This window comes from Entelurus aequoreus, linkage group LG13, assembly GCF_033978785.1.
Source record: "Entelurus aequoreus isolate RoL-2023_Sb linkage group LG13, RoL_Eaeq_v1.1, whole genome shotgun sequence".
Taxonomy (NCBI): Eukaryota; Metazoa; Chordata; class Actinopteri; order Syngnathiformes; family Syngnathidae; genus Entelurus; species Entelurus aequoreus.
Genome location: NC_084743.1, coordinates 68,369,827 through 68,514,005, shown reverse-complemented (window position 1 = coordinate 68,514,005; position 144,179 = coordinate 68,369,827). Strand labels below are relative to the sequence as shown.

Genomic DNA, 144,179 nt, shown 5'->3' with positions numbered 1-144,179 from the left:
AGCATCAAGTAGCAGTATTGGTAAGTGCTAAACAATAAATACAAACTAACATAATGAACACTCACTTACTGTACAATGTCTGCACTCAATGGGATGACTGATGGACTGTGTACATCTTAGCATGCAACATTATCCTCACTCCTCAGGCAAAAAAAAAATGATGGGATCAATCGAGCATCTAGCCGCATCTTCTTAGCGATGTCTTTGGGTTTAAGTTGAATGTCAAAGTTGACCAACTTCTCGGTTTATGACAACAACCTTCTACTACCCAGGTGTGAGGCATGTTTGATAAACTGGCGCAAACTTTTACCAACTCAGTAGTTCAAGAGCTGCAGTAGTTACTTAATCTCTGTGATCAATGCACCGCTGCTAAGAACAAAATTGCTAATACTTGGTTAATATGCAGGTTAGGCATGTAAATAAATGGAGTAATATTACCGGTACCAGTTTTTAAAAATGTTTTTTAGAGGGCATTATATACAAAACAGATGAATACCATTAGCTGCATTGTTAGCCGTGTCCTCCTAGCTGTTTTTTTTAGAATTTAGACTGCACAAAAAAGAGTAATACATATGTGCTCCTGTCTCAAATACAGATTGTGAATTATAGGCAAAATTCCAAAAAAAAAGTGCACTTGCCCTTCAAGACATTTTTGGCACACTTTCTGAGTCCAAGGCAAATTTTCCTAAGTGGGACAGTAAAGTATATTTTATTGTATTGTATTTCTTTGCAGTGAACTTTATTGTTGTGTTATGCATGGTTTTATTTTGGTGTTTACGACCATTTTCAGAGCAGATCAGGGAGAGCAAATCACTCTAAACCCATTAGCTCACACTACAGGATCTTTACAGCTATTAGATTTTAGGGCCATAGCTGAGTCGGGGGGGAATGGGACTCCACAATGGAAATCACACAAGACTGCGACAGGAACTTTTTAGTTTTTGAGCGACTTTAGCAATGGAATTTCAGAAAGTTGGACTTAAAATCCAAATTGTGCCAATTCAGCAGTAAGGTTGGGTATCGTTTACATATCATCCAATACTGGTGCTAAATTGGTAGGCCTACTACTAAACAGTGCCATACTGACACTTTGAAGAAGGAAAACATACAAATACATTTGTAGTTTTACAGAATGTTTTGACAAGTCAGTTGATCAGAACAGTAATTTAGGTACAGTGGTACCTCAGGATACACGTTTAATTGGTTCTGTGTTTAATTGTTCGTTTCATCGCCCCAGGCCTAAATTCCACTCACCAAAGTAAATACTGTACATTATTATTACATTACTTAATGAAACTACTGCAGTTGTTTGTAGTACAAACAACTACAAACTTTGTTGTACTTTCTATTGAATTGTTTCCATACAATATTTCTTATCAAAAAGTTAGTTTTTCTTTTTAAAAGGCAGGGTGTACCCCGCTTAATGCCCGAATGCAGCTGAGATAGGCTCCAGCACCGCCGCGACCCCAAAAGGGACAAGCGGCAGAAAAATGGATGGATGGATGTTATGTTAAATTATTTATTTATTTTTTTAAATTGTGACATTTTGGAAAGGCCAAGCACCAATTGACACAATTGAGTTGATTTGAGATACAAGTGTTTTGAATCAAGGGGTCCCTCACAGTAGCAATTAACCTCATAAGTTGAGGCACCACTGTACTTTAATTCCATACCTTACAGTAGGGCTGGGCGATATGGTCTTTTATTAATATCTCGATATTTTTAGGCCATGTCACGATACACGATATATATCTCAATATTTTGCCTTAGCCTTGAATTAACACTTGATGCATATAATCACAGCAGTATGATGACTCTATGTGTCTACATTAAAACATTCTTGTTCATACTGCATTAATATATGCTCATTTTAAACTTTCACACAGAGAGGGAAACCACAACTAAGTCAATTTACCAAAAGTGTATTTATTAAACAGTTATTAAGCAGTGGCACAAACATTCATGTCATTTCCAAAACAGAAAGTGCAAGATTGTCAGAGACATTTGAAAACAAGCTATTAGTGCACTTTTGTGCATGATGTCACTAAGATGACATATAAAAACAACACTAAATTAAAGTGCACTTTTTGTACAGAACGCCACTACAATAGTTTAATAAAGTGCACTTTTGTGCATAATTTCACACAAAATATTTCAATAACTGTCAAATAAAAATGAGCTGCATAATAGGAAATCAAATAGTGTATGTCCTTCGCTATGTGGTAGGTTCCTGCGGACGTTATCTCCTTCTGTTGTTGACTATTTTTTTCATACGGTGTTGATCTGGAAATGGTTGCTTGGACATTTTGTGGGTGTGGCACCGAACAGAGATGTTGACATGCGGAGTTTCAAGCACTCTTCATTCTCTAGCGGGTGAATTTTCAAATGATGCTACAAATTAGCAGTGGTGCTACTTTTTGTAGCAAAGCTTTTGCCGCATACTTGACATATTACGGTTGTCTGTTCGACATCTTCCCGCTTGAAGCCAAACCACCGCCAGACGATGGACCCTGTGCTGTTTTTCTTGGGAATTCATTCTTCCTTCATTTGTTACCAGATTCACACCTTCTTTCTCTCGTATTACCACTCGCACCTCTCCGCTAGCATCACAGCTAACTTTACCTATGCCGCTACCTGTCTGCTCGACGAGAGCGTATGACGTTGCACGCGCGACAGTATGTGACGTATGTAACAAGGTGCGCTTGTTTTATGTCTCTGTGAGGAGAGACAAGAAAGAGTGAGAAACCCCTGTAGTGTAATGCATGCAGCTAGAAGCAACTGCGTGAGAACGTATACTCGAATATCACAACATTTTCTATGTCGCACAGACAAACCCGCGATATATCGAGTATATTCGATATATCGCCCAGCCCTACCTTCCAGTGTTTAAGTGCATATATTTCACTGCACAATTGATACACACTTCTGCCGATGTTTGCAAATTAATCCTATATGCAATAGTTGTATATTATTGAGCAAAATGAAGTTAGTACAACGACCTGCTTGTATTGTCATGTTGATGTTGAGAAATCCGGTATTCATTATTGCACCTGGTGTTGCGTGGATAATGAGCAAGTGTTGTGTTGCTGGTGTGGAATCTGTAGAGGGCAAAATAGAAACATGCATGGTCGAAAGCATTCCTGTTCACGTGTTTAGGTTGTCAATAAATGTTAAAAACAATGTCAGACTGTCTCTGTCGGGATGCTACATTACTTACCGTATTTTCCGCACTATAAGGCGCACCTAAAAACCTCAAATTTTCTCAAAAGCTGACAGTGCGCCTTATAATCCGGTGCGCCTTATATATGGACCAATATTGAGCCACAACAGGTCTCGCAACTACGGTAACTACGCCGACTTCATTTTCCCCCTTCTACGGCTGCTTACCGTAGAAGAAGAAGCGCTTCTTCTTCTACGGGGGAAAATGAAGTCGGCGGCTGCTTACCGTAGAAGAAGAAGTTCTTCTTCTACGGGGGAAAATGAAGTCGGCGGCCGATTACCGTAGTTGCGAGACCTAAACTTTATGTAAAGACCCAAAAATGGCTCCTATTAAGAGACACGCTTACGACGCAGAGTTTAAACTCAAGGCGATCAGTCACGCAGTAGAACACGGGAATAGAGCAGCAGCGAGAGAATTTAACATTAACGAATCAATGGTGCGGAAGTGGAGGAAGCAACATGATGACCTGCGCCAAGTAAAGAAGACTAAACAGCGTTTCCGAGGGAACAAAGCGAGATGGCTACAGTTGGAGGACAAACTCGAACAGTGGGTTGTTGAACAGAGAGCAGCAAGTAGAAGTGTCATTACAATCACTATTTGTTTTGTTGACATTCCCTTTAGCGCAGCTCCATCTAATGGATGCATAACGTAACCCTAGTGTTAGGATCCGCTGCTCGGATCACAATTTGTTTACACTTTAGCGTCACGTGTTTGTTTCTGTTGCCATGACTGCAGATTTTACTCACCTGCCTCTGATCAGCGTTCGGGACGCGCACCTGTTGCCCGAGCACTGATCAGAGGGCTATTTAGTCTTTGCCCGGGCCTCACTCGGCCTGGCTTCCTAATTTGCTTTCATGCAACAACTAACGACCACCTTGTTTCCTGTTAGCTCTCATGCTATATTATTTTGCTTACTAGCTCCCACGCTAGTCGTTTTGTTTTTTCCTGTCTGATTTAGTTCTTCAATAAATCATTTTCCTACCTGCAAGCTGTGTCCGAGCCGTCTGCATCCTTGGGAGAACACCTCGCACCACGATGCGACCCGGTCGTTACAGTAGGAAGCCAGGCCGAGTGAGGCCCGGGCAAAGACTAAATAGCCCTCTGATCAGTGCTCGGGCAACAGGTGCGCGTCCCGAACGCTGATCAGAGGCAGGTGAGTAAAATCTGCAGTCATGGCAACAGAAACAAACACGTGACGCTAAAGTGTAAACAAATTGTGATCCGAGCAGCGGATCCTAACAGTACCCCCCCCTAAAAGGACAGATTCCAGATGTCCCTTGAAAACAAAAAAAACAACTGGAACCCCAAAAAAAAAAAGGCAATAGTTCACGAGTCAAGGGCGGGCGGGGGGGTGACTTGGTGGTGGGTCGCCAGGCCACGTGTCCCCAAATCCACCGGGGAAGGGTCAGGCGGCGGCGGCGAATGGAACGCCGCCGCCGCTGGCGAGGCGGGCGAGGCGGGCGACCACGGTAAGGCCACATTCGTGGCCGCCGAGAAGGTGGGCGTGAGTGGCGCCAGAATTTCAGCAGCCTCTGAGTCCTGCAACAAAGTCTTGAATGTCGCTGCTGTTTGCGCCACTGACGTCCCTTCACTGACCTCGAGGGCTGCATGCGGGGACCTGCTTTCCGCTTGCGCCGCCGGACCACTCGAGGTCGCTGAGATGTCGCTGTCGTGGCAGCCGGAGTCGCTGTCGTGGCAGCAGGAGTCGCTGTCGTGGCAGCAGGAGTCGCTGTCGTGGCAGCAGGAGTCGCTCTCGTGGCAGCAGGAGTCGCTGTCGTGGCAGCAGGAGTCGCTGTCGTGGGAGCAGGAGTCGCTGTCGTGGCAGCAGGAGTCGCTGTCGTGGCAGCAGGAGTCGCTGTCGTGGCAGCAGGAGTCGCTGTCGTGGCAGCCGGAGTCGCTGGTGCGAGAACCAGTCGTGGTGCAGGTGCTGGTGCGGGGACCAGCCGTGGAGCAGGTACTGGTGCGGGGACCAGCCGTGGAGCAGGTACTGGTGTGGGAACCAGCCGAGGTGCAGGTACTGGTGTGGGAACCAGCCGAGGTGCAGGTACTGGTGTGGGAACCAGCCGAGGTGCAGGTACTGGTGTGGGAACCAGCCGAGGTGCAGGTACTGGTGTGGGAACCAGCCGAGGTGCAGGTACTGGTGTGGGAACCAGCCGAGGTGCAGGTACTGGTGTGGGAACCAGCCGAGGTGCAGGTACTGGTCTGGGAACCAGCCGAGGTGCAGGTACTGGTGTGGGAACCAGCCGAGGTGCAGGTACTGGTGTGAGAACCAGTCGAGGTGCAGGTGGCCTAGCTGGCGGTTGCAGCTTAGCAGGCCGAAAAACCGGTGGTGGCGGCCGGGCAGGAGGTTGTGGCTTAGCCCGCCGAAGGACAGGTGGCGGTGGCCGAGCAGGAGGTTGCGGCTTAGCACGCCGTTGTGCCACCCCACTCGCACAGCTCCCAGTACTAGCCCCCCCCTCAAAAAGCGGATCCCAGACGCGTTCCTTGCGGATTGGAACCGTCTTCAAGGGTGGGTGGAGGGTGGTCTGGGGGAGGGCAGAATCCTCTCCTCTAAATTGTCCAAAATGTCTATTGTCACCCCCCACTTGAGACTGGGACTGACTAGATTTAGTCCTTAAAAAAATGTCCTGATAATGTTTTATTGCAGAATTAAAGTCACTTGAAAATGGCTGGCAGGAAGAATTGACATAATGTCTAAAAAAGTCTTTGTCTATGACGTCATCCAAAATGGACGGGACAACGTCATCAAGCGGCGTGTCATCAGGGGGTGCCGACGGAATGACGTCATAGCTGCAGTCCCAGTGATTGACAGGCCAGTCATAACAGTCTTCGGTAAGGTAGTTGATGGGATTAACAGACCTTTGAAGAGGGAAATCTTGGGCTGAATGTAGCTTGCTGTGTACCGGTGGAGGAGTTTGAGGGAGTGGCGCGTCTTGGCGGCGAAGTGAAGACCTCTTGGGTGGCTTCCGTCTTCGCTGACGCGTCCGGTGGTGCGGAGGTGTGGCGATGTCCTCGGGCCAAACTGAGTGGATTGGGACCAACCTTCCGTTAGGACCCCATATCAGGTCCTGGCGCTCCGAAGGGGAATAGCGGAGAGTCTCCGCCTCCATCGCTCGCAACACCATCCACGCACCTTCGTCCATCTCCTCCGACATGCTCGCTGCGAGAGAACTTCTTCTTGCTGGCTTCCTACTGTAACGACCGGGTCGCGTCGTGGTGCGAGGTGTTCTCCCAAGGATGCAGACGGGCTCGGACACAGCTTGCAGGTAGGAAAATGATTTATTTTAGAACTAAATCAGACAAGAGAAAAACAAAAACGACTAGCGTGGGAGCTAGTAAGCAAAATAATATAGCATGAGAGCTAACAGGAAACAAGGTGGTCGTTAGTTGTTGCATGAAAGCAAATTAGGAAGCCAGGCCGAGTGAGGCCCGGGCAAAGACTAAATAGCCCTCTGATCAGTGCTCGGGCAACAGGTGCGCGTCCCGAACGCTGATCAGAGGCAGGTGAGTAAAATCTGCAGTCATGGCAACAGAAACAAACACGTGACGCTAAAGTGTAAACAAATTGTGATCCGAGCAGCGGATCCTAACACCTAGCCTCTACAGTAGCGTCTATTCTATGCGCCTTATAATGCGGTGCGCCTTATACATGAACAAAGCTTTAAAATAGGCCATTCATTGAAGGTGCGCCTTATAATCCGGTCTGGTTTCTACCATTTACGTCATCATCAGTACCATTTTGGAGTTTCAGCACCCATTCCAGTCGCGAGTGGTAATTTCAGGCGTCTTTTGAAGTAAACAGTCAGCAGCAACAACTTCTGACCTCAGGAGGTCCTGATGCCATCTGCTGTCCCTCAGCAGCAGTAAACTGAAAGCTTCATTTCACCAGTTTCACAGCTATTCACGCAAGAAGCGTGACTCATTTGCGCCGGAGGTGATTAAACCGCAGGGGTACTGTATATTTTAATGACCTCGTCACTCAACTAATTGCACACAAATCAGTTGGAAGGGCACGGATGATTAAAAGTGCACCTGCAACACGATCATTATTCGTCTTTCCTGGAGCCCAAAACAATTTTTAACGGCATGCAGGGTGTATGCACTATGTATATCCATAGTCGTAAAGGTATATAAACGCAGCAATCAGATCCCAAGATGCGTATGCTGAAGATGAGGGTGTCTGGATAAGTCTTTCTGCATCTCCAATACTACCATCAAGTTACCATAGTTACAGGAGGAGCAAGTGGGAGCAATTAGGCAACGTTGCAAAACACATTGGGTTGTGCGAGTGTGTGGGTTTTCCCGCCCTCACCCCATCTGCTTCCGGCAATTTCCGAGTGCCATCGTGCTGTGAAAAGACGATACACTTACCGAACCCTTCATTTCTTCATCTAGGATGCTGATTATATATTTGCCTCCCACCCTCAGAGTGTCAACACCCCTCATTGTGAAAGGGGGCGGAGAGAAAGGTGGTAGTCACCTGTCGGCAAGACAGCTACGACACCTGACAATGACAGGTATCAGAACCAAATTTTGTTCGGGATGTGTGACGGTTAGCTGACTATGCTTTGGTGATTTTAATTACTACAACCAAGTGTGTATTCTTTATTTGAGTAAGACGTGTACATCGCAGACATCTGTTTTTCATTTGGAGTTGAAAAATATTTTTAACATAGCAATTAGCGATGTCTGATAATGGCTTTTTTGCCGATATCCGATATTCCGATATTGTTCAACTCTTAATTACAGATTCCAATATCAACCGATACCAATATATACAGTCGTGGAATTAACACATTATTATGCCTAATTTTGTTGTGATGCCCCGCTGAATGCATTAAACAATGTAACAAGGTTTTCCAAAATAAATCAACTCAAGTTATGGAAAAAAAAATGCCAACATGGCACTGCCATATTTATTATTGAAGTCACAAAGTGCATTATTTTTTTTTAACATGCCTCAAAACAGCAGCTTGGAATTTGGGACAGGAGGAAGTTGAGGTGGGCGGGGTTGGGGGGGTTGAGGTGTGGGGGGGCGGGGTTGAGGTATGGGGGGGGGGGGGCGGGTAGAGGGTAGCGGGGGGTGTATATTGTAGCGTCCCGGAAGAGTTTGTGCTCCAAGGGGTTCTGGGTATTTGTTCTGTTGTGTTTATTTTGTGTTACGATGCGGATGTTCTCCCGAAATTTGTGTCATTATTGTTTGGTGTGAGTTCACATTGTGGCGCATATTTGTAACAGTGTTAAAGTTGTTTATACGGTCACCCTTAGTGTGACCTGTATGGCTGTTGACCAAGTATGGCTTGCATTCACTTGTGCGTGTGAAAAGCCGTAGATATTATGTAATTGGGCCGGCACGCAAGGACAGTGCCTTTAAGGTTTATTGGCGCTCTGTACTTCTCCCTACATCCGTGTACACAGCTGCGTTTTAAAAAGTCATAAATTTTACTTTTCGAAACCGATAATTTTGAAACAGATACAGATAATTTCCGATATTACATTTTAAAGCATTTATCGGCCGATAATATCGGCAGTCCGATATTATCGGACATCTCTAATAGCAATCTATTTTCCAAGTTTTTTGGTTTGATAATGAAAAACAAAAAAACGGATTGTTATCCATTATTCGATTGCATTAATGTGTTTAAAAATCAAAAATGGTACTTAAAACCGCAAGTGGAAAACTCTTTTTCTCTATCCCATGTACAGTGTTTGGACATATGTGTTGTGATTGGCGGTTACCGGTGCCAAAAGGCCACCGGCAAGCTAACAAAGTAGCAAAGTAAACAAAGTGCAAATAAAAGGCCAGGCTTACTAGTTAAAGTTCAACAATAAGTATTTGGGAGAATACACGCTATTAAGGATGCAGCAGAGACGGCGCAGGGAAAGGCAAGGAGAATCATCAGGCATCGAACATGTCTCAGTCCAGAGCTTAAGAGCTGGCCTAATTAGAATTAGCCCCAGGTGTGTTGCACTGGCTCTGCCGAAGAACATAATAAAATAAGGGCAACTGCAAACAAAAAGACAACGAGCAACACAGTGGCCACATGACAATATGGGGAGATTGCACATGCGCAAGTGTCTTTTTCTCAAAGATCCCAGCGAGGTAAAAAAAACAATAAAAACAATAGAGGTATTGAAAAATATCAGCTGAGGGTCAAGGGTCCCTTTTGGGGGTTCAGGGGGTTGAAGAGATGTTACTTTGGAAGGCATTTCCTACATAAGACATTAAATTGTAAAAATGCAAGAAAACTTACCAATGGTTTCTATCTATTAGATGCCTTCGCCCCCTGGCCGACAGAATGAATGTGTTGTTAAGATAATCACTGATAAAGACGTCCACGCCTTGTAATTTCGTGGAGACCAGTTCGCTAAAAGTTTTATACAGGTCGGTAAGGGCTGATTCGGTCATGTATTTACGGCAAAATCCCTCATCCTTCACCACTGAGAACGGTTAATCATCCGTTACTATGAATTCTATTAGTTTACCGCAAATACCGACTCCACGTTGGGATTGTTGTGACAACTTTTCTTTCCGCTGGAATGAATCTGTCAGGGTTTGTTGTTTTTGTCCCGCCTCGTTAGCTTTAGCTGCGGTAATTCCATTGTGTGCGTCTGCACGGCGGGCTTTCAAGTTTTTAATTAAGTTGCTTGTTTTAAAACGTCCTACATGTGTCCCGCCCCTCGAAACAGAGATATTGCAAAGTTTGCATGTTGCCGTTCGACTTGATGGCTGCTCGAGTTTGTAAGTTTGCCACAACGCCGTCATGATGTGTGCTTTGGTAGCGCAAATCCTCCATTGGTCCTTTGTTCTTCCCTTTTTCGATTACGCATGCACCTCCTGGTACCCTAGCACCTCCAAAACCCTCAAATCTAAACTCCAAACATCCCAGAACAAGCTAGTCAGGTTACTTCTAGACCTCCACCCCAGATCCCACCTCACTCCTACCCACTTCTCCAAAGTGGGCTGGCTCAAGGTGGAGGACAGAGTTAAACAACTTGCACTGAGCCTAGTCTATAAAATCCACTACACCTCCCTGATACCGAAGTACATGTCAAACTACTTCCTTAACGTAAATGACCGCCATAACCACAACACCAGGGGGAGCTCCACTAACCACGTTAAACCCAGATTCCGAACTAACAAAGGTCTTAACTCATTCTCTTTCTATGCCACATCAATGTGGAATGCGCTCCCAACAGGTATAAAAGAAAGGGCATCTCTATCCTCCTTCAAAACCGCAATAAAAGTTCACCTCCAGGCAGCTACTACCCTATACTAACACCCTCCCCGGATTGCTAATAATCAAACGTAAACCATCAAATGCAGATACTTTTTCTTATGCCTTCTGATCTCTCTCTCCCTCTCTCTATGTCCACTACTTGCTGTACATATCCTACCCCCCTCCCCCCTCCACACCCCTGATTGTAAATAATGTAAATAATTCAATGTGATTATCTTGTGTGATGACTGTATTATGATGATAGTATATATGATAGTATATATCTGTATCTGAATCAATTTAAGTGGACCCCGACTTAAACAAGTTGAAAAACTTATTCGGGTGTCACCATTTAGTGGTCAATTGTACGGAACATGTACTTCACTGTGCAACCTACTAATAAAAGTCTCAATCAATCAATCAATTTCCAGAGAAAAGAGGCGAAGAAGAAGTGATTTCCGTGTAACAACATTAGCATGCTACCAGACTTATTGGCTTGTGTGCGCTCTATTTATGTCGTACATTTGAGGTTTCTTGCAGAATACATATTAGTATAGTATCGGAGATTTAGTTAGAAGTTAAGATACCTATATCTCCAAAAAGTGCCGTATTGGCATCTGAACATCCCAATATTTAATTAAGTGATTCAAGAGTGTACCACTAAATGGAACCTGTGTACCACTACAGTTTGAGAATCACAGGGCTAAACGAATAGCGGAATTCCGCTAAATAGGGGACATCTAGGATCCCTGTTTTTAGTGGCCTTGTCTGTGATTGACCTGGAACAACAACAGAAGAAAACGGAAAGGGACTTTTTTTCGATTTTCAAACGAATTAATAAACAAATTGATAAGGGATAATGATTTGATTTCCGTTTTTTAATATCAAACCAAAAAACGGGGAACATTTCAATTTTATTTTTTTTTAATTTGGAACATCTCAAAACTTCACAAGCATTTTGCTCAAGTGATCAACCGTCCAAAAGGAGTGGGAAGGAATCAGAGCTTGTCTGGTCCCACCCCTGTGTCGTAAGCAGAAAAAATGTAAAGAAAAAAGAAAGAAAAAAACAACTAAATCGCACATGAGCAACCACTTTAGCGATGGAGGCAAGGAAAAACTAACCTGACTCTCGCCAGATCCTTGTAGTTTGTTGAGCTCCACACATGGATCTGGGAGTTCTCAATAGGAGATATATTTCAGAAGGCAGGGCCTTGTAAAAAAAATCATTGTATTTGATTGGATAAACCACTTGTCCGTTATCTTGAATGACGTGCTACTTCAACCACTAACATCGAAATCAACCTGTGACGCTGATGAGAGCAACGCTGGGAAATCTAAACCCGGTCGGAAGAAGAGCCAAAACATCCTTGCCACCAATAAATGCCTTCAAAACCGTTCTCTGTTCATCTTTGAAATAATTAATATTCGATAGATTTGACAAGACAGTTGCAATAGCAGAATCAATGTCAACACATGACTCCTCTATGAAACCCCACCCGGCGATCCTGATTGGTTCATTATTTTGTGCTATTTGGAAGGAGTTTGCAATGCCTTCGAGCCCAGATCCTTGTGTGGAGCTCAGCCAACTACATGGATCTGGCGAGAGTCAGGTTAAGGAAAAACGCCCGAGTGGGAAGAATTCTAGGACAGCACCCAGGCTCTGAGGGTGGCCGCCTATCTCGACCAGATGTGTGGAGAGAATGAGAGAGACTGAATAGAGTAGAGAGATAAAAATTAACAAACAATTCACAAAGAGTACATTAGTATAAAGCAGAACTTATTCATATTCTATCCCAGCTACTGTACACAGTAGAGTAATATCAGTCACTTTACTTCCACAGTTATTTTGTATACTTTTTAAACATAATCTGCTTGTATTGTTTCTTAAACAATCTATAGACATGAGTCAGTTTTAGTTCTTTACTCAATCCATTCCATATTTTAATTACAGATGCATACATATACACTAAATGCGTTCAATGTATCAAAGTTCAAAAACTTATTTTTATGTTCAATTTTAATATTCCAAACGAAAAACGGACGGCTGCGACATACACGGACCAATAGTCTACATAAATAGTATTTAAGGCTATTAAACAGCCCAAGTCAGAAGTGACCAAAATACTTTCCAAAGCAATAAAGTTACTTAAAAATGTATTTGTGCAGTTCCAGGCATGCAGTATATACAGCTGATTGTTAAATTTGGAGGTGTTGAAATCGCCATGTAAAATTGCTGATCGGTAGCATGTATTTAACTTGAAAAGTAGAGCCACTTTCAAGGAATTTCAATGAGGCATGCCTACTTGTTATCATGGATAATTGCAACATTACAAAGAAGCAGACACCATGACTATTCCTGTTTGCTAGTGGCGGGTGCTGGTCTTTCAAGAAGAGGAAGCTCATTTTTTACCTACCTGTGAGTGCTTTGGGAATTCGGAGAGGCTGACAGCCGCACCCGCTGCTTGTCGGGAACTGAAGTCAGTCTCCAAACACGACTGCGGTCTCCAATGACACCAGAAATAGATGCTCGGTTTATCCCTGGACGTTTTTGATGAAGAAAAAGTCTCCAGATCAATTCGGAACAACGGAATTAAACTAATACGAAAATAATTCAGTCTGTAGTTATAAAAGTGTCAAATTCAGTACCTATCCCAGGATTGGATAAGCTGTAGTTCATCCGCAGCCTTAATGTGGACGCGCATTTAAAAAAAGGATGGATGAATGTTTAAACCTGCATCAATCATATTATTATATACAATGATTGTATATAATTTCAAATACTCCTAATAATCATTACCGAAACTAAGTGACTATAAAAGCCAAGAAACAAATATGCTGTAATTACATAATCAATCAAAAAGCTATTCGCTACATTTCGTCAATTAAACTTTCATATTACCAGCAGTCATTTTCATATAAAATGCAGAGCTCATAATGTGTTCCCAGCAATTTTGCTCAAACTAAATACCGGTAGTTAATCCATTTATAGTGTCAAAATCCTTCTTGGAAATCATGCCTCAATTCTATCATTTGCATTCCAGTGCTCTCGGGTTTGAGCTGTGAAACACACAAAAAACCAAAGCAAAGCAAGATTTTTGACACAAATATTTATAGTAGATAACATGTCTGGGGGGAAAATGAAAAAGTTGAGAAACAACCTCTCTTATAGCACATTCTTAAAGTGTTTGTAGAAAGTAAAAACAGTCCTTTAGGGATAGAACAATTACTCGATTATAATGTTTATTTAATAGTAAAGCTAAAAGTGTTTTACTGTTAGCTACCGGCCGAAGATAAATTAGCCACGCTAGCTAAAACAGCTAACAACATAGCTTGTGCCATGAGTGCAAAAAATATACTGGTCATACTGATGATGTTCGCTAAGTTCAAATTTTTAGCCTCATTCTCTAGTGATTTGATAATGATATTTAAGATACTAAGAAATGCAAGTTATTTTCCGTAATGGCGATAATTATTATTCTCCTGGGGGAGCGACTCCACACTGTGTATGGAGACACATAATTAGCTGCTAGCTGCTTGTCAGCCGGGGGACTAAAAATAAATACAATGTCAGCCAGATTGTATCAGTGTTTGTGATTGGCATTGAATGGCATTAATTGGCAATGGCAATCACATACTTTTTTCACAGAAATTGGCCGATATTGGTTAGCGGTGTGAATCTTTGGGCACTCAACCATTCAGTCCAAATCTAATTCCTGGGGTGACAATTCGATTAAAAATCGATTCTCGATTAAACCGATTATCAGAAAGTATTATTTGTCATAATAATTATGAAGAAACTTTTTAAAATAGGTTACAGGTTAGAAAGGCTACTTCTGGTTGCATGGAGATGGCCTAAAAACATATTCTTGTAAATTGTGTGTATATACATATATATATACAGTATATATATATATACATATATACAGTATATATATATATATATATATATATATATATATATATATATATACAGTATATATATATATATATATATGTATATATATATATATATATATATATATATATATATATACATATATATATATATATATATATATATACACATATATATATATATATATATATATATATATATATATATATATATATATATATATATATATATATACAGTATATAAATATAAATATATATATATATATACAGTATATACTGGTATATATACTGTATATCTCCATCCATTTTCTCTCGCTTGTCCCTCTCGAGGTCGCAGGGGCTATATTTATATATATATATTGTCCAGGGTGTACCCCGCCTTCCGCCTGATTGTAGCTGAGATAGGCTCCAGCACCCCCCGCGACCCCGAAGGGAATAAGCGGTAGAAAATGGATGGATGGATATATATATATATACACACACACACACATATATATGTATGTATGTATGTGTATATATATACAGTATATACACACACATATACATAATACACCTGCTGTGAACCTGTTTTTATGTTTTTATATTTTATTTTTTTATCATGTTCTGTTTGTGTTGTGTTGTGTTTGCTCGGTTCTCGTATTATTTTTAACCTGCTCATTGTACAGCACTTTGGCTACCCCTGTGGTAAATTTTAAATGTGCTTTATAAATAAAGTTGATTTGATTTATATATACATATACACACATATATATATATATACACATATATATATATATATATATATACATATATATATATATATATATATATATATACACATATATATATACACACATATATATGTATATATATACACATATATATATATACACATATATATATATATATGTATATATATATACACATGTATATATATATACACACATATATATAAACATATGTATATATATATATATGTATATATATATATATAAACATATGTATATATATATATATATATATATATATATATATATATATATATATATATATATATATATATATATATATATATATATATATATATATATAAACAAATGGATTTTATATAAATGTTTTTTTTTTTTTGTTTTTTTTAAAAACGATTTTAGAAAATTGTTACGATTGGAATTAATAAGAATTGCGATTTGGATGTGAATCAATTTAGATATATTTAGTTTTAAGATCAAAATGTAATTTCACATCGAGTTTAGACAACTGGCTGTAAAAATGCAAGTGAATGTGATGATTTGAAAAATTATGGAAATATGTTACGATGTTTACATTTGATTATTCAAAGGAATTTTTAATAGAACTCTCGATTCCTAAAAGACCAATCAATACTCCTTATTCTTGTTTTTTTTTCTCTAAAAAACTGTTCACTCATGGTTAAGTTTTGTGATGGTACATAAGAAAATATTTGCAGACAGAGTATGTTGTTTTTATCCAAAGTTTAGGCAATATCCTGTCAGTAATTCAGGCAGGCATTAATATTAAGATTATTTATCTGTCAGTCAGAAAACCAACCAGCAATAAACACCTCATGATGCAGTCACCTGTCAGCACAAACACATTCATATTTACACTTCTATCGCAGTCATAACTTGCTGATGACTTTTACCTGCTCAAAGTGGCTAAAAACACATTACAGTCTGTCTAAATATTGGACTGTCGTCTTATATTACCATGGCAACCGAAAACAACACATGAATAAAACATGAATTATTGAGGTTTTTGTCGGTATATGACGACCCAGATTAATCCGCTATTATTAATCAGATTTTTTTTTGTATGCAATTGACCCATCTAAGATGTCAATGTCTCTTGTTCTTATGTTAGAATTTATGCTAGCGAGCTGATTGAAAATCCCTGAAACGTCTCTAGCAACAGTTTGTCCAAGTAGTGTTAGTATCGTGTATGCAAAAATGAGCAGTGAATCCTGACATACTGTTAGAAAACCCACTATTTTGCATATTTTGTGTTTCTTATGCGTCACTGATAGTGTTTTAGTCTTAGTATTTAATTGTTTTAATGGCTAAACGTATATTGTATTATATATTTTAAATATTGGTTTGTACTGTAACGCTTTAAGATGTATTTAAATTTTAAATTTGTAAAAAATAATATCTATGTTATTATTTTTTATTTCTAGTGGGCATTGTAGCCTCCTACACTGTTACTCAAACCATCTTTTTAATTTGTTAATTTCTTATGTTATTATTTGTTTTCAGAGGCGTTGTGTCGTGTTTACCTCGCACAAGACGCCGTACGCTCTCCAGTGTTGATGGCGAACCTTCACTTCGCATGCTTGTCTTCTTTCCGGGTTGTGGAGTAAGCAATGTAAAAGCTTTCCACAATTTTCGCGGCCGACTGCACAACACGGCATTTATACACGTCGAAAAACTAAGCGCCGCAGACACATTGCATCAACTCAAAGTTAGTAGCAGTTATGGTTCCCTGTTGTTACCTGAGTGCCTTTTGACCAATCAATAGGCTCTTTTCCACAAAAATTTCAGGATCTTTCGGTTCCTGGAACCTCTGGTTCCTGGGTCTATAGGTTCCTGTAAAAGTGTGTGGTTTGTGTTTCCACCGCATTTGACAGTTCAGGGTAGTTTATACTAATCAGGCTGATGATGTATGGAGGAGTGGTTTACTATATTTCTACACTAATATCATGTAAATAAACAGACAATATTAGGTCAGTTTTTTTTTTACTAAAGAGTAAATAATTGATGTACAAAGCAATAATAACTAAAACGATATGATTTAAAAAGTAAAGTGTACCGAATTGTTCATAAAAAGTCAGTCTTTTGTCCGCAATGTCCAACAGTCAGAAAGTCGTCCTCTCGGTAAATGATGACTTCATGAGGGTCAGGTGGTTCCTTGTGGTTAATTTTAGCTGTAAATAACAATGTATAAATAAGAAATGTCCGTGTTTATCTCACACCAACAAAAAAAACACATCGGCTTTAGCATTAGCTTATGAGCATTAGCATTCTGTTCACTGGGGTTGAGGCTAATAACTTCGCATTGTGGTTAGAGTGTCCGCCCTGAGATCGGTAGGTTGTGAGTTCAAACCCCGGCCGAGTCATACCAAAGACTATAAAAATGTGACCCATTACCTCCCTGCTTGGCAATCAGCATCGAGGGTTAGAATTGGGGGTTAAATCACCAAAAAATGATTCCCGGGCGTGGCCACCGCTGCTGCTCACTGCTCCCCTCACCTCCCAGAGGGTGATCAAGGGTGATGGGTCAAATGCAGAGAATAATTTCGCCACATCTAGTGTGTGTGTGACAATCATTGGTACTTTAACTTTAACAAATGGAGTGTCACTGGCTACTTTTACAACATGTAATAAAGTAAATAGTATTTGATGTTATTTACCTTTGTTCCTTTTTTCCACATTTATCCAACAAAGTCAGAGTAGTAAACAGCTGAGGTCGCCGCTTCGAGTCCGGTTTTGTAATCCTCCGTAAATGTTGTAAATGTAACACAATAAAGTTTGTAAAAACTAATAAACAACTATAAACTGCATATAGTTTAAAGACTAGAGCTGAGTAAAAACACTCCAAAATAGTTCCACTGATTATTGTTCTTCAGCACAAAGATGTCTCACAAAAGTTCCTACATTTCAAAAGCTCCTTTTGCGCTTCTTTCTTTCCATTGTCAAGTTTGTTGTAATACAAATACACAAGAAAAAAGAAATGAACAATTTGCCGCGTATATTCCAATGGCGTTGGTGGGTTTAAAAGATAAGTTTTAGGAACTCCCCCAACTGTGTCTAACCAATCAGCGTTCGACAGCACAGCCCGCCCCTCGATAAGGTTCCTGGTCGCTTGGAAAAGTTCCACCGCGCTAGGAGGGAACTCTGAAAAGTTTGTGAAGAAATAAATCTACCCGGGTCGTTTTTGGTGAAAACACAGGGGGAAACGTTCCTGAAAAAGTTCCTGCAATGGAAAAGGGCCTAATGAGGAGATCGCCTGAAACCCGGTAGGCCATACCCTCTATACATGACTCTGCCACTAGTGGTAGATCACTTGATTAAAGCACAAAGTTTTATTTTCCTATAAACAGAGTTACTGTTCAAACTGTGTGTAATGTTACAGTGGCCAAAAATATTAAATATACTTTTTAAATAAGACCTCTGCTAGTTTTTAATGAATACTTGGGCCAATGCGCTACTGTATTTGAATGTTGGTCATTATGGTGGTACCTGGAAAGCCAAGTTTTTTCTGAGATGGTACTTGGTAAAAATAATTTAAGAACCACTGATCCAAACCACGCTGCTACGAGCTTTTTTCAACACAGCTCCATCTACTGGATCCAGTTGGTCACTGCACCACTTGGCTCTCATGCAAGCCGCTCCTAATGAAAGTAAAAATATATTGTACTCGTACCTTTATTTTTGTTACTACTATATCCATCAGTGTTTCCCACACATTCATTTATTTGTGGCGGCCCGCCACGAAAGAATTACGTCCGCCAAAAATAGATTTTTTATTTTTTTTATTTTTATTTTTTTATTTTATTTAATTTTTTTGTCCTGTCCAGCTTCTCAGGCAAATCATATAGTTGATGTAGATGCTCATATAGGCTGTTCAGGTTTACTTTACAAAAGAGAAGTGTAGAATACTTCTCTTGTTGCCTTATTTGTATTTGACCACTATTGTTTTCTGTTTATTTGTTACTGACTGTGGCAGGACACCTCTGCCTCTTTCACTTTATGTTGCTGGTAAATAATATGGTTGTAGTAGTAGGCTAAATCTAAATTATTTAGTATGCACTAATGAAAGGGGCAGAGCTTTAAGAGACATTTTAGCTTTTATATTTTATAAGATATATTTTTTGTAAGAACCACAATTAATAAATGTATTTCAGTGAATAACTTATTGTTAAAATCTGTATATAAATATGTACATAAAGTGTTGTAATTATATTGTAAAATGGATGGATGGATGGATGGACGTTTAAAACAAAACTGTTATTATTAATTAGTAAGTATACATTTTTTGAGCCTTTTTAGAGAAAACCATATCATTGTAGTAAATTATGCAAATTAGTCGATGATGTCATGGTGACCACGCCCATAGCCATGCCCCCATCGCCACAGGTATCTTGGCAGTTTATGGGAAACACTGTCCATCCATACATTTTCTACCGCTTGTCCGTATTCGGGTCGTGGGGTGTACTGGAGCCTATCTCAGCTGCAGTCGGGCGGGAGGCGGGGTACACCCTGGACAAGTCGCCACCTCATTGTAGGGCCAACACAGATAGACAGACAACATACACACTCACTTTCACACACTAGGGCCAATTTAGTGTTGCCAATCAACCTATCCCCAGGTGCATGTCTTTGGAGGTGGGAGGAAGCTGGAGCCCACGCAGTCACGGGGAGAACATGCAAACTCCACACAGAAACACCCCGGGCCCACAGATCGAACCCAGGACCTTTGTATTGTGAGGCACATACACTAACCCCTGTACCACTGTGCTTCCCTAGTTACTATATTAAAAATAAAAACTGTTTTCACCTTCACACTCTGGCTAAATTACAGATATTTACCAGCACAGAAGACAAAGTTGCTAGGTGAAATAATTTGTTGAGAACAGCAAATATTATACTGTTTTTTACCAAAGCTCTATTGAAAGTACAGTATGTGGTCTGCAAATATCCCACCTAATAACAAAAAAAAATACACAGAGTCCAATAAAAGATCAATTGCAGCTGCCTCCCAAAAAGCAACAAACAATCAGCCATCACTGTCCAAAATGTTCCCGGTGAACGTGTTACCATCTGCTTCGTGTGGCCTCACTGCTCGTGTTCCACGAGTCCACAAAGGGCGTTTCTGTCGGCAAGCCTTTCATGGACATCAAATTCTGCACATCAAAGCTCGCATCACCCCTTATCTCTCCCAAGTGCATGGCCTCCAAGCCCGGTGGCTTCAAGGAGTAGCTCCTCTTTGAACACATCTGCTTGCACGAAGCCCACACAGACATGGCGGATCACCTTGATCGCTTTCAGTCTTGCCTTGAAGCATGGATAAGTGCTAATGAAGCGTCAGTGGAAAGGCGGGAGAAAAGGATGCGCTCGTGGGATGAACGCGACTCGGGAGCGTTCATCCAAATAATATCTCCGTTTATTTTATTGTTTATTTTTAACTTTCTTCATGGGTTACGGTACTCCAACGAGGTCCCTGTGCGGTCGTCGAACAAACAAGCCACATGATTGCCAGGCTTCATCCCTCAAAAGACAACAAACGTGCAGCTCTACCGAAAGCTCAACTTGACACAGGGGGATCAGTGGGGGGATAATGAGAAGAGGAGAGAGAAGCAAGGGGAATACTAAACGAGGAGGGGGACTTAAAAGAAAGGTGCTGCAGGACTCTATTTATACCCCGACTAAGTATAAGGTTGAAGGCTTCAGGGCACCATCTCTCCCGGAGGTGGGGTTTCTTCTTCTTCTTTAGTCTTCTTCAGATCCCACAGCATGGCTTCCAAAGCTATTTATGAACATGCTCTTGTCGTAGATGCAGATAAACAACATGGCGCTACGTCTCCCATACGCAGCCTTGTCACATTACAGTGGCAGCCCATCCGTCTACAAGATGAATCTACTCTGCAAAGTGGAGACGCTCGCCTGCACCTTAATAACATCACCTTTGTTGCTTGATGTGCCTGAACTGCAAACCCCAAAACCAGTGAAGTTGGCACGTTGTGTAAATCATAAATAAAAACACAATACAATGATTTGCTAATGCTTTTCAACTTATATTCGATTGAAAGACAAGATACTTAACGTTCAAACTGGAAAACTTTGTTATTTTTTGCAAGTATTAGCTCATTTGGAATTTGATGCCTGCAATGTTTCAAAAAAAGCTGGCACAAGTGGCAAAAAAGACTGAGAAAGTTGAGGAATGCTCATCAAACACTTATTTGAATCATCCCACAGGTGAACAGGCTAATTGGAAACAGGTGGGTGCCATGATTGGGTATAAAAGCAGCTTCCATGAAATGCCCAGTCATTCACAAACAAGGATGGGGTGAGGGTCACCACTTTGTGAACAAATGCGTGAGCAAATTGTCGAACAGTTTAAGAACAACATTTCTCAACACGCTATTGCAAGGAATTTAGAGATTTCACCATCTATGGTCAGTAATATCATCAAAAGGTTCACAGAATCTGGAGAAATCCCTGCACAAAAGCGGCTAAGCCTGTGACCTTCGATCCCTCAGGCGGTACTGCATCAAAAACCGACATCCGTGTGTAAAGGATATCACCACATGGGCTCAGGAACACTTCAGAAAACCACTGTCAATAACTACAGTTTGTCGCTACATCTGTAAGTGAAAGTTAAAACTCTACTATGCAAAGCGAAAGCCATTTATCAACAACACCCACAAATGCCGCCGGCTTCGCTGGGCCCGAGCTCATCTAAGATGGACTGATGCTAAGTGAAAAAGTGTTCTGTGGTCTGACGAGTCCATGTTTAAAATTGTTTTTGGAAACAGTGGCCGTCGTGTCCTCCGGAACAAAGAGGAAAAGAACCATCCAGATTGTTACAAGCACAAAGTTGAAAAGCCAGCATCTGTGATGGTATGGGGGTGTATTAGTGCCCAAGGCATGGGTAACTTACACATCTGTGAAGGCACCATTAATGCTGAAAGGTACATACAGGTTTTGGAGCAACATATGCTTATTTCAGCACTGGTTTTGTTTTTTGTTACAACAAAGCACATGTTTTATCCATGCCATACCCAATTCATGTGCAACACGTATCGTACATGCTAACATGCACCATACATTTGTCAGTATGCTATATGGCATTTCCTCAAATAATGGACTCAAGGACTGGGCGTATCGATGTGAACGTCGATAGTATCGATACCAAGGTGGCATCTACCACATTTCCATGCACAGCCGAAGGCTGACCTGGCTGAGCCCAGAAGATCTGTTGGCTTCCCAATGGACTGGACTCTCATATATTAATTAAACGATTCAATAATTATACCCACCCAACATCCATTGCAGCCAATCACTCAGGAAGGGGGGTTCAAACATTTTGGTAGTGTGAGTTTGTAAAGCCCTTTGATACACTTGTGATTAAGGGCTATATAAATAAATTTTGATTGATTGATTGATTGATTAGTATCGGATGGATAGTAGAGTGATGGGATTGATAGTCTTGTTATAGTTTTTCTTAATTTTGTCCAGCAAATTACCCTGATTTTAGGCATGTCTTGGAAACTCCCAGTCTGTCAACGCAAACAGGTCATCTCTCTTTTTCGCTCTTCGCAGGCTTTGCCCCTCTCCCTGCTCTACTGACATTATTTTTCTGAAATATCTGAGTGGTTTGTTTACATTTTAATATTTATATTTTTGTTACGTTGTTGCTTTTTTGTTATTTTGTAATAGTGACTTTTTTCTTAAGCCGTGATAATAACGATAACTGTGATAATTTTGGTCACAGGATATGACATTTTCATACCTTCCCTAAAGCTGTGGTATCTTTTTCAGCTCTAGACTATTTTTATTTTCTGTAGGCGGAAGAGGGGGCAAATAATGTTTTTAAAAATAAAGGTTAACGTCGCCTGGTAGAGACCAACCACCACACTGCAAAATATTTTTTCCACTTACCAAGATTTTGAATTTTATTCCCAGAAATGTTCCTCATTTTAAGAGCTATTTGCTTATTTCTAGTCATTGACTTTACATCATAATCGTAATTTTGGCATGAATATTTGGTGTATTGTAGTTTAAAAATGTTAAAACCGAGACTATTCAAGAACGATATTTTGGTTTTCCGTACAGAGAAAAGCTTGTTTCAAGATTTTGCAACATCTCGCGGATGCTTAATTTAAGAATTGTAAGTTCAATAATGCTTGTTTTCAGAATAAAATACTTATTTATATCTTAAAAGTCCTGCTAATTTCGAGATATACAAATCTTAAATTCGAATGTCTTATTAAGTTAAATTAACTATCCGCATGGACAGATACAGTTACTGGTTTTTAGTATTTTTTTCCTAAGATCTACTGTATTTTTAGAACTATAAACCGCTACTTTTTCCTTACACTTTAAACCCTGCCGCATATAAAAAGGTGCGGCTAATTTAAGAATTTTTCTTCGTTAACAGCCATAATGTTTTGTATTCAACAAATAATTTTCATAAAACACCAACAGAGACAATGAAAAGGTGTGTAATCGTTTGTGCTATGACGCCATCTTTTGGACAAGTTCGCAGGTGCACTTGTGCTTTGAACCGGAAGCACAAGTGTCGTTCCGTCCAAGTATATCTAGCTGCGGCCACGCAGAACTACTCTAAGTTGCGCCCACTTTAAGTCTTAGTTAAAGTTAAGTTAAAGTCCCAATGATTGTCACACACACACTAGGTGTGGCGAAATTATTCTCTGCATTTGACCCATCACCCTTGATCACCCCATGGGAGGCGAGGGGAGCAGTGGGCAGCAGCGTGGCGCCCAATCTTAAGTAGTGTCCATTTCAAGACTTGCCCACAGGGGTGACGACAACACAAGTGAAGCGTGTCTTCAACGGAAGTGACAATATGTAACACAGAAATCAGAAATAAAATAATAAATTACTGCTGAAAATAAGTTACGGTTGCGGTTAGGTTTGGGTTTTGGTTAAGGTAAGGGCTGGGGTTGTATATAACCAGCCGAAAAAGCAATACATTCAAAAACCGAAATAATAACAAACAATGGTGTGTTGAAATAGCCATCTTGGATCACGTTACAAATTAACTGTCCACTCTCGCATCTTTTAAACACGGTTCGCTTCCGTTGTCGTCAACCTTGTGACCGCAACTTAGAGTGGGCGCGACTTAAGAGTAGTTCTACGGCCGCAGCTATACCCTTCTCGTTCCGTCTACTAGTCGACCATAACGATTCTACTCGTATGGATTCTTCATTCATCACTCCAAGCAATGTTTGTAGGTTTTACAACATAACTAAAACAATTCATACTCACCAAACCGTGACATGTTTGATAGGAGTGTTTTGATGCATATTTGTACGTGCTATCGTAATGTAATGACGCCAGCGTCGTTAACTTTAGCTAAAATTGTAACATGTTTACAAGTGTCTGTGTTAGTAATATTAACTTACAATGGCATTATTTTTGTATTGTTTCAGTTTCACAAATTCCTCAGTAAATTCACAAAACGTCACCATGGAGTTATTGAGTCTGTTTAGCTGATTGGAGAGCTATCTTCCGCAGCTAGTGGGTCCTTGACGATGACTTCTGTTTTGTTTGATCAGCCGCTTTACTGCTGTGTTACAAACACCGTTTAGAAACAATTAAGGTATATAAATAAATGTTTACAAAGTCTTTCTGTGTAAATAACCTATTTCACAACATATATATCTGCGGCTTATAGTCCGGTGCAGCTAATACATGGTAAAATAGTTTTTTCTTCTAAAATTTAGTGGTTGCGGCTTATATACTGGTACGCTATATAGCCCTAAAAAAACGGTAGTCTTTTTTATCTCATATTTTGTCAGCTCTTTGTTGCAGTGCATTCACACTCACATTCACCCTTAGTGATCATTTCAGTCTCCAGTTACCTTAACATGTTTTTGGACTGTTTAGAAAACCAGAACTCCAACAACTGTGGGTACAAAGTGAAAACACCTGATCCAGATTCAAACTAAAGGCCAAATTTCCACTGTGCTGCCGACAATACTATCCGATCCCACGGTATACACTGTGTGAGTTTTTGTGGGGGTGTTCGATTCACCGTCATTTGTTCTCAGCATGACAGTCTTTAGTCGGGTTGCTTTTAGTAGAAATCAATGTGATTCACAGCAAGCCCTCACACATGACTGCTTGTGTAGCTCAGGTTGAACCGTAACATGCAAATCGTGTACAGTATGTTGTTATGCAAAGACATTAGATTCGAGTGGGCCACCAACTGTTTCTAATCATTATTTCTTCATTGCCTTCTCCAAACCATTAAACCTGATGAAGACTCTGCTATGCGGCACAAACACGTTCTTACAACAAATAGGCAGAAGTTGGATGCTCTCTGCCTGGCTTTTCATGCAAATAATGGTCATGATGCACCGCATTCACCAAACACCATATCGTTCTAATGTTTCCTTATATGTAGCTCTTACTCGTAAAATAATATACACTGGCTTGTACAGCTTCGCTGTCATTGCCACGACAGTCCCAGATTATTACTCTTAGCGGTTGTTAATTATGGTGGACACCTCTCAGCCTCTATTACTGTTTATAGTGTTAATAAAGTAGTGTGGAAGCTTTTGCTGCACGGAAAAAGGATGTTTATTTCACGACAAGTGTGTGTCCCAGGGTGCGCTTGGGGTGAGAGAGGAGAGGCGGCGTGTATAATAATATATTAATGATGAAAAATAAGGGAGCACTCGCGAGGATGAAGTAGTGGTCCCTGGGCGAGTCCAAAAAATAAAGTAACTTAAGAGACCAACTGGAGCCAAGGCAGATGCAAAACACTTCCAAGCATATAGCATCGTAAGGAACATCGGGTACAGCCTGATGTGGAACTGCGCTAACCATGAACACAGTACAATGAACCAGAAGCCACCTGGTTGGCAACCAGGGACAGGTGTGTCTCCTGATTGCCAATCAGGAAACAGGTGAGGGAGAAGCAGTGCTCAGAGAAAGGTGAAGTGGCTGAGAGTGGAGACAAACAGCAAGTGGAACAAAAAATACGAGCCCTGCTGGACAGGAACTAAATACCAAAACACGGGAAAACAATAAACACAAGTACAGTGCATCCGGAAAGTATTCGCAGCACACGTTTTGTCATGTTACAGCCTCATTCCAAAGTACACTGCAAAAAGTCAGTGTTCAAAAACAAGAAAAAAAAAAAAAATTAGGGGTATTTTATTTGAACTAAGCAAAATTATCTGCCAATAGAACAAGAAAATTTGGCTTGTCAAGACTTTCCAAAACAAGTAAAATTAGCTAACCTCAATGAACCCAAAAATACCTTAAAATAAGTATATTCTCACTAATAACAACTGTACTACTATATGAGTACCTATTTTCTATTGTTGCATTGAAAATAAAACAGCAAAAGTCCATTTGGCTGTCATCTGATTGTGTCAAAGTCATGATTTTTTTTCATGCTTGAAATAAGAAATGATTACTTTAAAAAAGTAGTTTTAGTTTCAAGCATGTTTTACTCAAAATAGGTCATCAAATCTCAGCAACAAGCTGTAATATCTTACTGAGATCATTTAGGACCAAAACCCTTAAAACAAGTAAAACACTCTAACATAAAATCTTATGTATGGCCCGGGATGCCCAAAATGTCCATAACACACCCAGCCGAGTCCCACGGGGAGGGGGGGGGGATAAAAGTTGGAAAAGTCGGCAAAAGTCCCAAAAATGTTCAAAATACCTACCCAGGTTCGAGTCCCAAAAGTCTCGGCGCCGGCCGAGATGCCCAAAATGTCCAAAACGCGCCCAGCAAAGTCCCAAGGGGAGGCGGGGAGAAAAGTGAGAAAAGTCGGTAAAATGTTCAAAAATCCCACCCGGGTTCGAGTGTCACAAGTCTTAAGACTTGTGACACTCCATGTGGGACTCGAACCTGGGTAGGTATTTAGAAAATTTTGGGGACTTTTGCAGACTTTTCCAACTTTTATCCCCCCTCTCCGTGGGACTCGGCTGGGTGTGTTATGGACATTTTGGGCCGGCGGCGGGACTTGTGGGACTTGAACCTGGGTAGGTCTTTTGAAAATTTTTGGGGACTTTTGACGACTTTTCTCCCCCACTTCCCGTGGGACTTTGCTGGGTGCGTTTTGGAATTTTTTTGCATCCCGGGACTTGTGCGGCCGGCGGCGGGACTCGTGGGACTGGAACCCGGGGAGGTATTTTGGACAAAATTGGGACTTTTGACCATTTTGGCCGCCTTTTCCCCTCTTCTTCTCCGCCTTCCTGTGCACCATTGCTGGGTGTGTTTTGGACATTTGGACTAAAATAGGAATGTTTTATGTCTATCTGTGTTGGCCCTGCGATGAGGTGGCGACTTGTCCAGGGTGTACACCGCCTTCCGCCCGATTGTAGCTGAGATAGGCTCCAGCACCCCCCGCGACCCCGAAGGGAATAAGCGGTAGAAAATGGATGGATGGATGGATAGTTTCAAGCATGTTTTACTCAATATAGGTCATAAAATCTCAGCTGTAAAATCTTACTGAGATCATTATTTCTGTCTTGCCTCTTGGTGAGGGTGGTCACATTTTTCCCTGCTCCTCCTCCTTCCCGCTTGCTTTCTTGTGTCCTTGTCTTTGTCTAAACTTTTTGAAGCCTCTTTTCTTGAGCTGTCCTCAAATCTAAACATCAAAATGAATTTGATCAACTGGACTCTCGACGCAATTGACACAGTCTTTTCGACAAGGAAAAGAGGTTCGGGGGAGCCTGGCTGCCCTGATGGAACCATTGCTGCGGGGTACGTGAGAGATTCCTGGAATACTTGGAGAATCATGTGCCTCTCAGTCCTTTCCATCGAGGACGTGGAAGACATCTACCTATTTGGAGCTGTGATCGCAGGGCATTTGCTGATTGGGCTGGGCATTGCTCTGGTGTATCGTCAAATTCGGAAGACGATGGCAGCCACTCAAGGGGCCAACAGGCTGTTCAACGCAATGGAAGGATTGGGTCGTGCTGTGGGATCACAGACTGGAGCAATTGCTGATTTGAATCGCAAGGTGGATTCTATCTTGATGAAGTTAGAGAAAGAATAAATTGGAATTGTCAGAGCCAGCATACAGAGCAGGAATGTCATTGTTTTGACTGCTCGAAGAAAAAACAACATCTTAATCTACGATTTGACTCCCTCGAATGGCCTTGAGGAAAAGGCTGTTTGAAAACACTCCCCTGAGGACTCCTCAAAGATGGACGCTTTTGACCTTTCCCTTTTTTTTCAAAAGCACCTGGGTCGGACTCTTGAACTCTTGAACTCTTGGGGCCGGCCTCGGCCCATAAAGACAATTCCAACATCTCACCCAAGTTAATTGGGCATACATGTACGCACACACCCCTCCCCAAATCAACGCCTTCACCACTGCTTAATTCCTCCGGGGTTGTGGGGGCTGAGTAGCGCTCAACAGCAGCTGCCGGCCTCCAAAGTCCTGTTGGATGACTCTGTTGCGAGTTGTTGTGATTACATGTACCATGTTTATGTGTGCCATGCTATGTGAGGTTTTTTTCCTCGGACTCAGTCTGGACCATTCCTGAGGGTCCAGCCTCAGACTGATATTTTTTTACTCTTCCCCCCCTTCCCCAATGTCACCTTTTTCCCACCTTTTTAAGGAGCGCCCTAAGTGGCTGATCCGTTGGCGGTCCCGTCTTGTCTCCCTGTAACGTATGTCTGCTCTTAGCAGGATTGTGCCGAAAATGTAATTTCAGTTCTTATGTGTCTTGTACATGTTAAGAATGGACAAATAAAGCTCCGATTTGATTTGATTTGATTTAGGACCAAAACCCTTAAAACAAGTAAAACACTAACATAAAATCTGCTTAGTGAGAAGAATTATCTTATCAGACAGAAAATAAGCAAATATCACTCTTATTTGAGATATTTAATCTTACTTAGATTTCAGTTTTTGCAGTGTAGAATGACCTAATTTTTGTCCGTAAAATTCTACACCCAATACACTATAATGACAATGTAAAAAAGTGTTGTTTTGTTTTTAGAAACGTTTGCAAATTTATCAAAATAAAGAACTAAGAAATCACTTTTGTTAGGGTTTTTTTATTGGCCCTAGTGTATGAATGTTGTCTGTCTATCTGTGTTGGCCCTGCAATGAGGTGGCGACTTGTCCAGGGTGTACCCCGCCTTTTGCCCGAGAGTGACCAGCCATAAAAAATGGATGGATACGAAATAACATGTACATAAATATTCATAGTCTTTGCCATGAAGCCTGAAAGCGAGCTCATGTGCATCTTATTTCAGCTGATCATCCTCGAGATGTTCCTACAGCTTCACTGTGGTAAATTCAGTTGGTTTGGAAAGGCACACATCTGTCTATTTATAAGATACCACACTTGACAGAATGCTGCAGAGCACAAACCAAGAATAAAGTCGAAGGACCTGTAGACCGCCGAGACAGAATTGTCTCGAGGCACAAATCTGGGAAAAGTACAGAAAAAATCTGCTGCACGTGGCCTCCCATCATCTGTAAATGAAAGAAACCACCAGGACTTTTTTGAGAGCTGGCCAGCCAGCTAACTGAGCGATCGGGGAAGGAAGCCTCTTGTCAGGGAAGTGACCAAGAACCCGATGGTCACTCAGAGCTACAGTATTTTGACTGTGGAGAGGAGAACCTTCCAGAAGCAATCCGCCAATCAGGTTAGTATGGTAGTGGCCAGACAGAAGCCATTTCTTAGTAAAAAGTTTGCCAAAATGCACCTGAAAGACTCTCAGACCATGAGAAACCAAATTCTCTGGTTTGATGAGACAAAGATTGAATTCTTTGGCATGAATACCAGGCATTCTGTTTGGAGGAAACCAGGCACTGCTCATCACCAGGCCAATACCATCCCTACAGTGAAGCATGGTGGGGGCAGCATCATGCTGTGGGGATGGTGTTCAGCGGCAGGAACTGGGAGACTAGTCAGGATAGAGGGAAAGATGAATACAGCAATGTAGACTGACGTCTTGGATGAAAACCTGCTCTAGAGCGATCTTGAACTGAGACTGGGCTACGGTTCATCTTTCGGCAGGACAACGAATAAGAAAGGAATGACTTCAGGACAACTCTGTAAATGTCCTTGAGTGGCCCAGCCAGAGCCCAGACTTGAATCCCATTGAAAAATCTCTGGAGAGATCTGAAAATGGCTGTGCACCGACGCTTCCTAGCCAACCTGATGAAGCTTGAGAGGTGCTGCAAGGAGGAATGGGCGAAACTGCCCAAAGATAGGCGTGCCAAGCTTGTGGCATCGTATTCATAAGGACTTGAAACTGTAATTGCTGCCAAATGTACATCAAAGTATTGAGTGTGATTTCCTATTTTTTTAATTTTTAATACATTTCAAAAAACTCTTAAAACATTTTATTTCACATTTTTATGGGGTATTGTGTGTAGAATTTTGAGGAGGAAAATGGATGTATTCCATTTCGGAATAAGGCTACATTGTAACATAACAAAATGTGGAAAAAGTGAAGCGCTGTGAATACTTTCCGGATGCACTGTAGGTGTAGCAAGCGCTAGCCAAGGAGCTAAAAGTGAGTTCGACCTTGCACCGGTCCAAGCATCCACATTGTACAAAAACTAGGTTGAGCTCGAAGACACGGGCTGTGAACTCATTGTCCAACGCAGCTCTTAAGGCATCAGGGAGTACCGTTCCCACAACGTATAATCGCACATCCGTTACACTTAGGATCATCATCAGTTATTGTAAAATAAAGAGTACAAGGCATGTTCATTTCCTTCTTGGATGACCAAAACAATTAGCGAAAGAGATCAATTGCATCCGGAGGAAATGGGTCAATTTTCAGTAAGATAGGGACACAAAAAGCCTCTTTGTGTAAAGAAAAGGTGACGTGCTACCTGCTGCTGTGATATAATGGGTTCTTGTTTAAGGAAAAAACAGGCTTTGGGGGAAAATCAAAGAAGTGTTTTTATCTTAGAAAAAACACTGAGCACGATGACATGTTTGTTGTAAAAAAAAATAAAAAAATCCCTCATTGCGTGACATCCTGCTAAAATTGGTGTAAAGCTGCTCCGGCTGCCAGAGTGAATTAGTCTCAGACACACAGTGAGAGCGGAACACCCCATTCAATCTTACGCCTTCCTTGCACCTTATTTGGAAAACTAGCCGAAGGGTCAAAAGTAGTAAACCTGATAATTGTGTTTTTGTTTTGTTTGTTTACGAATAAAGGATGTCACACATTGACACCTCCTGCTTGGTGTTATGTGCTCTCCACCTGATGATCTTTTGTCTCTGATCGCATCATCGCTCTGTTGCCATGGAGATCCCAAAAGGGTGAGCGAGGGCATGGCGATCAAAATCGGGTCTCGTCTTGCGAGTTGACACTGGACGCGCTATAGTATGGATCTCGTCAACAGACTTGAGCGGTAAGAAGTGCTAAATAAAGTGTAGGCCGCAGCCTACAAAACATGTACCAAGCATAAAAGCAGAGTTGATTGATTGATTGATTGATTGAAACTTTTATTAGTAGATTGCAAAGTACAGTACATATTCCGTAGAGTTGACCACTAAATGGTAACACCCAAATAAGTTTTTCAACTTGTTCCAGTCGGGGTTCACGTAATCAATTCATGGTAAAGTTGAAATCGATATACAGGGGGAACACACAATTTGAGGGTAAACAAATTAATGTAATTAACATAGGGCCGGTTTACGGAGTGATTAAAAGGAAGGCTTAAGTTGTATGTCGTACTGTTGTATGGCCTACTGAAATGAATTTTTTTTATTTAAACGGGGATAGCAGATCCATTCTATGTGTCATACTTCATCATTTCGCGATATTGCCATATTTTTGCTGAAAGGATTTAGTATAGAACAACGACGATAAAGTTCACAACTTTTGGTCTCTGATAAAAAAAAGCCTTGCCCCTACCGGAAGTAGCGTGGCGTAGTCAGTTGATCATCTCCTCATATTTTCCTATTGTTTTCAATGCAGGTAGAGTGATTCGGACCGAGGAAGCGACGATTACCCCATTAATTTGAGCGAGGATGAAAGATTTGTGGATGAGGAACGTTAGAGTGACGGACTAGAATGCAGTGCAAGACATATCTTTTTTCGCTCTGACTGTAACTTAGGTACAAGCTGGCTCATTGGATTCCACACTCTCTCCTTTTTCTATTGTGGATCACGGATTTGTATTTTAAACCACCTCGGATACTATATCCTCTTGAAAATGAGAGTCGAGAACGCGAAATGGACATTCACAGTGACTTTTATCTCCACGACAATACATCGACGAAACACTTTAGCTACGGAGCTAATGTGATAGCATCGTGCTTAACTGCATATAGAAACAAAATAAATACATCCCTGACTGGAAGGATAGACAGAAGATCAACAATACTATTAAACCATGGACATGTAAATACACGGTTAATGCTTTCCAGCCTGGCGAAGGTTAACAATGCTGTTGCTAACGACACCATTGACGCTAACTTAGCTAGGGAGCTAACGTGATAGCATCAGGCTCAAATGCAGATAGAAACAAAATACATAAACCCCTGACTGGAAGGATAGACAGAAAATCAACAATACTATTAAACCATGAACATGTAAATACACGGTTAATGCTTTCCAGCTTGGCGAAGCTTAAAAATGCTGTTGCAAACGACGCCATTGAAGCTAACTTAGTATAACGGGACCTCACAGAGCTATGATGAAAACATTAGCGCTCCACCTACGCCAGCCAGCCCTCATCTGCTCATCAACACCCGTGCTCACCTGCGTTCCAGCGATCGACGGCGCGACAAAGGACTTCACCCGATCATTCGTGCGGTTGGCGGCTAGCGTCGGCTAGCGCGTCTGCTATCCAAGTAAGTCCTCCTGGTTGTGTTGCTACAGCCAGCCGCTAATACACCGATCCCACCTACAGCTTTCTTCTTTGCAGTCTCCATTGTTCATTAAACAAATTGCAAAAGATTCACCAACGCAGATGTCCAGAATACTGTGGAATTATGAGATGAAAACAGAGCTATTTTGTATTGTTTTCAATGGGGTACCGATACTTCTGTTTCACTGGGTACGTCACGCGCATACGTCATCATCCAAAGGCGTTTTCAACCGGAAGTTTAGCGGGAAATTTAAAATTGCACTTTATAAGTTAACCCGGCCGTATTGGCATGTGTTGCAATGTTAAGATTTCATCATTGATATATAAACTATCAGACTGCGTGGTCGGTAGTAGTGGGTTTCAATAGGCCTTTAAGGTGAATTGAGAAAAACTAAAAGCACTATAGTGATGTGCATATAGTTTATCTTATATCTTCTGTAAAATAAATAACCATGTGACTATTCACTTTTGAGTGCATTAAACAGCAAATCTTTGTGTTTGTATTGTTATTTTATCGAAAACATTTTCTATTGATATTGATTACGTGAAATATATTGATATTGCTTTATCAGCCAGCACTAGCTCATACTGCTTTTAATTTTGTATCCCTCCGGTGGCAAAGGCCATTAACAATGGTCCTCCAGCATTCCCTGTCCTAGGCAAGTCATTCTAGCTGGGTTCTAAGGGGAGCAAATCAAGCGCTCCATTTCTCATACATGCCGTCGTAAATTACCCTTTGTGCTGATTGTAAACAAACATGGCGTCAATTGTGTGGGAATTATTCGCTGTTTCATTGGAAATCGTGCTATTTACTAGGGGTGTGCTATAATTATTGGACCGATAATTATTAAGTCGATGTTAGTAATTATGACGTCACACTGATAAATCCGATATATATATACTGTATATATACTAGGGGTGTAACGGTACGTGTATTTGTATTGAACCGTTTCGGTACGGGGGTTCCGGTTCGGTTGTGTACTGAACGAGTTTTCACACGGACATATTAAGTAGCGTAACGCACGTTGTGTAAACAATGCACACCGAGGCACAACACACGGCATGCTAGCAGCTAACGGGCTACGATAGACTGACCATACGTCCTCTTTTCACCGGACATGTCTTCTTTTGCGGAGCTGTCAGGGCGGAGTTTCTTAAATGCCTCAAATGTCCGGCATTTTGAGTTAGGGTTGCGTGTATTTTCAATGTACGTTCAGGGTAAGAAGGGGTTAAAAACAAAACAAATTGTGTGCGCAGCAGCATTCGTGAGGGAGGGGCAGAGACAGAGAGAGCGAGAGAGTTATGATAAACGCGCATGCGTCGCCAGGCTCTGCTTTTTATCCATAGATTTATCAGATTTAATTTTTTATTATATATAGCAGGGGTGTCAAAAGTCTGCCCTGAAGGCCATTTGCGGCCCACAGCTAATGTTTTAAAGGCCCACGGCACATTCTAAAAATACTATTAATATAAACAAAAACATAACAAAAGTGAAATAAAAAAGCTTAAAAGTTAAATGTAATTTAGAAAAAGTTGCAATGTTGACTAATAAAACAAAGCTGGTTTTTTTTCTTTCAAACTGTCATTGCTCAAAACATAATATTGAATCAAAATCAATGTTATTATGAATTATTGACCTATCCAAGGTTCTGATTATTTCACATCAAATATTCCACTAAGAAAAATATTTTTGGTGGAAGATTTTACAAATTTGGTAAATAAATAACCGAAAAATGTTGTTGTTTTCTTACTGTACCGAAAATTAACCGAACCGTGACCTCTAAACCGAGGTACGTACCGAACCAAAATTTTTGTGTACCGTTACACCCCTACTATATACATATATAGAGGTAGATCATCACCTCGACTTGGTCATTTGATAAGTAGCTCACCTGGTGAAAAAGTGTGGGCACTCCTGATTTACAGTAATACACCGTGAAAACATCCATCCATCCATGTTCTACCGCTTGTCCCGTTCGGGGTCAGGCGGAAGGCGGGGTACACCCTGGACAAATCGCCACCTCATCGCAGGGGCCAACACAGATAGACAGACAACATTCACACTCACATTCAAAACAACCATAGATTTTATAGTAAAAACTGTGGTACTTTTTTTCCATTTTTGTGCTGTAAAAAAAAAACATACCACATATTATGGTGAAATGTTGGCAAATGAGCTGTCCGTTTTTTTACTGTAAAATCTACAGATTTTTTTTGCAAAGTACATATAAATTATATTTTCTATTAAATAATTGTTTAGTGATATAATGAGGCAATTTATACATGATTCACTGTTACAAGGCAGCCATAACTGCCATGTGGCCCTCAATTAAAACTAGTTTGACACCCGTGTTCTAATGTAATCTGCTTTGTCCTCCAACTCCTGCTAATGTTACTTTAAACACAACTCCATATTGGCTTTTTGCCCGTGCATTTTTCTATAAGTATATTTTCAACACAATCCCCAGGAGTCTTCCTCCCAGACAGGCACAGATGTTAATACGAGCTAATCGCTGTGTCTGCAGCAACACCCCGAGGCTGAAGACAACTCGTCACTCCACTCTCCGCTGGAGACGTTCTGCTACTCCTGAAGGGATTTGGCGGATTAAGCTGGCATTTATTGTCTGCGACATAGAGATATTGGGGAAACATACCAGTACACACACATGCATCCCACAGTGCACTGGCTCGTCTCCCGGTCGGCTTCATTCAACGACATATTGGAAGATCAACTGAACAGACAAGCTGTGAATCTGAGAACAAGCCAACAGGACGCTACTGATACAGTCTCAGGGAACTGTAGCCGGTATTCAAGGTGGATGGAATTATGAAAATACAACATGAAAACTGTCAAAATTCACCTTCATAAGGAAGATTTTGAGCATTTAGGCCCACTTCATTTTAAATGCACGGCACGTACGCCCTTAGAGGCATGCGTCATGTCCAATATGGTGACTGTACTATAAGCAAGACATATCCATCCAAGGTTATTAATAACACACAGATATTGGATAAAAACAAATACTGTACAACAACAATAGGGGACGATTTATTTCCAGATTCTGAATATCAAAGAACTAGTGACATGGAGCTAAGAAGCAGGGATGCACAATAATGGAAATTTGAACCAATAACTGATCATTTCCAGACCTTTACAACTGATAAACCGATGTTTATGTATTTATATTTACACAAGATTCAGTGAGAAGAAATTAATTTAGTGGTTCAATAATACATGATACAAAAAGAATCTGCATTGCAGTAAGCAACAACACCTTAACACAGAGCTGCTCAATGATATTCTGTTACGACCCCCCTTGGAAGTAGAAAATAGTTTGCAACCTCACCTACTCTCCACTGTGACTATAAATAGTATAATTAATTTATAAAATTGTTATAACTATACCTATGCATAACAGTTTATTAACATAAAAAAATTAAATAAAAACTCCAGCCTTTCCTCGTCTCCCACTGTGGTTACAGTGATGCCAAGTGCTACATACACTTCATCATATTCTGGTACGGCAAAAAAAAATTGTTCCCCAAGGTCACATGTGCACCGCGAACCCCCTCGGGGGGCCCGCCTCACTATTTGAGAAACACTGCCTTAACAAGTGGCGTCACATCTCTTGTTGATTGATAAAAATAGAATAAATAAAAATATATTTTCCCTGACAGTAATAAAACGATGCAATAAATGCCTACCCCAAAAAAGGCAACATTCAATTGCAGATATCAAAGTATATTTTTTTACACACAAAAAATCGGGAAGCATGGCTCAGGTAGCAGAGAGGTTGTCTTCTAACCTGAAGGTTAGGGGTTCGATTCTCAGTCCTCCTGTGAACTTGTTGAAGATACTGAACCCCCAGTTGCTCCTGCTGCTGCGTCATCAGTAGGTAAAAAAGGTAATGGTGTCAAAGCATTTACCATTTAACCTGTGCCTCCAGATGAACAATGAAGTTAAAAATTGAAAACTACTCATTTTGTCACCAATTGCTTTTCCCCTTTCAAAACTGTTGCCTCTTATCAGACTGTGTTTGCTGCAGTCGCCGCTATTAACTCTAGGTCTTGGCTTAGCAGCAAAAGCAGCTTTGTACTCCAAGCCATTGGCCACGAATGACTCCAAAAACGCCAACTTATAATATGAAATTGTCCCAAATACCAAATGCACTTATTCGCAGTAATTCTGTGTTTTTCACAAGTTTATTCCTTGAAATCATAATCGGACTAAACCGCATGTTTTCTAAATTGACTAACAAGATAAAGTGAGAGTACAGTAAAGTGACGTTCCATTGTTGTAAAGAGTAAATGGGTCCCACAGAGTGTACAGTATCAATCTTCTTCCACTAACAAGTGAGGAGGTTCCAAGAGACTACAGGCTTGTGATGCTTCACTTAATTGCACACAGCCCAAGCTCTACTGTATGCACACCTCTCTCTCTCTCACACACACACACACACACACACACACACACACACACACACACACACACACGCACACACACACGTTCACAATTAGGATGAAGGTACAGCTCCAGTGCTTGTTTACTCCAAGACTGGCTTGACAGAAGTAGGCACACATTTTTCACTGAGACAAGCCAGCTGCCTAACGGCAAAATAACACACTTCATCCTAACTAACCAAAACATTGTCAAACTAAGTGTTACTTTTATATTCTCCACATCTGCTACAGAGTTCTAAATCAGTCTGATATTATTTGACACCCAAATCAAGATCAGTATATGTGAATAGTTTTACAGAATAGATTTTTTGGTGATATTTGTTCTCTTTGTGGAAAAATTGTAATGGAAAGATGTTTTTAATTTAGGCTGTCAAGGCATTAATGCATGTAATCTATCACAAAAAAATATCACATTAATAATGTATAAACACAGACTAATCACCCAACCTACTGTGACTAGGAATGAAACAATTAACTGTGATTAAAAACAAACTATAAATGGACATTTTTCTGGTACTGTACGTTATTTTCGGCACAACCTGCTTGGAATGAAAACACGCTATAAAGAAGTGGGCGTTTTCCACCCACAAAAAAGCTGAAATCGGCAGTGTGAGTATATTTCGGATACTAAAAAAATGACCAAAGAGTCGTTTAAGACAATGCCTCACCCACTTGCAAAACCTGCCAAAAGAAGGTTGCGGCTAAAGGGTCTAATATGGTGCAGCATTTGCGAGATCGTCACCGAGCTTTACATGCAAAGGTAAGACAAAATAACTGAGTTTGATTGTATTAGTGACAAGTTAATCAATGAACAAAAATAGTTAAACATACAGTATATGTGTCACTTACAATCAGTAGATTAGCATTGAGTCAGTTCAGTGTTAACAAACAGCAACAGGTTCTCCTGCTAAGGGCATCATTCAGTGACCATTTAACGATAGAGATTGCTTCTTTCTGTCTGAGTTGAATAAACTATAAGCATTGTAAGTTAAGATAGCAAGTGCAAAACCAAAACATAGCATCAGAGGCTTGTCGAATAACAGCACAAAACATGGGATCTAATCATGCCAGTGTTTCCCACACATTCATTTATTTGTGGCGGCCCGCCACGAAAGAATTACGTCCGCCACAAATAGATTTTTCGGCTTTTTTTTTTTTTGTCCTGTCCAGCTTCTCAGGCAAATCATATAGTTGATGTATAGTTGACCTGACCCCAAGGACTTTCCTTACGATAAGGCCTTACAATATTTTTTTCGGAATCCCCGAAAAATTAATTGCCCTAACAAAGGGTGCAAAGTCTGCAGGCAGTAGGAAAAACATGGTAGGGAGTAAAACTGATGGCAGTCTAAAGTTCAAGATTTTTGGAGCTCTTTGTTCAGTGGATCAGATGTTTGATGAAGCTCTGTGTCTATCTACCACCACTACTGTTTTCTGTTTATTTGTTACTGGCTGTGGCAGAACACCTCTGCCTCTGTTTCACTTTATGTTGCTGGTAAATAATATGGTTGTAGTAGTAGGCTAAAGTTAAATTATTTAGTATGCACTAATTAAAGGGGCAGAGCTTTAAGAGACATTTTAGCTTCTATATTTTATAAGATATTTTTTTGTAAGAACCACAATTAATAAATATATTTCAGTGAATAACTTATTGTTCAAATCTGTTTATAAATATGTACATAAAGTGTTGTAATTATATTGTAAAATGGATGGATGGACGGACGTTTAAAACAAAACTGTTATTATTAATTAGTAAGTATACATTTTTTGAGCCTTTTTAGAGAAAATCATATCATTGTAATAAATTATGCAAATTACTCGATGATGTCATGGTGACCACGCCTATAGCTACGCCCCGACCGCCACAGGTATCTTGGCAGTTTATGGGAAACACTATATGCACATGAAATAGATTATTCAAAATGAATAAATAGGCATGGATAACAGTTGATGATGAAAAGTGTATACCAATATGAGTAACATTTTCCCAAGGGTATCAATAAAGTAAATTTTAGTCTTATATTAATAATAACAATTAATTATTTTTATTTGTATTTATTTATCATTTGTAATAAATAAATAAATAAAAATATTTTGTACTGTTATCATAATGTTGATTGCCGTTATTTCTCATTGTAATCTAATTCTAATTATAATCTAATTTATTCCTAATTTAACTGCTGACATATGCAGTAACATATTGTGTCATTTTCCGTCTTATTATTTTGTCAAGTGGTAAAAATTGAATGACTTAATTCACTGTTAATATCTGCTTACTTTCTCTTTTAACATGTTCTATCTACACTTCAGTTCAAATGTAATAATCATGTCTTCTTTTGTTGCTTGATACTTTCAATTAGTTTTGGATGATACAACAAATTTGGGTATCAATCCGATACCAAGTCGTTACAGGATCATACATTGGTCATATTGAAAGTCGTCATGTGTCCAGGGACATATTTCCTGAGTTTATAAACATAATTTCCATTTTAAAAAAAAGAAAAAAGATTTTGTTATGTTAAAAAATGTCAATGTAATCATAGTAGTATCGACTAGATACGCTCCTGCACTTTGTATCATTACAGCAAATGTTAGGTGTAGATCCACCCTTGGCGTTTGTTTACAATGTGACGCATTGAAGTGCAGTGAAGCATGGTTAGCTATTCCTCGTCCTGCAGGGAGGATACTTGTAAGAAACGTACTTTATTCGATTATTTTCTTAATACGCAAAGTACAAATGGGTCTGAGGGCTGTGCGCTCTGACCAATCAGGACTGAGTAGGAGGTCCTTGTTTCTTGCGTTTCCCCATGCAATTTTCACTCCCTGACGCAAACGACACAGGAGTGAGATTGAAAACCAGCTGCCATTTCTGGGTCTCTGAGAACTGAACACTGGCTGAAACGCTATATTCGCTAGTCCTCATAGGAAATTTGGTCTTCTTCTGGCAAAACACTACCACTTTGGTCAACTGGCGCTGCTAAAATCAACCAAAACTGAAATATCGTAAGTGGGGCTTTAATGCGCCTTTTGTATGGAAATAGACCTAAGAAATACGGTAGTTACATGATGGAGGGCTGCTTCGTTGTTGGAAAATTCGTCATGCCCTTTCCACTCCTTGATACTGGTCAAGGAGCTTCCAGCTCAGGGTTTTGGCTTGGTCCAATCCCTGGGCGGATCAAAGGGGGTTTATGCAGCAAAAGCCAAGAAAAAGTACAACAGATTCGAGCACTACTCCTTCAAAGATCACTGAAACACCATTTGGAGAGGTTTTCTGAAGTAGTTGAAACTATTTGAGAGGCATATTTTTCAAGGAACTGTATTCACCAGCTTGTGAAGACAAACTTTGTTGGTTTGAGTCCCCCTCCCTGACTCAACCGCTCCACATGCACAGGACAGAGTGCAAACCAGCGCTGTGCTCTTCCAATCAGGTCATTTAGCAAAGTCTCAATTGACTGCTGCTCCAGTTTCCATGGAGAAGGAATAAGCAGAGAGAGAGAAAGAGAGAGCGAGGAAGAAGAGCTGGAGGAAAAAAATCAATGATTCCCCTTGAGCTCAACTTGAGGTCTGTGTTGACTGTGAGCTCCGTTGAAAAAAAAGAACCATAAAACCAGAATGTACAGTAGGGAAGGGATCATTGTGGCCCCGTTCCCGGGTGGAGGGGGTTAATCATTTTGCAGTGCAGTCTGCTGAAAATGATGGAAAGCGCCACTCTGGTCACAACTGATCAAAGTTGGAATTGTCACAAAACATATTTTAAGATTCAGGATAGGATAGGATAGGACTTTATTGTCATTGCACAAGTACAACAAAACTATGTTTTCAGCACAAACCCATTCAAGATTAGACAAACAAACAGTGTACAGGGCTACAGAACAGGAACGCTGATGGGTCGCCACGAGGCGCCCCGTAAAAGATAAGAAAAAGGTAAAACGCTGGGGAAGAAGAGTAAAAAAATACAATCTAGACTGGGCTCCTAAGGGGGTATGCCCATTGTCTTGGGTGTGTCGATGTAATGTTCATAGGCTGGGGCCGTTCTGCATGCAAGCAAAAGTTCGACTTCAGGTGTCGTTGAGGAGGGAAGGAGGTCAAAAGCGTCCATCATTGATGTGTCCTTGGGGGTGTTTTCAGAAGAGCCTGTTCCTGTTGTTCACAGCGTCAAGGCCAGTCGAGGGAGTCAAATCGTAGATTAGGATGTTTGTTTTCCGCGAGCAGACATTACAATGACTTGTCTGTTCTATTCGTCCATGCTGGCCCTCATATTCAATTTTTCCTTTTCAGCAAGCTTCTCCATGATGTGATCCGACTTGCGATTCAGTTCAGAAATCGCCACAGTCTGTGATCCCACAGCCCGGCCCAAACCTTCCATTGCGACGAACAGCCTTTGGGCTCCTTGAGTGGCTGCCATCGTCTTACGAATTTGACGATACACCAGAGCAATACCCAGCCCAATTCAACACTCCACTGCGGTCTGGCAGTTAAAACAGATGCACCCCCCTCCCCAATTCGTCACGTTTCATGTGTCAGGTAAACCGCGACGAATGGGGCTATATGAATCGCCTTCGTACTGTATTTTGTTTCAGGATTTCACAACAGCAAATAACTGCGTTCTTTGAATGCGTAGATGCAAATGTTTCCCCCCACCGGCGCCCAGGAAGTGACGCCGTCATAATTGTGTGGTGCAGTGACGCAATGAAGCAGGCCGCAGAGGTACAACTTGCAGCTGCCTGCTTCTATTTAGAGAAAGGAAACCAGGACGACTATCACCGTCTCCTTTTTGCAGTTCTGAATACAGGAAGGCTGCACACAAAGTAGCATGCATGAGCACAAGGTAATCCAAGGACCTAATGCCTGCCACCTGTTGGTGATTCGACTGAAGTTCACCCATTCACCTTGCAGCCTCCCTTTCGTCATGCTGCAGCATACTCTTTCTCTCTTTGGCCCCGGCATGACTCATAACGCCAGCTGACTACTGAGCTCACTACTGCTGAGGAGCAGCAAAAGTCCCATTATCATAAACGCAGCAATACGGAATAACACAATTTGGAAAGCAGCTACATGATGAGACTTTTATGACAATTATATCTTGGAACGTGCGCATATAGATGGTAAATGGTAGTATTATTGTCCACATCTTTAAAACTTTCATGTAGATAAACCCAATGGTTCTCACACTTTTTTCACCACGCATCACCTCAGAAAACACTACCACCATAATGACCAACATTAAACTACAGTAGCGTAGTAGGCCTAAGTATTCATTAAAAACAAGGCAGATTCTTTAACAATCATTATTAATATTTTGGCCACTGTGACTTTACGCACAGTTTTAATAGTAACACTGTGTTTGAATAATTATGTAGGTGATTCTTTAGAAGATGGGAGCCCGCATATCAGTTTGACTATAATAACCCATTCACAGTCACCTTTTGATTGACAGGTGACATATTAGCCCAGGTCTACTGGGGTAGGCTCTAGTTTCCATGTGACCCTGAAGAAGAAACTAAAAACTGCACTAAGGTAGATGTTTTTTTACGCCAACATATCCTAGAGCAGGGTCAGCAACCTTTAACATCAAAATAGACATTTTGCTCCTCCACTACTATTGCCGCATAACTCAACAGTTATAAAGTTTTACAAGTTTTCATTGTTTTTAATTTTGCAGACAAAGAAATCTGTCCATCAGGATTGTGCAAAAATCTGAAATTTAATTCAATTCATTTGAAGAATTCAAATTTGAATTGAATTGCCTCCGCCTTACAGGATGTTGAATTACAATTCCTATGAATTCCTGATAAGTAGTAACAGGAATAATCGGTCGCATTTAACAAAGTTAAAGTTTTACTTAAGTTTTACACTAACATTCCACCATTTTCTGTCATTTAAAACCACAATACCCATGACTTTTAGGTTTATACCTACAAAAATGGCTAAAATGCTAGTATGTTAACAATTAGCATGCTAATCTTTTTTGATTGATTGATTGAAACTTTTATTAGTAGATTGCACAGTACAGTACATATTCCGTACAATTGACCACTAAATGGTAACACCCGAATAAGTTTTTCAACTTGTTTAAGTCGGGGTCCACGTAAATCAATCCATGCTAAGCAGTAGCCATGACTTTTTATTTTCTATCTATAAAGTTGGCTAAAACCTTATCATGTTAACACTCAACATGCTAGTCCCTGATAAGCATAAGCCATTACTTTTAGTTTTTTACCTACAAAATTGGCTAAAATGCTAGCATGCTAACGCTTAGCATGCTAATCCACATCAAACCATATCCATGACTATTAATTTTACACATACAAAATAGGCCGAATGCATTCACTCATGTAAATACTGTATACATAGACCAGATAATTTGTATTTATATTATTATTTTATTCATCTTGTTTTATTTTCAATTCTTAGTTATCTTAGTGTTGCTAGTTATTATTTAATGTAACACCATTGCACCAAAAAAAATTCCTAGTTTATGAACCCTCACTGACAATGGCAATAAAAAGATTCTGATTCTGACTTAGCATGCTAATCAATGCTAAGCAATATCCATGAGTTTAAGTTTTATACCCTACATTATTAGCTTAACATGCTCACAGTTAACATGCTAACTGAACATTAACACAATTAAATGATTTTTTTTTTACAAGTAAACATTGTTGCTGTAATAAGTATAATACGTATGGATGATTATTGAATACACCTAAGTTATCCATTGGAATTTCAATTGCACTTCCTGTTTGCCAACTCAATTCAGATTCACATCTTTTTGATTAAAATGTGGGTCTGCTGTCCATACAGAGTTGTCTTTTTTTAGGACATATTCATGCTTAGTTCACTGCTGAGTTTGAACACTCTAGAACAGTGGTTCTCTAACTTCTTTCACCAAGTACCACCTCACAAAACTCTTTGCTTTCCAAGTACCACCATAATGACCAACAATAAAATACAGTAGTGTAGTAGGCCTAAATATTAATCAAAAAACAAGGCAGAGGTTTTATTTAACAAATATATTTTGTATTTTTGGCCGCTGTTAAATTACACACAGTTTGAATGGTAACACTGTTTGAATATAGGAAAATAATGCACTGAACTTACGTAACGAATCCAAAAGAATTATTTGCACATAAAAGTTAAATAAACACACTAAAATAGATATCAAAATGCAGTTGAGTTCAGTGACAGAAATGACGGAGTAAGACGGTTCTGTTTGTGTCTTCTTTATTTTGGCGTCTACTACGGCTTACAATCGTCGTATTGTAACGACTTCCATTGAAGGCTGATAAACCTTTGATAACAGCTCTAGTCACGTCTTTACAATATTTAATTACGTGGTTCTTTGGCGTACCACTAGGGCAGGGGTCGGCAAACCCAAAATAATGAAAGAGCCATATTGGACCGAAAAGACACAAATAAAATCTGTCTGGAGCCGCAAAAAATTTAAAGACAAGACATGATATAAGTGTCTATATTAGCTATATTAGCCAACTATCAAAATGACTATGTGTCATAGGCTGACGCAAATCTTTGTTGACAGAAATGTTGAAATGTAATATTTATTCTACACATTCTTACAACATTCAAAATCATTAGTACAATGGAGGCTTTTCAGAGGGTGAGATAACTCCTGGAAATTGCTGGCTTAGAAATGCCAAAGGTATAGATAGATGTGTCCATTCATCAATTTTCTACCGCTTGTCCCTTACGGGGTCGCGGGGGGTGCTGGAGCCTATCCCAGCTGCACACAGGCGTAAGGCGGGGTACACCCTGCGTCCAAGTTAAAGAAAACGGCAAGCTTTCTTCTTCTAGTAGATTTATTACAATCTTTGCAAGCTGGGTAACGTTTGCTGTGGTCTATAACGGTACACAACTATCAGAAATGCAGCCAATATTACATACAGATAATGTGTCGTGAGACATGCAAATATAAATCAAATTAAGATGACTTAAAATAAATTAAATGAGCTAAAATATACCTACAAATGAGGCATAATGATGCAACATATACATACAGCTAGCCTAAATAGCATTTTAGCATCGTTTAGCTTGCAGTAATGCAGTGACCAAATATGCCTGATTATGTATACAGTATTTACATGAGTGAATGCATTCGGCCTATTTTGTATGTGTAAAATTAATAGTCATGGATATGGTTTGAAGTGGATTAGCATGCTAAGCGTTAGCATGCTATCATTTTAGCCAATTTTGTAGGTAAAAAACTAAAAGTAATGGCTTATGCTTATCAGGGACTAGCATGTTGAGTGTTAACATGATAAGGTTTTAGCCAACTTTATAGATAGAAAATAAAAAGTCATGGCTACTGCTTAGCATGGATTGATATACGTGGACCCCGACTTAAACAAGTTGAAAAACTTATTCGGGTCTTACCATTTAGTGGTCAATTGTACGGAATACGTACTGTACTGTGCAATCTACTAATAAAAGTTTCAATCAATCAATCAAAAAGGATTAGCATGCTAATTCTTAACATACTAGCATTTTAGCCATTTTTGTAGGTATAAACCTAAAAGTCATGGATATTGTGATTTTAAATGACAGAAAATGGTGGAATGTTAGTGTAAAACTTAAGTAAAACTTTAACTTTGTTAAATGCGACCGATTATTCCTGTTACTACTTATCAGGAATTCATAGGAATTGTAATTCAACATCCTGTAAGGCGGAGGCAATTCAATTCAAATTTGAATTCTTCAAATGAATTGAATTAAATTTCAGATTTTTGCACAATCCTGATGGACAGATTTCTTTGTCTGCAAAATTAAAAACAATGAAAACTTGTAAAACTTTATAACTGTTGAGTTATGCGGCAATAGTAGTGGAGGAGCAAAATGTCTATTTTGATGTTAAAGGTTGCTGACCCTGCTCTAGGATATGTTGGCGTAAAAAAACATCTACCTTAGTGCAGTTTTTAGTTTCTTCTTCAGGGTTTCATGGAAACTAGAGCCTACCCCAGTAGACCTGGGCTAATATGTCACCTGTCAATCAAAAGGTGACTGTGAATGGGTTATTATAGTCAAACTGGTATGCGGGCTCCCATCTTCTAAAGAATCACCTACATAATTATTCAAACACAGTGTTACTATTAAAACTGTGTGTAAAGTCACAGTGGCCAAAACATTAATAATGATTGTTAAAGAATCTGCCTTGTTTTTAATGAATACTTAATGAATTACACCCCCCCCCGCCCCCGATATTGGAGGTCTCAAGGTTGGCAAGTATGCTGATTAGCCCTCCACACAAGTCAATAACATCAACAAAGCTCACCTTCACGCCCAACATTAAAAGTTTGGTGGACAAAATGAGACAAAGGAGTGGCATAAAGCACGTCTTAGAAAGTTGTAAGTGTAAACAAACTACGGTGACTTCAAGGACCACCAAAATTAGTAGGACAAAACTAGAGATGTCCGATAATGTCGGACTGCCGATATTATTAGTCGATAAATGCTTTAAAATGTAATATCGGAAATTATCGGTGTCGGTTTCAAAATTATCGGTATCGGTTTCAAAAAGTAATATGTATGACTTTTTAAAACGCCACTGTGTACACGGACATAGGGAGAAGTACAGAGCGCCAATAAACCTTAAAGGCACTGCCTTTGCGGGCCGGCCCAATCCCATAATATCTATGGCTTTTCACGCACACAAGTGAATGCAATGCATACTTGGTCAACAGCCATACAGATCCCACTGAGGGTGACCGTATAAACAACTTTAACACTGTTACAAATATGCGCCACACTGTGAACCCACACCAAACAAGAATGACAAACACATTTCGGGAGAACATCCACACCGTAACACAACATAAACACAACAGAACAAATACCCAGAACCCCTTGCAGCACTAACTCTTCCGGGACGCTACAATATACACCCCCCGGGTACCCCACAAAATTAGGCATAATAATGTGTCAATTACACGACTGTATATATCGGTATCGGTTGATATCGTAATCGGTAATTAAGAGTTGGACAATATCGGAATATCGGATATCGGCAAAAAAGCCATTATTGGACATCTCTAGACAAAACGGCGCTCGCCAAATAGTCTCTAATCACGGAAACATGTTTAATATAAACAAACAGTGGGATTACTAACAATTAGGAAGGTTTGTGTCATGTTTGTCCTCCCACAGAAAATATATCAAAACAAAAAATATATTTTTTCCCTCAACTTTTTCCATTTTTCATACACTTTTGAAAAAGCTCAGAGAGCCACTAGTCCGGCGCTAAAGAGCTGTATGTGTCTCTAGAGCCGCGGGTTGCCGACCCCCGTACTAGATGGAGCCCTGGTACACGTATACAGTTTGAGAATCACTGCAACATGTCTTTCGGGCAGACGTCACTCTCACCACACACCTTCACACAAAACAACAACCTATCACCAGTCAGGACTGCGCCTGTACGCATTCATGTCCTCACAAACCTTTGGAAATTATAGAAGTCTTATAAAAAATGCTCATTTATCACACTACACTTATAAAAAAAAACTACAACAAGGGGGCTCCGGAGCCGCGGGTTTCTGATGCCTGCTTTAGACTTTCAATTGCGAAGTAAATGTAAAAAAGAAGAGGAAAGTAAAGCGACTTAAAACTGTTTTAATATGATTGCCGTACATGTCAATAGACTATTCAGGTGTGCAAAATGTACTATAACTTTGCCAGCATGGGTGCTTCATTATACATCAGAGTTCCAAGCCACTGAAACAACGCAAGCTGCTTTTAGACACACGCACATTCAGTCGCATGTGTGCTGCCTCTCTCTCTCCCCTCCTGTTGCCACAGCAACGCAGCCCTTGCCTCCACGTCTCCGTGATGGCACATGCTCCGCACTACGAAGATAACCCTCCTGCGGTGCACACACTAATGATACAACACACGCAGGACGCACGCTCGTCACGCCAAGCAAGGATGGAGCGCACCACTTTCTCACTTAAAATACAACAATGGATTCATTTTAACTAGAAGTAAATAACACATTTTCATTTGTGGAACTTTTTCGTCTGTACAGAGCAGCAAGGGGGCGTGATGTTGTCGTGTAACTTGACTAAACTTCAACGCTTTTTACTTTCACAAAAGTACAAGATATACAAGACAGAGAGTTTTTGACCGCATTTAACACAACGCTGATTTTTACGATAAAGTGACGACATTGGGGACTCACCTCGCAGTTGCGCCCGGTGAAGCCCTGACTGCACGTGCAGGTGTACTCCCAGGTGTCCTCTGCTCTGCCCGGGGAGGGAAGAGCCAGGCACAGCCCCCCGTTGAGGCAGGGTCGCCCCTCGCAGGGGTGCAGCCCGGGTGCGGCCTGGGTTGGCGTGGGCTCCGCCGGTGCCGGCGTGTCCGGGGCCAGCTGGAACGGGGAGGGGACGGCCCGGACGCCGCAGCTCAGGAGCAGGAGGAACAGTGGAGGTGTGACGCTCATCCTGATGCTCTCCTGTGAAGTGTTTGCTCGGTGGGTTTCTCTGGTGGAGGCAGGATGTCAGGCAGGCAGCAGAGAAAAGAAGACTGATGCAGGGGGGGGGGGGGATACAGTGAGAGAGAGAGAGGGTGTGTGTCACCGTGACGACACACGCAAACTCCACCCCCCTCCATACTCACTCTCTCTCCGAGGCACGGCTCACACACCGTGCAGAGGAACAGAGATGCTCCTCTCATCGAGCGCAACCTCTGATCGCAGGCGGTTTTCTAAGGAAGGGAGATAACGGCCTCACTTTGAGAAAGATGGCCTTTTGATTAGTGAGTGTTAAAATGTGCAAGGAGGGTAAATGCAATTAACCAAGCTGAATGTGCAGAGTAATATTCAAATATGACTGGGAATGAATGCAATTTCCATCCAGCCATAGAGAAGGTTTGATCCAGTAAAATTAAAAGAGCAATGTTAGGTTTGGAAAAACACTAACCTATTCATTATTAACTGTCTGGAATGGACTTATGCTATCTTCAAGTTGAAGTAGAGTGGTAGTTGTTTTTTTTGGCGACAAGAATTCACAAAGTTAAGCTCATGGCGCAGTAAATTGAATGATGCTAACACGTTTGTTACTGGATACGGTCTAATACTTTTCGGTCTTGGAGACTTTGTATCTGCAAGCAATATCCAACATCACATGGACAAAGATAAGACCTTCTGGAGGAAAGTTCTGGGGTCAGATGAAACATAAATTGAGCTGTTTGGCCACAATACCAAGCAAAATGTTTGGAGGAGAAAAGGTGAGGCCTTTAATCCCAGGAACACCATCCCTACCGTCAAGCATGGTGGTGGTAGTATTAAGCTCTGGGCCTGTTTTGCTGCAAATGGAACTGGTGCTTTACAGAGAGTAAATGGGACATTGAAAAATGAGGATTACCTCCAACTTCTTTAGGACAAACTAAAATCATCGGCACAGAGGTTGGGTGTTGGGCGCAGTTGGGTGTTCCAACGGGACAATGACCCCAAACACACGTCAAAAGTGGTAAAGGAATGGCTAAATCAAGGTAGAATTAAGGTTTTAGAATGGCCTTCCCAAAGTCTTGACTTAAACGTGTGGACAATGCTGAAGAAACAAGTCCATGTCAGAAAACCAACAAATTTAGCAGAACTGCACCGATTTTGTCAAGAGGAGTGGTCAAAAATTCAACCAGAAGCTTGCCAGAAGCCTGTGGATGGCTACCAAAAGCGCCTTATTGCAGTGAAACTTGCCAAGGGACATGTAACCAAATATAAACATTGCTGTATGTATACTTTTGACCCAGCAGATTTGCTCACATTTTCAGTAGACCCATAATAAATTCATTAAAGAACCAAACTTCATGAATGTTTTTTGTGACCAACAAGTATGTGCTCCAATCCCTCTATCACAAAATAATAAGAGTTGTAGAAATTATTGGAAACTCAAGACAGCCATGACATTACCGTATTTTTCGGACTATAAGTCGCAGTTTTTTCATAGTTTGGCCGGGGATGCGACTTATACTCAGGAGCGACTTATGTGTGAAATTATTAACACATTACCGTAAAATATCAAATAATATTATTTAGCTGATTCACGTAAGAGACTAGACGTATAAGATTTCATGGGATTTAGCGATTAAGAGTGACAGATTGTTTGGTAAACGTATAGCATGTTCTATATGTTATAGTTATTTGAATGACTCTTACCATAATATGTTACGCTAACATACCAGGCACGTTCTCAGTTGGTTATTTATGCGTCATATAACGTACACTTATTCAGCCTGTTGTTCACTATTCTTTATTTATTTTAAATTGCCTTTCAAATGTCTATTCTTGGAGTTGGGTTTTATCAAATAAATTTCCCCAAAAAATGCGACTTATACTCTAGTGCGACTTATATATGTTTTTTTTCCTTCTTTATTATGTATTTTCGGCCGGTGCGACTTATACTCCGAAAAATATGGTACTTTATATTAGAAATGGCAATAGCAGAGGATGAATGTCAGATAATAAGAAGGTAGAGAAAAAGAAGAAACTAATCGACTACGGTGTCTGCACCGACTACAAAGGCGGACGCGCGCAATTTTTCAGGATTTATGCAGATCCCAAATACAGATCAGCAGGTACCAGAAGGTAAGAAAAGTAGCTTTTGCATATTATGGTGAAACAAAACACCAGATGATATGTCTTACCTTATACACACACCATTATAATACTCGTATGTTGAAGTGAAGTGAAGTGAAGTGAATTACATTTATATAGCGCTTTTTCTCAAGTGACTCAAAGCGCTTTACATAGTGAAACCCAATATCTAAGTTACATTCAAACCAGTGTGGGTGGCACTGGGGGCAGGTGGGTAAAGTGTCTTGCCCAAGGACACAACGGCAGTGACTAGGATGGCGGAAGCGGGGATCGAACCTGCAACCCTCAAGTTGCTGGCACGGCCGCTCTACCAACCGAGCTATACCCCCATGTTGAAGCACGTCAAGCAGTGCGGCTTCATAGCTTACCAAAGTCGTACTAAAACATTTTGATCGATTTTTGAGCGCCGTGTGTAATGTTCTATATTTTCAATGGAACATATAAAATATTGGTGTTGTTTATTTGAGTCATATTGCCAACATAGTGCAGTCTACCGTATTTTTCGAAGTATAAGTCGCACCGGCCGAAAATGCATAATAAAGAAGGAAAAAAACATATATAAGTCGCACTGGAGTGTAAGTCGCATTTTTTGGGGGAATTTATTTGATAAAACCCGACACCAATAATAGACATTTGAAAGGCAATTTAAAATAAATAAAGAATAGTGAACAACAGGCTGAATAAGTGTACGTTATATGAGGCATAAATAACCAACTGTGAACATGCCTGGTATGTTAACGTAACATATTATGGTAAGAGTCATTCAAATAACTATAACATATAGAACATGCTATACGTTTACCAAACAATCTGACACTCCTAATCGCTAAATCCCATGAAATCTTATATGTCTAGTCTCTTACGTGAATCAGCTAAATAATATTATTTGATATTTTACGGTAATGTGTTAATAATTTCACACATAAGTCACTCCTGAGTATAAGTCGCACCCCCCGGCCAAACTATGAAAAAAACTGCGACTTATAGTCCGAAAAATACGGTACATGTATCTCTAATGTTTGACTGCCATCTACTGGTCACACTTATCATTACACCATGTACCACATGAAATTGCTTCGAGGCCGGTAAGCAAAACCAGAATTATTCCGTACATTAGTCGCACCGAGTTATACGGCGCACTGTCAAGTTTTGAGGGGGAATAAAAGGATTTTAAGTGCGCCTTATAGTCCGGAAAATACAGTACACATTTTCTTTACATTGTTGTGTTGCAAATGTTTTGTCATGGCCTTTAAAATAATGACTATCTGTGTAATGCTGCATTTAGCCTTTTTCCCAAAATGGACTCTCACTCGCGATACATTTACATGTTTGTATTCATGATTTTATATTAAAGAAGCATGAAGCAGCGTTGCATTTAAGTACAGTTTGAACATTTACCCCAGCAGCGCAGATGACATGAAGCTAAATTTACTGGTGAATTTACTGTAAAAGTGAGTGCATCATTTAGAGAGTAGTCATTCCAAAAACTTAAAGGCCTACTGAAATGAATTTTTTTTAATTTAAACGGGGATAGCAGATCCATTCTATGTGTCATACTTGATCATTTCGCGATATTGCCATATTTTTGCTGAAAGGATTTAGTAGAGAACAACAACGATAAAGTTTGCAACTTTTGGTCGCTGATTAAAAAAAGCCTTGCCCCTACCGGAAGTAGCGTGACGTCACAGGCTGGAGGGCTGCTCACATTTACCTATTGTTTACACCAGCAGCGAGAGAGATTCGGACCGAGAAAGCGACGATTACCACATTAATTTGAGCGAGCATGAAACATTTGTGGATGAGGAACGTGAGAGTGAAGGACTAGAATGCAGTGCAGGACGTATCTTTTTTCGCTCTGACCGTAACTTAGGTACAAGGGTTCATTGGATTCCACACTTTCTCCTTTTTCTATTGTGGATCACGGATTTGTATTTTAAACCACCTCGTATACTATATCCTCTTGAAAATGAGAGTCCAGAACGCGAAATGGACATTCACAGTGACTTTTATCTCCACGACAATACATCGGTGAAGCTCTTTAGCTACTGAGCTAACGTGATAGCATCGGGCTCAAATGCAGATAGAAACAAAATAAATAAACCACTGACTGGAAGGATAGACAGAAGATCAACAATACTATTAAACCATGGACATGTAAATACATGGTTAATAATTTCCAGCTTGGCGAAGCTTAACAATGCTGTTGCTAACGACGCCATTGAAGCTAACTTAGTAACGGGACCTCACAGAGCTATGATAAAAACATTAGCGCTCCACCTACACCAGCCAGCCCTCATCTGCTCATCAACACCCGGGCTCACCTGCGTTCCAGCGATCGACGGAAGGACGAAGGACTTCACCCGATCATCAATGCGGTCGGCGGCTAGCGTCGGCTGGCGCGTCTGCTATCCAAGTCAAAGTCCTCCTGCTTGTGTTGCTACAGCCAGCCGCTAATACACCAATCCCACCTACAACTTTCTTCTTTGCAGTCTTCATTGTTCATTAAACAAATTGCAAAAGATTCACCAACACAGATGTCCAGAATACTGCGGAATTTTAAGATGAAAACAGAGCTTTTTTGTATTGGATTCAATAGTGTACCAATACTTCCGTTTAATTAGTGACGTCACGCGCATATGTCATCATACATAGACATTTTCAACCGGAAGTTGCCCGGGAAATTTAAAATTGCACTTTATAAGTTAACACGGCCGTATTGGCATGTGTTGCAATGTTAAGATTTCATCATTGATATATAAACTATCAGACTGCGTGGTCAGTAGTAGTGGCTTTCAGTAGGCCTTTAACAAATTAACATTATGAGCGATTATCAAACAGCTAACGTTAGCTCCAGTTAGCTCACCAGACAAATGGCTCAACTCTTCGCTAAAATAAATCGTTAACGTTGCCTTTTGGAAGTGACACTAAGAGGGGATTTACCTTTAGATTCCCGTCCATGTGTGAACATATTTCTGAATCTGTTAAAAAGCAGAGTATAAAAGTGTTGAATGAAAACAAGTACGGTGCAGCTCGACTACATGAAAGGCAATAGCTTCCCGCTCCTCACTGGAGGTGTGACGTTCGTGAACGAGTCGAGTCTTTTGATCGGCTCTTTTAATTGAACAATGTAAACCGATAGGCAGTTTCGAGCCATTCGTTTGGAAGCCGTCCGACTGGAAACTGAGACTGTGTCAAAGAAAACATAGCATTTTTATTTACTTTTAATGTTTTTTTTTATTCACTTTTTCTTTGTAACCGTTCTGATATGTAAAGAAGTTGAAGGGCACACACACCAGGTGAGGCAATACTGTATTTTTCTTGAATTCACATTTGAATCAAGTTTATATTTTTTTCCCGAGTTTTATTTGTATTTTTTATGTACATGAATGCATTTTATTCTTACGCATTGTGTATTTTTTCTATATTGCTAAAATGCTCTTGTGCTGTGTTTTAAGGGAAGTGAAAATTGTGATGATGTCACAGTCAAAGCATGTGGATATAGCGCCACCTTAAGGAATGTTTACAATGAAAACACAACAAAAAAAACTAAAGCTGATATTTGTAATTTCCACCAATAGAGCACTATTTGTGGAAAATGTAATTATTTATTTCCGCATCTTTATAATACAATATAACTGCTACTAGTGATTGTTTCAAAATAAATATATGAAATATATTTTAAAAATATATATATATATATAAAATGTAATTTGTTATGTTAATATAAATATATATAAGTATATATATATATATATAAATATGTTTATATATATTATAAATGTATATATTAAAATAAATATATACATATTCATATATATATACATACATACATACATATATATGCATATAAATACACATATATATATATACACACATATTTACATATATATATATACACTTATATATACATATATATATATACAAACACATATACATATACTGTAGATACACATATACATACATATATATATATATACATACATATATATATATATATACATATATATATATATATACATATATATATACATATATATATGTATACATATATATATATATATATATATATATATATGTATACATATATATATATATATATATATATATGTATACATATGTATACATATATATATATATATATATATATATATGTATACATATATATATATATATATATATATATATATATATATGTATACATATATATATATGTATATATATATATATATATATATATATATATGTATACATATATATATATATATATATGTATACATATATATATATATATATGTATACATATATATGTATACATATATATATATATATATACATATATATATATATATATGTATACATATATATATATATATATATATACATATATACATATATACATATATATATATATATATATATATATATATATATATATATATATATATATATATATATATATATATACACACACGCACACACATAGTCGAGGTTTCTGTGGTTAATCCGTTATACAGTGCTCCATACCGGGGTAGAGCGGAATATACATTAGGTCAGGAAAAAACACAGAGGCTATCTCACTCCTACAAGCCTGTTTTGCAGGTTTTCCTGCTCTTCAGGGGATTTTATTTTTATTTATAAAATCCCCTGAAGAGCAGGGAAACTGCAAAACAGGCATGTAAGGATGAAATAGCCTGTTTTTTCCTGACCTAACGTATATATATTTATACATACATATAAATATACATATATAAATACACACACATACATTCATGTACACACATAAATGAGCCAGCTTTTTGAAAAGGTTTTCTTGAAAGGAACGGCTCCATTCAAAAAGTCAATACTCCTGGGTTGCAATCAGAGAAAAGGAAAAAAAAAACCTGCTTACCATCATTTACTTTCTTTATCTGTACATCACACTATAGAGCAATTGAAATGGGTTTTATATACATATAAAAAAGTAATTTAGAAGTTTAAAAGCATACAAAAAAGACAAATGGATTCATTTTTCAACAAATTTCCATAAAAAAAATATGTGAGGATCCATGCAAACTTGGCCCAAAAAGTTGCTAGAACTTAAAAAAAACACCTAGTGAAACAGAACCAAAAATGGTCCCAGCAATTTTGGCCCCAGATCCTGCATTTCGAGGCTCACTATGTGTACAGTATTAAATCTTTATTTCCATACATTACACAAATGACGTGAAAACAAAAACAAAAGACAAACGTTGAGTCAAACAGTTACTTTATTTATGTTCAGGTAAAAACATGAACCTGATGCAGTAAATTATTGCAGATCTTAGAAACCAGCACATGAACGATTGGGCCAGGAATGCACACAGTGACGCCCTCCCCTGGCCACAGACTGCAGGTGCACACCACTATTGTTTTTTTTCCAAGCCAGCAGTGCAAAGAAAAAAAACTACAGCAAAGAAATAGACCATATAGAAAAGAAAAAAAAAAAGGAAAAGCAGACATTCTCACCTCAAAGAGGGCGTGAAACTGCATATAAACTCCATAAATGAAATTGAAATGCTGCCTGGCCATGAAACAACAAAATGAGAGCAGTCAAAGGTTTGTGCCCAGCTACATTATGTGTTGAGGGTCGCTCTTGATAACCATACCAATCCAAGAGACGCTTTACGTGGTCAAAATAAGAGCAACACACCTGAACCAGATCAACACATTGGTAACAATGCTTCTTTCGAGATGAAGCTCTCTAGAAGCTGGAGGCCAGAACACAATCTCAACTTAAGTAAGGGGGGGTTGGTGGAAATGAGAATATGCGTTCATCACTACCCACATTCTCGATTACGCAACTTGAAGCGACAGGGGAGGGAACGCTAAACGAGGTCGGACGCGTTCACTCACTCAACACACAAAATGAGGGGAATGCGGACAAACAGACGCCGTGGGAACAAAAGAGCTATTCTAGCAAATGTGTAGAATGAGCAAAGTCTGCAAATTTGTCTGTACAAACGATCTTTGGAGCTAAAGTAAACCGAGCTTGCTTGATGGCGCCTCCACTCTCCCACCCAGACATTGTCCACTTTGGAGAGGAGTCATCCCTTTTTTTTTCTTTTTTTTCTTCCTTAAATATCACAGCAATGCAATTTAAAATGTCACCCAAATGTTTTCATAATTTTTTAACATGACTCAACTACTGATATAAGTTTTACTCTCTTTTACATTTTAACTGTCTGTGTGTCATGGAACACCTTTTTCTATTTGTGGGTTTTTTTTATCGTTTTTCTTGAGAGTCGGGGCAGCAAATATATATTTAAAGTTTCTGCAAGCTGCTTCTCTAACAAGAAGGCTGTACATGTATGTAGCCTTGATGTGATTACAAAAAAAAAAAAAAAAGAAGGAAGTCATGATTTCATCAGTCGCTGAAGAAGGCATTTGAATGTGAGATGGTGAGAGATCAGGAAAGGTGGAACGACTGTTGGCCCTCACGAGCCGCAGTCAACAGTTTCTCTCGCATGATCTCTATGCTGGAGTAGTCAGGCAGCTTCAGGTAGTTGACGCAGGTCATAACTGAAGGGAGGAACTCGTCGGGGTTCTCGGTCGACTCAAAGGTCTTCCTCACAATTGTCAGCGGGGGGTTCAGGCTGCGGAAACCTGCGGAGCAGTGACAAGACGTTAAAAAAATGTGCGCTTCATCAAAAGGCGAGTGCGTCGTCTCACCTCCAACAGGCAGTCGTGGGCTTCCCGTGACAAACTGCAGAAATAGTCTCTGCTGCTCGGCGTCGAAACTGCTCAACACCTCGAAGAGGAACCGCACAGCCCGGCTGTGGAGGCAAAGAAGATTCCACTAGTCTTCAACACTCCCTCACTTTGCTGTGGATGGTGAAACCCTAATCAGGTGGCGCAAGTTCACCTGTCGTGTGTGTAGCCATGATCCGGTCGACAGCACTCCATCAGCGTCTTGACGTCCCACGTCTCTGACTTACTGCCACACAGCAGCTGGTCTAGCTGCAGGCACAATTAAAAGAGGAACATTTATTTATTTGAGTGATCGCTTCTATTGCCGCTTTTCCACTGCAGAATAGCAGCTTCTCATTGGGGTCTAAAGCAGCTGCAGTACATCCAGAATGCTGCTGCTCCAGTCCTGACTAGTGTTGTCCCGATACCAATATTTTGGTACTTTGATACTTTTCTAAATAAAGGGGACCACAAAAAATTGCATTATTGGCTTTTTTTAAACCAACATTTTTAGGGTACATTAAACATATGTTTCTTATTGCAAGTTTGTCCTTCAATAAAATAGTGAACTTTAAACTAGACAACTTGTCTTTTAGTAGTAAGTAAGCAAACAAAGGCTTGTCGAGGTCGGGTGTTCAACACATTTTGTTTAGAGCGTTTTTCATCGCTATTTCATAAAACCAAAAAAAACAAACGCAGAAAGGCTATTTTCATAAAACCAAAAAAAAAAAAGGCAGAAGGGATATTTTGAGGCAAAAATAAATGTTTCAAAAAAGATTTTCGCGAACATTTCACATGCTTTTAATTGAACAATACTGCAGTCTAGTGTTGTCCCGATACCAATATTTTGGTACAGGTACCAAAATTATTTCGATACTTTTCTAAATAAAGGGGACCACAAAAAATTGCATTATTGGCTTTTTTTCAACAAAATAAACATATGAACATATGTTTCTTATTGCAAGTGTGTCCTTAAATAAAATAGTGAACATACAAGACAACTTGTCTTTTAGTAGTAAGTAAACAAACAAAGGCTCCTAATTAGTCTGCTGACATATGCAGTAACATATTGTGTCATTTTCCATTCTATTATTTTGTAAAAATTATGAAGGATAAGTGGTAGAAAATGAATTATTAATCCACTTGTTCATTTACTGTTAATATCTGCTTACCTTCTCTTTTAACATGTTCTATCTACACTTCTGTTAAAATGTAACAATCCATTATTCTTCTGTTTGATACTTCACATTAGTTTTGGATGATACCACAAATTTAGGTATCGATTCGATACCAAGTTGTTACAACTTCTTTTTCCATTATACTGGTAATTTAATGGTATTCAAATTGCTGCAGGACATTGGCTTAACATTCTCAATTAAGTGTAACATTCAGCCTATTAAAAATTCAGTAATTGACGACTATCAACCAGAACATGTCATAAAATAATATACACAATACTGCAGACTGCCATAAAATATATACTGTATATATTCCTCAACTGATGTACTAGCATTTATTTAGGTAGAATTATCACAGATTACATTACAAAACATATTTGACAATAAAAGCATGATCGTAATGTAGGACATTTTTCATTCTTGTTAAATTAGTTAGACTGGATGTGACGCGTAACGCTTTAATTTTGAAGTCGGATGTGTGTGATTGGTTTGAGAAGAGGTGTCTGGACATGTTTTGATGACAATAAAAAAGTGCCTCTTGACTTTCTGCCTATCGTCCTTCATTTCTGCTGAGTTTGTATTCCATCTTACTAAACCAGTTACAGAAGCAATCAACTTGTTCAGTTATAAATGCAATATACTGTAGTCTAAACAAAAAAAGTAAAGCTTCACCCCTCTGAATGCAAGCGTTCCAGCAGGCATTGGCTCCAGTGATGACGACGCACACCGATCGTGGATGAAAATGGTCTTGTCAAGAGAATGACTTGTAATGGCTTTGGACCTGGGCTCTCCATAATTTACCATCTTCTTTGGCCATTTCTGCTCGCTATTTGTGTCCCGCTTGCGGCTCAATAGTAACTGAACACAGATAAATTTTCCCACGCTACAGAATGGGCCGAGGGTCACACAGGACGCGTGCACGTTAAATCGCACGTCAAAAAAATTAGCGTCGTCAAAGAAAATTATAGTTAAAGCATAGTACTGCGTTGACTTTGAAAGCCCTAATGTAATTAAATTAGAAAGACCCATCAATCACAGAATCACAGCAGAACATCAAACCTTCCATCATCACAAAATAAAATGATGAGACTGCAGAAACAAACATTGGAGATTAAAAAGTATATTATAGAAAACATGACGTGCCAAATAATCTCAATTAATGCAATAATTTCACACTATCGGTTGATCGATTATCAGCACTGATAAATGGTATGTTGACATACATCCACATTGGCCTTTTTTTGATATTGCTAATAGTAATATTTGCCTCTTTTATCACCGTTAGTATCATTTCAAATGTAACAATCATTGAATGCAATTTTTTTCCCTAATTTAAAACGTGTTATTTTGGTTTAGATGCGGCCGTGGTTCTCTGTGTCCAGCATTCTCCCGCCCACGGTGCCATCTGATTAGTTACGCAATAAGGTTCAGGTGAGGAGCACCGACTGATTTAAGCCCTAGACAGTACCTCATAGTGCCTGCTTTTGACAATGGAAAAGGGATAATTGCAAGTAGGAAGATTTATATGGGGAGAAAAAGGCTTACCTCTTCTGGATAGAAATACTGCAGGTGATGTAGCGGGAAGACGGATTCAAAGCCTTCCCTGAAAGACTCAAACTGTCTTGACACGCCTTCATTTAGAGTCCAGTACACCACCAACTAGGCGAGAAAAAAAGGCCACATCAGAAAATTCCTGCAAAAACTGAACGTAAACACTAACAAATGCTGACCAGAGAGACAACACCAAAAGACAACACTGGTATTACATCACAGTACATCATAGACCTGTTAGAAGTTTAGGGGGTGATACCACATTAATCATGTTGGATGTTTTGTTATTGCTTCGGTTTTCTATCCAAATAATCAACTAACTTTATTGAAAAACAGGCCATGAAATGAAATAAATAGGGAGGACATACCCTGAGATACTCCTCCAGGTTGTATATCGTGACAGGTACGTCTTTGCCACCCTTTTTCAGCTCAATGTTAGGGAATCCCGGGAGTGTGAAGTCCAACCCGAGGTCCTCCACTGAGCAGCCGTTCATGTTCAGGCTCTCCAGCCCCTGCTGTAAAGTCTCTCTTGTCTGCACACACACAAAAGTTGAAAAATAAACAACTTGTTTGTGAATAACTAGTCAAAATACTCAGTAGCTGCTGTGATAGATGAAATTGAAAGCTGATTCACTCCGTTTAATCATTTTGTTTACAAATTACCTGTGATCGGTCCTGTTCAAGCCTCTTTTTCTGGCGAATAATATCCTCCAAGTGCTGGATAGATTTAGCCACACCAGGATCAATGTTCACCAGGTCATGGGAGCTTATAGACATCTCGTGCCGCAACATCCACTTATAAAATGGCAGCCCCAGTGGCAGGTCCAGCTAGAAATTACAATAAAAAGATTTAACACTGGGAATTTTTTTTTATTTTGCATAAGAGTAAAAAAATCCACCACAACAAAAGAAACAATGACGCAAACTGAGGACGTCTCAGTGAAGAAAAATGTAATAGGGAAACATGAGAAGTTATATGAACATGATATAAATATATTCATACCAGCGCAACTTTAAATACAAGGGACCGACATTCCACATTGACTAGTTTCAGCTCCAGCAACAATCAGGATGTCGCTTCAATCGCCACTGTTCACTACTACACAAGAAAATACAGTGCGTAGCTAGCCAACAGCAGCATTTTGGCATAGAAATTTGCAGATCATGTGCTCATTAGCATAAGTAGATCAAAACCCCATCAGAAGGGCGAACGTAGTGACTCCGTTATAGCATATTTCAGCCATCATAGAATATAATAATACAATTATGTACTGTACATATGTAATGTTTTTCTATGGATTTTGAAATAATGGAGTTTTCCCAATTCCGTCCATTTCCACCTATAGAAATTAGTTTGTAAAAAAAAAAAATTTCAACTAGGGCTGCGCAATTCTGGAAGAAATCTAAATCAAGATGAATCAAATATTGAGCTGCATAATTATTGTCAGAATAATTGTATCTAAGTTATCACAAAACTTTGTGTTGCCATGAGTTCCCGGCGAGAGGACAAAAGCTGTCTTTGATCCTACCCATCAAAAGGCTTGTAAAACTCCACTGTGTAGAATGGCAAGCGACATGAAGGTATCAGTTTCTTTGATGTATTGTAATCCACAAGAAGATTTTATCTTGACCCGAGATCTACAAAGCGGAGAGGAAGCAGGACCTGACTCCCCTTCAGGCACCTTTTCTTAGAACTGTTTTGTGACTAAAGGCAGCGGCTGTTTACGACCCCCTTTCTTTAGAAACAACTGTTGCCATGTAATCAGGGAAAGTCAAAGTAAAAGAGAAGGCGTACAATTTTTTGTCAGAGCGTGGTGGGAGACTGTGCAAGAGTACAGCCCAGACGTTTCTCCTCAATTGAGCTAAATTGAATTCTGTCTGTTTAATTCCTTGCTTGTTTGTCTCTTTAATAGATGTCATCAGTGTTTGAACCTGACAATTATTATACTCTGAGCTCAGTTAAACTCTTTAAATATTTGTATACTTTTAAAACAACTGAACAATTAAGGGCCATTTATTAACACAACGGATTTGAAAACAGCTAAAATGCTTTGCAAAGAAACAAGCACATTCCCCTTGTAAAGGAGAAAATAAAAATAAAAATTTCTTGCAAGGGAAATATTTGTAATACTGTGGTGTGTGAAATAGCTTTCACCTTAAGAAAAGGTCATTTATACAATAAAACTATGATTCTTTGATGGATTCCTTTCTATATTGTGACATTTGAAAAAAGTGTGTTTGATAGCATCATCCTTATTGAAGATAAAGTGTGCCCACAAAACTGACTGAATTGCGTTTTGGTACACAGCAGTTTACATCAGTTTAAACGTATAAATGTTGGTTTTGATTCTTTTTGGATTAATTGCCCGGCCCTACTAAAAGCGACAAAATCAATTTCTCACCAGTCTGAAGTCCATTATGGCTTTGGCCATTAGCTTTCCCAAAAAGCGGAACTTCATTTTGATTTTGGCTATATGAGCTGGTTTGGTTGTCCTGCCGAAGGGAACAGCGAAGAGTCCTCTTGAACTGAACATATACTTCGTTCCCTCTTGGCTTCCTATTGGAGTGGAAACAAAGAAGAAGCCAAATAAAAAAATCATCATATTCCACATGCATAGCAATCCTGCACATTTACATCCATAGGATTATTTACAAGTAGGGGTATAACGGTACAGCATCCTCAGTGCTAATATTGGTAGTAATGTCACACTTCCATTCTTTTTTGGTACACCAAAAAAATAATACATGCATCCTTGGCTGTTGCAATTTCTCATACAAAGTAGCGTATGGTTTGAATTTTATCTGTAAGTAGACTCACTATGGAAGCGCTGAAAAGTACAACATGGATGACAGGGAAAAGGAGCGGTGAAAGTTGAGGCAGACAAATATGACCGCCAACAAAATGACGCATGCTGAATAGACTGTCAGAAAGCTGCTTAAAAACGGTCTGTAAAACATAATCTATGCAAAATTTTGACAAAAGAATCACCATTACAAGTTATTTAGACCACAAGGAAGCAAGTGTTTGACCCCTTTAAGTATTTCACCAGGAAGGCAAAGTGTTACTAAACAACAAAGAGGGTGTAGTTGTTGTCTTCTTAGCACTATCACAAGCCGTGACTCACAATAGCCAAAGCTGGCTGGGCTGTAAGCTAGTAGAAGTGCTCCTCTGCACACTTCCACGCCTCATCTTTTAGAAGTGCCGCCTACGCCTGAACAACAAGCCAAAAAAAACCTGTTCTCGCTAATTAATGTGTACCGCTTGGGAATTTGGTATGTCTCTGTCCTCAATGAAAATATCTGAAGACATATACCGTTATACCTTTACTTCAAAGTAAAACGTATTGCAGAGGAAAAAGTATTTGATGGTACCTTTAGGATTGGTCAGCGTGACCTCTTCACCCCTCCACAGTCCAAGGTCTGCCCGCTGGAGCTCCTGAGACACCAAAGCATAGAACTCCAGAGTAGGACCAAGACCTGTGCCCACCTTGGAAGATAATCAAAGTTCTGTTATTACAGCGAATATCAAACTTTAATAAAATCTAACCAGTGTTAAATTTGACAGCAGCTTTTAAATTAGTTTGTCAGTCTTTTGACGAAAATGTATTTTAATTTTAGTCTAATTTTAGTCATCTATATTGATTGTTTTAGTCAACAAAATGTACAACATTTCAGTCACCTAAGATTACGGTAAACTTAAAGGCCTACTGAAACCCACTACTACCGACCACGCAGTCTGATAGTTTATATATTAATGATGAAATCTTAACATTGCAACACATGCCAATACGGCCGGGTTAACTTATAAAGTGCAATTTTAAACTTCCAAAGAAACTTCCGTTTGAAAACGTCGCGGTATGATGACGTATGCGCGTGACGTCACGAGGGCAAGGGAAGTGTTTGGACCCAATTCAAATACCTCTGTTTTCTTCGACAAAATTCCACAGTATTCTGGACATCTGTGTTGGTGAATCTTTTGCAATTTGTTTAATGGACAATGGAGACTGCAAATAAGAAAGTTGTAGGTGCGATCGGTGGAGCGGCGGACTACAGCAACACCAACACCAGGAGGTTGTGTTGTGTTTTGAGCAGGATAGCAGACGCACTACAGTGAGTAAGCCCGCCGCCGCATCTAACTTAGTTTCAGTTTTTTTAGCTTCGCCAAGCTGAATATTATTAATCATGTATTTACATGTTCATGGTTTAATAGTATTTTTGATATTCTGTCTATCCATCCAGTCAGGGTTTTTTTTAATTTAGTTTCTATCTGCATTTGAGACTGCTATGCTATCACGTTGGCTACGTGGCTAGGTTAGCTTCTATTTTTTTAGCTTCGAAAAGCTGAATATTATTAATCGTGTATTTACATGTTCATGGTTTAATAGTATTTTTGATCTTCTGTCTATCCATCCAGTCAGGTTTTTTTAAAATTTAGTTTCTATCTGCATTTGAGACTGCTATGCTATCACGTTGGCTACGTGGCTAGGTTAGCTTCTATTTTTTTTAGCTTCGAAAAGCTGATTATTATTATTAATCGTGTATTTACATGTTCATGGTTTAATAGTATTTTTGATCTTCTGTCTATCCATCGAGTCAGGGTTTTTTTTAAATTTAGTTTCTATCTGCATTTGAGACTGCTATGCTATCACGTTGGCTACGTAGCTAGGTTAGCTTCTATTTTTTTTAGCTTCGAAAAGCTGAATATTATTAATCGTGTATTTACATGTTCATGGTTTAATAGTATTTTTGATCTTCTGTCTATCCATCCAGTCAGGGTTTTTTTTTAATTTAGTTTCTATCTGCATTTGAGACTGCTATGCTATCACGTTGGCTACGTGGCTAGGTTAGCTTCTATTTTTTTAGCTTCGAAAAGCTGATTATTATTAATCGTGTATTTACATGTTCATAGTTTAATAGTATTTTTGATCTTCTGTCTATCCATCCAGTCAGGGTTTTTTTTAATTTAGTTTCTATCTGCATTTGAGACTGCTATGCTATCACGTTGGCTACGTTGCTAGGTTAGCTTCTATTTTTTTAGCTTCGAAAAGCTGAATATTATTAATCGTGTATTTACATGTTCATGGTTTAATAGTATTTTTGATCTTCTGTCTATCCATCCAGTCAGGTTTTTTTTTAATTTAGTTTCTATCTGCATTTGAGACTGCTATGCTATCACCTTGGCTATGTAGCTAGGTTAGCTTCTATTTTTTTTAGCTTCGAAAAGCTGATTATTATTAATCGTGTATTTACATGTTCATGGTTTAATAGTATTTTTGATCTTCTGTCTATCCATCCAGTCAGGGTTTTTTTTAATTTAGTTTCTATCTGCATTTGAGACTGATGCTATCACGTTGGCTACGTTGCTAGGTTAGCTTCTATTTTTTTAGCTTCGCAAAGCTGAATATTATTAATCGTGTATTTACATGTTCAGTCACTGTGAATGTCCATTTCGCGTTCTCGACTCTCATTTTCAAGAGGATATAGTATCTGAGGTGGTTTAAAATACAAATCTGTGATCTACAATAGAAAAAGAAGAGAGTGTGGAATCCAATGAGCCAGCTTGTACCTAAGTTACGGTCAGAGCGAAAAAAGATACGTCAATCACTGCCTCTCAAGTCCTTCACTGTAACGTTCCTCATCTACGAATCTTTCATCCTCGCTCAAATTAATGGGGTAATCGTCACTTTCTCGGTCCGAATCTCTCTCGCTCCATTGTAAACAATGGGGAATTGTGAGGAATACTAGCTCCTGTGACGTCACGCTACTTCCGGTACAGGCAAGGCTTTTTTTTATCAGCGAGCAAAAGTTGCGAACTTTATCTTTGATTTTCTCTACTAAATCCTTTCAGCAAAAATATGGCAATATCGCAAAATGATCAAGTATGACACATAGAATGGATCATTTAAATTCCCATTTAAATAAAAAAATTTCATTTCAGTAGGCCTTTAGTTGACTAAAATATAAAAGATAAGGCCTCTTTATAGTTTTTTTTTAAATCACCTTTATTTAGACTACCTGCAGATCATTTGTTTAACACATAAGTAGCATGATCGTATGGTCAGGAATGATGTATGATGCATACAATGGTTAATGCCAATATATATCTTTCAGGCACTTTTTTTTTGTTATTTTTGCTACGTCTCTGGCAAAGCTGGTATGTACGTGTGTTGAGAGTTACAATGCATGCCTTCATTATAATTTCTTTGTGAATGTAGGGCAAGCGGAAGCAGCAAATACACATACAGTAGCTTTAACTTAGTTTGTAGATCAGGGCTTAACGTTTTTGACCTCACGGCCCAACTTTTCCACTACAGAGGGGCCCAAGGCCCACTCAAAACATTAACACTGAATCAGTTATCTTACTCATTATTTTAATCGTATTCAATAATTATGTCTAACCTACCTAGTTTACAATATTGTCAAATGATATGAAAGCTGTGTTGATCACAAATATTATGATTTATTCAGGCTTGGGTCAGGCTTATTATAAAAATAAGTACTAACCAAATATACTTCATAAGAATGGACTCATAACAGTGCTAACATCAATAAAGTCAATCAATAATATATATGTACTAAGCTGTTAGTACAATTAAAGTGCCAATGAAAATACAGCTTCACCCCTGTAGTCATAATTTTTGCGCTTAAGAAACTTTTCTATGAGTTTAGCTTCAGACTTCTTCTGTTTGAGATTGTCATTACTGCCACAAGTGGTTAAAATGCATTACAACTCAATACAGCTGTGGCCCATACAGACCACAGCTGAGAAACAATTTTTTGACAGCCATTTAGGGGCCATGGTGGCCAAACAATGTTGATTAAGAAACACTAATAGAGATGTCACGATGCCTGCTGATGATATCATATAGCGACAAAAATAAAATGTGTCTTTTTCCCAGGTGTATACATAGTACAATGTGGAACATGGTAAATCCACACATTATTGTTTTCACGGTGAGAAATCCAACTTCCTCATCTTACAAGGAAACGCATATGATTGGCTCTCCTTTTGTAACTAAATGCCCCTCTCATTCGTACCGTATTAAAGAACTGTGATTGGATGTATTTCAAATTTGTCCCACCCATCTACAAGACAATTAAATATGAATGAACTTAGTGTCTCTCAACATTTTTGTCTCCTTTTTATATTTTGACAAAATTGTCAGTTAATTTTGTTATCATTTTAGTCAACGTGCATTTTGTTTTGATTCATATTTTCGTCAGGGGAAAATAGGTTGTCGACGATAGCTAAGACGACAATTATTAGTTGACAAAACGAAAACTGCATTTGGCCCAGTTAAAGTACCTCATTCTCATACTGAATCTCCAACATCGCCCGTGAACTTCCAAGGTCCTGCATCACAGACTCTGCCTGTTTGAGCAGTTCATCTCGGTTTATTGTCCTCTGAAAGATTTAACCAAACACAAAATATGAATTATAGTAACAACAATAAATTCAAAAAAAACTTGCAATGTACCACACCTTTTTCCTATCGAGACGTGGTGCAACTCTGCTGTCCTGAGAATCTGATTGGTTGATCTCAGGGTTTGTGTCCAGTAAGCGCTGCATGGCTCTGTCACGGTCAAAGGCAGTTACGTAAAACAACATCTGCCGGGTGTCAAAGGGGAAGAAGAAAGGACTGCAGAGAGAACACAACCTGGTCAGATATTGGTGAGTATATTAACAATTATACTACTGTATATTCTCTTATACTTACCAAGTCTTTCCGAGCTCGATAAGCCAAGTGGGTATGTTCCCCGTCATAATAACCAGTGGGTCTTGAAGCTGACGATTGGCTTTGGCTGTCAGCTTACTGTTAATGAACTCACTGGTGGGAATGATTTCCTTACACACCGCATTCTGCAAAAACACAGTGACAACCATGATACAACTCGAACATGTTTGCTTAAAGGGGCGGTTTGCAACATTTACAAAGATGCTTAGAGGCACTAACTTTCCAACGTATTTTACATCATTTATACCACCCTTTTATGGCTTCCAGGACGTAATGACGCATGTAAGGAGTGCACACACATTAGCTTTGGGTGTTAGCTAATAATAGCAATTTAGATAGTTAGCATTAGCTGTCATTGAATGTATATTCTATCATGACAACAACATGAAGACAAATTGTTTGTTGCTTCTCTTGGGACTGCTTTTGTATTTTTGCTCCATGCGTGTACGCGTTGACGAGACAGGGTGAGTGACTGCCATAAACACCACTTGTTTTTTCTTCGGATTGGAACATTTTTTATTATAACAAACTTTGTATTTGTAAAAAACATCCAATTTGAAAACAAATGCGTTCTGTTAATCCACTAATGGTAACATAAGATAGCCGGTGGTATTCTTGTCATATTTTTAGCTTGGAAAAATGTAACTGACTAAAAGTAAGTGTCTTGTTTTTGTAATTTGTATGATAGTATGCACAAACACTTGATGAACTTAAATCTGCATTAAAATGTGAGAATAGGGGTGAGGGATATGGGATAAAAATCATCACAATATTTGTCCAGTCTATATAGCATAGATCCAACGAATCGATGACTAAATTAATCGGCAACTATTTTAAGAATCGATTTTAATCGATTTAATCGATTAGTTGTTGCAGCCCTAGTCATCATTATTAAGTGAAGTGAAGTCAATTATATTTATATAGCGCTTTTCTCTAGTGACTCAAAGTGCTTTTACATAGTGAAACCCAATACCTAAGTTACATTTAAACCAGTGTGGGTGGCAAAGGGAGCAGGTGGGTAAAGTGTCTTGCCCAAGGACACAACGGCAGTGACTAGGATGGCGGAAGCGGGGATCAAACCTGGAGCCCTCAAGTTGCTGGCACGGCCACTCTACCAACCGAGCTATACCGCCCCAAGCTATTAAGGTTATTGTTATTGTGTAAGGTACATGCACAAAACTGGAGCGTGGTGCGTAGTCCGCACACATACACCAACGCAGTTCCAGACACGCTGACAACATTTTTGCATAATACAATGTGCAACTTTATCTTATATTTTAAACCTTATTCAACAATAAAACGGGAAGTTATTTACTCAAATGTTTTTAATTTTGTCCGCCTTATGACACGTACGGGCAATAAAAACAACATTCTCCTCCATGTAAGTGTCCTCTGATATTAAATATGATCTACACATCATTGTAGATGTAGTATATATATATATATATCACTATATTGTAAGTTGGACACAACACATCCGCAAGTGATGCCATATTTTCCTAAATCGTATAATACGGTGGTTCTGAAACTTTTTTCACCAAGATCCACCTCAGAAAACACTTGGCTCTCCAAGTACCATCCTGATGACCAACATTACAACACAGTAGCGTAGTAGGCCTAAATATTCATTAAAACAAGGCAGAGGTTTAAGTATATTTAATATTTTTGGCCACTGTAAAATAACACACAGTTTGAACAGTAACACTGTTTGAATATTTAATAAATGATTCTTTGGCGTACGGCTAGATGGAGCCTGTACCATAATTTGAGAATCACTGGTATAAGATAAGAGAAGGGAGAAAACAACTACTCTATGCAAATCATAAACTCACTTCTGACATGTCTATGTTTATCATGAACATTTCACACTTTTTGTTGGATATCATTTGTCCTATTTGCACTATTTGAAGCCGCCAACCTCACACACTTCACTCGGCCAAGTCTTACGGGAGAGTGAGACCTCTTTTTCACCTTGGCTACATATTATGTTTCTGTGTTGCTGCAGTTGTCATTAGTAGGCTAGTCTTACGTCTTTTAGAACATGGACAAATGAATGCTACCGGAATTGTCTCTTATTACTTCGAAGAAACATTTTTTTAGCAATATATATCAATATCGTTTTATCGCCCTGTCAATAAGTGAAAATGAAAACAAAAAAAACTCCACAGCTTCTATTAATAACTGAAGACTTACATCATGCACGTAGAACCAGTATCTACTGATGGAGTGCAGGACCCTCAGCAGCAGGTTGACCTCCAAGGATGGGTCATCAAAGGTTATAGTCTCTGGTGGCTCTGATGAGAGGTACGTCTCTAATGGATTGGCGATGCCGGGACACACACCATCTGGAAACACCAGCATTACATTTATCCGCCAACTCTTAACCACTTTCCGTCAGATACAATGATTAGCAAGCTATTGTTAAAGGGGAACAGCCCTTATATTAGAAATGTTGCCAATCATTCATTGTGTAAGACAAGACCTTCGATAATTCATCAATTAACCAACGATAAATGAAAATTAGGATGCTAAGTTTTCCAGCGTCGACAAATCGCCATGTGCATGCTTCAAGAGCACTCACGCTTTTCATCGGTTTCAGCAGTGTGTGCGTTTGTGCCATAGCGGAATGAAAAGAAGGGTGTAAATTCTCTTGTTCTTCATAAAGTGTCTTTAACTCTTTGTACATCGAGGTGGGGCCGCTGGTGGGTGACCAACATACAGTATGTAGTAGCAAAAATGGACAAACTAATCACAAAACCACATGCCAGTGTGGAAATATTTAAATTTAAAAGGAACTCCGGTTTTTATTTTTATTTTGCCGCCTATCGTTCACAATCATTATGAAAGACACAACGGATGGATTTTTGTTAATGCATTCTTAACAGTAAATAAACGTAAATAAAAGTCTGCTTACAGCGGAGCCACGGGAGCTCCACTATTCCGCCCATAAAATCTGATAAATAACCATTTAAAAAGCGCCAACAATACTCCACTTACGTTTTGTGACTTGAATATTAACCAAGTATTAGTGATATTAATATTATAAGCGCTAACGCAGACAAGAGTGTCCGCCCTGAGATCGGTAGGTTGGAGTTCAAATCCCAGCCGAGTCATACCAAAGACTATAAAAATGGGACCCATAACCTCTCTGCTTGGCACTCAGCAACAAAGGGTTGGAGTTGGGGGTTAAATCACCAAAATGATTCCCGGGCGCGGCGCCGCTGCTGCCCACTGCTCCCCAAGGGAATGGGACAAATGCAGGGGACAAATTTCACCACATCTAGTGTGTGTGTGACAATCATTGGTACTTTAAACTATTTACAGCGGCACCGTGAAGTCCTGTGTGCCGATGTTTACATCATCGACTGATCAACTGATTCCTCGTTTCCCTGCTCCCTTAAAGTTTATTGTAGATCATAAATCATGCCTCTCAACTGAAAAGTAGTTGGCTGAACATATAATCGGACAAGTTGGGACACTTTGACCATCATATAAGGCCTGGAACTGGCGAGAACGACATGCAAAGCACTTGTTCCCCGCCCCTTCTCTACACACCCTGTTTCTTTGCGAGGATTGTGAGACATTTTTCCATCTAAATGGGAATATATGAATGGAGGCTTTTTTAGGGGCTCGGTTTAGGCAGAATTGAACAGCTCCCATAAGCTCCATTGTAAACAGACTTTTGATCATGTCTTTCATAATGATTGTGAAATAGGCACAATTACAAAATAAGCGCCGCTCCTTTAAACCTTGGGAACAAGATGAGCCTATCAACACCGAAGAGCCAGTTTGCTGAATATGCTCGAATACAACAAACCTGCACGCCTACTTGAAACAGAACCACCCGACAGCCAACACTTACTTTGTTTGTCAATACTTTATTTAGCCATTTTATTTATTCTATTTGTTGTGTGTATTTGAGGGTATCGCATCCACTCATTAAAATATTTCATTGAATTTAGGTAGTGATTTTTAATTAGGTGCAAAAAGTATGTTTTATTGTTATTTGTTTTATTTAACTTGGAGATGTAAAAGTTTATATTCCACCTACAAAGGTAAAACATACGAGAAATACAAATGTATTGCATTTGAAAGGATATACATGCATTATTATTATTATGTATTATCATTCCATCAGTGGTTAATTTGGTCTCAAAAAATAATGGCAATTATATAATTTATTAGCAGTAATTTGTAGGCCAATATATCGTCAAGCAAAATTTGTTGTCTGCCACATGTTTTTCTATTTTGATTCATTTTAAGTCGTAAAATACGGCAACTAAAATGTAACTAACAATGCAGCTAATTAAAGTACGCTATTCCACCCACACACAGAAGAAGAGCTACAGAGCCTGATGGACCGCTTTGCAAAGGCATGCGAAGAGTTCAGCCTGACTATCAGTCTGAAGAAGACAAATGTGATGGCCCAAGATGCTGAACCACCCTGTATCACCATCAACGACTGAACTAGAGGTCGTCAGCCAGTTCACATACCTTGGTTCCACCATCACTGACAACCTCTCACTGGAACCAGAGATCAAGAAGAGGATCGGCAAGGCATCCACAACCTTGGCCAGGTTGTCGCAAAGAGTGTGGAACAACAGCATGCTGACAATCAACACCAAGATCGCTGTGTATCGTGCCTGCGTGCTAAGTACTCTCTTGTACGCCAGCGAATCCTGGGCTCTGTACTCCTCGCAGGAGAAGAGGCTAAGTGCCTTTCACATGCGCTGCCTCCGTCGCATACTCGGGATTATATGGAGCGATCGTGTGACAAACAATGAGGTGCTGATGCAAGCCAAGATTCCCAGCATGGTCACTCTGCTCCGTCAGCGTCGCCTTCGATGGCTGGGCCATGTGCGTCGAATGGACGATGGCCGGATCCCCAAAGACATCCTCTACGCAGAGCTTGCCTCCGGCAAGAGGACAACGGGACGGCCACATCTCCGCTTCAAGGATGTCTGCAAGCGTGACCTGAAAGCGCTCGACATGGACCTGAACACCTGGGAAGAGCTTGCTCAGGACAGATCCAGCTGGAGACACACCGTGAACACTGGACTGAAAGCTGGCGAGGCAAAACTCCGCCAGCTTGCAGATGAGAAGCGAGCTCAGAGAAAGAGCAAGCAACTACATCCTGTCGCTGACTCGACTTATAAATGCACCAAGTGCAACAGAGACTGTCACTCCCGTGTGGGTCTGTACAGCCACAGCAGACGCTGCATGACCAACTAAATCATATCCAAGGGGCGCCAATCCATTGTCTTCCGAGACTTACGGATGCCAACAACAACATTCCACCCATAAATCTCTCTGAAAAAACATCCAAAAACCGTGAACAATACTCTATTAATTTCTCATGACCTGATTAATCAAGAATTAGCAATATTGTTATTATAAGCTAACAAGCTATTTTAAGCGGTGTCGTGATCACAGTGCGCTAACTAGCTTATGCTGCTATACTGACATACTGAACCAGTAAGCTACTCTGAGCTAGTGAAATTGTAGATTTGAAAAATTTGGTCAACTTTGACATCCAACTTATACCTGGAGATGGCGAAAAAAACATAAAAAGACGCTCGTTTTGCGCCCACCTTTTTTTTTTAACCATTCATAAGGACTATGTTTATTCTTCAACTAAATGGAAAGATATGAACATCCCATCAGTCGGTATCCCAATGAGAGCAGACATTGTGCAGTAAGTGATTGTTTCATTATGTTCGGGGTTTGTATTTCTTGTTCAGCACTCTGGAATAGTGCTATATATTGCATCGGTTTAGCACTCAGCTTCTAAAACTTGTAGCATCCTCTGTTTCTACATCATAATTTGTCACAAAGCATTCTTTGTTGTCTCTCACGAAGTCTGCCGTGAGCTAAGGTTGTGATGAGTCTGTAAAATGAATACGCTGCTGTATGCATAAAATTGGTAAAATATGTAAACATTAATTACATAAGGTTATTATGAATGTTCCTGTCACTACATTACATATATACTTCCATACAGGATGTATATAAAACCTTGAAGGATTTTGGACGTTTTAGAGCGCTTTATTGGCTCCGTTGTTGACCTTTGCTAGTGTTCCTTTACGAGATAGGGGGAAAAAAAGTGTGTGCACTTGTATCACAAGGATTGTGAATGACAGACAAAAATCCCCCCAAAAAGTGCAGTCCCCCTTGTATTGAGGCATGAAAGCTCCTCACCATGCCACAGCTCATCCTGTTTCTTAGCGTTACGAGGTGAGGTTTTGGTGGGTGCAGTCTGGGCTCTGCCCCTCTTGCCCCCCACAGTGTCTTTGTTGCCGTCCTCATCCTCCCTCACTGGCTTATACCTGTAAAAAGACAAAAGTGTGCAAGATCAGAAATATGTTTATGGTACTCTAATGACTAGAGGAACCACAAAGCCTTCTCACTGTTCACACTGGCAACATACGGTAAGTAACACTTTGAATGCAGTATGGTGAGTTGATTAAAATCAAGAAAGCTACGTCTGATTCCACACAACCATTCTCTTTACCATATTGTGTGGGTTTTGGTCCAGATGCCTGCTCGCCCTAGAGGGTTTGCCTCATCATCTGTGGACTCCCTTTCTTCTTCTGCCTGAAGACTGTACTGTCGTACAGCCTGGTAAACGGTCATGTTGTATGGCAACAGATGGTCGCCAATGTAGAACTGTAGTCGATGGCGTACACTGCCAGAATTCAGGAACTGGGCAGCCTGCGTAACCAATGACAATATGGTAAAAATACACGGTGACTGAATAGCAATAATAATGCACAAGAGTCATGGATAAAGATAGCATGGCCAACTCAGTTTCAGACGATCTTCTCAATAATTGGTCAAAAGGCTCACTCACGTGACTACAAGGCGCCTTCTAACTTTGAGCTGATGCTACGTGTTTGCAGTGCTTGGTCATTGATTTTTGACGTGTAAAAATGTCTTTTTGTGCAGCATGAAGCTACGCCACCCCGTGAGAATTGTGAAAAGCTTTTACATCGCTTTCCCCACAAATCGAAAATAAGACAAGTATGGGAAGTGAAGGTTCGCCATCAACACTGGAAAGCCACAGATTACGGCATCTTGTACGAGGTAAACATGCGACACAACGTCTGCATTTTGTTCAGAATAGAACACACAAAAGATAATACAAATAATTACAGAATAAATGAACAAATTAAAAAGATGGTTTCACAAAAACAGACTTTTTGGATCTCAGTAGAATAAAGATAATGCTATTTGGTAACAGTAGAAAAGGAAAGTCAAACAAAAATACAAATAGACTGACATTAAAAGAGTAAAAGGAACAACGTTTGTGGTGTGATAATACATGAGAAAATTAACTGGAAATCTCATAAAATATATGACAAAGTAGCAAGAAATATGTCAATAATGATTAAAGCAAAATATGCTCTGGACCAAAGATCACTCCATATTCTCTACTGCTCGCCAGTGTTACCATATCTGAATTATTGTGCGGAAATATGGGGGAAATAAAATAATTTCACTTATCCACTTTGCGTGTTACACAGAAGATCAGTTAGAATAATACATAACGAGTGACACATACAGTGACTACAAATACATTGGAGTCAGCCACCACAGTTGACATACTTCACATAAAAGTTACAACTTCTCTGTGATTGTTGGTCCAAAGCAAATGAAGATTTTGCTAAAATTAAGCTAATTACTTATTTTTTTGGTCATTTTGTGTTATTTCTTACTCACTTCAGGTGAGTGTTAATGCCTGCTGGTCACGAAACAGGAATGTAGCAGCAGAGTGAGTCAAAAACACAACTGCAAAATTATACTTTTACAAAATAAAACCATCTTTTATTGTACTTTTATGAGCTGGAGTATGTTTAGAACTACTGTATATACAGATGTATTTTTTGGTTTATTTCATCAAAAAAACTAATGTCAAAACAAAAGCAATTGCATGCATCCGGGCACAGCCGCACACGTCCTTGGGAGCAGTCATAGCACCTGTTTTTTTTAGTTGGCCATAAGTCTCTTTATACACCACTCTGATGACGCATGCTTATTTTTCATTGACTTCTTCACATACCAGTGATTCGTCTATTTCATCATCTGAACCATCATCATCACTGTCCTCATCCTCTTCTCTGATTCGGCCATAACCTGTACACAAAGGTGGTTAAGCAATGGAAAAAAACTCAAATGTAGTTAAAAAATAGTTGACACTGCTAGGATAAACTTGACCTTAAGATTATCCCTGTGTCACTAACCTCTAACAACGAGGTATCTTTCAATGGCCTGCACCAGGGCCAGAGGGTCAATCTTGACAGGGCCACCTTTCCACTGTTTAACATTGGTGCAGTCTGGGTGTCTCTGCAGCTGACACTTAAGCTGATGCGTGTTAAAGAACTTAAGTGCCTGGGAGCCCCTGGAGACGCATATATAAAACTTGTGTAATGGTTAAAGAAAAAGTTGATTATTTAAGAGAAAAAAACAAAACATACCTGCTTCCATTGCCATTCCCACTGGGGAAATCGTGTACTTTGACAGGGAACTGCTCCATTTGACTCAGGCAGCTGTTAATTTTGTGAACCAGTCCAAGAAATGCTGCATTTTCTGTCGGGTCCAGACAACTTACAGGTTCCATTCCTGGGACCTGTCAGCCACAACGCATAAGCACACAGGGTTAAAAGAATAAAAAGTCAGGGAAAACGGGTTGGTAGTCTCGCTTATACTACGCCACCAGAGGGTGCAGTATCTTAAATTGTGTTATGGAAATGTATAGAATTAGGATCAGAGCTTACATCCATTGTGCCCTGTAGAGTAGAACTGATATTTTGACTTTTTGTGGTATTTGTGTGAATTAATTGTAAATATTCAGTTCCTTTGTATTTGTTGTCAAAACTTTTACACACTGGATTTATAGCAAAAACAATTGTTACCCTAGAAGAGTGAAGGGAAGGCAATAGCTTAAATTGTATTACCATCAAGCGATTAGAAAATTCTACTCAGTAGTGGTTGTCCCATATACTCACTCATACAGTATATTTATTAGAGCTGGGTATTGGCAAGGATGATGGTTCATGATACGATATTATAAGATAGAGCTATATTGCTATATTTGACATGGTTTACTGATCAAGTTTAAATGCAGCTTAAAATACAAGTTGTATACGTGTACATTAGATCATTGTTTTTTAACCGTAGGACCCAGTTGTGGCAGTAATGACCATATCAAGAGAAATGTAATTGCAAAAACTATGACTGAGGTGGTGAAGCTCTTTAAATGTTATTGACAGTTGAGTTAAGAAATATTATTATTAATTGTGTATATTTATTTTAGCACAACATAATTGTATGTCAATATAATTTACTTCATATTTGGCTAGTACTTATTTTTCTGATCAGCCTGACCTTAAGCCTAAGTTTTACGTGTAAATAATATTTGTGACTTCATATAATTTGAAAATGTTGTAAACTGTAACTAAGTTAGATATAATTATTAAAAACAAGAGTACGATTACTAATTCAGTGTTAATATTTGAGTGGGCTCCAGACCCCCCGTAGTGGAAAAGGCACTTAAGTCATAAAGGTTAAGACCCCTGCTCTGGATGACAGTAATTATTGAACAAACTGAAACAAAAAACAATGTAACTAAAATGACCCATTGCTATGTATTGCAATTGTACATAAAGTGGATCAAGTTTCTCGCCACTTAAATGTAAAAAGGACCTTGACTACTTAACTGTCTTCTTCTTGTACTGCCTTGCACAACTCCAACTCGCCACAGAAAGGTGGAAGTACGCGACACTTTGCGGAAGTTGTCTTTGAGTTACAATTGGCTCAAAACATGACTTTAAAAAAGAAAATACAAATATACTTAAAAAAAACGATTTTAGAAAAAATATTGCGATATATTGCACATGGATATTTTCCACCCCTAATATTCATATAGGTCACATATATATATGGGCAGGCCTATTAAAGATGGGTCTCATGTTTATGCTTCTTACTCATTTTGTGTTAAGATACATTAAGTTATGTTTTTGTGAACTTGTCACTGCTGAAAGACTAACACATTTAGTTTTGCCTACTTTAAAATATGTTCCCTATTTAAATCACATTGTGACAACTATACCTATGATGTCAGAGTGTAAATGAAAAGGGATACATATTTCAAGTCCTTTCAATGTCATGTAGGAATTATTAATACAAGACGCTTCGATGATTAGCAATTCACACTAGAGTAAAGAATATGACAACCAAGCCCGTTCTACATTGTTGCTAATCACTGGAATCTATTCCAATGTTTCTTAACCATTGGGGGCTGGTCGCAAGAAATTTTTGTTTTCTTCAGCTGTGGTCTGTATGGGCCACAGGGATACTCAGTTGTAATACACTTTTCCACTACGTGTGGCTAATGACAATATCAAACAAACAGAAGAAGTCTGGAGCTAAAGTCAGTAGTTTAATAAGCACAAAAATTATAACTAAAGTTATAAAGCTGTATTATTAATTGCATCTAATTTTTATTGACAATTTAGTTGAGAAACATAGTTATTGTTATTTATTATTGATTTGGTTTATTTTTGCACTCCAGAGGATTATGTACATTTATTTTTTATCAGTTGTTAATCCCTTCTCATGCAGTATATTTGATTACCGTAGTATGAATTTTTGTAATCAGCCTTACCTACGCCTAAGGTTTGTGTGTTAAATACAGTAAATTATAATCTTTGTGATTAAAAGGTTGTTTAAACTGGAAGTAAGTTGGATGTAATTATTGAATACGACTAACTAAAAATTCAAGAGTAAAATTGCTAATCAGTGTTAAAATTTGAGTCAGATTACTCAATAGTTGAATGTAGTTGAGGTCAAGAAGGTTAAAAAATACCTGATCTAGCTACTTCATGAGTTGTGCATGATTTCTTAAGAACCCCCAATATATCCACTTCAAAATGCAAATATTCGGACTATAAGCCGCTACTTTTTCCCCTCGTTCTGGTCCCTGTGGCTTATACAACGGTGCGGCTTATTTACGGCCTGTTCTTCTCCGACACCGACAAAGAGGATTTCGGTGGTTTTAGTACGCAGGAGGAAGACGATGACACAATGATTAAAGACTGACTTTTCATATACCGGTAGGCTGGTTATTTTGATAACGTACAGGCGAGCACTTTGTATTACTTTGCACCGTTGTATTATTTGTACTCTGCACGAATGCTGTTCGCCATGTCAAAGATGTGAAAGTTTGATTGAATGATTGAAAGATTTATTGTTAATAAATGGGACGCTTTGCGTTCCCAAACAGTCATCTCTGTCCCGACAATCCCCTCCGTGGTAGCAGGAACCCCTATATACTACGGTAATTACACATCAAAACCCTGCGGCTTATAGTCGGGTGCGGCTTATATATGGAGCAATCTGTATTTTCCCCTAAATTTAGCTGGTGCGGCTTATAGTCAGGTGCGGCTTATAGTCCGGAAATTACGGTCGTGAAAAAAACCTTGTTACATGCTAGTTTTTTTATTTAAGTAGTAGTACATGTAAAGTAGACTTTACTCACTGGGCAGCCAGTGAAGACGTGGAGAAACCGCTTTAGTCGCAAATCCCGACTAAGCAAGTCCCGGTCTGTGTTGGACGTTAGGTAAAGCAGGAGCTGCTTCACCAGCCCGCTGTGTTGAATCTCAAAAGAGGACACATCCGATTCTGACACGATACTGGAGATCTCTAAGAGACACTCCAAACCACCATCCACCTGCAAAACAGGACAAAGTAAACTAACTGCCGGTAGAAAACATGATAAAGTGTGAGGCATAGTGTATCTTTTCACCTGCAGATTGAGCTGCTCGGTGGCTGTGCAAAGTCTCTGAAGTACATTCAGTGCCGGGTTGCTGCCATCCACATTTTCAGAGTTGAAGTACCGCTCCACAAACTTGTTGGCCTGTTCTTTGATCCAGGCTTTGATTTTGTCTCTGTCACAGCATGAAAACAGGTTCCAAATCAAATACAGCAGTCCACGCAGCGTCAATACTAAGTCAAATCGTTTGTTGATTGTACCTGTTATTTGAAATGGAGTCCTTGGGAGGCGTCCTTGCCAGGCCACTCACGCCCGCTGTACGTGAGGGCTCAGTGGCATTATTGGTTTGGGCACCCAGTTTGCCCCATGTTTTTGGATTTAGACTGGCCAAGAAGGATGATTTGGGTGACTGAGTACTCGTGGGGCTTTTAGCTGTAGAGACCACATGTTCATTAGGCTAAAAACATCCAACACTATGTTATTAGAGCAATTATGCAATGCTTCCACATATGGCTGGGCAATATGGCAAAAAAATAAATAAAATTAAATTTTTAAAAAAAGGATCACGATTATTTTTTTCATATCATCCGCTCTCGATTGATATCAATTTTTTTCTTTTAAATTAAAAGCGGATGGTCCTGTGCAGGATTATACACACTACCGCAGTATCTTGTAAGAGACATTTCCACCATGTTTGATTGAGGTAATAAATGCCAACAGCTATCAACTGTCATTTTGTTTACGAGAGGTACAACAGTACAGGTAACCCACGCTATAGTGCATACCTGGTTTTAGAGCCACGGTTTTGCTTCCTTTTTTGGTATGCTTTTTGGGGGTAAAGAGAACAACGTTTCTTTCACTCAAAGTTAATGTTTTTTTTGCTTGTCATCACAAACACTGCAGTAAGCAAAGTATCATTGATGTGGTGAATATTTATTTCAAGTTAATATTTACTAAACAACACTTAAATGGTAAATTATTATGTGTATGCTTTAATTACTTCTATACAGCAGTGCTTCTCACCAATGCTTTGGCAAATGGCAAGCAGTAACCCAGATTGTGGAGTTTCTAAAACATAAATTATGTATCTTATATTGAGTGAAAATACATTCAAGTGCAGTTTGAATTTAAGGTACTGTAAAATAATGTGTACCAACACATAAAACAAGTTTCATGATTGTTTTCTTTTTGTTTGTGGATGAAAAAAAACATTTTGTTCCTGACAAAGTGTCTGTCTGCAGGTTGTTGTTTTTTTTTTATACCAGTATACCGGTACTACTGTGCTTGTTACTCCAACAGCAGAGACAATATTTTTTATTTTTTATGTCAAATCAGAGGAGTTGAATCTTTGCAGACACCTACAATAAGTCTGATTAATTAAAATTTAGATATAAAAATGCCTTTTCTGATTAAATTAGTGGGTTTGTTGATTCTCCTAGTCAGGACCAATACAGTCACATAGACGTTCTCTGAGTGCCTGCAAGTCCACATTCGGGGCAGGATTACTGGTGAGCTGCAGCAGACAGTGACACTAAAGTCGCTGCTCCTTTTAATAATAATAATAATGGATTAGATTTTATATCACGCTTTTCTATTATTAGATACTCAAAGATGTTGTGTTTGAACTTCTACGCAAGTGTTAGTCCTATTTCTTTATTTTGTTCTTCTGGGCTGCACTACCAGCTGTGTAAGGGGACGAGGCACAACGCGATTGAACATCGTCATGAGGAGATTGACTTTCGCAAAGGTCGAATGAGATGGTCGCGCACACGAAAACACTTTCACACAAACACACAAACGTACACAAACACACACAGGATCACAGCTAATAAAGTTGGATTGTTGCGAGCAGGATTATACCAAGCATCGTTGCTTCCCTACTGTGGTAACTTCTAACAGACTTATCCGCCATATTTGATCGTGGAAATATGCTAACAGCGAATCGACGTGATTGAACTCAACGATCACGATCATATAATCTCCCCGCCCTACTGCCACAACAATAAATGTCCAATAAAGTATGTTGAATTGTGTCCAGCACTACAATAATGCGTTCTCTTCTGTTGCATGTGTTAAGCGCACCAATGAGAAAATGAATGGATATCACAATGAGAAGAAGAAGAGGCACCTGTCAAACTTCACTATTAAGGCAACATGAACTTACCCTGATTGTCTACTTTATCATCATCCCTTGGTGGCGAGTATTTGGGTCTTCTGGAACTTCTTTTAGGTAATCGTTTTCTCTTCAGGACATCACTTAACCTTCTGAGAACAGTCAAAAACAGCATGGTAGATTGGACCATAGCAAACACATTTGAACATGTATATAAGAAATCAACCGATTATCAACATGGCCGATATGTGGTATTTTGACATTTCGGTCTTTTTTGTATCCACAGATACACTATACACGCATAGGATATCAGTATGTAGTATATAAAAATTGCCTTTTCCCCTGACTGCAGCGCTCACGCAACACTCGAAGCGTGGGCTCATTACAAGACCGCGGCGAGTTTAATGTTCCGTGATTCAACCAAATAACACGACAAAGATGGATGGACATGAGAATGACAGAAAATATATCTCTGCCAAAAATCCGAACTTTGCGAACATTTTTGTCAAATAGACTTATTAGGTGAATAAAGAAGAGCAGACAGCAGCTCACACATTCTTAAACTTTCTGTAACATCAAGGAAGAACCTACACCAGCCAGCGTGAAAAATGTCTCAACTATAAGCTAAGTGAATCAGACCAGAATTGTTTTCGTTTATATGTTCGCAATATTTCAAGGTTCCACACGAGAAAACTTGACATTGTATTAAATCCATAACTTTTTCATAAAACTGTATTAGATTGGGTAGATGGCAAATTGTGATTTATTTTTACAAATTTTCACAGGAAAATGTCTTTATTTTATAAAGCAAATGGTTGATGCATTAGACACACGTTATAAAAGGTTTTTGTAAAATCCTTTTTTTGGTGCTAAATTAACCACAACTTTAGCTCCGCATAAAACATGTCACTTACTGGTCTGATGTTTCCTTAAAAAAAAATTTTGAAAAAAAAAACTACTTCAAAGCTTTGTCCAGCTGTTTACTGGTTAATACTATTCATGTTTATTAACTTACACTGCAAATTAACTTAATCTCCAAATATAATTTATCAGCCTACTTGACTAAAAATTTGTTCTGAAAAACCAGATCGTTCGATCTCTAGTGTATATGTAAAAGGAAAGAATCTTAAAGACAAACATTACTCTGTTTTATCGGTTAACCAAAACTGACCATTTCTGAGAAAAGCTGTCTGGGTCAACATGATAGAGAGAAAAAATAGTGCAGCAGAGGTACCCCAACTTTTTGCCATTAAGGACAAAGTGAAAATGTGCCAAAGGGCCAAACAGGGCGATTTTAAATGTGAAACAGAAATAGTTTAAATGTAAACAATAAAGTGCAAATAACGTGGATGGATGGTAACTAGTTAGCCTTGCGAACATGCCATCATTATTGTGTGAGCTTGGAAAAGATTAATATGACTATGTATTACATTTAGGAATCTGCTCTTAGCAAACCAAATGGAATGACTTAGTGGGCCAACTGTGGCCCATGGGCCCCACTTTGGGCATCTCAGCTCTAATATAGTGAGTTCACTCCATTATGGACATCTATCAAGACTCACCCTTGTGGGCTGAGGTCCAGTGAGTCTTCCATGCTGTGCTGGAAGCTAGGTGAACCCAGGTCAGGAGCTGCGTTATTTGCAGACGTGGTGGATGTCGTGCTGATGGTGGTGGTACACAGACTGGTACTACTACTAGGGCAAGCTTTAGGGGGACTCGTGACTAGAAAGGTCTCTGACTCAGCCAAGTTTTTAACCTGGTGCATTACACCTGGAGGAGGAAAGATAAAAACAGTATGAGTGAGTATACAGGTATATATAGCCTTACATGATAACAGAAACCAATTAGTCGATTTACAGTGGGAAAAATACAATTCTGTTCAACTTTGGGGTCATTTGGAACTGAACACAGGAAAACAGATTCATCCCATAAAAATACACCTGAATTTTATTATAGATCCACAGAAAAACTACACTACAATTTTCACTTCCAATACGATATAAATATTACAGCCTTTTGAGTATTGGCCTATATTGACCCAATATGCTATCAGCACAAATCATACATATTTTTTTACTATTTTGTAGTGTGCATTGTTAGAAAAGACGATCAATTGAAATTGCTCTGCCCTGGCTTCGCCGATGATGGACAGAATCCCCGGTCTGCGAAAGCCTGTTCCTGAGGCCGGTGCTTAGCCGTAACCGCAATCGTGCTGTAGCTAAAAGGTTTTGTGTTGTAATTTATATTGTCTTGTGGCGTTTGCATTTGTCAACCAACCTAGGTATCCACCATTTTTGTTTAGACCACACCAAGGACAGGCAAATACACTTAACATTTAACGTCCTGAACATTACAAATGTTAAACTTCCTAAAAAGTCTGCTGTTCTTAAATCCAATAGTTTTCTTTTTTTTTAATACAGATAAAAATCGATCGATTTCCTTTTAAATGATCTTGGACCTACCGGTACCTTCCGGAAGGCAAACTTAACAAGCACTAGGGTTGTCCCGATACCAATAATTTGATTAAGGCCCCGGTACCAAAACACATTCTCTTGTTGCACTCAAAGAACAATTCACAATTTTCTATATTCATTCATTCAATTATTTATTTGTTTCAGGCAAAGACATAAAAAAGTACAAAGTTGACAACACATAATAATATAAATTAATATAGTGCAAAAGGTAATGTATAGTATGTAATGCATGATTGTCCAGTTTTGCCTGAAAGGGAGTGGGAAGAAGATAACTTATTTAATCCCACTCCCAGTTCTCCATTCAGTGATTATTCACATGAGTTTCACTGTTACTTTGTTCAAGGATTATAATACAGATGTTGTATAATAGTGGCAAATATTGCATATAGTCTGCCATAATCAAGGATTTATTGACATTATATCAAATGCTTCATGATTTATGGTTGCCACTCCTGGTTTGTGCTTTAAGAAAAATATAATTATTAGTAAGTACTAAAAACAAAACTATGGATAAATGTACACAGATAAGTCATGTAGCAGGTAAAACACACATTTGTTAAAGATAAAACAAATTGTAGGAATTTGTTACAAAATTCAGTCATTTCAGTTGCATTAGTTGATGCTAGATGGGCGGTCTTAACTCTGCTAATATTTGGCATCAAGCCAAGCAGCTGTGTTCGCGTCAACATGTGCACAACAGGGGAGCTAGTTAACTTAAGAGAGAAGCATGTGTGTTTGCAAGAATGGCAAAGTGTTGGCTGAGTGATATCAGTGAGTGAGTGGGCGAGTAAAGAGAGAGAGAGGGAGTGCGTGCACTGCGCAGTAGAAGGATGAACGAGTCTGGTTGTGTCCTGCAAAACTAATAAAAGCAACCAGATTGTCACGACACTGCGGCCTTGTCATTCTGACCCGAAAGCGGAGTTTAGCCAACCCATTGCCGGTTAAAGTGAAGGGTGTAACCCCCGACAAAAACATCGACCCTGAAGGGAACGTCTGCCTCGACTATGGTCTGCACTGGAGCTAAACAACAAGAAAGGTGTAACAACTACATTATTACCTATCACTCTTTATAACTCCTTGTGCAGATCTGAATGCTTATTATTTAAATCTTTACCTAAGTTTGAAGCAAAGGTGATAATACTAATCGCCACGTTTGGCAAGGCTTGTTTTAAAGCAACACTTTACGCACCCCTTTTATTAACCAGTAGAATTCTATTTTTTTGCAGTTCTTCTCCAAGATGTTATTGCTTTTATGCATTTTGTGTGTGCGTTTTGACACACTCAACATAATGTGCCTCCAACATATCAATCAATCAATCAATGTTTATTTATATAGCCCTAAATCACAAGTGTCTCAAAGGGCTGCACAAGCCACAACGACATCCGCGGTACAGAGCCCACATAAGGGCAAGGAAAACTCACCCCAGTGGGACGTCGATGTGAATGACTATGAGAAACCTTGGAGAGGACCGCATATGTGGGTAACCCCCCCTCCGCTCCGTAGTCACCGCTGCACAGCGGCATTCAGATGAAAGAACGGTACCGGTATTTTTGCAAAGGCAGTTTAGTACCTATTTCAATTCATTAGTATTGCGGTACTTTATTAGTACCGGCATACCGTACCACCATAACAAGCACAAATGGATATACCAGGGGTCACCAACCTTTTTGAAACCAAGGGCTACTTCTTGGGTACTGATTAATGCGAAGGGCTACCAGTTAAGATACACACTTAAATAAATTGCCAGAAGTAGCCAATTTGCTCAATTTACCTTTAACTCTGTTATTATTAATAATTAATGATATTTATCTTTGTGGAAACACTGATCATCTTAATGATTTCTCACAATAAATATATATAGAAACAGATAAATATCAATATGCAACACTTTATTTTTATATTTTCTCTAAGTGCACATTTTTCAAATTGAACATTTTCAAATGATCACTTCTAAGACAGTCTTGTGAAATCACAATATCCCATTTTAACTAGCTAGCCACTAACATTTTTTAACAAATCATGAATTACTTTGTACCATGTTTGTACAAATAATAACTCATGTAAAATACAAAAGTAAACTCTCAAATTTGTAAATCATGTCACACTTTGAACTGGACACCAAATCTGTTATCTGTTTCTTTGTCAGTAAGTGGGAAGCCTGGCATTGCATGCTGTTAACTAGTGTGTTGTACTCTGGTGTGTAACTTGACACTGCAACTCTGAGTGAGTCTTGCAGATGTGCATCAGTGAGGCGTGTTCTGTGTTTGTTCTTGATGAAGTTCATGTCAGAAAAGGCTGATTCACAAAGATAAGATTTTTCCTCATTGTTTGCGGAACCTTCTTAATCTTTTGGACATATTTTCACAGCAATCTGGCCTTAAGCTTAATTATGATAAATGTAAAATGATAAGGATCGGAAATCTAAAGGGAACGTCCTTTCGAATGGAATGCAGAGTGCCTGTTTTGTGGACAGATGGACCAGTTAACATACTTGGTGTTGTTGTCCCAGAAAATCTGGAAGATCTAGGCTCAGTAAATTATGATAATCAACTAAGAAAGCTGGACAAAATTATGCAATTATGGAAAGGGAAATCCCTAACCTTGTATGGTAAAATGTCTATTGCCAACACGTTAATTATTCCTCAATTTATTTATTTGTTTTTGTCATTACCAGCTCCATCACAAAACTTTTTTAAGATTTATGAGCGGAGGGTCTTCGATTTTGTCTGGAACGGAAAACCAGAAAAGATAAAAAGAAAGGTTTTGTACAAAGAGTATGAATATGGGGGCCTGAAACTTCTCAACCTTGAAGCTATGTGTCTGTCTTTAAAAGCATCAATTGTTCCAAAGATGTATTTAAACATTGAGTGGTACACAAATGTCCTGTTGGACAAAAAACATGTACTGTATCAAAATAAATTGTATCCTTTTTTACAAGTGATCCCCTCCCAGAGAGTCTGCTGGGAAACATGGCGGGGTTCATAAAGGAAACAATCCACTCATAGTGGTGTTTTCAATTTTATGTGCCAGAAAAAAGAGACGATATTTTGCAGCAGTTAATATGGATGAACTCTAATATTGTAATAGATGGAAAGCCTTTCTTTTGGAAAAATATGTTTGAAAGAGGAATCATTTTTGTCAATGATATTATCAATGAGAATGGTAAAATTATGAACTATGATGAATTTAGAGCTATGTATGGTGATGCTTGCTCAAGCTTTTCATTTTATCAACTAACTGGAGTAATTGGGAAAAGATGGAAACAAATAATTAATTATGGAACTACTAAATTATTAGTTTGTAAACCTCTAATAAGAAATTCTAGTTGGCAAAAAGGAACTAAAATAAATAGAAAAAGATATAATTTTTATTTAATAAAGAAATCTTTGAAGGCTGCCTCATACAACACAAATGGAAAATGGGAGGACTTTTTTGACTGCCCGTTGCCATGGGATGCCATATTCAAACTAATCTATAAAACCACTATCGATGTGCAAAATCGTTATTTTCAAATTAAAATTATTTATAACTTCTTACCCACAGGGAAAATGTTAAAATTATGGAATATGACAGAGTCAGATGATTGCCGATTTTGTTGTCAGGAGCCTGAATCCACCCTGCATTTGTTTTGGTATTGTCATATTGTGTCTTTGTTTTGGGTGGAAGTTGAAAAAATGTGTTTAAGGATTGGTTTGTTTATGAAGCTTAATGTGGTTTCTGTTATTTTAGGAGAGTTCATTGACAATCATGATTTAGTCAATTTAATTATAGTACTCGGTAAAATGTTTATTTTTAAGGCCAAAAACAGATATTCACTTATTATTACTTTCTTTAAAACATTTATTCAGTATTTTCTAAATTTAGAAAGTTACATGGTTGAAAACGATAATGATGCCAAAAAACATTTAAAAAAAGATGAGAAGTCCTCAAAGGCTTATTTTGAAAGTATAATTATGTTTATAGATTATATGATATCTGTTGTTGTGTTCCCTAATTTGAGTGACCTGGACATAATCTGGACTGTACATAAATGCTTAATTTGAAAATGTAATTTTGTTCATAAATTATATGCAATCTGTTGTGTTCCCTACTTTTTTTCTGTGTACATGAATGAAGGTGTGTGTTGCTGAGTCCAACTTGGACATTATCTGGACTGGGCCTGGTTTAAAAAACCCTTTAAACAAATCTAATTTCATTGACAACCTGGTCTGTTGAAGATAAGGCCCTTTTTTAAAAAATAAAATAAAGTAAGATAAATAAATAAAAAACATTTTCTTGGATAAAAAAGAAAGTAAAACAATATAAAAATAATTACATAAAAAATAGTAATTAATGAAAATGTTAGTGGACCAGCAGGCTATACAATCATGTGTGCTTCAGGGACTGTGTCCCTTGCAGATGTGTTGTCTATGTTGTGGGAACCAGAATATTGGTAGCAGAAAGAAATAACCCCTTTTGTGTGAGTGGGTGTGGATGAGTGTGCACGGGGGAGGTTGTTTGGGTTGATGCACTGATTGAAAGTGTATCTTGTGTTTTTTCTATGTAGATTTAATTTTAAAAAAAAAAAAAAAAATTTTTTTTTTTTTTTTTTAGAGCAGGCCCGCGGGCGACTCATCTGGTCCTTACGGGCGACCTGGTGCCCACGGGCACCGCGTTGGTGACCCCTGGGATATACCTATCGATAAATAGATCAACCATAGCACCCCTAGTAATAATATTACGTTTTTTTCCCGGAATTGGCACACCCTTGAGCAAAACATAGCGCCTATTATGCAAAAACACAAACTTTGTTTAGAAAAAATTCAATATCCCTGGCAAAATGTTGCCTAAAATCATTGAAGGTGAAAAATATACAGCTTTTGAACATCCAAAACTTGGTGCCATGCAGGTAAGTACCACTGTGCACAATCACAAGACTACAAACCTTCTCTTCTGAAATAGACACTGAAGACATCAGGTAGCTTCTGCATGAGGATCTCAGCCATCTGCAGAGAACCTACTACAATTTTCAGGTCCTGGCTGGACAGCATGGAAGCAATGTGACTGGAAAGAAAACAATTTAAACCAAATTAATTTCAAACCAAATATTACACTAGTTACAGTAATTACTTGGCTTTCCTTCATGACATTTGGGGTTTATTTATAACAACGGCCTGCTGGATAGTTACCTGGACACTGCATGATTCCTCAGCACATCCTTCAGCAGCTCGGCATCCGCAAAGTAGATGATCCTGAGGATGGCTCTAAGGCACTTGTGTCTAACTGCAGGTCCAGCAGAGGAGCTGTACACTTCATACAAGACCCCAAATAGAGTTTTGATAAAGCACTTAGCCAGCTCAGGGTCCTCCTTCATTAGCTGGGCCCGTGCATCTTCTCTCCGTACTTCCTGGTGACTCCCTGGAGATAAAAGCACCACACTATATTACTTCAAAACTATGTCCAGCTGTTTAACATAACGCATTGTTTTGTTTTTGGATTTGCACCCAAACTTAAAACAGTTGGACAGTTTCAAAATTACACCAAAAACAATTATTACCGGAGCTGGGATTTGCAAGTGGATTTGGCTTCCTCTGGATACCCCGCGCTGTTCCAGTGTCTTCATTGATCTGCTGCATAGAGTTAAAGTCAATTGTATACACACGACCCAGAGTTGACAAGCTGATCTCATCTTCTCCATTCTGGTGTGCTGTCTGTAGAACAAGATAATGACCATATAAAGCCATCATTAGAATAAGAAATAGATTTAAAAGTACAAGTTAATCCGTGAGTTGTGATAAAAATGCAATAAATGATAAATTATCGACACTGTAACTGTAGTAGAGGTCTACAATCACTTCACAAAATTCTTCTGGTGAATCAATACCTCAATAATGCGGCTGTCAATGCGATTGTAGGGGTGCCACATTCCTCTATCGTCCCTCCATTGCCATATCACTCCTTCAGTTGTCTGGGCGCTACCCTTTTTCAGCATTACGTCAACTGCAAAGATGCCCTCTCTGGGCAGGCAGGGCATCAGCTCACTAGGAGGAGGAGGAGGAGGAGGTGGTGGTTTTAATTGGTTGCAGAATTCTATTCAAGTCTCAAGTTTAAGCAATTTGTGTTATGTGTATCGTTTTATTAGAACCTACTGTACACCTAGGGACATCACTGTATATCTGATACTTTGTTTTTAAGCAACATTATTTTCATAAGCCTCAATGCTTGTTACTTGTACATGTGATTGAAAAACAGATATTCACAAGCAAAAAACACAGGGGGTTCTGTTTCTAGTAAATAGAGCAGTTAATGTTGGTAAAAAGAGAAAATGATGGTATGGTGCGTGTATACGATACCATATAAGGGAGGTGAGTTCATAAAGCTCCTGAGGGCTCCGTGGTACAAGTTCAATCTGTTCCTGGCAGCTGCCATTGGATGCACCACACAGGAGGAAACGCAACGTCTCTGCTATGTCTGGGGAAAAAGAATATGCAAGATATCTGTGGTTAGTATGGTAGTAAAATACAAAGAAAAACTAAAAGATGATGAAAAGTCTGCATATTAACCACAGCTGAACATTCTGATAAGTGCCCCTCAAAGCCCTAAAAAAGCCGGCAGGCTCTAAAGCGTTTTTACTCGGGCTCCAGTCCTCCGGAATGCCCTACCAGCAACAGTTAGCGATGCTACCTCAGTGGAAGCATTCAAGTCCTGCCTTAGAAGTCATTTACGGTACATACGCTAGCCTTTAAAGACCCCTTTTAGACCAGTTGATCTGCCGCTTTTCTGCTCTATCCCCACTCTTATGGATGGAGAGCATACCAGGTGGTCATGGTAATTTCTGGTACCAGTCTGGAGATAGCTGACCCAAATTGAGACCCGATATGGACCACGCTTCCATGCATAGCTAAAGACATCTTTGCATAGCTGACTGGATGAGCCTAAACCGATGGACTGGACTCCCACTTTATCTATTAATTTAACAATATTAATTGTAAACTGCACTAACTGTACCCAATTGACATCCATTGAAGCCGGTTTCCCTACATCTGCGATCCTTCTAAAGATTTCTTCTGTTTCCCCATCTGGGGTTTTTTGGATTTTTTCCTTGCCCGAATGTGGGTTTAGATCAGAGGATGCTGTTGTGAGTTTGTGAAGCCCTTTGGGGCACCTGTGATTAAGGGCTATATAAATAACATTTTGATTGATTGAAGAGAAAACTAGGGCATGGAAGGGCAATAACGAGCAATGGTCGCCCTAACAAATGGGCACATGGACTGTAAAATATTGTGCTACATTGACTATAGGGCTGTGATTTATTTACAAAAAAATGCTGTTAAAATTTACTATGATATTATATATATATATTTTTATATATATATATATATATATATATATATAAATGCTGAGTCAACAAAGCACAAATGTGCTGTTTTTTGGCGAACTTGATTACATTCCCATTGAAAGCTTTGGTGATTGCTTACCATTGCCCCTTTATCACACATGGTGCCCTTGAGTATATAAAGGATTCCACCACAGTAAACTGCTTTTTAGTAGTAGTTTGTTGATGGTAGAAGCCATCTTCCCCTCTAAAGAGAGGCATTCCTTTCACTCTGCTGAATGCCCCAGTTTTAGATGCTGAAACAATTTAGTTGTGCTGCTGCCTTTTGTTGCATTGGACTTCACTTGTCTCATACCCAAACTTGTCCTAAACCACTGATACAAATTATTTCTTGGGAACAAACTTCTTGCTCTTGTTAGCGGTTGCCATGTTGTTGCTTTCAGCCTGTCTCTGTTAAAGAAACAAGAGTGGACGGGGGAGGGGGAAACTACAGAAGCTTCTGAAGGCAAAATGGAAGCTCCGTAGCACGAGGAGAAAAAAAACCTTTTTTTTTTTTAATCTTCTGCAACAAAAAAAATTTAATGCATTGATTTAAAATCCACATATCACCAGGACTAATTGAATGTATACATTTTTGTACAACAATCAGAAGAGCGCCTGATGGTTCTGGTAATGTGAACCTGCAGGTTACATTTCCTCATGGCTACTGTATATGAGGTGTCAACCCCTGATTACTCACTCTGTTTCATGAGCTGCACTGCCAGGCAGGGGCAGTTGGAACACATGAGGGAAAACATGCGCACAACCATGATGAACATCCCAGAGCTAAGTATAGGAGGGGTCACTACCAGCAGCTGCTGAATGTTGGTCAAAAGGTCTCGTGATGCCACTTCTTGCAGAAGATTCTGTTAAGTCAAACAAATTAGTTGTGATAGTGAAACATGGCATTAAGTCTCAGATTTCAAATAAACAAAAACAAAAAAAGAAATGGGCAAACCTCCTCGTGCTGAAAATTGTCCACGAGTCGGGCAAAACAAAGACATGTGCTCTCAACTGATTTTTTATCCTACAGGGGAATATAATGAACACACATATTAAAAACACAAACACATTGTAATATGTTATAATCTCATTCATTAAAAGTACAAAGACTGGGAATGTATAATTATTTTGCAAATAAATTATACAAAAAAGGGCTGCAGCAATTTGGAAAGGGAAACATTTGACAAGAATGTGGTTTTGGTGTTATAGTAGCTAATTCTACAATGCACTTTATGTAATAAACCTAATGTGCAACTAAACACCTGACTACACAATTTATTTTAGTGGTCTATATTTAGTATTTAAAAATCGTTTACAGAAATAACTCCTTGCAACAATCTGGTCATTGGTTCCTAAGCTTAATCGCTAACATTCTAGGTTCATGCTTTGACATACAACAAAGTTTAAGGACCAGTGCGACTGATCAATGTTTCCCCTTCTTCCTTTGATAATCAATGTTTTATAAGCTAATAGATATCAGGTAGGGAGGGATGTTCCGATCAAGATTTTATGCTGCTAATTTTCATAACGATCATCCATAAGAGATCTACGCATACCAATACCATTCACATGTATTAAATGTTAATGTTCCAGTTTATTTATGGTGAGTGCTTGGGACGGTTTAACAATATCAACACAATAAACTAGTTTTTCATTCTCTTTTATTACATACAATTGTTTGAAAACAAAGTCACAATTACTACTCAGCAGTAAAAACTAAAATCTACTCATTTAAATCCTTTGGTTTTTACCCTCAAAGTCCTCCTGTGTCCACGGAATTATTCCCTGAGTTTGTAAACATTAACTAAAACTGAATATAAAAAAGATTGAGGAAAAAAAACAACTATTTAATTACTCTAGTGTTGATCATATACTGATTAGGGCTGCAACTAACGATTATCTTAATGATTAGTCGACTAATCAGATAATGCGTACACATTTTTAATGGCTCTAATTTTTCCATCAACTTCTAAATGCAAGTTTAGTTATTTTAGGCATCTGCTTACTAACAACAAACTAATTCATTCATAAATATGTATTCATACTGTAACTGTGCTGCTCATTCAGCCGTTACAAAAATTAAATATAAAAGGCAAAGCGCTAAAAACAACTATTAACCGTGTTTGTTTTAAAAAAAAACCGTTATAATAGCAGCAATGAAAAACAACAAAACACAAAATCTAACTTCCTCAAAAAGAAAAGCATTTTGTGATGTTTAAAAAGCTGCACACAGGTATATTGACTATTGATTAACTCTTGGCAGTTTTAGCACTCTAATAGACTCGATGTGTAGAACTGTATATTTGATTAATTCTTAAAAAGTTGGCTATTTAATAGATTAAATGTATGTTTAAACTTATGATACCTCCACATTGGTGCCCGTCTGTCTCTCTCAATGTGTGTGTGTGTGTGTGTGTGTGTATGTATATATGTGTTCACGCGCAATTCACGTTTTTTAAAGAACCTTTTTAACGGCATTGCAAATAGACAATGTCTTGAATTCTATATTTGATTAATTCTTAAAATGTTGGCTATTCGATAGATTGTATGTTTAATCTTATGATACCACCACATTGGTGCCTGTCAGTCTCTGTGTGTTATTGTGTGTGCACGCGCGTGCGGTTTGTGTTTGTTAAAGTGCCTTTTTTTCGGCATTACAAATTGACTTTGGCTAAAAAGATAGTTATTTTTCACACAACTTTGTCTCACAAGGTAGAAGCTAACACTGTTACAGAGGTTGAGACCGCATCTTCCCTCCAAATGTCCGACATGTCTCTGCTTTAAATGCTCACGGATCACAGATGTACTGCGATAAAAACAAGGTCCGCTTTGCAAAATGAACACGGTTTTTAACAAAAATAAGAGGAAATAGTCAAACTTTACATGTTATCACTGGCGTTGTTTTTGCGAGTGACCCACCTTCACCCAGAAAAACACGAGTGATGAGGTCACAACTATTGTTGACGACAAATTTTACTGTCGACATTTGTCGACTAATCCTTGCAACCCTAATACTGATACGGCAATTGGTATCGACGCCACCAATTTAGAGATCGATCTGCCCTCCTTTTACATATGTACTGTGACAATGCTGACACACCAACAGTTGTTATATTATTCTCTCTCTCGACTTTTATTAATCTACCGATTCATTTCCTGTTAATAACTGCTTACTTTCTGCTGTAACACGCTTCCATTTACACTTTTTTTAACTTTACTAAGCACTTAATTTTTCTGTTGTTTAAAGCTATAGTGGCATTAAAGGGCATTATCGAAAATAGCGATCTCATACTTTTTCGCCAAAATTGCCCAGTACTGATTAGTGGCAACTCGATCGGCACATCCCTAAAATCAGGTTAGATATATTCTAACTTGGGGGATATAGTACCTGATGTGCAAGTCTCTGAGTCAGCAGTGGCAGAGAATCAGAAACAAAGTGGAACTCGTCTGGCGTAATGCTCTGGCAGCAGTTGGCTGCTATGGCCAAGGCATTCCTCTGTGCATTGATGCTGAAGAATTCTAGGTAAAGTAGGCAGGCAGCAAGTCCACCCTGTGAGGGATGGCATGATCATGTCAATGTAGTGTTTTTAAGTTGTGCCTAATGGAGACAGGACGGGTAACATGTCACGCTAAAAAAAAAATAGCAATACTTACAGCCTGTAAAATTGCTTTGCTGTGTCGCCTTGACAGCATCTCCAAGGCAGTAAGTGCCTGCTCTGCTACGTCAATAAACTGAATCACCTGAAGCTGGAAACAAAGGGACATTGCATATTAGTACATGTAAAAAGGTGAGCGTTACTTATTACAAGGTGATTATGAACGGCTAAATCAGTGCCTTGTCCTTACCTTTTCCAGGAAGACGGGAATCGCATCTACGACCACTGCTGAGGATCGAGGGAGGGCCTCCATCATATACGTGAGTGCACGAGAGGCATGATTCATCTGTGTCAAGAAATTCAAAAACTATGTAAGTCAAAAAAAATAAATGCAAATGTACAGTTTTTAAAGTTGCGCATACTTACAATGTCGAAGTTATGCTCCATTTGTAACAATGTAATCTGTGAAAGACAGGTGAATGAAGCGTCACAATATCACATTAAAAAAAAAAAAGACATAATTGTGAGGGGCACAAACTGAACAGAACTCACCAGGGCAGGCACCACACTTTTGACAGGGAATCCACCGAGGGTTTCTTCATTGCCCATCACCAGCAGCTGGCACATCTCAATGGCAGCTTGGAGTTGCTGAGACTCGTCACCTGTAGCCTGCAGGCCTTGTAGTAACTGCTGAGCCTTGGAGCCTGAACAAAAAAGTAGTCTTGATTTGAAAACTATTACTTAACGATACCAAGAAGGACACACCTTTTCTCATGCACGGTTCCTCCTCAGATGGCAACAATTCTACTGGTCAGTGAGACTTTCCCTCAGGACACACCAGGTATCCACCATCTCTAGTACCTTGTCAATCAGGTTTTAATGGCCACCTCAATCGTACCAGGTTTTGCCTCCTAATACCCATCCTTCCCCTGTTCCCCACTAGCAGGCTCTCAATGCATTCTTTGGTTTCTGGGGCATTTAGTGTGTGCAATCACCCCACAATAAAACACTGCATTACTGCAATTTGGTTCACCTTATGGGCTTATTTTCAGTACTTTGTTTCTACTGAGGTGGACCACTCCTCCACACACAGCTGTGGGCTGAGCCTGTAAGAAGAGCGCCCTATGACTATCTGTTGGCTTCCCAATGGATTGAACTCCCATATTATCTAATAATTTCACAATTCATTAATTATAACCACTCGACATCCGTTGCAGCCCTGGAACGGAAGTCCCTACAGTTACAGTCCCTTCTCAAGGTTTTTTTCTTTTTCCCCAGATGGTGTCTTTTGAGTTTTACCTTGCCCGGATGTGGGTTGACATCAAGGGATGCCGTTGTGCGTGAACACCACAATTGCCACTTTGTTGCAGCTTATTGTTACCGAGCTCTCCTTTATCTCTTTTGAAATAAAATGACCTTGACCAACAACCACACAAGCCTACAAGGAAAATACAAGAGACCCAAGTTCTACTCGGCTATTTGTCAGCATACCACATTCTGACTGATAGTGTTTAAAGGAGAACTGCAGCTTTTGGGGGAATTTTGGCTATCGTTCACAATCATTATGAGAGAGGAGAACACTGTTTTGTTTTTTGTTTTTTTAGAATTTTAATGATAAAAAATGCATGGAAGATGTGGCTAATGGGAGTCACAATTGTATACACATATACACACACACATACATACAAACATATGTATGTATATATATATATATATATATATATATATATATATATATATATATATATATATATATAATTTAGTAACAGACACGTTCATAAGTAATATGTACAATATTTACCTTGTTTTGGTCATTTTTAGCATGGCCGGAACCGATTTCCTCAGCGCATTTATTTTCGTCACCATAGAAGCGCATTTGAGACTTCCGGCAACAAATGTGTGTTCCTACTTTCAGAAACAAACGCGAGTGTATTGTAATCATGGCAGACTTGGTAACAAACAACAAAGATGAATATTTTGGGAAAAATGAGGATTCACAACCTTATCTTATTGAAGCTGAATATACTGAGGACAAACTACTGCTTATAGAAAGGTGAAAAGTTGGAGCAGATGAAAGCCGAGAGAGTGAGGTCGGCATGACTTTGGTGCTGTAAATGTGGAGTTGGAGCCAAGCTATTGCAACATAAATGGCGTGATTACCCAAAATAAACCGGAAAAAACGTCCATCGAGTGAGTCACTTTAATATCAATCATGATACACATGGCACATCATGCGTGTTAGTACAACTACAGTACGCGGTCTGGCTAGCTGTGTACAAACAAAACATGAAATGTGGGCGAATACTTTACAGATACTGTATTACGATTGTTCATGTTTGTCAGTCAGTACAGATTGGTCTACCGCAGTGTTGTGCATTACAAACTCAAACGTAATTCGGGCACTGACGTAGAAGCTAGCTTATCTCTTGCCGCAGCTGGCTTTTACGGTTAACACTGCCGATGTGTTACTCTTGTATCTCATAGGGATTGTGAACGATAGGCGATATTAAAAAAAAAAAATTGCAGTTCCCGTTTATTGTTCTTGATGCTTGATTTCGGACAGTTTCCCTGACTGCACCCAGTAAAAGCCAAACCAACCTGAAAGCGCCACTGTGGCATAAGAGAAGGACAATCATGTACTTACTGGCACCACTGCCTATGGTCCTGTGAAACAACTGTGACATGCGGGGTCCCAGGGGTCCGAATAGGTGTGGCGGGAGACCCCTGGCCTCCAGTAAAGCTATCAGGGGACACAAGTTTAAACGCAATAAGAATACTGAGACATTTAATGACCTCTGAACAGAACCAGGTAGTGAACACATTTCAAGTAACTTGAGAGCTCAAGACTGAACGTACCTTGAAGCCTTCCCATTTCAGAGTCATCAGACTCGCTCTCGCCAGAGGTGGTCATGCCTACTGCCCCGGTAACAGAGCTTGAAGCTGCAAAGACAGAATGGATTACATTTAATTAGATTTCAAAGAAAATGTGACTTTTTGGACATAAATGTTAGGTGGCTGATTAGGCAGGTACCCGAAGCGCCCTGTGAAGCCTCATCAGTGCGAGCAGCTGATGAGTTAGCCCCATCCTGGTTGTTGTCGGAGTCAGCCATTTTCTCCTGTCGGCGAGCGTCAGCTGCCCCACGCTTGCCCAGGCCTGAGCCCCGCCGACTGTAATAACCATGATCAGTATGAGCAAAAGAGAACTACAGACGTCTGGCGTTGCCACCGTCAAAACAGACACAGGGCAGTGTTTTGAATGAGAACAGTTAATGCAATTCTTTCTCAGGGTTGTAATATGCGCCATGTGGCGGCCCAAAAAGGGGGAGTTCCAAAGTCCAAACATGGGTAAGATATGCCTCCTCATGTTTACAGGATTGCACAAAAAAGAAAATACTTCACCGTGCAAATCAGCTTATACCCTTCAGTTAAATGACTATTTTTTTAATTAAAAATGCAAACGGGCACTGTCGGTTTTTATCATTTGAAATTAGTTATGTTGCTTACATAACTATATTTGATGGTTTCTTTTTGGAAAAAAAAGAACATACAAAGAGAAAAAACCTTTTCTTGTTTATTTAGATCAGGGTCTCTGGTCTCCTAACATTAGCTCGCTACTAGTAGACTTAGACTTAGACAAACTTTATTGATCCACAAGGAAAATTGTTCCACACAGTAACTTGCTATTCATTCAAAGAAGCAATTACAAGCTATGAAATTATACATTTGACGATCCATAACATATATTGCATAGAAAATCAGCATGCATGTGGGGCGTGGTGTCTGGTAGGATATGATTTTTGCTGCCACATATTATAGATATTGTTTTATATATTGTGCTCCTAAGTTAATGTCGCTGCTCAATTTGAATTTTTTAAATTTTACTTTTCAGTATCAAATATTCAAGTTGGTCACAAATTCAATTGAGGATTACATTTTTTTGGGGAAAATTATAACCATTGTTTTTTATTCTGTAACAGAAAAATGTGTTTTAAAGTTATTTGTTGTCAGTTGATCTGCATGTCTTTCTTTGTTTTCTTTAATGTTAAATAAGGAGACAATGTTATGCAAACATGTACATGTAAACATTTTATTGGACAAATGATACTATTTATAATCCCGGCAGAGCAGTGGTGGACGCACTAGATTAGGTCAAGCGAGGGTGTCCTTTTGATTTCGTGGAAGCGACTAATGAAACGTGGCTGTTCTTCTAAAAGGCACAAGAAAGAAAAAAAACATGGAAAATTAAAAAATAGAGCTGAAGGCACCATGTAATGAGAAATAGCTGACATGAACAACAACACTATATGTGCCTTTAAAAGCCTACTGAAACCCACTACTACCGACCACGCAGTCTGATAGTTTATACATCAATGATGAAATCTTAACATTGTAACACATGCCAATACGGCCAGGTTAACTTATAAAGTGCAATTTTAAATTTCCTGCTAAACTTCCGGTTGAAAACGTCTATGTACGATGACGTATGCGCGTGACGTCAATCGTTGAAACGGAAGTATTCGGACACCATTGAATCCAATACAAAAAGCTCTGTTTTAATCTCAAAATTCCACAGTATTCTGGACATATGTGTTGGTGAATCTTTTGCAATTTGTTTAATAAACAATGAAGACTGCAAAGAAGAAAGTTGTAGGTGGGATCGGTGTATTAGCGGCTGGCTCCAGCAACACAAGCAGGAGGACTTTGACTTGCATAGCAGACGCGCTATCCGACGCTAGCCGCCGACAACACGGATGATCGGGTGAAGTCCTTCGTCGCACCGTCGATCGCTGGAACGCAGGTGAGCACGGGTGTTGAGCAGATGACGTCAATTTACGTGTAATTGTGTCTGTTGGCTTATTAATAAGCTTGGTGTCATTTACATGGGTGTTAGGTTTGGCGCACAATGGTTTTAGTGCTGGGGTTTTTCCCCATTTAGTAAAGTGATTTAAAAAAAGGGTATTTTGAGTTGTCCAAGACAAAACCTAGCTTGTTTAAAAGTACATTTGTGACTTGTTGAGTGGCCCAATAATGACTTGCTGGCTCAAGATTGCAGCAATAATGTGATCTCGACCACAAAGAGATAGTGGTTTTGATATAAAATGTGAGTTGTGGCTGCCAACATTTAGTGAATGTTCTGGCAAAACAAGCTTATGGAGTTTGTTTGGGTTAAAGAGTATATCAGAAGAAAAAAAGGTTGCAGAGCCCTGAGCTTGACTATTGTCATTAATCTAAATGCTCTTAATCCAACTCCTCTGGATAAATGTGACTCAGGAGACAGTAAACACAACACAAGTTCTCAAAATACTTCTCTACAGTCTAATTTAAGACAGAGGAAAACATACCTGGTGCTGGCACAGGAGCCCGTGGTCTTCTGACGTGTGCTCCGCCGAAAGCTGGGGAGCTCTGCTGGAGGAGACTCGCTGCGCTTTTTAGTGGATTTTCTCAAACCTTGGGTGAACAACGGTGACACTTAAAAACGGTGAGGCATGATGCAGGGGTTAGAACAAAAACAAAACAAAAATATCTAATTATTTTCAGCGGCAAAGTGTTGCCTCTTTCAAGAGCTGTACTGGCTAGACTGGCTAGACGATATTAATAGCAACCATGGCACTATGACAAGACACCCTTCTTGCTAACCTAGGAGTTATACATCATTTCAACAAAAAGATTACACTTCAAGTTTTTCAAAACACAAAACCTAGGATATCCTGTCTTTGGGTCCTCTGCAAATATCTCATGTTAGACCGTGGTAACCCTCCGTGATCAAAATGGCAGGGTACAAAACAGATTCTTGCACAAGTAGGGGAAGGCATGCAATGCATTTGTATTGATTTACTCACCATTTTTGCAGTAAATACAGTAGCTATGTGTGTTATGTGTATCAGATGATAGGAGGCTAAACAAATATTTACAGAGATGCAGTTATTTTCTTCTAAAGAGTGTGTAACTCTGCCGGTCTACAAACATAACTCTTGAGTCAGCTGACAGGTTGACAACCAACCCAACTTGGGAGGAGGAGTCTCTCTTTTTGGGCGTAGAGCCCAAGCCCCACTTCAGTATCAAGCCTATCCCTTTACCAAGAACAGTGTGACCCAACAATTATTTTAACATCTTTTGCTTTTAAGTTGAAAGCCTACATAGCTGACTTCATGTCGGTACACATAGAATACCTCCCTAGTTCAACGTGTTGTGTGTACAAACATAGCATGAGCTGTGTTGCCCAAAATCTGGCCTTGCTGGTAGAATTTAACCAGTGTAAAGTGGTTTTAGTAAAGCCCTACAGGGACCAGAGGAACAATGTGTGTGTATGTGATGCTAATGTAATATAGTACCTATCATATACAATAAAACATTAAGAAGACCAAATTAGCATAGCAATGTGAGCAATGAATTGATTAACGTGGACCCGGACTTAAACAAGTTGAAAAACTTATTCGGGTGTTACCATTTAGTGGTCAATTGTACGGAATATGTACTGTACTGTGCAATCTACTAATAAAAGTCTCAATCAATCAAGCTACAGTGTTAACATTACAGGCACGTTTTAGTGCTGGCCAATCCCATCTACTGAAAGGTAAAAATGTTTTGCCTTCATGTCTTAAAATCACAACTTCAAAAAGTGCCTCTTTCAAGAGTAGGACAAAGGAGTAAGAGATGATAAGCATTTTCTTACGTAAAGAGGTAATAAACCGACAGAGATAAAGTATTATTCTTACATACTGATTCAAAGTCAACATTGTGTAACAAAGGACCAATTTTATGTCGCAAAAAATGTAAAATAGTTACTATTAGGGCTGTACAATTAATCAACATCAAATTAGGGATGGGCAATATGGCCTAAAATCTGTATTGCAATATATATTGCAGCCTACCGCGATTACGACATATTGCTTGGCATAAAAATGGTACAAATCATTTCAAAACTGAATCATTTCAAATCATTACAAATTATTCTAATTTGCCTGCTGACATGTCTGTGGTAACTTATTGCGTCATTTCCAGTTGTATTATTTTGTCAAAGCTTCAGTATTAATTTATATTCACCTACTTGCTAATTTACTGTTAATAGATGGTTACTTTCTGCTGTAACATGGTTATATCTACACTTCTGTTAAAATGTACTAAACACTTTTTCGTCTGTTTGGATACTTTAGTTTTAACTCATTCTAAAAATGTGGGTATTGATCCAATACCAAGTAATTAAAAGGGCAGTATTGGTCATACCAATGTTGAAACTTTTTTTTTTTAAGACTGAATGACTCAATTTTTTATTACAATTATAATTAGACAAAAGCACAGGATGGCAATGTAACAATGTTAATAGCATATTAAAATGATTTCCTACTATTGGCTGTGATTTTAGTTATTTGGTTTTTACCCTTAAAGTCCTCCTGTGTTTAGGGACTTATTTCCTGCATTTGTAAACAAAAACAAAAACGACAAGACGTTTTGATAATAAAAAATAGACAAACCAACTGTAGTATCGACCACAGGGTCTCTGCAGGTTTCAAGATGTCAAATTTAAGACTTTTTAAGACTTTAAGATCATCTTCAAAATAATTTAGGACCATTTCACATCCATACGGACAAAAAATACGACAAAGTAAAATCAGCGGTCCAGAATGAATTTTAAGTATATGAATTCATTCACTGCTCTTTCACAATGGAAAACAAAATGGTTAAACTAAATAAATACACCAGGAGCTTCTCTAGTGTAAACTAATTGAAAAAAAATATTAGCAAACATCCTTTCATCATTTTCAGATTTGCCATAGAAGTGTGCTTCATATCAAGTGTTTTCATGTAATATCAGCAATGGTAGAGGAAAGCACAACAATATATTGTCTGTGAAAGGGACAGTAAGCATCTCTGTTAAAGCTAAATGGTTAACTTTGGTAATGTTTTTTCGGCTGTCTGAATTGAGCAAAGCGATAAAAACATCTACAGTACTTCTGTATCTGCACAAAGTTGTGAAAAACAGTGTGTGCAGTGATTGTCTAAAAAGAAGGAAGGCGATTATGGCTTGCAAGCCTCAAACAGAATTTGGATGTGAATAATGTGGATAACGTTCAAATGGGTTTTACCTGTTTTTTGTGACTTTTTTGAAAACATATTGCTAATACACAAAGATTAGTTTTTATTTGGGCATGACAATATGACATTCGCAAATTTCCACTGCTTTCCTCACCCCACAATAAGATGAGTGTAAACACTAAACAGCTTTTAAATGTCGGTTGCTGTATAAACTTGGAGAAAAGATTAGGCATGAGAAGCTGACCTGAAATTATCGGAACAAATAATTGAAATAATACAAGATAATTAAGTTGTTTTTATTTATAGTTTTACTGCTGAGTACACTACTATCACAGAGAAATTAGCATGTGCTTACTGTATGTAATAGTATGATTTCACTAGTAAACATCTCATATTAATCTCCTTAGGCAATTGGCCCCACTTAACCCGGGGGCTACGTTTATCTTTGTATAAATGTGCAAGCGTTTGTGGTGTTTCAGCATCTTTAGACACGGACTTATTCCGGATTTTTGACTTTTACATTATCATTCCATTCACTTTCACCGCCATGTTTACAAACGCTTCCCTCCTCAATGGCTGCACATCTGGGTACTGAACACTTTATACGTTTCCATCCACCGGCTTCAACCATGCATTACCGTATTTTCCGCGCTATAAGGCGCACCGGATTATAAGGCGCGCCTTCAATGAATGGCCTATTTTAAAACTTTGTTCATATATAAGGCGCACCGCATTATAAGGCGCACCACATTATAAGGCACATAGAATAGACGCTACAGTAGAGGCTGTAGTTGCGAGACCTGTTGTGGCTCAATATTGGTCCACATATAAGGCGCACTGGATTATAAGGCGCACTGTCAGCTTTTGAGAAAATTTGAGGTTTTTAGGTGCGCCTTATAGTGCGGAAAATACAGTAAATTGATCGTTCAGGAGACACAAATCGTTGAACTTTTACTTACCCATCTTATGCAAGTAAGTTGGCTTTGTTGTGGGCTTTCGTTAAATTTTCTTTGCTGCTATGCTAACTAAGCTGTTAACACACAGCTGCGCGCGCACAGCAATAGCTGGTGGTGTTCGATAATTTAGTTAGTTCCGCTGTGTAGTTACGTTATAGCGTCCTCAAAAATCGAGACTGAAGTTTATGCATGTTTTAAATAAAAGTAACGTCAAAAGATTTTTTAAAGATTTTTTTAAGACTATCAAAATCGTATTTAAGACCTTTTATGAGATTTTAAGGCCTTAAATTCAAATTATTGGATTTAAGACTTTTTAAGACCCCGCGGATACCCTGAGCTCAGAGAAGAGAGGTTTTGCGAACATTTAAAATGAAAAAGACCGACATTGTTAGTGAAATTTTTGCACTGTCAAACACAGCTGGCATTGTACAATATCACTACATTAATGATGCAGCACATCACAAGCAGAAACAAGGTAAATGTCTATTTTGGCAGCTAAAACTCCATCTTATATGCTTATTATTATTGCTAACGAGTTGATTGTCCAAAAATTACACACCCTTCCTCCAATTAATATCTTCTTGAATGTATGTGTTGATTTGTTGAATAGATCGTCACTCAATTTATTATACTTTCAGTCTTTTTCTTTAGTTTGGTTCTCAATTATTTACCTGTTTCATCTTCATCTGGCTATACAGTTTTTTCTCAATGTAAGTAATACATAGTGATGCCTCTGTTCAATATTTTGTGCATTTCAAAGAAGAATAAAACGTAATTGGAAAAATCCTTGTTTTTAACTATTAACTATTTTACTTCAAGGTCACATTGAGACTAGAGAGTGTTTTATCCGATTACTCAAATTAATCGATAAGATTCCTTGATTACTACAATAACCGATAGCTGCAGGCAGCTAGGGATGGGTACCAAATTTGGTACTTTTAGAAGCACCGACCGAATTCCATCGGTACTACCAGGTATCGATTCACGTAAACTCAAACAGAGGCATGTTTCAATACTTTTATTGCACATGCACGCTTCTGGTTGCGCTGCTCTGCTGGCTACTTGTGCTGTTGGCGTTTCTTAAGCCATTTAGGTGTTGTTTTCAAGTGTTTTATAATTGTATTCGGTTACTTTATTGTAAGTTGTGTGACTGCAGTAAGTTTGTGTTGGGCTGACCACCTGGCGACCTTTGGAAAAAAAACTACTGCGGCGCGGATGTCTTGTTAAATAAAACCGCTGCTCATTCACGAGAGGTGACGAGGCTGCTACCGTTACTCCAAAACCGCACTGTTGTCCCTGTCGATGGGAGCAACCCTACCGACTGATCTGTCCGATGTTGTAAAACAGAAGCATTTCGGGGAAGACAACGGCACAGGGGAGGAAGAATAGGGGGAATACGGCAACTTGGTGGCGAACAGGAAACAGCGCCGCTGCCTGCTACACACTGGTGTCTGATGGCTAAAGTAAAGGGAATCAAGCATGATGGTGTTCATAGGAACATGGCTCCATAAAGATATTTTTCAGACTCCCTCCTTAAGTTGAAGCCGCTTCATTTTCATTGGAGCAGAGCTGTCAGGAAGAGCCGAGGGGGTGTGGTCTGTCTGTAAATGTCAATGTCAGCTGATAAAGACTGATGCACAGCCGATATATAGAACTACTATGCCTGTCATGGTCACTACTGCCTAGTTTCTCTTGTTATATTCTTATTTTACTGTTATATTTTTATTCTCATTGTTGCTTTTTATATTTATTCTTATTGTAATATTGTTCTATTTTGTTTCCATTTATACCCCCATTATTTACTTTTTACTTTTTAATTTCGATCTCAATTCTGTACACTGCTGCTGGAATTTTAATTTTCCTGAGGGAACTCTACTGAAGGAATCAATAAAGTACTATCTATCTGTCTCTGTCACTGAGACCCTTCTATCTCTCAAGAGGGTTTTCGAAACATTTTAGTATGTGCTGTCAGTTAACCTCTTGGAATTGCAAATGCATGCAAAGTCTACTATATAACAAACACTATAAATGAGACTTAAGTATACATTTTATTTTATTTTTTTAAAGGTTGAACACATGAACACACCCGATAGTACCGAAAACTGGTACCGTACGGCACCGGGAATCAGTACCCATCCCTAGTTACAGTCCTTAACGTCATACCCCAATCTGAACTTATATAAACACATTAGTGTCTGAGCAACTAAGCTATACAATTGTGCACATTAAACCTACAGGCTGAGCTCTCTTAGAAACAAAGTCATCGATCTATACACTGAGGTATATGACACAGGGGTGTCTAAAACAGGAAGTGAAACCGATGGATGTTACATAAACCTTTATCATAAATACGTGCTCTAAAAACCTTGACGATTTAAAACTAAATAAAACTTGTATCGCAACATTTAATAAAAAATGGCTCTTCAGAAGACAGAAAAATATATATATATATTTTTTTTTTTATAGTGTAAGTACTTTTGGAGCACAATACCGTGATAAAATACCTGATCATTTTGGGCACAATAACCTTCACATTAACTATTCATATTGTTACATCCTTACATGGGTATTGGTATTGGAAATAAAGTGTTGGACAATATTGGTAAAAAAAATCCCTACTAATCAGTAGCATGTAATTTAATCTATCCACTGTAAATTACTATCGAGCAAGCAATTTTGAAAAGTGGAGCCTTACTTTTGAGCCCTTTCTATCAGACACGTTTGCATTGTTGGCTTTGAAACCCTGTTTCATGTAGATATTCATGTACATATTCATTTCACCCTCTGTATAGAGTGTACACTTGTTTTATCGCACTGTATGGAATGGCCTCAATCTCGTTACCCTGCGTAATGACAATAAAGCTGATTCTGATTCTGATTCTTCTGAAAACGAGCAACATTACAGAGAGCCAGTCCTGTGGATATGCCTGTTTGCCCGCCAAAGTGCTTAAGCTTTTGCCTGCGATGTGAAGTCACGTGCAACAAAAGATATCAAAATATGATAGCCTTTGATTAATTAATTTCATTAAATTATCGACTGAGACGTTGGCTGTCCAAAGTGTTTGCGACAATCCCAAATAATATAAACAAATTGCAGACATCTGAAAAGACCCTACATATCCACCCTTTAATGTATCCTGAAAGGACATACTAAAAATGGCTAGGTGTGTACCCCTGAGCACTGTTTCTTACGGGACAGCTCTGAAATGCAACACAGACTATTTGTTACATTATGCAGGGCCTACATTCAGGATATGTATTGTTATAGCATTACATAGGACATAAACAAAAGTTAAACTGGAAAATCTTACAAAAAAAGTTTTCATAGTATGCATTTCAATACTTAATAGAAGAGGCCAAGCAAGACATGCTACACTCACTTGCAAGTTTAGCTTGTAGTCCTGAAGGCCCTGGTTTGGAGGTCTCACTTTTGGACGATCCAGGCAGAGACAGTTTGGGTTTTGGCAGGTTAACTTTTGGGTTAAAGCGTGTCGCCCACTCAAATTTCGAAGAGCTAGCGGATTTAGCCTGCTCTTTGTCGAGGGTACTACGCCGAGGAGAGGGGCTAGAGGCGGAGCGAGAACGGCGTGCCTTAGTCTGGTCTTTCCCTTGTTTGACGCGGGCGCCTGGTGTGGTAGAGCTGTTTGGGCCTGTCGTGGAAGAGGAGGAAGAAGTTGATGCAGAAGAGGAGGAGTCGGTCACGTTGCTACACCCAGCTTTGGCTGAGGCGGCCGATTTTGACGCCAGCTTGGTGGGTTTAGCAGTTCTGCTCTCTGTACGATTAGGTAGGGGCACAGCCGCGCTACTTAGACCGGGGAGAGAGTCCGCTTTCTTCCGTTTCTGGACCGGTGAGGCCGCAACCGCCCCTCTTTTTTTGCTCTGTCCTCGACTGGACGACGCAGGTGGTTCTGAGGGAAGCGATCTTTTCTTTGCTGGACCTTTCTTGGTCTCTGTGGTATTATCTCTGGGCAATGAATGCGATTTGGGCTTTTTAGTCGGTGTTGGTCCCAAGGTGCTAATTTGGTCGGGAGCTTCACTTCGCTTCAGTCCTCGGCTGCCTTCACTCTTGGACTGGTGGCTCGGTCTGTCTTGTTCTGATGTCCCTGCAGCCTCCGGGTCGTCTTGCAGTACAAACGATGCCACAGACAGAGCAAGTCCACTTCTGCGAAAGACGGAGAAAAAAAACAACACATCAACAAAAAAAACGGGCGCGCATAAATGAAACTAGACGTACAAGACCAGTTCAAGGACAAGCCCTACATAAACACAAAGCATATAAGTACTAGGTCAAGCGGAGGGGGTACCTTCTTGAGCTGTGCCCTCTGGACTGGCCAGTGGCTGAGCTGGTTGTGGCTTTGGAAGCCTTAGAAATAGGTCTTCTACTTTCAGGTGGGGAATTTGCTTTTTGTTTTACCTGCTCTGACTGCAACCTGTAAGGTTGGAAATTAAAGAGCAAGGAACAGTGTGGGTTGTCTGTTAAGCCACAAGAGAGATTTGATCAAACTCATGATGACCGCCTTAGAGCTTAAATAACATCTCTGCGTAAAAGTGACATTGCTCAAATTTATAGTCGTTTTTTGGCCAGAGTGATACAGTGGAACCTCTATTTCTGAACGCCTCTTAATGTTAAATTTGGGAGGAAAATACGCCGCTACAGTCGGACAAAACGTATTGTTGCCGTGCAGTTATCGCGCGACTTGGGTTGGTATTTTCTAGAGGTGGGAATCTTAGGGCATCTAACAATATGATTATGATTACAATTCAGAAGCTACAATTTGATTAAAAATATATTATCGCTGCAGTCAGCCAAATTTTAGAAAGTGTCTGCATTACGTAATTTACAATAAATAAATCGATTATCGACATTTAATAATCGTTTTTATTATCGTCCATGTCCGAATTGCAAATTAATCTAAAAATCAATTATTTCCCCCATCACTAGTCATTTCAGTGCAGGATATGCGAAACATTACTCACAATTAGGGATGTAACTATAAACAGCAATAATGACAGCCGCGGTAAAACTCCCCATAGTTAGTATTACCGTTTTAAATTAAAATGATTGAAAAACATTTATTAATAACTGCACTTTGATAAAACTCACGGACTGACTGGCGCCAGCTCGCTAACATGAAAACAAAAGACTGTCTTTTCCCATTAAGAAACAACAAACTAATCTAAAGTTATATAAACAACATTGCTGTCAGAGAAACTAAGTTATTCAATTGTACACATTGAACCTACAAGCTGTGCTCTCTTAGAACAGAGTGATTGTTCTATACACAAGAGAAATATAAAAGGGAGGTGTTTTCACGGTGCGTTTAAGGACAGCTGAGAATAGCGTAACAGTACGCCACAATGTCAGGTAGAAAAAATACACTTTGTTAGGCCCTTTTCATTTAAATACATTTTAAAGGGGAACTGCACTTTTTTGGAAATGTTGCCTATTGTTTACAATCATCATGAGAGACAAGAACACAAATGTCCTTGTTTTTTGGGATTTTAAGGTTAAGAAAGCCAACCAACGGATCATGGATTTTCTTACCGGTATACGTAAACCAACCAATCATTGATCTTTCCAGTATATTTCCTCCCCTGCCCGTGGAGTTGCACTACTCCAGTTCTCTTTCTCTTCTTCCTCTCTCTTTTTTTGTAGCATGTAGCTTAGCTGACCGCTACATGGGTTTAAAAATAGCTAAGCTACAGAAATCGCTACCTGTTTAAAAAGTAGCGAAGCTACTGCAGAGCTACTGGGAAATGTAGTTAAGCTACATAGCTTCAATTTTTAATGAATTATTTTTATTTTGAAAACTGTATTTTCTACCACTGCAGTCGTAAACCGGAATGGATTATCAAAAACCGTACTCATTACAGGAAAACCGTAGTTGTTGGCAGGTATGCAGAAGTTCGCGTTTTACTTACTCATTGGTCAATGGCACACTGCTGGCGGCACAGTCAGGCTCCATATTTGCTTGTGTGTTGTTGTTGTGGGTCAGTGCAGTGGGTGAGATAGTGCAAGCACGTCATGGAATAATAGCCTTTAGAATGTTGCGAGGCAGTGGGAAGCGGGGCGAACAACGAACACAACAAGTAAGCGGCGTTTGGTCATTTTAACGTGGAAAAAATTATATCGATATTGGAGGTCGATATATATCGATATATCTTACAAACTCGATATATCGCCCAGTCCTACTGCTTATAGAAGCGAGCACGAAGGAAGGGTGAGACGTTGGAGCAGAGAGTGAGGTGAAAATGACTCTGAGACGTTGGAGCAGACGGAAACCGAGAGAGTGAGGTGAAAATGACTGACGCTATAAATATGGAACTTGGAGCCAAGCTATTTTAACATAAATTGAGTGCTTACCCAAATAAACAGAAAAAATGTCCCGGCCAGTTGGACCAAACACACAACTGTCCATCGAGTGAGTCACTTTAATATTGCTCATGATACACGCAGCCTGCAATGAGGTGGCGACTTGTACAGGGTGTACCCCGCCTTCCGCCCGAATGCGGCCTGAGATATATGCATTCTAAATATTAAATATACGTAAATAAAAGTCTGCTTAAAGCAGAGCCAATGAGAGGCCCTCTAATACAATAAATAACCATTCAAAAAGTGCCAACAATACTCCATTTACATTTCGTGACTTGAATATTACCCAGGTATTAGTGATATTGTTATTATCAGCGTATAGTGGCGCTGTGATAACAAGCCTGTGTACAATATCGACATGATCGACCGGCGAGGTGTTTGCTTGCTTTCTTGCTCCCTGGAAGTTTATTGTAGATCATAAATTTTGCCTCTCACCTGGAAAGTAGATGGCTGTGGTCGTACTCCGACAAGTTTGTACACTTTGACAGCCATTTAGGAACCAAAAATGGCAAGAACAACAAAAAGAGGCTAGATCGCCCGCCTTGTTTTTTCACGAGGATGAGACCCCAAAAGGGACAAGAGGTAGAAAATGGATGGATGGATGGAGACATTTTTCATTTAAATTACAATATATGAACATCCCAGCAGACGGCATCCTAATGACAGCAGACGTTGCACAGTAAGTGATGTTTTATTATGTTTGTTGGCTCTCATGAAGTATGCAGTGAGTAATAATCAGTGATGAAGAAAAAAATAAGCAAACGTGATACTTTATTGAAATTAATGCACCGCGTATGCTTAAAATTATCAAAATACGTAAATATTAAATGTTATTATAATCTGCTTGTTACTACAATACATATATACTCACTGTATGTATATAAAACCTTAATGGAGGTGTTTTGGATGTTTTTTCAAAGGCTTTATAGGCAGAATAGACCGGCCCCATAAGCTCCATTGTAAGCGGACTTTTGATTACATTTGTTTAATATTTACAATGCATTAAAAAAAATTACATTCATTGTCATGTCTCTCATAATGATTGTGAACGATGTGGTTCCTCTTTAAAAGCGATATGACAATTTGATTTTGATTTAGTTTATGATGCTTTCTGTTAGGAAAGAAATGGGTGTTATTTACTGTTTAGGAAAACTGAGTGGAGTTATGTACAGACTGACTGAAGTGCCTCAGCTGAGAAGTAATTACACCTATTATTTCTAAGTGAACAGTGGTTATCTTATTTCATTTGTATGACACTGAGGAATGTTAAAATGAGTGGCGTCTACTAACACTTTTGAATTTTAATTTATTGCTGTAAATTACTCGCTTGCATAATTTATTAGTTAAAAAAGACCATGATATTTGAACACAAACACAATTTTTTTTGTCAGAATGTCATAGAGAACATTTTTTACTTCAATACAGGTCATTTATTGTTCAGAACTTGCTAAAATAATTATCTTAAGTACCCTCGGGGTGCATTTAGAAGTGAAATTTACCAATGAGCACACCAGTCTGAGTTTCCTCACTCATCTTTGCACTAAGTGACCTGCTCAGTGGCCTTGTGGTTAGAGTTAGAGTGTCCGCCCTGACATCGGTAGGTCGTGAGTTCAAACCACGGCCAAGTCATACCAAAGACTATAAAAATGGGAAAATATATATTGCGATATATGTTGGAGCCTCTTGCGATAACGATACATATCACATCAATTTAAAAACGGGTTACGAAGGCTACTAATTGGGCAGCTGACATTTATACTACCATATTGCACCATTTCCTGTTATATTACTTTCTCAAAACTATTATTAATCTATAGTATTTACTAATGAATTGTTAAAATCTGGTTACTTACTGTTGTAACATGGTTCTATCTACACTTGTGTTAAAATGTAATAAAACCTTATTATTCTGTTGTTTCAATACTTCACATTAGTTTTAGCCAATACTACATCCAATACATAGTTACAGGGGCAGCAGCTATGGCCATATCAATGCTGATACTTTAAATGTTCAAGTATATTGAATGATTTAATCTTTGGTAGAAAATTTAATCAGACAAAAAAGCAGGATGATGATGTAACAACATCAATTAAATATTTAAATTATTTATATTATTGGCTCTGATTTAAATAATTTGTTTTGCCCTTAAAATTATCCTGTGTCCAGGGACTTATTTTCTAAGATTGTAAACAACAAAAGTTTTTTTGATTATAAAACAAAAATCTATCTAACCACTATGGTATCAACCAAATAATGATTTTATACTTGGTATCGTTACTGTCTATGTTTGTTACCGATCCACCCACCTTTGTTTACATCAAAAGTAGAGATGTCCGATAATTTCGGCCTGCCGATATCGGCCAAAAAATGCTTTGAAATGTAATATCGGAAATTATCGGTATCGTTTTTTTTATAGTCTGTATCATTTTTTTTGTTTTTGTTTTTTATTAAATCAACATAAAAAACACAAGATACACTTACAATTAGTGCACCAACCCAAAAAACCTCCCTCCCCCATTTACACTCATTCACACAAAAGGGTTGTTTCTTTCTGTTATTAAAGGCCTACTGAAAGCCACTACTACCAACCACGCAGTCTGATAGTTTGTATATCAATGATGAAATCTTAACATTGCAACACATGCCAATACAGCCGGGTTAACTTATAAAGTGCAATTTTAAAATTCCCGCCACACTTCCGGTTGAAAAACTCCTTTGGATATGATTTATGCGTGTGACGTCACAAAAGCAACGGAAGTGGTTGTACCCCATCGGACCCGATAGAAAAGCCTCTTGTTTTCTTTGACAAAATTCCACAGTATTCTGAGTCTTTTGCAATTTGTTTAACGAACAATGGAGACTGCAAAGAAGAACGTTGTAGGTGGGATCGATCGGTGTCTTAGCGGCTAAGTACAATACTGTTAATATCCGTGATATTTGCATTAGTGTACTGTCTTTAAGGGTTTGGGGAACGCGCATGCGCGAGTGAGTTGGCGGAGAACTTGAGTGTGTGTGATCGTGACTTTTGGCTAACAGCAGCTCGTGTATGTGTGTGCGTTACTTCTTGAACTACAACCAGTTACCGCTTGTTAATAAAGCGATTGAGCAATTTGTTTAATGGACAATGGAGACTGCAAATAAGAAAGTTGGAGCCGGTGGAGCAGCGGACTACAGCAACACCAACACCAGGAGGTTGTGTTGTGTTTTGAGCAGGATAGCAGACGCACTACGGTGAGTACAGCTTTGGCTTCCAAACATTTGATCGATTGCCCGTACGTGCGTGTCGATATGTGCATGTGACGTACGTTTTTAGCTTCGCCAAGCGGAATATTATTAATCGTGTATTTACATGTTCATGGTTTAATAGTATTATTGGTCTTGTGTCTATCCATCCAGTCAGGTTTTTTTTTAATTTAGTTTCTATCTGCATTTGAGACTGGCGCTATCGCGTTAGCTACGCAGTTAGGTTAGCTTCTGTTTTTTTAGCTTCGCCAAGCGGAATATTATTAATCGTGTATTTACATGTTCATGGTTTAATAGTATTATTGATCTTCTGTCTATCCATCCAGTCAGGGTTTTTTTTATTTAGTTTCTATCTGCATTTGAGACTGATGCTATCGCGTTGGCTACGCAGCTAGGTTAGCTTCGCAGCTAGGTTAGCTTCGGTTTTTTTAGCTTCGCCAAGCGGAATATTATTAATCGTGTATTTACATGTTCATGGTTTAATAGTATTATTGGTCTTCTATCTATCCATCCAGTCAGGTTTTTTTAAAATTTAGTTTCTATCTGCATTTGAGACTGCTGCTATCAAGTTGGCTACGTAGCTAGGTTAGCTTCTATTTTTTTAGCTTCGCAAAGCTGAATTATTAATCGTGTATTTACATGTTCAGTCACTGTGAATGTCCATTTCGCGTTCTCGACTCTCATTTTCAAGAGGATATAGTATCTAAAATGGTTTAAAATACAAATCTGTGATCCACAATAGAAAAAGGAGAGACTGTGGAATCCAATGAGCCAGCTTGTACCTAAGTTACGGTCAGAGCGAAAAAAGATACGTCCATCACTGCCTTTCAAGTCATTCACTGTAACGTTCCTCATCTATGAATCTTTCATCCTCGCTCAAATTAATGGTGTAATCATCACTTTCTCGGTCCGAATCTCTCTCACTCCATTGTAAACAACGGGAATTGTGAGCAGCACTACCGCTTGTGACGTCACGCTACTTCCGGTACAGCCAAGGCTTTTTTTTTTTATCAGCGAGCAAAAGTTGCGAACTTTATCGTCGATTTTCTCTACTAAATCCTTTCAGCAAAAATATGGCAATATCGCGAAATGATCAAGTATGACACATAGAATGGATCTGCTATTCCCGTTTAAATAAAAAAAATTCATTTCAGTAGGCCTTTAATATTCTGGTTCCTACATTATATATCAATATAGATCAATACAGTCTGCAAGGGATACCGTCCGTAAGCACACATGATTGTGTGTGCTGCTGGTCCACCAATAGTACACTAACCTTTAACAGTTAATTTTACTCATTTTCATTAATTACTAGTTTCTATGTAACTGTTTTTATATTGTTTTACTTTCTTTTTTATTCAAGAAAATGTTTTTAATTTATTTATCTTGTTTTATTTTATTAATTTTTAAAAAAAGGACCTTATCTTCACCATACCTGGTTGTCCAAATTAGGCATAATAATGTGTTAATTCCCCGACTGTATATATCGGTATCGGTTGATATCGGTATCGGTTGATATCGGTATCGGTAATTAAGATTTGGACAATATTGGAATATCGGATATCGGCAAAAAGCCATTATCGGACATCCCTAATCAAAAGCTCTAGCTTAGCAGTTAGCATCTTTCTACAATGTGTGGTGTAATATGTGTAGATATTTCTCATCCTCCCGTGATAATGATACTTGTAAGAAACTTATTTTATCTGCCACCATTTTCAGCGAGGGTTGCTGAATGAGAAATGCCTTTGCACTGTGGAAGGATGTCAGCCGCTAGCGATGCGGGCGCATTGTTTGCTTGTCTGTCAAATTTGCGGGACACAGCTTGAACGTGTCAACATGCATTATGACGATACCAGGATAACATTAAAATCTCTATCGTCAACCATTTATATCATTTTGTCGCGCAACTCTAGTTAAATTGTAACGCAAAACTGTCTGTCCAGTAGATTGACCCGATTGGTATATTGCCGTTATGATTAGACTAACCATCGTTCCAAAACAGATTGTATTCACCAATAAGAAGGTTCCACTGTAACCCACTCAGGTTAGATAGATATTTAAGTCTGTTAAAACACATTTTGCAACAAATGGCCTTCAAGGTGCAGCTGTTAGTAAAATAAAGCAATGACGGGGGTCTCACTGACCTTCCTGCGACTGTGTGGTCTTGTGGCTGGGCCGCAGCAGTGTTCCTCTGTGAACGGCGCAGTGACCCCCCTGGATTGGAATTAGGCCGGTTGGACATTGGCACCTCTCTCCTGAAGGGACATACCCTTTCTAGACACTACCATTCACTGCAATCAAAGACAGACAGGAGTATCATCAACACATGTAAACAGGATTGAGATATACTGTGTAAGCAAAGCTCCCCATTTAAAGATCGTATCTGCTTCTTTGTAAGGGCACGTATTACGCAAAACCAACATCTCTTACCTATTTGTACCTGTTTTTGTGTATTGGGGATCTACATACGTCCCGAAAATTTGAAATCAAACCATGAAAGCATTGTGTAGATATTCATAGAACAATATTGCCTTCTTCCAAACCTCCTCCAAACAAGCCCTTTGAAATTGGCCCAATTTGAGACGTTTTTCCCAAGTGTGACGTCAGCGGATATTTCCATATATGGTAGAGATTTATCCGAAGAGCTTTGTGAATCTGCCATAGTCAGTAAGTGCCTCATTTATCTCTATCATCTTGTTGTGGGGCAGACTGGCTCGTACTTGCACATGCATTCTCTGATGTTGCCATTTCTAATACATAGTAGCGTATAGTTCTAAAAGATGCAGTCTAAGTGGAGGTACGTACATAATGCTGCATTCCATTAACCTCGGAAGTTGGAAGTCGGCGCTAGAAATGACGTCACAGCAGAGTTGTGAGTGTTCCATTTACGAGGTCGGAAATCAAGTTGGCCACATGCACGAAAGTTATATTTGTGCTTGCCTTGTCTTAATATAAACAACTTATGAGAAAATTTGCATTTTCTTCTGCAACCTTCAAACACGGTGGATGAAGAGAAAACGGAAGTTATTGATAGCAAAATAGAACCACATGAAATAAATGTAGTTTACACTACAGCAGTGTTTTTCAACCTTTTTTGAGCCAAGGCACATTTTTTGCATTGAAAAAATGCAGAGGTACACCACCAGCAGAAATCATTAAAAAAACGAAACTCGGTTGACAGTAAAAAGTCGTTGTCGCAATTGTTGGATATGACTTTAAAACATAACCAAGCATGCATCACTATAGCTCTTGTCTCAAAGTAGGTGTACTGTCACCACCTATCACATCACACCCTGACTTATTTAGACTTTTTTTGCTGTTTTCCTGTGTGCAGTGTTTTAATTCTTGTCTTGTGCTCCTATTTTAATGGCTTTTTCTCTTTTTTTGGTATTTTCCTGTAGCAGTTTCATGTCTTCCTTTGAGCGATGTTTCCCGCATCTACTTTGTTTTTATCCTTCTTTGTGGGGACATTGTCGATTGTCATGTCATGTTCGGATGTACATTGTGGACGCCGTCTTTGCTCCACAGTAAGTCTTTGCTGTCGTCCAGCATTCTGTTTTTTGTTGACTTTGTAGCTCGTTCAGTTTTAGTTTTGTTCTGCATAGCCTTCCCTAAGATTCAATGCCTTTTCTTAGGGGCACTTACCTTTTGTTTATTTTCTGTTTAAGCATTAAATACCTTTTTACCTGCACACTGCTTCCCGCTGTTTCCCGCTGTTTCCGACATCTACAAAGCAATTAGCTACCGTCCGCCACCTACTGATACGGAAGAGTATTACATGGTTACTCTGCACCGACACTCAACAACAACACATCATTTGCAGACTAGAATTACTGGTCTGTAAATAATATTTTTTTACCCCAAATAGGTGAAATTAGATAATCTCCCACGGCACACCAGATTGTATCTCACGGCACACTAGTGTGCCGCGGCACACTAGTGGTTGAAAAACACTGCACTACAGTAACATTACCATATATAAACGTCCAACAATACATTGTATATAGCTTATTTAGAGTGACAAAAACTCAAAAGCGCTAATAACAGATATTATAGAAGCGTATAGCATTGTTTACATCCAGAACAGCCATCTTTGAAGCCAACTGATCAGAATGCCCGACTACAGAAAACTGACCTTGAGGGATGTTCCAGTTGAAAAGAGCAGTCTACCAAGTCAAATTTCTTTGTGTTAGACATACTTGGCCAATAAATCAGATTTTGACTCTGAATTCCAACTTTCAGTACAAATGGAACGCACCGTAAGACCGCCCACAAAGCTGCGCATTCTGAAGGGACGGACGGTCAGAAAGCGGTTTGAAGATGGTATGTAAAACATAGTCTATGCAAAATTTTGACCAAAGACCCACCATTACATGTTATGTAGACTACAAGTAGAGATGTAACGATATGAATATGTTTAATGTGAATATCTTAATTATTCAGACAGCAATGTGTTTATGTTTCAAAATGATTCAACTTTTCAATGTCAAAATATAAACAGTAGAAATATAAACAGTAGAAATAATTAACATAATGTCAACTAGTGTCTTGTTCTAAAACACCAGTGAAAATTAAATGTAGCATTTAGACAGGCTATACTGTAGCAAAAGTCATCACATGTCTGCCACAGTCATGTGTTCTTAAATGTATATTCCACGTCTTCCTTGTCAAGAGCAGTTTTGATTTGGGCTTACATGGTAAACAACTAAAATGAATATGTTGGGCATTGTTTTATCCAGACGTATACATTTGTCCAAATGTGGCCAAGTAGACGCATTGTGGGTTTCCTGGAGGTCTACATCGCTAAAAGAAAAATGTAAGGAAAATAATCTCTCTGCCATCTTCCACTAGTTTTTTTTAATATATAATTTCTTCTCTTCTCCGACTCTCTCGTCGTCATTTGTGGTGTGCTTGTCTGTTGTGATTACCCTTCCTGGTTCGATAACCCGCCCTATCTTGCCTCTGATTGGCCTGTCCGTAATGTTGTGCCCTATCTTAACCAAATCGTCACTCATCATAGTAAACCAACCAACTAATCATAGATTTTCTTATACGTAAACCAACCAATCATCATTGATGTTCCGAGTATTTTGTCTCCTGCCCGTGGAGTTGCTTTACTACGTAGCTTCGATTTTTAATTAATAATTTTTAATGGAAAACCGTAGTTTTTACCACTGGATTATCAAAAACCGTACTCATTACGGGAAAACCGTAGTTGTTGGCAGGTATGGCAAAAAGACGGATCAAGATTTTAACACACATGGTTGGTTGTAAAAAAAAAAAAAAAAAAAAAAAAACTGAAAACATTTTTTTTATATTTTTAAGGCGATAAAAAAAGACGGATTTCCGACTATAGGCGGAAAAATCACATGCCTGCACATGCCAAAATGTTGACAAAAAAATCATAATCCGCCTCTTACCATCCAAAAAAAAAAATCGCTGCCGTTGTGTCCTTGGGCAGGACACTTCACCCTTGCCCCCGGTGCCGCTCACACCGGAGAATGAATGATGAATGAATGAGTTGTAAATATGAATGATGGGTTCTCACTTCTCTGTGAAGCGCTTTGAGTGTCTAGAAAAGCGCTATATAAATCTAATCCATTATTATTATTATTATTATTATAATACGACCACTTTAAGTCAGTTGATTTGCGGAACTTTTGCTTTTTTAATTCTATTTCATCAGCTTGCGAGCATGGCAAACTACCTGTAAATCAAAAGTAAACTTGACGTTTTACTAGGGTTGGGCCGGTAAAACTATATCAATATGTATCGCAATCGACACATAATCGATACCAATAAAAATGTGTTCGATAAAACGTTGAGTATATATTTATTTATTTTTTTGGGTCCAAAGCATCGAGAAAGAATGAAGCAAAGTTGGTTGCATGAACAAAGGCACTCGGGGTGTGGCGACCTAGAAAAACAGGAAGTAATCAGTGAACAACGGAGGGGACATGTCAAACAGCTAATCAAGCGAAAGTATTAACAATCAAGTTTGGTTTTGACATGTTACTGTCTCGTAGTTGATTCTCTGCATGGAGTGAGAAGAAAACTAAAAATGAGTGCTGCAGAAAGTGAGGAAATTGTCGATAAAGCAAAAAAAGTCACCCTCAACGGGTATGGCAGTTTGTTTTTTTTCCAGACGGACCGTAGTCCTTCACCGTGCTCTTTTTTTCTTTTCAACACTCGGCTGTTCCCTATTCGGATGTACAGAAACAACAGGCAGGAATTAAAGTGCGGGACAGTAGAAATAAAAAATATATAATAAATGTGTTTCTTTAAAATAATAATTTGGTACAATAATATTTAAATAGTAAATACTGAGTGACATGAATTGATTTCCATACTTGAATAAGAATAACGGACCAAATTAAATGTTACACAGACCAAGTAAATAACTTCCTGGCACTAAATATGCAAAAAATTGTGTTCTCAGGTTTCTCTGTTTGCATTATTTTGTTATACTTTATTAATCATTTCTTACATGCTCCTTATTTTTTCACATCAATTTAAAAAGGTTATTGCAAAGTGTTTACATTGATTGTTTGGGTGTTTTCCGTGGTAGTGTTGACATTTCCTTCCCTTTCTGCCTAGATCGCTGAGGGGATTATAATCAGAGGAACGTTATGTTTGAAAATTAAACGTTAACATTTAATAAATTTTTTATCAAGGTCCATATTTTCAATAGGTCATACAAATATCAATAATTATAGTTATTGCCCAATATAAAAAACTTACATCACGATACATTTTCAGCCATATCGCAGAGCCCTACGTTTTAACACATTTTTGGCACAAAATGCAAATTAACAAAAGTTTTTTTTTTGGGAGGGACAAAGGTGAACTTTCAAAATAAGATCACAGTTCCTGCGGGGGATTCAAAGGTGTTCCTTTCAAACAGGCTGATGATAATCTGATCAACTGATACACACAAGCAGCTTTAATCTAACTTCACTATTGTAAAAAGACATTACATAAAATAAAGGCTTGTTTTTTTATAAAAGGCTTAATTGAAATTAAAAAAAATACACCATAGTTATTAACAGGTGTCAAACTCAAGGCCAGCCACATCATTTTATGTGGCCCGTGAAAGCCTGGAACTTTGCGTCAATAAACCACTTGATCTATGTTGCTAAATGTTAACTTTCATTTTTGACAAAGATTTGCAAACAATTGCACTTTTTCTAAACTTTATAATTATCTGATCATGCAGCAAGATATTCCAAACATTTTTGGTGTCAAAAATCACCGAAATTAGGGATGTCCCTATACATTTTATTCTCTTCAGATACAATACCCATATTGGAGTCTTGAGTGTTGGCCAATACCAATATTAATCTGATACGATATCAGCACGAATCATAGTATATAGATATACAATATTTTGTAGTGTAGAATGTGAAGAAAGGATTGATCAAGGTAAATTAGTCAGAGAACATAGTATGAAAAACACTAAACTATTTACTACTAAAATTATGACAAAACTTATGCTGTCTTTAAATTAATGTACATTGTTAATTAAGTTTTTTGGCCACAATAATCCTTCAGTTAGGCTAAAGACCAGCTTTGCACATGTAAACCACTTCCACCGGAGCTTATATCAGACATCCAACACGTTTTTTGCCTATTGCGGACCGAAACACGTTATCCTTTAGAAAATAAATATAACAAATATGAGGCGATTATACATTTACATACAATATACGTATATGTCCGTGGACAGCCATTACTGCATGAAAACGAGTTTGACACTCCTTTTTGGATACGAAAAACGGTATTGTTTTCATTTTTTTGTGATTTCTTTGTTTTATTTCTGTATTTTACTGTAAATATATCAGGATAATTTAGTATGATTTGTTTTAGCATGTCCAAATGTACTACTAATTGTTAATCCAGGGCCCTTTCATTTCAGGCCCACACGGACAGTACACCCTGCCCTTTGCGTCCACTCTAGTGGACAAAGCTCAGCTTTTCTGCCTTCACGCCAACTTGTCACGTGTTCGGCAACATCGAAGCGCAACTTAATTCAACACAACCGAGTATGTTTATCCAAGCCGCGATAAGCGAGGCCTAGTGTCTTTCTGACGTCTACAGCACATTTTAGCTGGTGACATAAATGTTTTTTTTGGGGCTCGGTCTCTTTTGTAAAAAACCCACAAAATAAAAAACAAATCCCTGAGCAAAGTTGGATTTGAGCCAGTATATCGCGACACGTCGCTGAAAGGCCAACATTTTGTTCTGCTAAATTGGAGCAGAGATGAAAATGCGTAGTTGACGCTCCAGTATGTCACCTTTTTTTTAGCCCCCAACCTAAACTCACTTATAAATGTGAATATCGAGTATTATTTGTGGTATACTTAGGAATTGCCACGACAGGACTTGGCCAATACCGATATTAATCTGATATAATATCAGCACGAATCATAGTATATATATACACAATATTGTGTAGAGTGGAATGTTAAGAAAGGATCGATCAAGGGAAATTAGTCAGAGAACAACATAGTATGAAAAACACTGAACTATTTACTATTAACATTATGACAAACTTATGCTGTCTTTAAATTAAAGTAAATTGTTAATTAGTTTTTTGGCCACAATAATCCTTCAGTTAGCCTCAAGACCAGCTTTGCATCATGTAAACCACTTGCATCGGCGCTTCTATCGGACGAAAAACCGTATTGTTTTCATTTTTTTGTAATTTCTTTGCTTTTATTTCTGTACTTTACTGTAAATATATTAGGATAATTTAGTTTGATTCGTTTTAGCATGTCCAAATAAACTACCAATTGTTAATCCAGGGCCCTTTCAGGCCCACACGGACAGTACACCCTGCCCTTTGCGTCCACTCTAGTAGACAAAGCTCACCTTTTCTGCCGTCACGCCAACTTGTCACGTGTTCGGCAACATCGAAGCGCAACTTAATTCAACACAACCGAGTATGTTTATCCAAGCCGCGATAAGCGAGTCCTAGTGTCTTTCTGACGTCTACAGCACATTTTAGCTGGTGACATAAATGTTTTTTTTGGGGCTCGGTCTCTTTTGTAAAAAAAAAAAACACAAAATAAAAATAACAGGCACAAATCCCAGAGCAAAGTTGGATTTGAGCCAGTATATCGCGACACATTGCTGAGAGGCCAACGTTTTGTTCTGCTAAATTGGAGCAGAGATGAAAATGCGTAGTTGACGCACCGGTATGTCACCTTTTTTTAGCCCCCAACCTGAACTCACTTAGAAATGTGAATATCGAGTATTATTTGTGGTATACTTAGGAATTGCCACGACAGGACTTGGCCAATACAGATATTAATCTGATACAATATCAGCACGAATCATAGTATATGTATATACAATATTGTGTAGTGTGGAATGTTAAGAAAGGATAGATCAAGGGAAATTAGTCAGAGAGCAACATAGTATGAAAAACACTGAACTATTTACTATTAACATTATGACAGACTTATGCTGTCTTTAGATTAAAGTAAATTGTTAATTTGTTCTTTGGCCACAATAATCCTTCAATTAGGCTCAAGACCAGCTTTGCGTAATGTCAATCACTTGCATCGGCGCTTATATCGGACGAAAAACCGTATTGTTTTCATTTTTTTGCGATTTCTTTGTTTAATTTCTGTACTTTACTGTAAATATATCAGGATAATTTAGTTTGATTTGTTTTAGCATGTCCAAATGTACTACCAATTGTTAATCTAGGGCCCTTTCAGGCCCACACGGACAGTACACTCTGCCCTTTGCGTCCACTATAGTGGACAAAGCTCAGCTTTTCTGCCTTCACGCCAACTTGTCACGTGTTCGGCAACATCGAAGCGCAACTTAACTCAACACAACAGAGTATGTTTATCCAAGTTGCGATAAGCGAGGCCTAGTGTCTTTCTGACGTCTACAGCACATTTTAGCCGGTGACATACATGTTTTTTTGGGCCGGTCTCTTTTGTAAAAAACCCACAAAATAAAAAAACCACGCACAAATCCCAGAACAAAGTTGGATTTGAGCCAGTATATCGCGACACGTCGCTGAAAGGCCAACGTTTTGTCCTGCTAAATTGGAGCAGAGATGAAAATGCGTAGTTGATGCACCAGTATGTCACCTTTTTTTTAGCCCCCAACCTAAACTCACTGATAAATGTGAATATCGAGTATTATTTGTGGTATACTTAGGAATTGCCACAACAGGACTTGGCCAATACTGATATTAATCTGTTACAATACCAGCACAAATCATAGTATATATACACTACCGTTCAAAAGTTTGGGGTCACATTGAAATGTCCTTATTTTTTAAGGAAAAGCACTGTACTTTTCAATGAAGATAACTTCAAACTAGTCTTAACCTTAAAGAAATACACTCTATACATTGCTAATGTGGTAAATGACTATTCTAGCTGCAAATGTCTGTTTTTTGGTGCAATATCTACATAGGAGTATAGAGGCCCATTTCCAGCAACTATCACTCCAGTGTTCTAATGGTACAATGTGTTTGCTCATTGGCTCAGAAGGCTAATTGATGATTAGAAAACCCTTGTGCAATCATGTTCACACATCTGAAAACAGTTTAGCTCGTTACAGAAGCTACAAAACTGACCTTCCTTTGAGCAGATTGAGTTTCTGGAGCATCACATTTGTGGGGTCAATTAAACGCTCAACATGGCCAGAAAAAGAGAACTTTCATCTGAAACTCGACAGTCTATTCTTGTTCTTAGAAATGAAGGCTATTCCACAAAATTGTTTGGGTGACCCCAAACTTTTGAACGGTAGTGTGTATATATATACACTATTGTGTAGTGTGGAATGTTAAGAAACGATCGATCAAGGGAAATTAGTCAGAGAACAACATAGTTTAGTGTTTTTCATACTATTTACTATTAAAGGCCTACTGAAACCCACTACTACCGACCACGCAGTCTGATAGTTTATATATCAATGATGAAATCTTAACACTGCAACACATGCCAATACGGCCGGGTTAACTTATAAAGTGCAATTTTAAATTTCCCGCCACACTTCCGGTTGAAAACGTCTAGATATGACGTTTGCGCGTGACGTCAATGGTTGAAACGGAAGTATTCGGACACCATTGTATTCAATACAAAAAGCTCTGTTTTCATTGCAAAATTCCACAGTATTCTGGACATCTGTGTTGGTGAATCTTTTGCAATTTGTTTAATGAACAATGACGACTGCAAAGAAGAAAGTTGTAGGTGGGATCGGTGTATTAGCGGCTGGCTGTAGCAACACAAGCAGGGGGACTTTGAGGTGGATAGCAGACGCGCTATCCGACCCTAGCCGCCGACCGCATCGGTGATCGGGTGAAGCCCTTCGTCGCACCGTCGATCGCTGGAACGCAGGTGAGCACGAGTGTTGATGAGCAGATGAGGGCTGGCGTAGGTGGATAACTAATGTTTTTAGCATAGCTCCGTGAGGTCCCGTAGCTAAGTTAGCTTCAATGGCGTCGTTAGCAACAGCATTGTTAAGCTTCGCCAGGCTGGAAAGCATTAACCGTGTTGTTACAGGTCCAGGGTTTAATAGTATTGTTGATTTTCTGTCTATCCTTCCAGTCAGGGGCTTATTTCTTTTGTTTCTATCTGCAGGTAAGCCCGATGCTATCACGTTAGCTCCGCAGCTAAAGTGTTTCGCTGATGTATTGTCATGGAGATAAAAGTCACTGTGAATGTCCATTTCGCATTCTCGACTCTCATTTTCAAGAGGATATAGTATCCGAGGTGGTTTAAAATACAAATCCGTGATCCACAATAGAAAAAGGAGGAAGTGTGGAATCCAATGTACCTAAGTTACGGTCAGAGCGACTCTAGTCCTTCACTCTCACGTTCCTCATCCACGAATCTTTCATCCTGGCTCAAATTAATGGGGTAATCGTCCCTTTCTCGGTCCGAATCTCTCTCGCTCCATTGTAAACAATGGGGAAATGTGAGGAGCCTTTCAACATGTGACGTCACGCTACTTCCGGTACAGGCAAGGCTTTTTTTTTATCAGCGACCAAAAGTTGCGACCTTTATCGTCGATGTTCTCTACTAAATCCTTTCAGCAAAAATATGGCAATATCGCGAAATTATCAAGTGTGACACAGAATGGATCTGCTATCCCCGTTTAAATAAAAAAATTTCATTTCAGTAGGCCTTTAACATTATGACAGACTTATGTTGTCTTTAAATTAAAGTAGATTGTTAATTTGTTCTTTGGCCACAATAATCCTTCAATTAGGCTCAAGACCAGCTTTGCATCATGTAAACCACTTGCGTCGGCGCTTATATCGGACGAAAAACCGTATTGTTTAATTTTTTTGATTTATTTCTGTACTTTACTGTGAAAATGTCAGAATAATTTAGTTTGATTTGTTTTTGCATGTCCAAATATACTACCAATTGTTAATCCAGGGCCCTTTCAGGCCCACACGGACAGTACACCCTGCCCTTTGCGTCCACTCTAGTGGACAAAGCTCACCTTTTCTGCCTTCACGCCAACTTGTCACGTGTTCGGCAACATCGAAGCGCAACTTACTTCAACACAACAGAGTATGTTTATACAAGCCGCGATAAGCGAGGCCTAGTGTCTTTCTGACGTCTACAGCACATTTTAGCTGGTGACATGTTTTAATTGGGGCTCGGTCTCTTTTGTAAAAAAAAAAAAAACACAAAATAAAAAACTAATCCCTGAGCAAAATTGGATTTGAGCCAGTATATCGCGACACGTCGCTGAAAGGCCAACGTTTTGTTCTGCTAAATTGGAGCAGAGATGAAAATGCGTAGTTGACGCACCGGTATGTCACCTTTTTTTTTTTTTTTTTAGCTCCCAACATAAACTCACTTATAAATGTGAATAGCGAGTATTATTTGTGGTGTACTTAGGAATTGCCACGACAGGAGAAAGCAAACACTCTCAGGTAGACTTACATGTCGAACACGGCGGTGTTAAAAGCCATTTAATGGCAAACAGCTAGCTAGCTAGCTAGCTAGCTAACTTGTTGTATTGACTGCGTGCTACAGCTGACAACAACTTAGCTCACACGTCATGTTGCCATTTTTAACCTACCACGGTAGATAAAATCATGAAAAACAAAACAGTTACCCACCATGTCGTCCACCGGCGACAATGCGAATGTGTAACTCACAAGTAGCGCTAGCCAGCGAGCTAAGATGTTTTCCGAGCTGACAGAAGGCCAATGCCCGACTCTTAGTGACGCCAACTGGCGTTTGTCTTTAATGTTTCAGAGGCAGACACAAAGATTGAGCCGCACACGCAACGTGTCAATACTCGAATTTACCACATCTTGTACAACAAACAAACACACAAGCACCCCTAGTAGTCGAGGCTGTAAAAAAAGCGATTCGCATGCTAACGCTAGCCTAGCCGTACGCGGTATACGCGTTGGCGATTTGTTTACTCGCAAACAAGCAGCTTGACATAAACCGATCGCGACTTGACTAACCGTGACCCGGTTAGCCTTTTTTTCACACACCGACCTCGACCCAAATTCGGTCGTGTGCGCGATGGCTAGCGCCGACAAATCAAACAAGAGCGCTAGCACGGAGCACACAAGCTAATCTGTATTAGCCTGCCTTGTTGTCGCTAGCTTGCCTTTTTTTTTTTTTTGTCAGCTCGATTGGATTGTGTAAACAAACGCATTTATTCGGGTGGGGGAAAAGTGTCATATTGATCTAATAAATCAAAAGTGCGTTCACGTAAGGTAACACGAAATGGAGTCTGGATACCCTTTTAGATACACACACAAAAAAACAGGGCAGCAGATACGAGATTCGAGATCATAACCAGTTATGTTTCGATTCTGAAAACGTTTCGAGGCAGTTGAGGTAAATGTCATTAAAAAAGATACATTTTGTGTTCATGTTGTTACCTATTTCTTCCAGTGTTGTAGTTGTAACAGACAGTGCACCAGCTCCTCTTTTCTCTCCACTAGCCTTGGCTGCTAGTTTACCATCAGCTGAGCGGCCCGCAACTGGGATATACATCCGCCCGATTCCTCCGCGCAGGGGACTAGTTTCTTCCGAGTTTAGCTTCCGGACTGTGCGTAATAACAGCCCTCAAATGAAACCACTTCGCCAATTTAAACGTTTTTATCAATAATTAATAACTTATTTCAATCGTATTTTCGACAGGGTGACATATACGAGTTGTCATTGCAATTGTGGGTTTATCGGTTAATTTACATAAAGTGCTTTTTATTATTTAGTCGTATTGATGGTTATTGATTTTCCATAAATCAAATAATACAAAATTCCACATTTTCTCGCCCGTATCAAAAGTGTGGAATACGAGTCGTCGTGGATTTGAAGGAGTCTCTCTTAAAAAATAACAAGGTCAGTGGTCATTTGCCACACTTCCTGTTTACCTTTGTCAGTGAAGAGGCGAGTCGATACAGGAATCGATTTCAACACTGGCGTAATATCGGTATTGGGTAAATACTTGAGTTTGAGTTTGAGTTTATTTCGAACATGCAAGCATACAACATGATACATCACAATTTCCAGTTTCTCTTTTCAACATGTTCGAAAAGGAGTAGGAAGAAGCAGAGCTTATTTAATCCTACCCCTTTTCTTTACATAACAGTTGCTAAAACCTTTTGTTCACTTCCTGTTCACAATTTATTCACAATAAACTCCATAAGTAATCACAATAAAAATAAATAAATAAATAATAGTAAGAATGTAATAATAATAATTGTGAAGTAAGTCATATTTCATATGATGAGATAAGTAAGAATACTTTAAGAAGGAATGAATGGATGGATGAAATAAATTGAGAATGTTTGTCATGGTTCTTCTTCATTGTACTTTGTAAACACTTTAAGTTTGAAGAGTTTCTTGAACTGGATCATATTAGTACATTGTTTGATTGCTTTGCTTAATCCATTCCATAATTTAATTCCACATACTGACTTGCATGGTATGAGCGATATTTCCCTGTTTATGTTCTTATTCTTATCATTATCATAGCACTGTATACTTTAATATAATCCTGTCCTTTTATTTTTTCTCATTGTTTACTTATGTATGTACTTTATGTATTTCTACCTCTGAGTTAAGAGTAATGGTGACATTATATAGATTAATATTCCATCCATCTATCCATTCTCTTCCGCTTATCCGAGGTCGGGTTGCGGGGGCAGCAGCCTAAGCAGAGAAGCCCAGACTTCCCTCTCCCCAGCCACTTGGTCCAGCTTCTCCCACTGGATTCAGAGGCGTTCCCTGGCCAGGCGGGAGAGATAGTCTTCCCAGCGTGTTCTGGATCTTCCCCGTGGCCTCCTACAGGTCGGACAAGCCCTAGACCTCTCTAAGGAGGCGTTCCGGTGGCATCCTGACCAGATGCCCGAACCACCTCATCTGGCTCCTCTCAATGTGGAAGAGCAGCGGCTTTACTTTAAGCTCCTTCCGGATGACAGAGCTTCTCACCCTATCTCTAAGGGAGAGCCCCGTCACCCAGCGTAGGAAACTAATTTCCCGTGATCTTGTCCTTTCGGTCATAACCCAAAGCTCATGACCATAGGTGAGGATAGGAACGTAGATCAACCGGTAAAATGAAAGCTTTTCCTTCCAGCTCAGCTCCTTCTTCACCACAACGGATCGATACAGCGTCCGCATTACTGAAGACACCGCCTGTCGATCTCACGATCCACTCTTCCCTTACTCGTGAACAAGACTCCGAGGTACTTGAACTTCTCCACTTGGGGCACTATCTCTTCCCCAACCCGGAGATGGCACTCCACCCTTTTCCATAGACTCAGACTTGAAGGTGCTGATTTTAATCCCAGTCGCTTCACACTCGGCTGCGAATCGATCCAGTGAGAGCTGAAGATCTTGGCCAGATGAACCCATCAGGGCCACATCATCTGCAAAAACAGATACCTAATCCTGCAGCCACCAAACTGGATCCCCTCAACGCCCTAACTGCGCCTAGAAATTCTGTCCATAAAAGTTATGAACAGAATCGGTAACAAAGAGCAGCCTTGGCGGAGCCCAACCCTCACTGGAAAGGGGTCCGACCATAGACATCTTATAAGTAGACGCAGCATTGGCTGCTGTGACGCAAGAAATTTGGCCGCCATCTTGAAGTGGTGATGAGGAGTCGGCGAGCAGCCTAAACTGACAGTTGACAGGTAGAAAACAAAGCTGGTGTTCAGAGTTTTCCTGCTCAAATGAGCGGACTGTTGAAAATAGGAATCGGGTGATTACTTTTCACAAGTAAGATTTAACATTAACGTACTATTGGTTGTATTTTGTGAAAAGAATATTACCACAGAGTTGAGAAGGAGTAAAGATCTTCAATAGTACTGACATCGTAGCCGCTAGCAAACAAGAGTATGACCATAATAGAATTGCTTGTCAATGAAATAAATTAAATTTAAAAATGTCATACTTGAATAACATAAAGTTGAAATGAATGATGAAGATAAAGATTGTAAAAGCCAACAGGTGTAAAAGTTATAAAGTATAATATAATATAATATAATATAATATAATATAATATAGTAAAAGTTACAAAGTATAAGACAATACTTTCTTAACAGTATAATTGTAACCAGGAATAAGTCTTCAAGTAACAATATTCAAATACTAACATTGTTGGGCAAGAAAAAAATTGGTTTTATTCTGAATCCAGTGAAACAGATTGGTGGTTTTAGCTGATATAAAGACTTTCAGGTGTCTATATATGTTTATGTTTAAGTATTTGGCAGACGCTTTTATCCAAAGTGACGTACATAAAAAATAAATATAAAACAATCACTGAAAACATTATCATTTAATCAAAGAATGTAATACAAAATATCAATACAAAGTGTCAAAACAGAATAAACTCTCTGCTGCTGCAGCAACCGAGATACAGTCTATAGGTCCCTAAGATATATACATATCTGATGTATTCATACATTGTTTATGTAGGATATACGCATGTACAAACGTTTATATAACCTAATCATATTGTTTCTTGAACTTAAAAATAGCTGACCGTGTTTTTCTCCCTTCTCTGGGATTATATTCCCAGTTTTGATCTCGGACGTCTGGTCACTTATAGCATATAAGAATATTCTATAACTATTAAGCAAACTGAATAATAAAACACGCCAAAACATGTGTCATTTATCATAGCTACACATATGACAAAAAAATGCGTGAAAATCAGTGGTATTCAGTGAGGTAAGATTAATTAAATACACTGACAGTTCCATGCTCCTGCCAAATGAATTGCACTGAGTGGAGCGGATCACCACTCCAAGATGGCGGCCCCGCGTCTCGTCAGCGCCAGTAGGCAGTAGCGCTCGATGCTGCATCTACTTATAAGATGTCTATGGGTCCGACCTACTGCAGGCAATACCAAGCTCTGACACTGATCATACAGGGAGCGGACTGCCACAATCAGACAGTCCGATACCCCATACTCTTTGAGCACTCCCCACAGCTCCTTCTTCACCACAACGGATCGATACAGCATTCGCATTACTGAAGACGCCGCACCAATACGCCTGTCGATCTCACGATCCACTCTTCCCTCACTCGTGAACAAGACTCCGAGGTACTTGAACTCCTCCACTTGGGGCACAATCTCTTCCCCAACCCGGAGATGGCACTCCACCCTTTTCCATAGACTCAGACTTGGAGGTGCTGATTCTCATCCCAGTCGCTTCACACTCGGCTGCGAACCGATCCAGTGAGAGCTGAAGATCCTGGCCAGATGAAGCCATCTGGACCACATCATCTGCAAAAATCAGACACCTAATCCTACAACCACCAAACCGGATCCCCTCAACGCCCTGACTGTGCCAAGAAATTCTGTCCATAAAAGTTATGAACAGAATTGTTGACAAAGGGCAGCCTTGGCGGAGCCCACACCTCACTGGAAAGGGGTCCGACCTACTGAAGGAATGTGGACCAAGCTCTGACACTGATCATACAGGGAGCGGACCACCACAATCAGATAGTTCGATACCCCATACTCTCTGAGCACTCCCCACAACTCCTTCTTCACCACAACGGATCGATACAGCATTTGCATTACTGAAGACACCGCACCAATACGCCTGTCGATCTCACGATCCACTCTTACCTCACTCGTGAACAAGACTCCGAGGTACTTGAACTCCTCCACTTGGGGCACAATCTCTTCCCAAACCCGGAGAGGGCACTCCACCCTTTTCCATAGACTTGGACTCGGAGGTGCTGATTCTCATCCCAGTCGCTTCACACTCGGTTGCGAACTGATCCAGTGAGAGCTGAAGATCCTGGCCAGATGAAGCCATCAGGACCACATCATCTGAAAAAAGCAGATGCGCCTAGAAATTCTGTCCATAAAAGTTATGAACAGAATCGGTGACAAAGGGCAGCCTTGTCGGGGCCCTCTGACACTGATCATACAGGGAGCGAACAGCCACAATCAGACAATCCGATACCCTATACTCTCTGACCACTCCCCACAGGACTTCCCAGGGTACACGGACGGTCGAATGCCTTCTCCAAGCCCACAAAGCACATGTAGACTAGTTGGGTAAACTCCCATGCACCCTCAAGGACCCTGCCGAGAGGATAGAGCTGGTCCACAGTTCCACAACCAGGACAAAAACCACACTGTTCCTCCTGAATCCGAGGTTCGACTACCTGGCGTAGCCTCCTCTCCAGTACACCTGAATAGACCTTACCGGGAAGGCTGAATATTGTTGTTGCTACATTTGGGTTGATATTAAGGGTGATAATAGAGATTAATATTATTCTGTGTTAATATGGTTGTTATCACTACATTTAAGTTGATAGTAATGGTGATAATAAAGGTAAATATTATCAATTGTTCTTAATATTGTTGTTCTTACATTTGAGTTCATAGTAATAGTGATAATAGAGATGAATCCATCCATCCATCCATTTCCTACCGCTTGTCCCTTTCGGGGTCGTGGCAGGTGCTGGAGCCTATGTCAGCTGCATTCGGGCGGAAGGCGGGGTACACCCTGGACAAGTCGCCACCTCATCACAGGGCCAACACAGATAAACAGACAACATTCACACTCACATTCACACACTAGGGCCAATTTAGTGTTGCCAATCAGCCTATCCCCAGGTGCATGTCTTTGGAGGTGGGCGGAAGCCGGAGTACCCGGAGGGAACCCACACAGTCACGGGGAGAACATGCAAACTCCACACAGAAAGATCCCGAGCCTGGGATTGAACTCAGGACCTTTGTATTGTGAGGCACACGCACTAACCCCTGTACCACCGTGCTGCCCATAGAGATAAATATTATTCTTTATTAATATTGTTTTTATGACTACATTTGAGTTGATAGCAATAGTGGAAATAAAGCGAAATATTATTATTCTTTGTTTATACTGTCGTTGTTACATTTGCGTCGATAGTAATGGTGATAATAGAGGCCAATATTATTATTCTTTGTTAGTATTGGTATTGCTACATTTGAGTTCATAGTAATGGTGAAAATAAAGATAAATATTATTACTTTTGTTAATATTGCTTTTACTATTGTTAACATTGTTACTACTGTTAATAGTATTAATTATTATCATACAATTATAGTGTAATAATGATCATTGTCAATGTTGAATTATGACATATTTTTCGTTTGTTATGATTTTTATCATTATCATAACACTGTATAACAGGGGTGTCAAAGTCAAGGCCTGCGGGCCAGATCTGGCCTGCGAATGAATTATCTGTGGCCCCCGGGATGATATTTGATTAGTATTAGAACCGGCCCGAAGGCCACAGCCACCTGCTGCTGTTTTGCACGCACCAATAACATCAGTGTTGGAGCTAGTCATAAAAATGGGGTCCCTCAGTAAATAGAATAGATAGACAGACAACATTCACACTCACATTCACACACTAGGGCCAATTTTTAGTGCTGCCAATCAACCTATCCAGAAAAGATGCATGTCTTTGGAGGTGGGAGGAAGCCGGAGTACCCGGAGGGAACCCACACAGTCACGGGGAGAACATGCAAACTCCACACAGAAAGACCCCGAGCCCGGGGATTGAACCCAGGACCTTCGTATTGTGAGGCACACGCACTAACCCCTGTATCACCGTGCTGCCCACTATCAATAGTATTAATGAATTTTCATACAGTTATAGTGTATGTTGAATTATGAAATAGTTTTCGTTTGTTCTGATTGTTATCATTATCATAACACTGTCACAGTAAAAATATTTCTCCTTTTCTTACAAACTACTTACTTATTTGATAGCAAAGGTTTGATGCCAATAAACTATCAATCAACCTAAATAAAACAAAATCAATAATTTTTGGAAATAGGAAAAATAACATGCAGTGTCATATAAGAATTGATGATATGGAGATAGAAAGGGTGTATTCAACAAAATTTTTGGGAATCTATATAGATCCATCCATCCATCCATCATCTTCCGCTTATCCGAGGTCGGGTCGCGGGGGCAGCAGCCTAAGCAGGGAAACCCAGACTTCCCTCTCCCCAGCCACTTCGTCCAGCTCTTCCCGGGGGATCCCGAGGCATTCCCAGGCCAGCCGGGAGACATAGTCTTCCCAACGTGTCCTGGGTCTTCCCCGTGGCCTCCTACCGGTCGGACGTGCCCTAAACACCTCCCTAGGGAGGCGTTCGGGTGGCATCCTGACCAGATGCCCGAACCACCTCAACTGGCTCCTCTCGATGTGGAGGAGCAGCGGCTTTACTTTGAGCTCCCCCCGGATGGCAGAGCTTCTCACCCTATCTCTAAGGGAGAGCCCCGCCACCCGGCGGAGGAAACTCATTTCGGCCGCTTGTACCCGTGATCTTGTCCTTTCGGTCATAACCCAAAGCTCATGACCATAGGTGAGGATGGGAACGTAGATCGACCGGTAAATTGAGAGCTTTGCCTTCCGGCTCAGCTCCTTCTTCACCACAATGGATCGATACTGCGTCTGCATTACTGAAGACGCCGCACCGATCCGCCTGTCGATCTCACGATCCACTCTTCCCTCACTCGTGATCAAGACTCCAAGGTACTTGAACTCCTCCACTTGGGGCAGGTTCTCCTCCGCAACCCGGAGATGGCACTCCACCCTTTTCCGGGCGAGAACCATGGACTCGAACTTGGAGGTGCTGATTCTCATCCCAGTCGCTTCACACTCAGCTGCGAACCGATCCAGCGAGAGCTGAAGATCCTGGCCAGATGAAGCCATCAGGACCACATCATCTGCAAAAAGCAGAGACCTAATCCTGCAGCCACCAAACCAGATCCCCTCAACGCCTTGACTGCGCCTAGAAATTCTTTCCATAAAAGTTATGAACAGAATCGGTGACAAAGGGCAGCCTTGGCGGAGTCCAACCCTCACTGGAAACGTGTCCGACTTACTGCCGGCAATGCGGACCAAACTCTGGCACTGATCATACAGGGAGCGGACCGCCACAGTCAGACAGTCCGATACCCCATACTCTCTGAGCACTCCCCACAGGACTTCCCGAGGGACACGGTCGAATGCCTTCTCCAAGTCCACAAAACACATGTAGACTGGTTGGGCAAACTCCCATGCACCCTCAAGGACCCTGCCGAGAGTATAGAGCTGGTCCACAGTTCCACGACCAGGACGATATAGATGATAAATTAAATTGAAAACTGTACATAAATATACTCAAGACAAAGATGGCAAAAATCATTGCTATGTTACATAAAATTAAAAACTCTGTAAATCAAAAGGCTCTTAACATGTTATATAATTCATTCGTATTCCCATATCTTAATTATTGTGTGGAAATCTGGGGTAACAATTACAAATCAAACATCAATTCAGTGTTCTTACTTCAAAAGAAAGCGATTATAATTGTAAATTATGCGGATTATCATGACCATACCAATGCTCTGTTTATTAAATTAAAAACATTAAAACTGCAAGATCTTGTTGACCTCAACACTGCTATTGTGACATATAAAGCTCATAACCACATGCTGCCTGGGTGTCTACAGGAGAGGTTCAAACCCAGGGAGAGTCCCTATGACCTCAGAGGTTCAGCTGTCTTCCAGAAAGCAAACATAAGAACGAGCTTAAAAAGTAGATGTGTTTCTGTCAGGGGGGTTCATCTGTGGAACAGCTTGGATGTTTTCTTAAAATGTTCCAGTTCCATTCACACATTTAAAAAAACTTTAAGACCAATGTCTTGGAAAAATATAGCACTCTTGAATCAACACAGTAGTTAATACGATGATCAATGTTAATTAAAAACTAAATGTGGGTTATAAATATAATGGAAGTATAATTGTTTGTATATAGTATATAATTGGTGCAAAGGTTTAACATGTGTACAAGGATATTTCACATGCCTTTACTGTGTATATAATTGAACAGTATTTATGTTGTGTACAATGTGTATTTATAATATGTTGTGAAAAGGAAATTTCCTATTTTTTTTGGAAGCTCATCTCGTACATGAATTTGTTAATAGTGTTAGGCGCAATAAGTGTTCAACTTCAGCGGCCTTTCGGTCTGCAACATTTTTTTTTTTTAATGAATGTACAACTGTTTGTTTATGAATGTACACTACCGTTCAAAAGTTTGGGGTCACATTGAATTATCCTTATTTTTGAACGAAAAGCACTGTACTTTTCAATGAAGATAACTTTAAACTAGTCTTAACTTTAAAGAAATACACTCTATACATTGCTAATGTGGTAAATGACTATTCTAGCTGCAAATGTCTGGTTTTTGGTGCAATATCTACATAGGTGTATAGAGGCCCATTTCCAGCAACTATCACTCCAGTGTTCTAATGGTACAATGTGTTTGCTCATTGGCTCAGAAGGCTAATTGATGATTAGAAAACCCTTGTGCAATCATGTTCACACATCTGAAAACAGTTTAGCTCGTTATAGAAGCTACAAAACTGACCTTCCTTTGAGCAGATTGAGTTTCTGGAGCATCACATTTGTGGGGTCAATTAAACGCTCAAAATGGCCAAAAAAAGAGAACTTTCATCTGAAACTCGACAGTCTATTCTTGTTCTTAGAAATGAAGGCTATTCCACAAAATTGTTTGGGTGAGCCCAAACTTTTGAACGGTAGTGTACATCTGTTTGTTTATGTAAAACTTTTTGTTTATTTTGTTGACCATTGACCGAAGAAATAATAAACTAAACTAAAAAAAAACCTAATATGTTCTAATGAATACTAATACCATACTTGTAGATACTGTTTGTACTGATGTAGCTCTGTTGTGTTTGTTTTCATACACAATATTGTTCACAAACCACAAGAGACAATAATAATATTTTTGCACTATTCATTCCGCTCAAACAATTGTGTGTTATAAAATAGACATGAAATAATAATTGTATTATTTTGTTGATGTTTAACATTGTCTGTGTTGTTTGCCTAAAATCTTTATTATGATTATAATTATCAAATATATTGACAAATTGCAGTGTCGGTATCAGTCATCACCGAATCCTAACACTTCTAGTATGGGCCACCTCTGGCAAATAACTCCTGCGCTCTCTCCCGGAATGCATCGGTATTGCACTCTCCTAAATACAGCCTGTATGGGCGTGTTCCCTTGGGCGGCCAGCAGAGGTCGCCATAGGACAAAGCAAAGCAATAGTCAGATGAGGCGAGGAGGCGGAGGCTGGCGTACAATAAACCCTTCAGTAACGTGTGCAAAACGAGTGCTGTCATTTTGTTCCCCCAGTTGCGGCCTAAAGGACTCGCACACATTTAAGAAACATCCGAAAAAGTCTTACGTCACCTGACACCGGCACAAGCAAGCAATAGTAACGTAAGACAAAAGGTATGCATTATTTCCTTGTTTCTCTTCTTGTAAACATTATAGCAATAGAAGCAATACATGCTAACATCTTTGTGATACATGAGTGCCTTTATTAGTTTTTTAAGCTAACTTCTATTGTCTGGTGTTAATAGAATGAACACGAAAGTGTCGTTTTTTTTTCAGAAAAATGTACGTTTACATGTCGCATGAGCCAATTTAGTTTCATTGTTCATGTTTTAGCTTGCTAGCTATGTTGGAATTCCTGACATTAAAGTTTGACAGGAAGGTATTATGGCCTGTTATTATTAGCTTGTCTGCACATTGGATACTTCCTTCTCAGCTGAGTCCAGCAGAGGACAAATAATGAAAAAATCAAAAAAATCATTACATAACAATACAGGATCTGTCTGCCAGACCACTTCCTGAATACCACAGCAGAGACTCGGCCCGGATCTGAGGCGGCTTTGCGTATTTGCTGGAAGGGTATCAAGAAGTCCTGATTGTTTTCCTTGTCGTCCTTTAGCCTCGAGCTTGTCGTCTTTGTGGGTCAGTGATGCAACGGGAGTGACGCAGCAGCACCCACAAGGCGAACTCCCCAACTATACATGGCAACGCCAGGATCGTGGAGGAAGCTGTGCCAGAACTTTGTCCCGCGGACCGCCAACGAGGCGACGGCTCGGAAAGAAGATGTTGAAAGTCTGACCCGGAGCGCAATGCGAAGCGAAGGGGTGTGATCCTAAATAGCAGGAGCATTTCCCTTCCTGCGCGTTTGAAGACTTCCGCACGTTTGGGTAAGGCGACTACTAAAATGTGCTTGTTGTGGTGACATTGAGAGAACTGAAGGACATTTTGATTTCAGAGGGGGTGGAGTACAATTACTGCACCTAATGACCAAACACATAGAAATGATAACGCAGTATTAAAATGTGTCTAGCTAACGTCACCCAGGCAGGAGAAAGGCCTAACGTAAACGGATTTAGGTGAAAGATAAACACAAGCTTTCGAGCCGTGACCAAATGGTGTGACAGCTAGGACGGCCAATCACACGGCAGCAAGGAACAACAGAGCCAATCCATGAGCTTGTGGGCGGTCCAAAGGAAAAAAGCTTTTAGCTTTCCCACTTGGTCCTAGTGCTTGACCTGCCTCCATTTACTATAGTTCAGTGGTTCTTAACCTTGTGGGAGGTACCGAACCCCACCAGTTTCATATGCGCATTCACCGAACCCGAACCGTAATCATAAAATGATGTTGTTATATTAAAGAAATACTAATAAAGATATATTTTACAAACGGAAAGTTACAGGAATGTACACCTAATGCCATGTTTACATCTCATTGTGCAACATGTGAATGTTTAATGGGAACTAAATGCGATATCTGAAAGGGATACACATTATTTCCAAAGCAGGACCCCCACCCAGACATATAATACTAGCACACATATGTTATAGTCATTGTAAGTGGGCCAAAACACTTTTATATGAGAAAATAATCTCATGGAAATGACTGCTGTCATTTGATTACAATAATAAAGCATTGAACTTGTTATTTAGTCAGGTTTGGGACAGGTGTGCTGCTGGTGTGACCACAGTGCATGTGCACGTCTGACGTGGCTTACATGCGCTCCACATGATTGCTCAAGGAGTTTTTGCGTTTGCTCACACATATGGAAAATTAGAGGGAACCTTGTTTGGGGGTATCCACAATACGCCGACAGGGAGAAGTTTTTGTTTACACGATGAGTCGGGCGTGTCTTGACCGCCGCGGCGGTGGCTCTGCCGAACCCCTGAGGCCGACTCACCGAACACCCAAGGGTTCGATCGAATCCAGGTTAAGAACCACTGCTATAGTTGCTTTTGGACGGTAAAACCTGCAGGGCACAGACAAGGTCTATTTATATGGTATATGGCACTTTTTACCTTTTGTCAAAAGCCTTAAAGTGACAGCGTTCTCTCTCCACTTGGCGGTTCATTTACCGCAGTCTTAGGGTGTCGCAAAATTGAAAGTACAATAGAGTACCTGTTTCGGCCTTCATGTTAAAATGATGTAGGTTTTAGACTCTGTCACAGTCTGCGTGGTAGTTTTGTGTAGTTTTTCGTGTTTCTGCCTGTTTTGTAGTTGCGTCTTCAGTGAATACTCCTGCTTCTTAAAGTGCCAGTAGAATGGAAAAACAAGTTGCCTCTATATTGAAGCTATTATCATATATATCTGATTTATGACACCTAGAGACTTCCAAAGTTTGCGAATAAATAGATATGATCAAAATAATATCAACTTCACAGAGATTCCCGAGCCATTTTGAGAGATAATAAGCAAGCCAGTCATGCGATCCGTGATGCAGAGTAAGGAACCACATATCCCTTCCCCATCAACAACAATGCTAATCAAGCAGACTTTGTGAGAGCCAACTACAATTATTTTGGGAAAATTATGAACCAAGACCTTATTTTTTTGAGTTTGAACTTAAAGAGAATGAGTAATAAGTAGAGATTTCCTATTATCGGCCGATAAATGCTTTAAATTGTAATATCGAAAATATCGGTTTCAAGAAGTATAATTTATGACTTTTCAAAACGCCGCTGTACGGAGTGGTACACGGACGCTGGGAGAAGTACAGAGCGCCAATAAACCTTAAAGGCCCTTTGCGTGTCGGCCAATCACATAATATCTACGGCTTTTTACACACACAAGTGAATGCAAAGCATACTTAGTCAACAGACATACAGGTCACACTGAGGGTGGACGTATAAACAACTTTAACACTGTTACAAATATGTACCACACTGTGAACCCACACCAAACAAGAATGACAAACACATTTCGGGAGAACATCCGCACCGTAACACAACATAAACACAACAATATATCGGCAAAAAAGCCATTATCGGACATCTCTGACCAGGACTTAATTTTTTTGAGCCCGAACTTAAAGAGAATATTATTAAGTTTTAGAAGCCGAGTGATGAATGCATTTTCATTGTAGCACTATAGCATCCGCAGCATTGTAAGGTGCTAAACATACAAACTAATCATTTAAACCAAAATAAAACAAACACTCACTGTAATATTTCCACTGTTGGTGGGATGCCGACCGACGTGACGCTCACATAATCTCATTTAGATGAAGAATCAGAATCAGAAATTCTTTAATAATCCTAAAGGGAAATTAAGATTTTCTTTTGGGGTCTATTTCACCATCGACCTGAAAGTGAAAGTCTACCAGCTTGTCGGTTCATGGCCACATTTGTCTACTACCAGGTGAGAGATGCATGACTTATAATCTAGAATTTACTTTTTGCAAGTTTGAGACGAACCAAAGGCAGCTGTCGGCTCATTGTGTCAACAATAGCAGCGTAAGCTAGCATTAGCTCATTGCTATCAATGCGTTTCTAAAATAGTCCGCCTGCGTTAGCGCTTATAATAACAATATGACTCATATTTGGTTAATTTTCAGGTCAAGACATGGGACTGGAGTATTGTTGGCAGTTTCTGGATGTTTTTAGAGAGCGTATGAGTGCAACAGAGGACCCTCAATCTGTTGACTCGATTGTTAGCTATTTATTTCCGATTTAGAATGCATAAAAAAAGCCAAACATGTGTTCTTGACTTACATAATGATTGTAAATGACAAACAGCACATCTCTTTTCAATGTTTGTGTATTTTCAGTATGACTGATCTGACAACATGGTCATAATGCAGAAGCGTTATTAACGTGACGTCAATCTCAGAGAATAACCGAAGGTATTCGGAGCGTAATATTCAAAATGGCTTAGTGAATTTGTGGCTTTTCGTGATGTTTAAAGTTTTTTTTTTTTTACATACTTTGCAGATTGTAACTACAAATGGATATAGAAGTCAACTTGTTTTTCCACTGTACTGGTACTTTAACACTTATCTCCTCACCTGTTCCTGGTTGGCTATTAGGAAGCTCACCTGTCCCTGATTGTCAATCAGGAGTGTCACCTGCCTACCGACACTGGTTAATTGTTCAATGTGTGTGTGGAAGCTGTGTGAAGGGCTTATAAAGACTATAAAGGCATATAATATTCATAAAAAACATTAAAAATAGAGTCCCTACTTTGGGGAAATTCACTTACCAGGGGTGGGCGGACGACCCAGGTTCGAGTCCCAGGTGGAGCAGAAGAGCGGGGACCAAACCAGGCAGGTTACATGTACGTATTTAATGACACAGTTTAGTGTTATTATTAGTTCCTAGTAACATCGTTTCAGTTTTTTGTTGTTACGTTATGCCTTTTCTTTATTTTCCCCATTTCTGCAGGGTTTTTTCCATTTAATTTCTTTCCTACAACGTCCCGCGCAGTATAACAAATAAGTCACACACCGCTAATGGCCCTTGGGCCACAGTTTGGACCACCTCCTTTTAAAGCTGTTCGTAGGCGGTGTCAACACTCTGAGCAACCACAACCCGTCGACTGTTTAGCTGGTTAGTTTCCAACTTTGTGACAACAATGGTAGTTATACGGGGAGGAGAGTGTAATTGCAGCTGGAACAAATCGATGCATTACAACATTAACGATCCGAGTCGACCCAGCTCGAGGATTTTAGTGGGAGGTGCACATCACGCAAGTCAATATCCATGTTTCAGAGACTGAACACAAAATTGTCAACTTGCGTACAAGAAGAGGAGCCAAGTGTACAACCTTAGTCAAAGGTCAAATTCAATGCTGAGTAGAAAATTGACGAACATTTTAGCAGGTCTGTTGCTCAATCTCTGAGAGCATTTAATTTTATTTTTATGTTCAGGATCTACCGGTCAAGTCCCAAAATTTTTTGAATTAATGCGGTGTGTTGCTCAATTTCCGGGATGGAGGGCACTGATCTGACAGTACATAGCTAGCCTATGACTATACATGCAAAATCCTATTAGTTGACTAATCGTTTAAATCAGGGGTGTCAAACACATTTTTAATGGGGGCCTCATCGCAATTATGGCTGCCCTCAGAGGGCCACATGTAACCGTGAATATATATATACAGGTGTGTATATATATATATGAATATAAAGGTATAATAGCTTTCTTACAGAATTTTATAAGGTAAGTGTTTTGGATGAATAAAAATGTTTGCAGATTGAGGGATGAAAAAACATAAGTTAAGTTGACAAGCAGTCATTTAAGTGTTTATTTTTGATAACCCCCAAAATGCTTCAGATACTATGAAAGAGTAAAACGTGTATGCATGTGCAACATTTTTCTGTCAAAATTGAAAGAACAAGTCATTTTAGCCAGAAAGTGCTTGTTTATTTCCAGTCTTTCAGTGGCCACATTAGAATTGTTTGGCCTGCCACTTAAAATAATGGGAAGGGCCACTTAAATTGACGTGGCGGGTCCACAATAAAATTATATGATGGACTATATAAAATGATGTGGTGGGCCACATAAAATCAAGTTAAGCGCCACATTAGAAGGATGTGGCAGGCCACGATAAAACTACATGGCGGACTACATAAAATTATGTTATGGGCCATATTTAATGACGTGGCAGGCCAGATTTGGCCCACGGGCCTTGAGTTTGACCCATGCGGTTTAGTTTGTCGATAACTAGCCGACTCTCAAAATAGCCCCAATTTACAGTATTTATTAAACAAGTTTAATATTTACAATTGTTGGCCCGAACTGTTTTGGAGCCAATTATTGAGAGAAAAAAATCTCTCTTTACACACATCAGACCCAAGACAGTCTTATAAGATGAGATAATCGAGCGGAAAGAGAAAAGTCGGGACAAAAATGTTTTGTGTGTGTATCTGGCCTAAGGTAGTTGGTATCCCCAGACAATGACACAACATCAATTTATTTGCCTGGTCGCAAAGAGTGACTAGCAGTTGCTTGTGTCTCCAAAGGCCTCTCTTCCTGTACGTAGTTGGGCTGTCGGAAAAAATTGATTGACATCTGAATCGCAACTGTTGTTCATCACGATTCCAAATCGATTCTTAATTTTCAGGAAATTAAAATTTCTCAGACCATCTCTGCGCTTACTTGCTGAGAGTATACACGTCAGCAACTAAGAGGATCTTTTGTAATTTGTGACCTGTTTTATTGTGATTTATATACTAATAATGTATGTCAAGAATCGGTTTGAATCAAGAATTGTCACCCTCAGGAATCAGAATCAAATTGAATTGTAAGCTTTTGTCAATAGGACTGCAACAATTGAGTAATTTATTGATTCGATTATAAAAAAAACTTTGACTAATTGAGTGTAACTAATACAAAAATAAATAAAATCCAAATTGCATGGAGTGCCAGGAACTTCAAAGATGCGGACATACAGTAAAGGCCAAAAGTTTGGATACACCTTTTCATTCAATGCGTTTTCTTTATTTTCATGACTATTTACCTTGTAGATTGTCACC

The 144,179-nt window shown here is 39.3% G+C and overlaps 3 protein-coding genes across 11 annotated transcripts in view; 1 reads left to right on the top strand and 2 right to left on the bottom strand.

Annotated features, from left to right (window-relative positions):
- LOC133663655 (delta and Notch-like epidermal growth factor-related receptor) overlaps positions 1–54,029 on the bottom strand; it is a 139,246-nt gene extending 85,217 nt beyond the window's left edge. Inside the window, exons 1-3 of one of the 4 annotated variants that reach the window (XM_062068303.1) lie at positions 53,893–54,029; positions 48,978–49,064; positions 48,541–48,813 (exon numbers count right to left, since the gene is read on the bottom strand). In XM_062068303.1, coding sequence (XP_061924287.1) covers positions 48,541–48,813; positions 48,978–49,064; positions 53,893–53,910 — 378 coding nt within the window. In that variant the 5' untranslated portion in view covers positions 53,911–54,029. Of the gene's footprint in view, positions 1–48,540; positions 48,885–48,977; positions 49,065–53,892 lie in introns of all 4 variants that reach the window. The other 3 variants (XM_062068305.1, XM_062068306.1, XM_062068304.1) reach the window with 3 other exon arrangements.
- Positions 54,030–56,179: 2,150 nt separating this feature from the next.
- Positions 56,180–128,081, bottom strand: LOC133663653 (E3 ubiquitin-protein ligase TRIP12). 6 transcript variants are annotated; one of them, XM_062068297.1, is made up of 42 exons: positions 127,932–128,081; positions 116,185–116,331; positions 108,728–108,853; positions 107,804–108,585; positions 100,776–100,881; positions 98,465–98,601; positions 98,290–98,373; positions 98,078–98,173; positions 95,986–96,137; positions 95,860–95,895; positions 95,684–95,779; positions 95,492–95,584; positions 95,226–95,387; positions 92,793–92,861; positions 92,535–92,700; positions 90,813–90,930; positions 90,344–90,500; positions 90,017–90,170; positions 89,649–89,877; positions 89,405–89,523; positions 83,568–83,775; positions 82,057–82,157; positions 80,153–80,324; positions 79,926–80,067; positions 79,659–79,850; positions 76,597–76,748; positions 76,363–76,520; positions 76,182–76,255; positions 74,634–74,833; positions 74,321–74,448; positions 70,316–70,467; positions 68,105–68,247; positions 67,870–68,026; positions 67,693–67,791; positions 63,759–63,873; positions 62,789–62,943; positions 61,050–61,214; positions 60,755–60,919; positions 60,381–60,494; positions 57,833–57,927; positions 57,640–57,743; positions 56,180–57,573 (listed from the first exon to the last, which is right to left on the bottom strand). In XM_062068297.1, the coding sequence occupies exons 2-42, from the start codon at positions 116,280–116,282 to the stop codon at positions 57,377–57,379; spliced, it is 6,168 nt and encodes a 2,055-aa protein (XP_061924281.1). In that variant the 5' UTR covers positions 116,283–116,331; positions 127,932–128,081; the 3' UTR covers positions 56,180–57,376. The 6 variants fall into 6 exon arrangements, with proteins under 6 accessions (XP_061924281.1, XP_061924283.1, XP_061924284.1 ...); XM_062068299.1 differs by having other exon boundaries at positions 82,057–82,154; XM_062068300.1 differs by having other exon boundaries at positions 90,017–90,089.
- A 9,601-nt stretch (positions 128,082–137,682) lies between these two features.
- Positions 137,683–144,179, top strand: part of LOC133663652 (zinc finger and BTB domain-containing protein 38-like) — a 17,356-nt gene continuing 10,859 nt past the window's right edge. Inside the window, exons 1-2 of the mRNA XM_062068295.1 lie at positions 137,683–137,827; positions 138,330–138,597. The gene's annotated coding sequence lies outside the window, so the exon portion shown is untranslated. The remainder of the gene's footprint in view (positions 137,828–138,329; positions 138,598–144,179) is intronic.

What these genes read in the sequence shown, in the direction of transcription:
- LOC133663653 (XM_062068297.1), bottom strand. Translation starts at nt 116,282, where the DNA reads ATGTCCAACCGGCCTAATTCCAATCCAGGGGGGTCACTGCGCCGTTCA. An exon ending in GACCATAGGCAGTGGTGCCA is followed by an intron (nt 96,138 to 98,077) that starts GTAAGTACATGA and finishes TTTTTTGTTCAG; the next exon opens with GCTCCAAGGCTCAGCAGTTA. An exon ending in CCCACGACTGCCTGTTGGAG is followed by an intron (nt 57,574 to 57,639) that starts GTGAGACGACGC and finishes ACTGCTCCGCAG; the next exon opens with GTTTCCGCAGCCTGAACCCC.